Raw genomic sequence first — 144,179 nt, 5'->3', positions numbered from 1 at the left:
GGAAACATATGCCCAAGTCCATTTTTGGGGAAAAAAAAAAAAGCAAAGTGACAGACTAAAAACTGTAGTGCATACCAAGTACTGAGCATTTGACCTATCAAAACAAGTCCAAATCCAAAAATATTTGAGATTTAGCTTGTGGACATAGAGTGCAACAAGCTTCCAAGAGATCAAGTCCATATGTGGTGGAACATGGATCATGATCATATCCCCCGACCTCACAATTTGTTGAAAATCGGTACACAGCCTGCAAATGACCTTGTCTACATACTATCAAAATTTCAAGTAAAAATTTGATAGGGGGTCATGGATCGCGATCCATGTACCTCTGCATAGAGAGGGTATCTAAGTTGATGAGCTTGTAGACATACTTGAGTACATCTCAAATCTCAAGTTGGGCTAAAAATACATTCTAGGGACCAAGATACAAGCCAAAGTTCCTGTGTTTAGGTCTTGATACTATTTTGAGTGTTGCCTCAAGTGGAGTTCACCCCAAGACTAGCTTCCAAAGACCAAAGGACCACAAGTTCCTGACTTTTGAGAGACCAGATCAAAGGCAAAAAGGGATAAGTTGCACTAAGACAAAGTGGGCTTGTAAGAGACTACCTTGAGAGTAGAGTAAGCCTTAACCATGACATATCATCCACCACCAGGTTTTTTACTCCACTCAGAGACATGAAAATGCAAGAAACATTGCAATGCTGACAACAATGGGATTGGGAGAATACCTAGAGGAGAGGTGTCCTTTGATCAAAACCAATGAATCCATGAGAGTGCTAATGGAGACACTCATTCATCCCTGCCTTGCCCCACCTTAATCGCTCGACCCCATACCACCAAGCTCGCCCTGCTTGACTATCATTACTGGTATGAGGCTTAATTCTGTAACACCATGAGTGTAAATCTTTCGGATCCATGATGTTAGAAGTAGGCCATTCGCAACAACAAAAAATGGCATCAAAGCGTGTTGGTGCATTGGAAATATGGTGATGGTTAGGCAACATTTGGGATCAAAATGGAAGTGCCTTTGATGGAAGCAGTGGGTAGCCACGTGTGATCGGTGCTTACGGTGGCATTTTGAAATGCAATGAGGCTGGATCTGGATCACCTATCACACCGTCTGAGTTCACCCTTAAGGAGATTACTTGCATCATGATTCTTGTGATGAGTGTTAATGGTGATCGTATATCCTAACAAGTAGCACTAGGACAAGAGATATAGTCTTGCTCAACATCAATGTTGCATGTCAAAACTGGCAATAACAGGACAGCTTGTCCTGCCCAACTCTTCCAACAAACAATGTCACACGAGAAGTGGCATGTAGTGTATGCGAAGGCATTTGTGATTCCAAAAGTATTGTTGTGAAGTTTTGCAGTATGTGATAACACAATCAAGGTTGGAGCTGAAGTTGTCATGCTTTCATTCAGACCAAGTCAAGCAAGCCATAGATACAAACGTTGGATTTGTAAACCACCCCAGTTGGTACAAACATGGGGACATGCAGCAAAAGTTAGTGAGCCTCAGCAACTACATGAGCACATGAAAGTAGTGGCCTTTGCTAGCCACATTCTACCCTGGCTCCTTTTGCTACTACCTCCTTTCTCTACTACCTCCACCCCATCTCCTTCCTTCACCTTGCCACCACTCATTGTCTATGTCGCCCTTCATCTCCTCCATTAGAAATCAACCAAGGCTTCATGCTAGTTATGTTCAATTGCCTACTCAACACTCTTCTATCATTTTCATTGATTTTAGCTCCCTTCTCTCTCTATGGTTGTTATTTCATTCTCTCCCTCTTTCTCTCTTTATGGTTGCACCCTTGGGGGCACTCTCTCTCTCTCTCTCTCTCTCTCTCTCTCTCTCTCTCTCTCTCTCTCTCTCTCTCTCTCTCTCTCTCTCTCTCTCTCTCTCTCTCTCTCTCTCTCTCTCTCTCTCTCTCTCCCCTTGGTGGAATCTCTCTCTCTCTCTCTCTCTCTCTCTCTCTCTCTCCTCTCTCTCTCTCTCTCCTCTCTCTCTCTCTCTCTCTCTCTCTCTCTCTCTCTCTCTCTCTCTCTCTCTCTCTCTCTCCCCTGTTGGTGGAATCTCTCTCACTCTCCACCTCCAAGCACCTCTCCCTCACAGTCTTCTGCTCACCCTAGCACCCATAGGGCCTCACCAACCTTTTCCAAGCCCATGGTACAATTGCTTCATTCCTAGTTTGTGGTAGTTTCCAATTTTCCCAGTCATCTTTGTTGAGGTTTTCTTTTCTTATGGTGCCACTCTACTTTGCAGCAATATTTTCAGTTATACTTTACAGCAGGTCTTAGCATGCCACCCCACTCAGTCGACCACTCATCAGGACGCTGAGTGGAATAGTGGTGGGCATTTGTAGCAAGGCATAGGGCTACATAGGGCTAAGCTTGCATGGTCACCTTGGTGGATGTGCTCCATAGGACACCATCTCTGAGTTGGACCATACTTGATATGGGCACCCTTGGACCACCCACCAATGTGGACGCATCGTCCGGGCTGGGTGGGCTCATGCCACCTTGGCCAGAGAGGTAGCCTTTACCATCCAGAGTGTGGTTTGTCTATGGACACCCCTTTCAGAGCATTCATGAGCTACCAAACAAAACTCCTTTAGTAGGCGAGGCGATAGGCTAGGTCTTCTAGTGCCCAGCCATGCGACTAGCGGTCCGACTCACTTTTGGCTTTACTAGGCCACCACTAGAAGATATTTGCAGTTGCCTTGGCTAGATATTTTTAGTAGGAGTAGATATGTAGTGGCCATGCAATGGCCTTGGATCATGGATATATATAGGATCAATCTTGAGAGTCTAACTAGAGCTTTGTGATTCTTTCCATAGTCTTGCCATAGCCTTACCATTGTGTGTGTCACAATCTACAGCACTCACTTTGCACTCTTAGCACTAGCCTTAGAGAAATTCACCTTGGTTGTCTGTAGTTGGGCATGTGAGCCTTGTAGTCCTGTTATCTAGTTACATTGTGGTTTTTAGTTGTGTCTTGTACCTTTGCACCTACAGTGCACTCTCCATTTGCACCGTAGCCTCTACATCCCATTGTACCTTGTTGTGTAGTCGTGGACTGGGCAAAGTTGGCCGCAACTAGGCTAGTCTTGTATGGTCGTTTGTTATGTACAAGGTGTTTCCTTCAAGAGCTTGTGACTGTCTACTATACTATTTCAGTTCTTGTTTAGTTCTATTTTCATGTTTTTGAATTGTCTATAGATTTTGAGCTAGCTTGTGAGTCCGCCTGCATATTGCATCCAGAATACCCCACCACTAGAGAGAAATGTGCACCATTTACATCTACACCCAACAACACATTTTTTAGCCCAATTTTAGAGTGTGCATGTAAATCCCGTAGACAAATCTGTATGGTCTACAAAACTCCAGTATGCATCATGCTAGTGCTAGTCAATGTACAACTGACAATCCCTGCTGCAAATGCTCCCATTACAATTGCTAGGTCGAGCCTCAACACTAGTAGGTCATACATGAGATAACTAAACGCTAATGAAATCTACACAAACCTGGTTGTCCTAGCCTCCCCTATGCTATCCACATGTAATGCATCATCAGGACTACTCATCACGTATGGATGTGTCAACGTCGACACTGGGATGGCTACGTCCCTCTCACCCATAGTTGGAACCATGCATCTTGGCATCAACTCATCAACCTCTAGCATGATCATATCAAAGGACTCCATGTATATCATCTCTGCATGTGTCTCTAGGAGAAAACTCACTCTACCTCTACTTGCACAAACTCTGACAACACCTATTGTGTCTCACTAGAGCACTGCCACTCTACCTCTGTCTCTACAAAACTAATGCCACGTCATGCACAGTTAATGCTCTATCTTGTGAGCATGGTGGAGCTCACTTGCGAAGGAGACATATCTTATACCTGAGAAATCCCAATCCTTGAGGGAGTACTTTTCAACAAACAAGAAATTGAGGGAGCATAAGCAATGAAAAAGATTAGATCAAGATCTCAATAGTTACTCTATAGAGTATAGTGTAGCAAAGTAACCATGTTGCATCTCAACTAGTCTCAAACAAGAGAGCCATACTCTTCCTTTAATGTGTTCACACACACTAAAATACTCTCAAACAAAAGAGCCATACTCTTCCTTTAATGTGTTCACACACACATAGATACACAATCATATCCTTGCTTCTGAACCATCTTGTTGAGCATGTTCCAAAACTCTATTTGTGCAAACTTATTCTCCATGGTAAATTCACATGTTGCAATTGTCATAAGTTCAGGCACAAATAGATCAAAAGATGATAATTCAAATGCCACATGTCCATCATAATGCATAGGTAGCTCTTGAACTTGAATGATATCCTTTGCTTGCTTGAGTGCCATGTGTAGGCTGCTTTGTGAATGCATTGCATGTAGTATACCAGCTACTATGGAGGGACCATCGGACTATTACTAGTGTGTCATGTTGTATCACGAAAGAGATAGAAAGTGCATAGATTCTATCATCAAACATAAGAACAATCTTGTGGCCACATTGTTGTCCATAAATGGTTATGTGTCTAGCCATGGTTGACTGCAGGATGAGGAATTTCAAACTCCAAGCAAACCTTTCTGAGCAATCATAAAAAAGAGAAAAACCCCACAAGATACATAGATTAAATCATAATAGAAACATTTAGCATCAAATTACATATTACAATCTATCTATCATTGTCTATAAACGTTTAGAGCATTCCTTATGGAGACTTTAGTCATCCACCCTTATGTTGACTCCTTGATTTTCCAAGGTTATGCTCCCTCCTCTGAATCACAGATTGTGATCATCAATATTAAATCCATGGTAGATGCTTGGATAAGTAAAAGTGTGTGTGTGTTTGTGTGTGTGTGTGTGTGTGAGCGCGTGCGTGTAATGTTGTGGAGGGGGCAAGAGGGTTTCTCAATACATAATATTGTGTGTGTGTGTGTGTGTGTGTGTGTGTGTGTGTGTGTGTGTGTGTGTGTGTGTGTGTGTGTATGTGTGTGTGTGTGTGATGTTGTGGAGGGGGGAGGAGGGTTTCTCAATACATAATATTATGGCAAGTGCTTCTAGGGAAGTTATAGAAGAATTAGATTTGGTAGATTGTATTGATAGATTAGAGACAATATGAACAATATGTATTTGCAATCTTTGGTGCTAGATTGTACCTTATTGAAATTGAAGATAATTTTTATTGGGTGAGTGAATCCATTTTGTCTAGCTCGCAAAAAAGATCTTTCAGCGTATAATCATGACACTTGAGAAACAAAGAGGAAAAGGAAAATATCCTTCACATCACATACTTGAAAAGAATAGTTTTCATAAACTACGGAATCTTTTAGGGTTTTCATGGTGAGTTGCAAAAGAGGAGGCCCCAATCACGAGGACTTTGTGGCCAAGGACGAGAGAGGTGATGAAGATCATAAGGTATTGTTGACATGAACGATAATCACCACTTGCATGTAGCAGCTTGGCAATCACCTCTTATGCAATGCCTTCGCAATCACCTCGGCCCCATCTTTCGACGAGAACAAAGATAAAGAGTTTGTGTGTGTGTGTGTGTGTGTGTGTGTGTGTGTGTGTGTGTGTGTGTGTGTGTGAGAGAGAGAGAGAGAGAGAGAGAGAGAGGTGTGTGTGTGTGTGTGTGTGAGAGAGAGAGAGAGAGAGAGGTTCGTCTTCCACAGTTACGGTATCACAACCGAGGAATATTTTCTCAAAAACAGCCTTTCTGGTCGAGCATCAAAAATGACTTTGATGCGCCGATGCCCTTGTTCAGTAATCCCTACCTCCACCTTCTTCTAGAGTTCCACAAAAGTGTGCCTGACTCTGCCACTGGGCAGCGAGATCTACATGGAAGGGGTGTGCATGCTTTCAACCAATCTAGCCAATTACACTCTCTCTCTCTCTCTCTCTCTCTCTCTCTCTCTCTCTCTCTCTCTCTCTCTCAGACTCAGACCGCCTCTATAAGTCAATCAAAGTGCTCAAAAAAAACCTAGGTTTACTATAACCTCACCTACAATTTTGAGATTTACCTCTAAATTTTATAGTTGGTGACAAAATATCCAAAATTTGGAAAAAAATAGTGTAAATTGGTATAAAAACCTTCAAATTTAGTCAGTTTACCTCTATTGTTTCTAACATGTAGGTTTGACAAGTTTTTGGAAAAAAGTTTTTTTCGAGCACTGGGACTCCCTCACTCTCAGCTACGGCCGAGTTTAGTGAATTTTCAGTGTTGTGTCTCTTGTTCACTCGCAGGGATTTTCTCTGTCACGCACTCTCAGAGTCTCAGAAGCAAGTCGAACTCTTTCTCTCTCTCTCTCTCTCTCTCTCTCTCTCTCTCTCTCTCTCTCTCTCTCTCTCTCTCTCTCTCGGAAAAAACTTTAGAAAGACATTTTCAAAACATCAGATACAAGCCCATCCAAAAGACTCAAAAGTCCCTCAACATCCATCTTATTGATGGCTTTAACGACAGTGGCAATGCTCGTAGCATTTATCTTCTAGGAGTTCCATGATAGACGTCAAAATTCTTGAGTCTTCTTCCTCTCCTGGATTATGCACTAAATAGACACCTCTTCACTTCCTAATAGTAGGAACATTGGTACCCTGACTCTGGTTCTACATATCCTCCTTGCATCTAAACCTTTGTGGTGGCTCCCGAACTCTTCTTGTTGTGAGGGATCTCACACGGACAACGTAAAAGTGAATGGCACATGAAACGCAATACTGCATTTTGGCGTAAATCTTGGGAAGTGCGTACCTATCATAAACGCAAGCATCCTACACATCTCGCACTGGAGCTTGTTCAACAATGTTCCTTACAAGAAACCGCTTGAAAGCGTTGTCCTTGGGCACACATCGCCCACAATTGGAGCACCTGATGGGGTTGGTGTTGCATCTTCCGTGCTTGTTATGTCCACCATTGTGGCGCTTGACCATCAGCTCTGGTTAACTTCTGGGTGCTTGCCCTCATGGCAAGAAGGTCCCCGCCACCTTAGAAAGCCCTCGAAGCACGCCTTGGCCAACGTGACTTTTTCAGGCCCACGAGTCTGCTCCCCCTTTTCCCCTGGGTCCCCCCCCCCCCCCCCCCCCCCCCCCCCCTCCGGTGCAGCTTGAGAAGAGATAGAGAGGTGCACCCTGTGGGTTGGAGACAGCGTGGGCGAGTAACTGACGTGATCTGTTTGAATTTCCCTCCCCCTTCCCCTTTTTGAGTGTAGCACAGAGGGAGTCACAAAATCCCTTTTACTTATTTGAGACCAGGTAGGCTAGGAGGGAGAAAAGGAAGCAAACGGGGGGGGGGGGGTGCACATGTGTGCATGTGTGCGAGAGAGAGAGAGAGAGAGAGAGAGAGAGAGAGAGAGAGAGAGAGAGAGAGAGAGAGAGAGAGAGAGAGAGAGAGAGAGAGAGAGATTTTATTATCGTCCTTGGAGGTCAAATATGACCTATGGGACCAAAGTTACATGTGATGTAGTATGTGTATGGCTAATGAGTGACTCTCGATGCTCCAAAATTGTGGTGATGAGAGTCGCAATGGAGAGCCCACAATTTGGTTGGGAGAGGCAAGAGTGTAGGTCTAAGTTATGGCTGAAAATGTGAGAGAAGCAAGTTCGGATGTGACCAAAAGCTGAGCACTCTAGTAGTGTGCGGTACTCAGACTCTCGAACTTGTAGTGAGCATAATGTGCACAGTCGATTTGACTCTTCTCCATTGCCCCAATGCCCTATCTCTCATCGAAGAAAATGGGAGCTAAGCCGAATGGTTGCGATAGTACGTATCGCCAACAATGGGATAGGCTCAAGCATGTAACTGTGAGTACGGTTTCCTCTTTCAGCGAAGAACGTGGTTTTGTAGTTGGGGGCAGTATGGGTGGTGTAATGTATGAAGCGTGACCCACCGGATTTCTCCCAAGCCGTAATACATTGGTGTTGTAGAAAAGCTTCATTCACTTGGGAGTCAATTGAAGCATCATGTACCAAGTGTAATGCATCCCATCTCCCAAACCACTTCTTTATATCTTGCATCCACCTCGTGCTCAAGATCTTGCTTTTATGTGTCTTTTGAACTTTTTTTCTTGCTTCCCATGCAATTGTAGGAAGTCGATGTGAGGGGTTTTGACGCATCTTTATCATGTACTCCACTACCCTTTCCATGCCCATAACCTCAATTGGAAGACATCCCAACTCAAGAAGTAGGAGCATATATGGTGTTTGTGTCTTCACTTGGAGAAAGTTTGTGGGAAAATTCTTTTGGACATTCTCAAACTCTTTCCAAGTAGACTTTGAGATGCTCCCGCCCCACACTTCAACTCCATAAAGAAGAATCGGTGTCACCAATGCATCAAAAAGATACTTCTTGAGAACCCAACACTTGACTTTTCTTGCATTACACATGTTCTCAAATGCATAGTATGCTCTATTTCCCGCTTCCAAACGACGCATAGCACATTCATGCCACTTGTGATTGGAGGGAACCTCAAGGCCAAGGTACGTAAAGCTCTCAACAACTCCAAGTGTATCATTGTTGTACACAATGCATGGCTTCTCCTTATGGTTGGTTTTCACAAGCATAACCTTTGTCTTGGATTTGTTCGCAATCAGCCCACTATGCAAACAAAAGTTCTCAACGACAACCATAAGCTTTTGTGCATCTTCTAAAGTGTGTGCTAGAAGCACTACATCATCCACATTCAACAAAAGCATGATTACTGCATTGCAAATAGTGACCTCTTTAATGCCTTCTTCTTGCATAAAGTCAAGTACCATTTGCTCAAATTGATCGATGCATAGACCAAAGAGAGATGTTGACACTGGATATCCTTGTTTAACTCCAATACTGCTTACAAAAATTTCTGAAATTTCTCTTCCCATGCGCAATTGACAAATCACCTTCTCATAGATTCGAGAAACCGCAAGCATAAACTCACTTGGCACTTGGAGTTCTTCCATCCTTCTCCAACAAATTGTTACGTGGAATCATATCAAAGGCTTTCTTAAAGTCCACAAAACAACAATACAATCGCTTGCCTTTCAACCGACTTTCCTCCCTGAGAATACGAAGAGTGACAAGATGATCAATGGTGCTATGGCATCGACAAAAACCCGCTTGTCCCTTTGCATGCTTGTCATTATCTTCAGCCCAATCACTCAATTTCATCTCCATTATGCACCCTAACAACTTTCCCATAAGAGACCCAATCATTATAGTTCGGTAGTTGTTTACATTCTTTACATCCCCTCCTTTATGCAAAGGCTTAACCCAATTAGTACTCCAATCATAAGGCATACCATGTTGAAGTGCAAGGTTGAACATACCACACATCCACTTATGGTAAAATCTCCAACCCATTTGATCATCTCCAGCTTGATACCTTTAAAATCTCCCACTTTGCAAGTGGCCAACTTTTCAAGCCCACCACAAACATCCTCAATAGTAAAAAAAGAGGGCATGCATGGGAGTGAAAATGAAATTTTTTAAGCATTTGCTTGCTCATGTAATTGCCTACGATGTGTGTACATATCCACAAGACTCAAGTTACCAAAATTCTCAACCCGCTTGTCCCTCAAGTTTCTCCAAAATCTTCCACATGTATGTGCCTTTTCTTGGAATTGAAAAAGTTGTCACTTTACTTCCCATCTTCTTCTCTTCTTTTAAATCAATGCCTTGTATGTATGGAAATGACTTTGATAGATTTCTTTGTCCATAGTTGCATCAAGCTTTATCAAGGACTTTCGAGCATCTTGACATTCTTTATCAAACCACCTTTTGCGTGATCTATCTTTGTTGATACCATGGAGATGCTTTATAGCAAAGCATTCTTTGGCACAAGAACAAATAACTTTCTTGAAAGCTTCCTATTTAGTTTCCAATGGTGCATCATATTGAAGCTTCTTCATCCGTAAATTTTGCTCAACCATTTCAATGTACATCGGTGCCCGTTTGAAATCCATACATAGTGATAATTTCTCTTTCCTTTGGCTGAGATTATTATGCTTAGTTCCTTCTCCACATTAAAGGTCAATACATAAGGTGCGATGGTCGGATTTCGGGGTCCATTGGCCAAACATAAAACTCTTTATGCGATACATGATGGCTTCGAAGAGTAGCATATAGTCAATCACACTATCCCCATTATGTCTCCTACATGTAAATCCATTGGTTCCACTCCACAAAGATATACCATTGGCAATGAGCATACACGTGCTATTACACATGTGTAAAAGTAGCCTTCCATAGTGATCCGGCTCTTTCTCATCCATTGAAGTACGATCATACAAGTGAACTTCCTCCAACTCCCTTGAAATGTATGGCATATCAAATTGTTGAGTATTATGTTGCAATGTTTTTGTGTGAGCATTCATATCCCCAAATACAATAACTCACCTTCACCTTTGAAATAAGCAATTTCCTCTTCTAAATCTGGCTGATCTCTATCCATGCAAGCATAAAAGGGGAGAATCATGATGAGGAATGTAGCAACCGGCTACAAAAATGGGTGCTCTTTTTGGTGTCATAATGTTTAGCCATGCATAACGTTTGTACTTGTCATCTTTCACAATTGATACAAAATCTTCCAATCCTTTATTAACCATACATGCTACCCCTCCTTGTCCTCTTCGTTGCTTAAGATTCTTTGACCACATCAATGAATGTACCTCGTAATTCTCCAAGCCGTTAATCCTTTGTGTATCATGCTCCCAAGTTTCAACAAGAAGTACAACATCGGCTTTGCTTGTTAGTTCATCAATGCCAACCCCCGCATTCCATGGGTATCCATTACAACTCCAAAAGCATATTTTCAATTGTAACTCGATCTCATAGGTCACGCATCCGTATTTGCTCAAGGGACTTGCCTCCTCCTTGGGCACATTTTCTTCATGAGAGATCTCCTTGTTTTTCTTATTCTTTTTCTCATATGCCTTGCGACGCATATTTTGTTGCTTAATAGTACGATATTCATATACAAAACATTTTGTATCCCTCAAATAGATCCAACTATTATCAAGGATAATCTTTCGCTTGGTCTCATCCGGCATGGTGCATACAATTGGCCGTTCTCCCGAGCGAGGAACTCCTTGCTTCCCCACTCTATGTGCTCCATAGACCATAACTCTGGACATCTCTCTCTCTCTCTCTCTCTCTCTCTAAAAACTCAACTCTCTCAAAGGACGTACGCCCTTTGAGAGAGTTGAGTTTTTAGAGAGAGAGAGAGAGAGAGAGAGAGAGAGAATCTCTCAGCACACGCGGGGCAAGTGGGCAGCCATGAGCAGCCATGGCAAAGAATCATCCTGATTTGATAATGTGTCGCAAGCAGTTGGACATCGCTATGGGGCGACTCTGCGAGAAGTGGGATGGCAAGTGCGTGATTTGCGATTTGTATATGCGCTTCTATACTTTGGTTTCAGTGTGCAATGAGTGAAATGATGGCTCCTTTCAAGAGCGTTGCGTCATCTGCGAAGGTGCCAGCATTTCTGATGATTACTACGACAAAGAGTGCACCCAGCAGGAGAAGGATAGAGATGGTTGCCCCAAAATTGTGAACCTTGGTAGTGCCAAAACGATTAGTTCTATGAACGTAGGAAGTATGGTTTCAAAAAAGATAGGTCAGCGCAACCTTTTGCTTTGTCATGCCTTATGAGGTTGGGGGGTGCTGCATACATACAGTTGAGATGTGTCATGCTTATTGTGGGCTATGATAGCATGTTCTTGCAGATGTAAGAGTGTAAATAATGACACTTTTTAATTGTGAGGTTTGCACCCATTCAAATAGACATATTGTATTGATGTTCAATTATCTCCAATTATCGTTGGATGCTGCATAGTTATTTCAGAAAAGGTTTTTCTTTAGAGAGAGAGAGAGAGAGAGAGAGAGAGAGAGAGAGAGTGTTAGGGCAACATAGGGTTGCGAGAGTAGAAGTAGAAGCAGCAGAAAGAAATTAGGAGAGGAAACCAGTGGAGATGCCATCCAAATTGGATCCCTCGCAGAGATAGTGGAATGGACGACAATGACCTTGGCCTGACGATTCTGGACAGTGAGCTTGACGATCACGTGCAGGCCCTTCCGGTCCTTGGCGATGTCCTCTCCTACCTTCTTGGGAAACAGACCCCGTGGCACGATCTTGGGTGCCATTGAAGAGGCAGCTCCAACTTCCGCTTCTGTTAAACGAACAAAAACCACCTCCTCATATTCTTGATGCCTTTTCTTTATCAACACTGCATCTTCATCGTGGGCGCAAAACATGCATCACTTAGCTTCATGTCTACGTCAATTGGAGTTTACGGGTGGCTCCCTCAATCATGACGCTGAACTAGAGCAGGACTAGAAGTAGGGGAGCAATTAGCACCACTACCCTTGTGATCAAAGCCCTCAAGGAGCCCGAGTGTGATAGGAAGAAGATGAATGTTTTGTTGCAGCTGCTGCTCCTTGTGGGACTAAAATAGTAGCTAAACGTGCTATAATCCTTGCTCAAGAACGAGTACTGCTATGGTGGGCGCGTGTGCTCTAGTGTGAACATAGCCTCTAAAGACAACTGGAGCTGCTCATTATTACTGCTAAGGGCCTTTTTAATCCACTCTAAGTTTTGTACAACAATTATCTCCCTTCCTAATCTCGAAGAGGGAGAGCTCTAACAGTTAGATTCCTGCCCATTTAATGCATAATCGATACCACAACCTTTCTCTCAATGATGTGATCAAGATTGCTCATGTGATGCGTCCCCGTTCAATGGCAAAGGAGCTTTCTAGCACAGTAAAGGAAATTCTCGGTACTGCATTTCTGTGGGTTCAGCTGTGGATGGAAAGGATCCCAAGGATTTGCAAACACAGGTGACAATGGGGATGTTGAGATTCCAGAGAATTAGCTTAATTAATCTTAGGTAGGTGCCTCTCTAGAATGCAGCGATGCTAAAGTAAGTTTTACTTTGTGGTACTGCTACTGGGTTTTCTTTAAAATCATTTCTGGACAAATGTCAGCTTGTTATACTTCTAATGAGTGTATGCTCAACGTGTCACACACACACACACACACACACACACACACACACACAAAGAGAGAGAGAGAGAGAGAGAGAGAGAGAGCACCAGTTCACGTGCTTCAGACAATGTTCGGGAAAAATCAATTTCACAAACATCCATAGAGGAAATTTCTCAAAATAGCGGCATTTTTTACAATTAAACTCTATTTTCTTGAATTTTCAAACCGGATTCTATCCTTCTTTTCCTCCCTCAAATTGGTTGTTTTCAGTTTTCAATCGGCTCTTAGCACTATATTTTAGCGGACATGAAATCTAAAAGTTAAAATAGACGCGAAGTTTTTTAGAGAGTTGTGTGTGTGTGTGTGTGTGTGTGTGTGTGTGTGTGTGTGTGTGTGTGTGTGTGTGTGTGTGAGAGAGAGAGAGAGAGAGAGAGAGAGAAGATCCTACAAGGTAGTTTGGTTGTGCTCACACGTTGGGCTTGGTTTTCATGAGGACTAAAATTTAAGTGGGAGAATGCGCAAGTGAAGTGAAAAAACATACTTGACCTAGCAATGGTGACATGTATAAGGATGACTAGATTGATCTATATTTAAGTTTCCAAAAAAAGATAATTTTGCTACCAACAGTGACATGTATAAGGACGACTAGATTTGTATAAGCATGATTAAGGAGCAATGGTGCTGACATTTATTGTTCGGGTTTAGAGAAAGCTCGCTCTCTCTCTCTCTCTCTCTCTCTCTCTCTCTCTCTCTCTCTCTCTCTCTCTCTCTCTCTCTCTCTCTCTCTCTCTGATATCTCTTTTTAGAAAAGAATTATATATATACGTGAGAAACTCACTTGGTAACTTTGCTCGTTTTGAGCATGCTTGGATAAGTTCGATGTTTTGTAGAACTCCTTATATCTCACTCAAAGGCAGGGCTAGAGGAGAGTCAAGGCCACTCTCTCTTGCTCTCATGCTGTCAAAGAAGAGAAAAGTGCTCAATACCAACTTTAGCTACATGACAAAAGTACGCTAACCGAATAGCCACCAAATCGGTCGGGGCCAATGCCGAGCCGCCAATGCAAAGACGATAACAAATTTTTCAAGATCTGAGTCGATGTCGATCCGTAGAACAGCGTCAAAAATCGAGAAGAAACCCATCGGATAGAAACCACTCACCGAAGACGGATCCGATCTGAGAGTCGATTTGCTCTCTCTCTCTCTCTCTCTCTCTCTCTCTCTCTCTCTCTCTCTCTCTCTCTCTCTCTGTACATTGAGGTCGAAAAACAATCCAATGTCGGGTTGATGCTAGGTGACTCGGGCTTACTCATCAAAAAACTCACACATGACGCCTGTGTGTGTATGCGTGTGAGCGTCGAGTGGCATTATTTCAAGCAAAGTCTCCCTTTTTCACTACTTTTGTTTGTTAATTCAGAAGATAATCAACCTTGAAATGGAAAAACAATCCTTAATTTACGAATGTAGAAGCTCCAAGCCAAGTGTCAATTGCATGATGAAGCAAGCTACATTGATTTTGCCCCTTAGATAATTTTTGGCACAATAGTATTCTTGATTGTATACGTTTTTATGACAGACATATCAACAACTCTTCCGGATACAATTTTGAATGTCTTGATGTTTATTACAACTTTTCTAATTTTTTGCAATAGAGTTTTTGACTTGTGATTTGAGTTTGTGGGATTCAAAATATTATGTTCATATTTTAGAGATTTTTGTTTAACCACGTCATTCTACGCCTTGACCCTAACATTTGTGAGAGGTTAGGTTCCTATGCTGAGGGTTTACATGGAGCAACAACAATTTGAATCGATGAATGACAAATAGGAAATTCTAGATCCAAGTTGATGCACTTAAAGAGTAGGTTTGGGCTCTAGAAGGAGAGGTGACGCGGCTCAACATCCACCTAAATCGATTGAATGCATTGATGACAAAGATGGCTCGAGCTTCTGATGTGCACTTCATATAGACGCGCTCAATCTTGGCTACTAGAAATAACTGAACTCCTGGTTTTGTGTGCTCATTTGATTGAATGTCGTGATGTACTAAAGCATAACTTTCTTTGAACCACGTTGATAGGGTAGATTAATGAACATGTTGTTTTGTTTGGTTCTATAGTTGTGTTGCTTCATGTGTTTGGCATGAAGCCATGTACTTAAATTAAGTTTTGAGACGTTGGCTGAAATTATATTTGTGTCAAAACAATATGGAGTAATACATTTGTGCCTTGGAAACATAAAAAGTAACACGTTAAGAAAGAGGCTTCAATTACTACAGCTATTGTTAGCTATGTGAGCTTCAAGGTGAAAATAAAATACATGAAAGCTGGATAGATTCCAAAATATTTTTCCGCTATCAAAACTTCATTGTGAAAGTTATTTAAGTTAAAAGGTAAAAATTGTCTTACTCCTTTAGATTTGAAGGACTTTTTGCTATCCCAAGTAATTGGGTAGTAGCAATTTTTAGACCCCATTATGAGTTTGTAATGACCATTGTAAACAACTTTAGACAAGGATCATGCACATTAAACCACTTGAACTCGGTATTTTAGTGCATTGATGCATATGCATACCCCTAAAAGTGTGTCCTCTTGGCAAAAATCAAACTTTCTCCTATGGATCTCGTTGTTTTGGAAATTAATGACCAATCAGCCCCTATTATGATGTGTGTCCATCAGATGTGTATAATGTAGAACTTATGGAAGGTTCAAACAAGAAAATAGGGTTTGTGGGGTTTTATTTGCAAAAAGGGTGATCAATGTATGATAGATATAGAGAATTTGAGTATTATTATAGTTATTATGTGCTATCAACTATAACTCCACACCAAAGCATCCTTTATATGACAATGGTATGCCACTAATTGTTTACTTTGTTTCCGATGGATTTTCAGATTTTGTATGGAGACATGAACAATGCCAATCAGGAATAAAAAATTTTGGTGTTTGAAGGTTCATTGATATTGCACTTGGGATTATTTGTTTTCAAAAAAGGCATGAAAATCTCAAATCTAAGTGTTTTCTTGCATATCTGTGGAATTTCTACTTTCATAAATTATAGATGTTTAACATGTTTTTCATCTCATTCTGGTTTGCTACATATTTAAGAGTTTTAGTGGTATTAATAGTGCACGCTTTTGGTTTGCACCAACACATGGGTCACATACTATAGTTGTTATGTTGATTCAATTCTCTACGCATTTTCATTGTCTATGTTGGTATGTTGGTATTTCTTGGATGGGGTGGAATGTTCTATTTATAGGTGCTTTGTCTTAGGAGACATTGGACATTGTCTACGTTTACTTGGACGCTTCTTCATCCACCACATCACATCTATGGTAATTAGATCTAATTATATCCTTTGTGAAATTTTCAACTTGATGTTTGAACTAACAAATTTCTCATGTAGATCCACCTAGTTAGAGAGGCCCACTCAGTGTGTAGGATGTAGTACACATTATTGAAAGCTTTGACGTTGTTAGGTAAGGAATATCAATGAAGCACGCAATTGGACTTATTGTTCTTAACCAATTGGCTTGAAGGAATCACTATTCTTGTGATAACATTTTTGGAAGTGTATGAGATTTTTGGCGGACCCCAAGGTTACTGTCATATCCATGTGCCGTTGAACCGTAATGCAGGTTTATCTCACATATGGATTTGTGAGCTTGGCGATCGCTTGCCTACCAATGCAATATACTCTTATAGGGATAGACATGAGAATTGGAGGATTGTATTGTATACCTTGCATGAGAGACAACGTCATTTTGGTAGGAGTGTTCGTTGCATGGGCCCATGGATTTTGCAGGTACCAAATACAACATCTCACAGAATGTCTTTTTGAAGTCACAAGTTTTTTGCTAGTTAAGATTTAGTGGCTTTCAAAAAAATATTTGTTTAAGAGACCAATAGCAAGTTATGCTTAAAGAGACTACTTATAGTAATGGGAGTGGATTGTTGTTTTTCTTTTAATCTCCCTCTCCTTGTCTCTCTCTCTTGCCATAAAATTAGCAGCCATGTTCTTCTACTCCTCTCTCTCTCTCTCTCTCTCTCTCTCTCTCTCTCTCTCTCTCATGTAATCTTTTTAGTTCATGATTCAATTTTCTATGCATTTTCTATTGTGATCCAAATTTGATGTGCTTTAGAGCGGATGTAAAACCTTATTGCAGATAATGAAGCATTTAAGATATAGTTATCACTACCTTGAATTGAATGCATAACAAATACTTGCACATGTTGTCACCTTAAATAGGAGGGGAAGAGGTACCCAAAATTGAACCATACCCCTTGGCCGGGTCACATACTAGTAATAATTGAAAGCGTGCGTACACTTCTTTTTTATCATGAAAAATTGAGTCTACTTCAGTCTTTCTGATGGATGGGTGACTTGCCTCATTACAAAGGTTGCAATCCAACCCTTGTGGAACTAGTATAAGGTTGCGATGTCGATGTTTCAAAGGAAGTAGGATGCATTGGGCCCTTTCTACATAGCATATTCAAGATAATGTTTGATTTAATATATGTTCTGTTATTCTTATAATCATCATTAATGTGTTCAGATGATTTTGGGTGACAATGTAGTACTATGATTGTGATCGTCTGTTGTCACCACTTTTGTCTATTTGGTGTCTACTTGGCATTTTGTGTTTCTCTTGAATGGTAAAGTTAGCAAGACTTACATTTTCAAGTATTATTGGCATGTTAAAATATTTCCTAGAGCAAAAAGGAGAAGAAAAACATCTTCGACACACCCCTATTGTCTAGATCATATATATGCTTTTTCTAGTTCTAGTAAGATAGCCATGAGTCCGAGCTCTTTATTGGATACACAACAAAAGTGTTCGTCTACGTATATGTTTGCCTAGGTATATGTTGTCTTAGCATAAGATTTTGTTGTAAATCCATGCATCGATGGACACACACAATGCTGCAATGTGACAATCAGAGAGGTAGTTTTCTATAGATTGCAATAATGAGTAGATCTCCAAGAAATGTTATAGTAGATAACTACATCCCGAGTTTAGTTTCACATGGCATGCATCTTTCTTTGTATAGGGTTGCACTTCAATTTCCACGATCTTTTGACCCTCGCAACTTCTCCCAAAGTTTTCTATGGCTTCCCCATATGTTTAGAAGTAGCTTAGGTATCTATGTGAATGTAAGAATTGGGAGGATAGTGAAAGTGAGAATTGTTTTAGATAAGCAACACAAGGATTATTTAGGAAGTAAAGTTAATTCTAGTGCAAGAGAATCGGAAATATAATTGCAACTATTCCCTTGCTATGTGGCTCAAGATAAAGGTTTTACATACCTCTTGTAATGGCAGCTCCTTTGGAGATTAGCTTGTACCATCCTTACCCCACTTTTTTTTTGTTATAGTTGCACAACCATAACAATAGCTTGCTCAATTCCAATAGCCACCTAGGCAAGGAGTAACACTAACACTACGGCTATTGGCTCACTTTCAAGCAATCAAGACCTAGAATTCTTCACATTGGTGCTTGTAGTTGGGTTGCCAAGGCATACGATTTAACGTCATTTTATTGGTATAGCGCTCTTTAAACAAACCTTAAAATCTACTCAATTTTTTTTGGAGGTGAATAGACTATGTTTAAAGGTGCTCAACACTAAATCTTAATGTTTCACATTTTCAATTTATAATTTTAAGGTAAATGTCAAAGTTCATGAATGAGAATTTTAGAGTTGAATGGACAATGAATTTTCAATGATTATGTATATAAGATCAATTTTAATTTTAAAGCTTATAAATTTTCCATCTAGAGCTTGTTCTAAAGCATTCTTAGGTGCAGCTTGCTCATTGGAAGACGACGTGATTTTATCACTTGTTTTTTTATCTCAAGATTAAACATTAAAAAGTAGTCAACAATTTGAAGGTATCCACTTACAACCATGTTTGCCTTCTCACTAGAGCTTCAAAAAACCAACCAAATACCAACACCTTTTCCACTAGCTGGTAAAAAAGATTTACTAAACAATGCGGAGAGAGGGAGAGAGGGAGAGAGAGCCTATGGTAGGGAGAAGTCAAGAGAAACGATTAGACAAAAACAAGATGGTTGCTAATTGTGAAACAGAAAGAAAAGGAAGGGAGCAAGCATCTATAAGAGCAAGGAGAGCAAACCACGCCCGAGAGAGAGAGAGAGAGAGAGAGAGAGAGAGAGAGAGAGGGTAAGATTCCCTCACACTCACTTGTTACTAACCCTACCTCTAATTTTGTACATGACCTAACCACCCGTCCCCTCTCTTTTAACGAAAGTAAATGCTTAGACTTAGGGCTCAAATACATCCCCCCACCCTCCAACCCCCCACCGAAGCTCATCCTCCAAGCCCACGTAGCCTTGGCTAGGATCCTTCAACTCAAAGTGTTCTTTTATAATTCACCTTCCAACCTACCTTCCCACTTCAAATCCCCTAACCCCTCTTGGATGCCCCCCTCCCTGAACCCCCAGTTAGAAAACATCACACTTCAAAACCACCTAAATCTAATTTGTACACTCTCAGGCTATAATGCTTCACGCTCTAAATTTTCAAATTTTGTCAAACAAGCACTTAGAACTCTTTCTAAGGACTCCTCCATAATCATTAAACCGGCCGATAAAAACCTAGGCCTCACCATCCTCTCTAGAGAGTGGTATGACCAAGAGGCCCTCAGGCAACTCAATGACCAATCCACTTATCAGCCCGTCACCATACCACCACACAACTACATCACCTCCTTACTCTACTCCATCACCATCAAATACACTCTCCTTACTCTAGAAGAATCAACCTTTATTCTTGCACCAATTTCCAAACCCTTCAAACCTTGCCCTATCCAGTTCCTTCCTAAGATTCATAAACCTTCTCTTGTAGCCCGCCCTATTTGCTCCTATCAAGGATACATTTTAGAAAATGCCTCCAAATGGCTACACTACCATCTTTACCCTATCCTCCTTACACAAAAACAACACCTCAAAGACTCACTGTCCCTCATCATAGATCTCCAAGAAAAACCCTTCCCTCCACACAGTCTCCTTTTCACCTTTGACGTGACCTCTCTCTACCCTAGCATCCCCATATCCCAAGGTCTTATAGCCCTTAGGAGTTCTATCGCAAACCATTTTGATAATCCAAAAACAGAGTTCATCATCTCACTTGCCACCCTAATCCTCTCACATCATTATCTTTGTTTCAAGGATAAAGTGTGGAAACAAATAAAAGGCACGGCTATGGGGTCAAACTTTGCAGTGGTTTATGCTTGCCTATTTCTCTGTCACTTAGAAAAACACTCCCCCCTTATCCACAACCCCAACCTGGCTTATTATAAAAGATTCATAGATGACACATTTGGAATCTGGACAGGCACGCTTAACACACTATCCAAAACACTAGACTCCTATGCCGCCCCTCTACAAAGGCATATAGTGATCACCCATGTCATCTCCACCTTCGAGGCCACTATCCTAGATGTCCATTTTCATAAAGGACATCGATTCAGCCAATGTGGCATTCTAGATTCTAACTGCCACCAAAAGCCATTAAACTCTTACCAATACATACTTTGGATCTCTTGGCATCCTCTCCACCAGAAGTTGGCTTTTGTTAAAGCAGAACTCAGACGTTATATCATTAGGGAGAGCACCTCAAAGGGCTTCTCAAGCCTAAGAAACCTCTTCTTCCAAAGGCTCCTTTGCAGGGGTTATCCTAGAAAATTTGTAATAAAAGTCTTTTGCTCAATCTCTTACCAGGAGAGACCTTCTCTTTTAAGCAAAACTCTAAAAACCAAAAAAGTTCCCCCCATTATCTTTAAACTTCCTTTTTCACCAGAAACTCGGAAACTAAATCCTTCCCTAACCATTGGAAAACCTCTCCAGCTAGCATGCAGCCTTTCCCCCACCCTTGCACATCTCGACAAACCCACCTTGTGTTGGACTAATGGTCCTAATTTAAGCTCTATCCTAACTAAAGCCTTAGAACCGCATTGAAGGACATCTCTTTCCCTTTATATTCTATCCTACCCTAACACCCATTTTTGTCTTTTGCAGGAATACGCTCAAAACTTCACATACTTGAGCCACCCCTACTTGGCCATCTCCTTTTTTCCTTAAGATTTTGAGTCTCCCTCGACAAGGTACCTCGGCATACCTCGGTTCATTATACTCCCTTCTTTGCATTGATCTCACGATGAAAAGAAAACCCCCATACCTCAGTTCATTGTACTCCCTTCTTTGCATTGATCTCACGATGTAAAGAGAACCCCCATACCACCAACTACACTTTACCCTTTACCAGTAATAGTTTTTTGCTTTAACTTGTTGATGTAAGAAAACCCCTAACCCTCTCTTGATGTTGAAATCTATACCACCTAATTGCATTCCACTTTGAGTTTCTTCTGCCCAAACTTTTGTTATGGTAATATTGTCCCACCTCTCTCCCTCTCTCTCTCTCTCTCTCTCTCTCTCTCAAACCCCCATCCATCCCCACCCTTGCAGTTTCCCACTCTCTCTCCTTCGCTCTAGTTGCAATACACTTGAACCCTTTAAAAAACCTCGCTGCCGTTAACTAAGCAGTCTCCCCCTATCTCACTTGCTTTAGTTTCAATACATTCTCTCACTAGCTCTAGTTGCATTACACTCAAACCAAGCTGCCTTTAAGAATAACGGTAATTTTTTTCCCCAAAAGTTGTTACTCTTGAAGTTTTTTACCCTCGAACCGTTTAAAACCGGGCTACCTTTTACTAACCTCCCCTTCCCCTCTTTACCCCTTGATAAACCTTCCTAGAACACCACCCCCCTGGGGTTTTTCTCCCCCCTTTTTTTGACGGGAGACCTCTCCCTTAATACTAGCCTCTATCCTCACCCCCTTCCCTTGAACCTCTCTACAAATATTCTAAATTACAAACCCCTTTAGACAAAATTTCCCAAACAAACTCTCCTCCCCCCCCCCCCTTATTGTCATTCCCCAACCCACCTCCTATATAAACTCCCCCTCCCTCTTTTGAACTCCTTTTAAAACCTACTACCACCTCCTACCACTGATGAGCTCCTCACGGAGCGAAACGCGTTTGGTTCCCCTCTCAACCTTTAACATAGCCCCATCCTTAACCTCTTTACCTCGTACTAAAATTCAAGTGCTACCCACGCTTGCCATATTTTTATAATTTGATGTGCTTTAGAGCGGATGTAAAACCTTATTGCAGATAATGAAGCATTTAAGATATAGCTATCACTACCTTGAATTGAATGCATAACAAATACTTGCACATGTTGTCGCCTTAAATAGGAGGGGGAGGGGTACCCAAAATTGAACCATACCACTTGGCCGGGTCACATACTAGTAATAATTGAAAGCGTGCGTACACTTCTTTTTTATCATGACAAATTCAGTCTACTTCAGTCTTTCTGATGGATGGGTGACTTGCCTCATTACAAAGGTTGCAATCCAACCCTTGTGGAACTAGTATAAGGTTGCAATGTCAATGTTTCAAAGGAAGTAGGATGCATTGGGCCCTTTCTACATAGCATATTCAAGATAATGTTTGATTTAATATATGTTCTGTTATTTTTATAATCATCATTAATGTGTTCAAATGATTTTGGGTGACAATGTAGTACTATGATTGTGATCATCTGTTGTCACCACTTTTGTCTAGTTGGTGTCTACTTGACATTTTGTGTTTCTCTTGAATGGTAAAGTTAGCAAGACTTACATTTTCAAGTATTATTGGCATGTTAAAATATTTCCTAGAGCAAAAAGGAGAAGAAAAACATCTTCGACACACCCCTATTGTCTCAATCATATATATGCTTTTTCTAGTTCTAGTAAGATAGCCATGAGTCCGAGCTCTTTATTGGATACACAACAAAAGTGTTCCTCTAAGTATATGTTTGCCTAGGTATATGTTGTCTTAGCATAAGATTTTGTTGTAAATCCATGCATCGATGGACACACAATGCTGCAATGTGACAATCAGAGAGGTAGTTTTCTATAGATTGCAATAATGAGTAGATCTCCAAGAAATGCTATAGTAGATAACTACATCCCGAGTTTAGTTTCACATGGCATGCATCTTTCTTTGTATAGGGTTGCACTTCAATTTCCACGATCTTTTGACCCTCGCAACTTCTCCCAAAGTTTTCTATGGCTTCCCCATATGTTTAGAAGTAGCTTAGGTAGCTATGTGAATGTAAGAATTGGGAGGATAGTGAAAGTGAGAATTGTTTTAGATAAGCAACACAAGGATTATTTAGGAAGTAAAGTTAATTCTAGTGCAAGAGAATCGGAAATATAATTGCAACTATTCCCTTGCTATGTGGCTCAAGATAAAGGTTTTACATACCTCTTGTAATGGCAGCTCCTTTGGAGATTAGCTTGTACCATCCTTACCCCACTTTTTTTTTTGTTATAGTTGCACAACCATAACAATAGCTTGCTCAATTCCAATAGCCACCTAGGCAAGGAGTAACACTAACACTACGGCTATTGGCTCACTTTCAAGCAATCAAGACCTAGAATTCTTCACATTGGTGCTTGTAGTTGGGTTGCCAAGGCATACGATTTAACGTCATTTTATTGGTATAGCGCTCTTTAAACAAACCTTAAAATCTACTCAATTTTTTTTGGAGGTGAATAGACTATGTTTAAAGGTGCTCAACACTAAATCTTAATGTTTCACATTTTCAATTTATAATTTTAAGGTAAATGTCAAAGTTCATGAATGAGAATTTTAGAGTTGAATGGACAATGAATTTTCAATGATTATGTATATAAGATCAATTTTAATTTTAAAGCTTATAAAATTTCCATCTAGAGCTTGTTCTAAAGCATTCTTAAGTGCAGCTTGCTCATTGGAAGACGACGTGATTTTATCACTTGTTTTTTATCGCAAGATTAAACATTAAAAAGTAGTCAACAATTTGAAGGTATCCACTTACAACCATGTTTGCCTTCTCACTAGAGCTTCAAAAAACCAACCAAATACCAACACCTTTTCCACTAGCTGGTAAAAAAGATTTACTAAACAATGCGGAGACGGAGAGAGAGAGAGAGCCTATGGTAGGGAGAAGTCAAGAGAAACGATTAGACAAAAACAAGATGGTTGCTAATTGTGAACCAGAAAGAAAAGGAAGGGAGCAAGCATCTATAAGAGCAAGGAGAGCAAACCACGCGAGAGAGAGAGAGAGAGAGAGAGAGAGAGAGAGAGAGAGAGAGAGAGCATATCCTACCATGCTAGTTCTTAAGATCGACAAACCACGATTCTGAGCAATGCCAACAAAGTGACTCGTTCCATATAAATATTTTGCTAAAGCATTAGGTACAAAGATATGGGCAATGGTCAATGGAAACAAGCTAAAGAACATTCCTTAATATATGCTAGTGCAACATATACATGGGAAACTTTAAAAAATGTTGTATCTTATTAGACTTTTCATTTGTCTATTCAAAAATTTCATTGACAAGAGGGTTTGGGGGGACGCAACAACAACCCCAACGAAATAAGAGAAAACAAAAGTAACAAATGCAAGAGACTTTATAGATGTAGAGATCTGAATAAGGCACGATATGTACACATGGCGGCCTCAACGGCACCAGTCACTTGTCCTTGGCAGCCACGGCAGATCCTGGACATAGCGAGCAGTGGCGCCAGCCTTCTCTTGCACGGCGGAGCCTGCCCCAGCAGCTTTGCCCTTGGCCTGCTCCCAAGTCCCCCTGTCCGGCCTCACCAGTCTCCGACACCTTTACCTTGGCGGTTTCGCCAGCCCCCTGTGCCAGAGTCAGGAATCACGTCACATGACACACTCATATTTTCCTTATATATTGATGGGTAAATGTACCTGGGCGGTCTCCTGAGCTGGCCGGCCATCTCCTGGCCGAATCCCTTGGCCTGCTCACCCTTCTTGGCTGCCGATTCCTTCATCTGCTGTGCGTGTAGGTCTGCCATCGCCAATAATCAGTAAGTGATCCAAAAAGTCCTGATGTAATAAACTAATATCATAGGAGGCATTTAACAGTCAGTCAGTAAACAGGATGAGTGATCCAAAAAGTCCTGATGTAACAAACTTCTATCATATGAGGCATTTAACAGTCAGTCAGTAAACAGGATGAGTGATCCAAAAAGTCCTGATGTAACAAATTTCTATCATAGGAGGCATTTAACAGTCAGTCCATAAACAAGATGAGTGATCCAAAAAGTCCTGACGTAACAAACTTTTATCATAGGAGACATTTGTTAAATGTGAAGGCATTGCCTTTGCTTTCATTTGGACTATTGTGAATTTCTGCAAAGAATCCAATAGTAGATTATTAATGTTACATATACAACAACAAAAAATTTCTCATGCAAAGTACTCTACACAATGAACTTATTATAACCTACCAGCCTATCGCAAGTCCTCCATTCGAAAGACGCTTGGAGTGACCGCGTCAACCGGGATATATGCATAAAAAATTATGTACTTATCCTTATCTGATTTCTTTTGAGTATACTTAACCAGGTCTGGGCTAGGTAAAGCAGTCACTTAATCCAGCTCCAGGTGCATTGTGATTGCGTATGGACAAAGCCAATAAATAGTTAATGAAAAGTAAATTCGCATTTACACTAAAAGTTTATTAGATAAACACAAGCATTTCATCATCTGTACTTCAACAACCTTCACAATATTCTTCTCATTGTGACAAGTCAATTGAAATAGCAATGGCTCTAATTCTGAAGCTCCTGCTAATGTCCAAGAGAATTGCTCATCCTAGAAAATTAATGTGCATAAAAGCATTCCAATATGCAACAACACCTATAGAGCAAAACCTCCTTCCAAGTTTCATCTACTTCCCAGTGGAATTGCCTAGGCAATCCCTCCTAATATGACATTCGTAGCACACCATATGCCTTAAATTGACCATCTATTTATGTTGCTTGCGTCCCACGTCTTCTAGATGCACTGACTTTATATTCGCACCAGCTCCTTCCAACGGGAGTCACTATTGAATAAAAAGGTAAGTGGAATAAGCATGGTTGACACACCCTCAACTCCATCTCTTTTGTTTGAAGACCCTTACAACATCACTTGGAGTTGCTCATTGTAATGCTTCATCTACGTTAGATTGTTTGGATAAGAGTCTCCGTATAAGCGTGCTACCAACTATAAATTGCTTCTACGCCAGTGACCACACTTGTGACATGGGTGAATCTATTTGCATTTTGGCACGGACTACTTTTTCCGGCCATGCGCCAGTGATTCTCACTTCGAGAGACAGACAAAGAAGGGGGAATATGGTGCTGCGCGTCCCTGAGGGAATCTTGCTGGATCTAGAGCTTACAGAGCTGGTGGTGGCACTTTGGACAGAGAGTTTGGACACGCAGGACACCCCTGCTGGTAGAGTGGCCTCTGGACTCGCTAAGCTTAGTCGCTTCTTCCTCGAGGAGTCTACATCTCGCTTGGATGCAGCTAGGAAGGAAGAGAAGCGTCTTTGACAGGGCATTGTTTCCTTGCGGACGATGCAGGAGCACCACCTAGACAGTCCTTGGTTCGAGGAGGAGATGCAGCTGGCTCGACAAGAGTTGACTAGCATTGAGGAGTGACATCATGAGTTTGCCTTCCGCAAGCATCTCAATGGACCCAGGTGGATGACAAAGTTATTTGGGAGTTCTTTTAGACGGTCATGCGAACACGAGTGTCAGCCAGTTGAGGAGGCCCGACGTGATTTTTTGTCAATTGAGCCTAAGTCAGTGTCAGGATGCATGCAAAGAGCAAGTTTGGGCCCGGATACCTAGCCTTGTTATTGAGGAGATGCATCAGAAACTAGAGCTTCCTCTCCAGCGAGAGGAGCTCCATGAGGCCCTCAGAGCACTTTCTCGAGGTAGCTGTCGAAGGGAGGATGGGTTAACTCTCAGCTTCTTTTTAGAGTACTGGGACTTGCTTGGTTCGGATTTGTGCAACACCTATCAATACATTTCGTGAGTGCTTGATCTACCTTTTTCCCATTGAGGAGGTTCCTTGGATGAGATTCGGCAATGGCGACCCATCATCATTCTCAACTCAGCCTACAAAATTCTAGCAAAGGCTCTGAGTTTGAGGATCCAACTACTTCTTGACAGCATAATACATGGACCCAAATAGGTTTTGTCAAGGAGCGTAGTATCCTCGAGATCATTTTCACCTTTTGGAACGCGTCTGCACTTGCGCGTCTCCGAGGAGAGGATCTTGTGATACTCCTCGATTTTGAGAAGGCTTACGACAGAGTTGACTGGGACTTTTTGGAGGGCACTTTACGCAAGATGGGATTCTCAAATGCTTGGGTCGGAGATGTGTCAGCTCCCTATAGGTGTGCGCACAGTCAGGTGCTCTTGGCAAGGAGCAGAGGGGAACGCTTTATGCTCACGCATTCGGTCAGACAGGGTTGCCCTCTAGCCCCCTTCCTCTTTCTTTTCTATGTTGAGGCGATGAGCAGATTTTTGACTTCACAACGGGTTGGCTTGCGTGGTTTAGAGCTCCCTATTAGGGGAGACGACCTACTTGACGTTGAGTTTGCTGACGACTCAACCATGTAGTTGGAGGGGCAGGAGGCCAATCAGCATAGATGTGAACAGGCTCTTGACCTGTTTTGTTCTGCATCAAGAGCACTGCTCAACCGGAGGAAGGCAAAGGCTTTCTAGGTTGATTGTGCTCCTATGCTTGATTGGTCACCATGTGAGGGTTTAAAGTGGATTCCCCTAGGGACTATAGTACGTTATCTAGGTTGTCAAGTTGGCTTGGACTTGTCCACTGAGCAACAGACTGCTCCCCTCCTCCTATCCATTAGAAGTAAACTGCTTTACTGGAGTTCAACAGGATTTCTTTGGCACGCAGTGTTGTAGTGGCCAACCAGGTGCTGTTGGTGTCACAAACTGCTGACGTGTCAAAGCCTAAAGAATGGGGCCAACTTACATATGCCGACCGAGGGGCCTAAACCCTAAGAAGAACAAGTAGCAGAAGAAGAAGTCCTACCAACTTATGGGAACCCCGTCCGATAAGCCCCAGTCACAAAGAGATTAAAATAAAGCAGGACCTGCACACACACATACAAACTAATAACGTGACAGATTTTCGAAAATTGCGCTCAGATGCTGACGTGGCAGGTTGTGCGCATTTCTGCGTTTTGCGATGGCTGATGACGTGGCAGGCTGTACGGATTTCCGTGATTTACGCTGATAGCTTTTTGGCTTTGCTTTTGGACCAGATGCTTTTAAGTTTGAAGGCTTTTTACTATAAACTGCTCTTGGGACCTAGGGCCTTTAAATATGAGGTTAGGGCTCATTCTCTAGCATGCTTCCTGGAGAAGGTGCAGAGTCTAGAGTACCGGCTTGTACTAAGTTGATGCAATATAAAGAAATACCGAAAGGGACGCCAAGGTTTGGGGCCAATACTCTCTGGGGTGGAATTCCGCCACTCCGTGTCGCGTGTCGTCTCTCTCTCTCTCTCTCTCTCTCTCTCTCTCTCTCTCTCAATTGTTATTCAAGTGCTAAAAGTATGTTCAGTCTGTTCTTTTCTATTGGCACATGGTGCCCGTCTTGTGACACTTGTATCAGAGCATCAGACGTGTGCTTTTCTGAAAGCACACCGGTCCTACAAAAGAGCAGACAGAGCTATTTGCCACTCCCACCCTTACTTCATCGCGCATCGGACACACTCCCGTCTTCATCGCTGTATCTTACAGGGCATAAGCCATAAAGAACCCAAGACTTGGAATTCATGGATTCAGAAGAATATTTGCAGTTTCTGCTTAACGAGCTTCACAACATTCTTTCGCGGCATCCGCAGTAGAATCCTCCGATGCTGTAAAGTTTTCAACAATTTTTGAGTTACATGTTACCCCCTCTGATGCCCTAGGTGGTACCTCCTCCTCCGGCACCAAAAAGCACGAGAGCTTCCAACCGGCGACCTTCTCAGCCGTCTGTTCCAATCGGGGGAGTCTTCAAGAATATGGTGCAGCCATCTAACCCTGATCCAGTGCAACCGCCTTTGCCCCACCTCCACCACCACCGCCACCGGGCTACAATGGTTGGAGCCCATATGGATACCCTTATTATCCTTACCAAGGATATGCGCTTAACCAACCCAAAGATTTGGTGGGATGACAGTCAAATTTTTCACTTTTTTCGGGATGAAAGATTGCAAGAAAGCATTGCAGTTCCTACAGCAATTTCGACAACATCTATGCTCTGGGAACTATACAGAAGAATCCAAGATTTCCCGAGCAACAGGATTTCTTATAGATAATGCTATGCAATGGTGGAGTTCAATCGCGACACAACCGCATGCTCCAAAGACCTGGCAAGCTTTCAAGACAATTTTTGCACGTACTTACATGACTTCGATGTTTGAAGTCCGGATTAGCAGAGTGGGGCAACTTGAAAATGCCACCGAAACCATGGACGACTATAACCAAAGGTTTCTCGACGTGTACCTTCCGGTGTCCTTTAAGTTCATTCCCTTGGAGGACCAGTGCGAGCGCTACACCATTGGATTACCATCACCATTGCAAGAATATTATCTCTGCAAGCAAGTCTCTACCATGTAGGAGCTTATGGACCATGCCAAGGTTGGCTACAAGCTCATGAAAGGAAAGTTTGAGTTTACCACGGAAGAACCTCCGGCCACGAACCAGAACTCCCGGCAACAACAAACAAAATGTCAGGAATCCTGTGAAAACCAACCTCAACGACCTCGTCTGACACGACGTCAACGAGACGCCTTGTTACAAGAAGGCCGATGCTTCGAATGTTTCCAAACAGGGCATACATTCAATACATTTCCTGAGCGAGCCTCGACGTCCTCAGTGCAACCTTCTGCTCCCACGACAGACAGATCCCCGGTGCCACCTGCCAAGAAGGCTAGACCTGCTATTGGACTAGTACCCGATATTTATGGTATACACCTCGAGAAATAAATTATGAAGAGCTTATGGAAAAGTCAACAACTTGAAAGCCCTTATTTTCTTTGACCTCGGAGTTATGGAGAACTTCATCCATCCAGAATCCTTGAAGCAGATGCACTTTGATTATAATGCAGAGGGTGGAGAAATTGAAGCTGAGCTAGCCACGGGGGAAACTCAGAAAGTCGTACCGCTCATTGGTGCACTTCCACGAACTATACAAGATTATCATGGAAAAGCCGATTTCCACATTATGAAGTTGGTCAATTGCGACGTTTTCTTGGGCATGCCCTGGCACGACAAGAATGATGCAACTCTCCAAGTCCAGAACGGAACCATCACCGTGATACAAAAGGGCAAGCCCATTGTCCTTAAACTTCGGTTGTCCAAACAAAATCCTAAATGCCCTCTCTAGTTGTTTTCTAGTTAGATACCTTTGAACATTGTTTGAGAACGTATTGTCTGAAATTTGTTTGAAATGAATGCTATCTGTTTTAAACCTGTCTTGGTGCCGATTTGAATTGTTTGACTCTGGTGTTAATACGGGTTTCAATAATTGGTGATTTTACTCTCGGGTGGAGAAGTGAGAAATGTTGTTTTGGTATTGTTTGAACCTCAGAACGACGCAGGTCGATGCCATGTGAGCCCTCCGTTGTATGCTTGAAAACCTCCGAACGACGCAGGCCCATGCCTGGGGAGCGTTTGGTTGTATGCTTGAACCTCCAAGTGACGCAGACTGCAGTCTAGGGAGCGTTGGTTGTACAATCCTCTGAGCTCATGGCCCGGATCTTTTTAGGTTATTTGCGGGGGGAGTGACGAGATAGTCGTTGAGTAACTTCATACCGCAGACCGTTTGTCTCACGGGAGTGCTCAGCGGCGTTGTTTGTTGTGTCTTGTAACATGCATATGTAAGCATTTGTGTTGCATTGTGATGTGCCAACTACTGAATATTCCTAATTGGATAAGATTGCCTGGGTATGTAATTTTTGTGCAGCAAGACACTCGTGGAAGATCAGTATGGTTTGGGTGTGATGGCTAACTTTACTATGCCAGAATATCAAGAGTTTCGATCTGGACGAAATTAGAAGCTAACTCCTTGATCAAAACAGCCGAAAGGAGAAGCCAACCCCTTGATCAAAAGAGCAGAAAGGAGAAGCTAGCTCCTTGATCAAAACAGCAGAAAGGAGAAGCTAACTCCTTGATCAAAATAGTCGAAAGGAGAAGATAACTCCTTGATCAAGCCGCAAAAAGGAGAAGCTAACTCCTTTATCAAAACAACCGAAAGAAGAAGCTAACTCCTTGATCAAAAGAGCAGAAAGGAGAAGCTAACTCCTTGATCAAAACAGCCGAAAGGAGAAGCTAACTCCTTAATAAAAAGAGCAAACTGATTGTCCCTCGGAATGTCTCTGGGAAATTTTTGATCTAACTTGAGTTGTTTTGCAGATATGCTGTAATCGCGAACGATTACTCTCTTTCAAGAAGGGGAGATGTCACAAACTGTTGACGTGTCAAAGCCTAAAGAATGGGCCAACTTACATATGCCGGCCGAGGGGCCTAAACCCTAAGAAGAACAAGTAGCAGAAGAAGAAGTCCTACCAACTTATGGGGACCCCGTCCATTGGGACCCCAGGGACATAAAGGGATTAAAATAAAGCAAGACCTGCACACACACACACAAACTGATGATGTGGCAGATTTTCAAAAATTGCACTAACAAGATGACGTGGCAAGCTGTACGGATTTCCGCGTTTTGCGTTGGTTGATGATGTGGAAGACTGTACGGATTTTCGTGATTTACGCTGGCAGCTTAGGGCCTTTAAATATAAGGTTAGGGCTCATTCTTTGGCATGCTTCCTGGAGAAGGTGTAGAGTCTGGAGTACCGGCTTGTACTAAGTTGATGCAATATAAAGAAATACCGAAAGGGACGCCAAGTTTTGGGGCCAATACTGAATTCCGCCACTCCGTGTCGCGTGTCGCGTGTCGTCTCTCTCTCTCTCTCTCTCTCTCTCTCTCTCTCTCTCTCTCTCTCTCTCTCTCTCACACACACACACACACACACACACACACACAATTGTTATTGAAGTGCTAAAAGTCTGTTCAGTCTGTTCTTTTCTATTGTCACGTGGTGCCCGTCTTGTGACAGTTGGCTACTATGTGGTACATCACGTCTTGCTGGATCTTCTCGAGCTCCAAGCTAGCGAGGCCTATCAGGAACTTTCTATGGTCAAGGCATAGCACCCAGTCAGCCCGGGCCAGAGTGGCCTTGCAAGTCATCACCTTACCTTGTTCTCAAGGGGTTGGGGATCATTGACCCGGCACAGTAGAGCACAGCCGTCCTTGGGAGGTTTATGGTTAGAGCCCTACAAGGAGTTGTTGCTTCACCAGCTTCGAGCTCGAGTCTCCCATGTGGTGGCCCTTGGAGCCCTTCCATCAGGTGGACTTTTACAGAGATGCAAGAAGTTGGTCTGAGCAAGAGGTTGGAGGATCGGTTTGCTGCGAGCCTGCTTAGGTCTTGGGAGTAGTTGCGGAGTGGCGTGGAGTAGCATCAGCCCACTTGCACGGAGGAACGCTTGAGGCAGTCCCTTGTTTGAAACCCCACGGTTAGCACTCAGAGAGGCGACCTGGTTGGTAGTAGGTCTCATGTTTCTTGAGGTCCCATGGCCGAGGGTCCAACCCGCACTTGCACAGAGGAACGCTTGAGGCAGCCCCTTGTTTGAAACCCCACGGTTAGCACTCAGAGAGGCCACCTGGTTGGTAGTAGCTCTCATGTTTCTTGAGGTCCCATGGCCGAGGGTCCAACCCGCACTCTCGGCAACTAACTTCAATTTTTAGGATTGTCCGAGGAGGTTCAGAGCATCCAGCTACGAGACATGAGGGGGGGTAGAGCATGTGTCAAGATATTACAGAGGCTTTACCCACTGAGTGACTCACCGCTTTAGAGGCAGCAGCTCCCATATGGATGGGGGCCTTCACGTGATTGAAGGTCCTCATTGCAGTTTGAGCTTGCTCAGAGTCCGTACCCCACATGTTCTTTGAGGTTCAGGGAAAGGGTCGCCTTCAGAGATTCTCAGTAGAGGCTTCTCAGGTTGTAGAGTGTTGCTTTCAGAGGATACGAGTTGTGGGCATTTGTGGGAGGACCTTTGTAATGGATCCTAACCCAGCAGATCTTGAGACGGGCCACTGGCGGCTTTGGGCTTGGGAGGGCTGCCCTCTAGCACAAGTACAATGGGACCCTGGAAAGTGGTTCACGAGGGATACCTTATATTCAGCCGATCACCTTGTGAATCCCTTTTTCCAATACACAGTTCAACTGGGGCGTCACATATTGACAACACGGAGGGACTCGTCCTGTTGCAGCAATTCATTGGCACGACAAGGGTCTCAAGCTGAGTTATTGACAGGTTTTTGCGAGTGTTTGTGGGACTATAGGCAGCTGAGGAGAGTTACTCTGTTTCAGTGCCTAGTTGCACATAGAGCTACAGCACTTGAGAGCTGGCTAGTACACAGTGGCTTCTCGACAGCCTCTGCAGTTTGTGCCCATCGTTTGGAGAGTCACCATCACTTTCTGTGGGACTGCCCCATGGCACAACACGTCCGATTGCGGGTCCTTCGGCTGATACCAGCTCTTTCCACAGATCGACACTACACTTGAGGTGTTGCGGCCTGGTCCACTCTCACGAGCCCTGCTACTCATTTTATGTTGGCTTCCAAGTTCCACCAGCAAGACGATAGTGATCCAAGGGGGTCGACCCACACTCCAGCTTGCCCACCACCCAGGAGTAGTGGAGTGAGAGGGAGGTGTGTTAGGAGCTCTTCTGTGGCTTGACACTCTAGTTCATTTTCCGGGCCCACTGCTTCTATATCTTTGAGGCTCGCTCTGTCCCACCGGCAGAGAATGTTCGTGACTTTTGGCTGGAGCTGATATACACACTCAGGGGTCAGTTCGAGAGACTTCAGGGCAGCTCCGACCGCATACAGGAGCGCAGAGAGGCTTTTCTTCACCATGGTCCAAAGTGTGCCTAGATGGCACTCCGGACCACCAATGTGGCTTTTTCCCAAAGTAACAGGGAACGGGGCTTTCCCATTCCTGGAACGCGTTCCCAAGCCCAATGCCTCCTCAAAACAGAAACAGGAACGGAAAGCGGAAATCCGTACCGCCAAAGTTTGAAAATATGGTTTTTTGGGACATGTCTTTTGACTTTTGGGGGGGTGTTATTTCCATCCTCTCCTATACAAAGAAGGGCTTTAAACCCTCTCTCTCAAGCTCTCTACCTCACACCCTCCCTCTCCCTTGGGCCTCAAGGCTTCAAGCCTTAATTGAACTTCAAGCCGCAAGGCTCAAGCTCCATCCCTCCCTCAATGAGTGTTAAGCTCCATCTCGCATGTGTAAACTTAAGCATCATTGAAAAGCATATCTAAATAAAATTCTACTCAGACTAATGGGTGTGTGTGGCTCTCTACTAACATATAGGTTGAATCTAACTTAATTTAAGCATATTGTAGGTTTACCGTTCTGGCCCCCATTCCCGTTCCGCCACCCCGAGCGCCCCCGGTTCCGGAAACGTCCCGACGCCCCCGTTCCCGTTCCGTGTAACTTTGCTTTTTCCTCCTCCATTTTGTTTATTCACTAGGAGAATTTCTTCATTCTTTTGATCTAGCCCTCACTAGTAGAGGTGGTTTGTGGCTTATGCCAGTTTTATCAACTAATAGAAGGACCTTTTTCTCGGGGAAAAAAAACATTCTACCAACTGGCCATTCAACCATAAAATCCAATCATAAACCTAGATGAATCCAGGATTAGTCAAGCTTCACCTTTAAAGGAAAGTACAAGGTATAGACCCATGGTAGTCACCCACAAGACAATATAACCATCAACTCCATCATGCATAGTATTGACTAAATACCACGACATCCCCACTAATGTCGTCAGTGCCTAATAGTGGGTGTAGAACTAGGTACTAACATATGCTCCCAGACACAACACACACCACCACACTAATGTCGTTACTGCCTAATAGTGGGTGTAGAACTAGGTACTAGCATATGCTCCCAGACACAACACACACCACACGCAACACACACGAGGATACATCAACACAAAGTTCAACGTATTGAGTTTCTATCAATATTCTGGAGATCAAGGGCAGACCCACCATACTGAAGCCTAGCAAAAAAAGAAGCATTAAATCGGAAGAATTAGCACAGAAATGAGGTAGTTGATAAGGCATACGCACCACAAAATATAGAAAGAATAAGCACAAAATCAATTGGTTGTAACTCGGACGAAAACTTCACAATGTGAAGTCTGCAGGTCCGCTATACGACTAAAAAATATACCTAGATGAATCCAGGATTAGCCCAGATTAACCTTCAAAAGAAAGTGCAAGGTATAGATCCATGGTAGTCACCTACAAGACAATATAACCATCAGCTCCATCATGCATAGTATTGACTAAGTACCAAGACATCCCCACTTGCGTCGTCAGTGCCCAATAGTGGGCGTAGAACTAGGTACTATAGTACATATGCTCCCAAACACAACACACAACACACACCACACCCACAAACACTTGAGCATACATCAACACAAAGTTTAGCGTATAGAATTTCTATCAAGACTCGGGAGATCAAGGGCAGACTCAGCTATAATGAAGCCTAGCACTAAAAGAAGCATTAAATCGAAAGAATTAGCACAAAAATGAGATAGTTGATTGGGCATACGCACCACAAAACATAGAAAGAATTAGCACAATATTAATTCGTCGTAACTCGGACGAAAACTTCACAATGTGAAGTCCGCATGTTCGCTATACAACTAAAAAAATACCTAGATGAATCCAAGATTAGGCCAGATTCACCTTTAAAGGAAAGTGCAAGGTATAGACCCATGGTAGTGACCCACAAGACAATATAGCCAATCGCTCCATCATGCATACTATTCACTAAATACCATGACATCCCCACTAACGTCGTCACTGCCCAATAGTGGGTGTAGAACTAGGTACTAACATATGCTCTCAAACACAATACACACCATACACCACACGCACATGCACATGAGCATACATCAAGTTCAGCTTACTGAGTTTTTATCAAGACTTTGGAGATCAATTGGAACAAAATTTGCTAAGCTCAAATGTAACAGACTTGGACACTCCAAGTCAAGAATCAATCAGGACAGCACCAAATAACCACTTCAAAGCAATTCACAGTTCAGATTTGCACTGGCCCGGTGAAGTTCCGTGCCTAGAGATATTGGCCCCAAAGACTGGCGCCCCTTTCGGTATTTCTTTATGTATTAATCAGTTCAAAATACAAGAGTGGTTCGGGTCTCACTCTTAGACCCTGCGTCCAAATGCTTTGCAGAGTGGGAGCCCGAGTCACATATTTACTTTACAAGGGATTGCAAAAGCAGAGCCCCGAAAAGCTTCAAATCAAAAGCCTAAATAAAAGCAAAGGCTCTTTCCTCTCTCAAGCTCTCTTGAGTTGAAAAATAAAGCAAAAGTATCCTCTTTCTCTCTCTCTTCCTCATACTTGCATAGAGAAAAGCAACTGCCAAAAATCCCTCTCAATTTGCGGTTGCTAGGAGTAGAAAGCATCTCCGCAATTTTCGAGATTTTGCCACGTCGGCATGCTTGCGCATTTTCGGGATTCAACCTTGCTGCCTTTTAGGGTTAGGGTTAGGGTTTGCACGTTTCAGGGTTAGGGTTTTCAGTAGCAGTCAGGGTTAGGGTTTCCCACATGCTCTCAGACAGACACGTCACCACTTTGTGATATATTCCCCTCTTGAAAGAATTGTAATCGCCCTCGGTTACGCCTGCAAAACAGACAGAGGCCATAAACAGTCTTAGCAGACACTGACTGTTAGTACCTACGTACAAAGAACACACATCTAGAACATGTACAAATCGACAGTCACATCACACGACCACACATGACATTCAACATTCATTCGGATCTTAGACCATGATTTATCAACAATGTAGCTAGCAATCGCATCTAGATCCAATCAGGACCTCATCGATGTCCGATTGACTAACCCTATTGCAACCATGTCTATTCGCGATCAATCAGACCAAAATGCTGTAGTCATTTCGTCTATCAGTTCTTGCACTTAAAAGAAGTCAAGAACAAATCAATATCATAATAAGGAATTCCATTTCATAAAGTCGTATAGCACAATACTGTTAGCTTTCAGTATCCCTGAAGCTCAAAGAGACATCAGTGACTCTAATATCCAAATCAAGGCATCTGTTGACAAAGGAGCGGAGTGACTCCCCTCTTGTGCATCCCACTGCACCAGATCTCCGGCCAGGCTGAATTCTGGGTTCCATTTGAAGTAGACTATGCTAAACCAAAAGCCTCGAGGTAAAGTTTCACAATCTGAGGAGTATCTGCTAGGTCCTCCTCCTCCATCCACTTCGCATCCAATGCGGGATAGTTCTTGAACTTAACCAAGAACCGCCTTCGGACTTTACCTTTATTCTTCGTATCCCTATGTGCCAAAATCTGTTCAGGATCAAGGATCTCCTCGTTTTCTTCCACTTCGGGTTGCTCATCAGGTTCCCCATCATCAGGCACATCACCTTTAAAAGGTTTCAAGAGACTCACATGAAATGCATTGTGAATCCTCCAAGTATCAGGCAGTTTCAGTCGGAAGGAGACATCATTTATCTTTTCAGTGATCTAGAAAGGTCCGTAGTATTGCATACTAAGCTTTGGAAAAAGCCTCTCCTTTCCCTTTTTCTTTCATAGGCGTGCCTTCTCAAAACGTAAGAGCACCCAATCATCCTCCTTCAATTTCAAGTCGCGACGATGGCGATCAACTGCCTTTTTCTGGCTTTCTTGAGATTTCTACAAAGTCTCGCGAACCTTGGCAAAAGCCATATCTAAGTCTTGCGTATATTCATTCGCTTCAAAAATCTTATCTTTCGTGCTTAGGAATGGTGGAACCTTCGTAGCACCTTCAACAATCTCAAATAGCGCCTTCCCACTTGAAGAGTGTATCATGTTAATGTAGGCAAATTCCACTCCCATTGAGTCTTTTAATCCGAGATATAAGACTTCAATAAATCTAAAACAACCGAATTGGCAATCTCAGATTGCCCGTCAGTCTGCGGGTGGAATGATGACGAGAACTGCAACCGCGTGCCAATGTTCTCCCAAATTGCCTTCCAAAATAAACTCGTAAATCTGGGGTCCCTGTCGGAGAAAATCGTCTCAGGCATGCCATGTGATCTGAAAATCTGGGCCACAAACAGTCTCGCTAAGTGATCCGGCTTGACTGTTTCACTGGAATAAAATGAGTCTGTTTGCTAAATCTGTCAATAAGAGTCCAGATACCATCGTGACCACTCTGTGTTCTCGGGAGATCAAAAATGAAATCCATTGCAATACTTTCCCAGGGGCGGGTGGGTATGGGTAAAGGCTGTAACAATCCCTGTGCGTTATGCCTGTCAAACTTGACCTTCTGACATAGTAAGCAACTGCGCTTCCACATCCTTTTTGAGTCTCGGACAAAAGAAGTATCTCTCTACACCTTTCATGGTGGTAGCAATGCCGCGGTGACCCATGAAAGGTGAACAGTGGCATTCAGTCATAACCTTTTCCCTCAACGGCTGTATAACGCACAACATGTTTTTCTCATTAAGTAGCCATCCCGAATGGAGTATCCCGCTACTGTCTCCCCATTCCGTATCCGTGTGAAAACGTCTGCAAAATCTGTATCTGTGGCATACTGGTCGACCGTATCCTCGAAGCTCCTATGATGTATAGTGGAAATAGCCAGAACCAACGGCTTCCGAGACAAAGCATCTGCCACCACATTCTTCTATCCCTGAACATGGACAATCTGGAAGTGAAACTGTAACAAGATGTTCGCCCACCGCATCTGCTTTTCCGATAGCTGCTTTTGTGACAAGAAGTAGCGCAAGCTTTGATAGTCTGTAAAGACAGTAAAATCCGCTCCAAGTAGGTAATGCCGCCATTGAGTAAGAGCATTGGATAACCGCCAAAAGCTCTTTTTCATAAATCTGTGCTGTCATCTTCGGCCTTGAGAACAATCAACTCTCGTAAGCTATGACATGGCCTTCTTGCATTAAGACCGCACCTAGACTACGACCACAAGCATCACAATATACTTCAAATGACTTCTGCAAGTCGGGCAAAGTCAAAACTGGTCCCGTAGTAAATTTCTCTTTCAATGTTTGAAAGGAAGTCACCTCTGTGGATCCCCACGAGAAAGAGACTCCTTTCTGTGTCAAGATATGCAAAGGGGAATCAACCTCTGCAAACTTTCGAATGAACCGCCTGTAGTACGAACACACTCCCAAGATGCTCCTAACTTCATGGACATTCTTCAAATCAGGCCAATCACCGGATCCATTTGCACTCCTGTTGCTGAGACAATGTGTCCCAAAAAGTGTATCTCTGGTAGGAAAATTTCACTTTTCTTTGCATTAATCACTCAGTTGTGGGTCTCGTAATGCCTGAAAGACCTGAAGTAGCTGATCTCTGTGTTCTGTCTCATTCTTCAAAAAAACAATGATATCGTCAAAGAAAGTGCCAACAAATAGCTTGTACTCTCGAAAAATCATGTCCATCATCCGGTTAAATGTCGCAGTAGCATTGGTTAAGCCAAAAGGCATCACCAAAAACTCAAATAACCCAAAAGTCGATTGGCCGGTTCGGTGGTCTGCTTTCAAGTATTAGATCAATGGTATGATCTTCAGGACAAGCAGATGGTAACTCGCCTGGTAGGCCCTCTGAGAAGCAATCGACGTGAGAGTGGAGAAAATCTTGGCGTTCTTTATCAAGTTTTGACATATTTGTCCCATCCTTATCGCTCAATTCTTTCATAAAGGTCGAGTAAACAAACAGACTGGATTTCATTAATTTAGAAATGGCCGAAGCCGATACAATAGAAGCAGACTCGCCCTTCAGTTTAATATCAAGTACAATGGTTCTGCCCTTCTCTGTAGTCAATGTCGCTTTCCTCGCCCGATAATCGACCATGGCGTTGTTCTTGTGGTCCCAGGGAATCCCTAAGAGAAAAAGTCCTCATGCCCGAAATACCCCTGACAATACAACCGAAGTTTGCCAATGACAGGTGTAATGGGTACGTCCCTGCCGGGTACCGCTAGAACAGCCTCCGCAAGTGGTCCCATTCGATTGGGAGTGATCTCGAGCAGCGCCGCCAATTCCGGTGAAATGAAGTTGGCCTTGGCTCTTCCATCAAAGAAAATCAGGGCCTCTTGGTCTTTCACTTTGCCCCAAGCTCGGCAAAGTTCTGTACTCTGGTCCATGGTGTTGGGATCGGTACACACACAATCTTGAACCAGTCATGTTTTCATCTTGCCTTTTCTTCCACATTCCTCGGCTGCTCTCGAACTCTTAGGCCTATCGTCGTCCTTGTCATTCTGTTCTTTCTATGCCTTTTTAGGGAACTTCGCGGAGATATGTTCATGTTCCCCGCATCCAAAACACTTCCCCTCCCTGATAAAGCGAGCTCTCTCCTAAGGAGTAAGCTTGAGTCGTGCATCCTTCTTTTCTAGGTTGCTCTTTCTCTTTCTACTTTCATTCACTAAAGTCTGTTCCGCTCGTTGTGTCATGACCTCATTGGTGGGGTAGGTCAGACGGCTAGAGTGAATGGCAAAACCCCGCTTCGCATGACTCATCAACTCCTAAATAGAAGCTGACTTCTGTTCCAAGCAGTGACTCGGATCTCTGTAGGTAGACCCAAGGTAAACTGCTCAATGTGTTCTATGAACGAGATCTTCTTGAATGAAGAGGCGGGTAGAAAAGAGCTCCAGAATCTCTCCCAATAAGCATCCTCTGTGTCTCTCTTGGTCATCGAAGATGGTTTCAAGCAGCTCGTATAATGAGTTCATACTCTTGCGTCAACCAAGAAGAAAAAAAAATCTTCTTAAATTTCAGCCATTTAACTGGCACAGTCCTGTTTAAGAGAAGCGTGGTGTTAGGTGCAGCGGAATGAATGTTGTATTTTCTCAAGATTAGTGATCTTTATTGCTCAAGGTTCCTTTTAGTTCTTAGGGAAAGAGAGAGCTTTCCGTCTTATGGAGTGAGTGGTGATCACGAACAAAGTGAGTGGATCTTGTGCGTGCAAGTGAATGAGACTAAGAGAAGGAGAGAGAAGAGATACGACACCCGAGAGGTTGTAAAACCCTCCTCCAAAGGCCCCACTCTCGTCGGCGAGAGTGGTCTATTCTTTGATTGCACAAAGGTGTACAATGCGTATGCAATGGACTATGCAACTTGGTCTATGCCGACGACGACGACGACGATGACGATGATGACTTGGGCTGAAATCTGAGATCTTCTAGATGCTGAATTTCTTTGACTGTTTCAAGGCTGAAAATGGACTGTTTTGGCTGCGTTTTGATGGCTGAAAATGGGGGAGCATCTGCAACCAACTTGGGGGGGTTCTGCTATGGTGTCATAGGCTGGAATCTCTGTGTATATGCTGTTGACAAAGGCTGAAAACAAAAACGCTGTCATGCTGCAAAAACGCTAGCAAATCTGCTGAGGTTTTGCTGTCCTTCCCTAGCGTTAGTGACTGCTGATGAAAACGCTGAATAGGCTGAGGTTCTGCTGGTTGGGAAACGCTGCAGATTTGGTGCTATGTGCCTAGAATTTACTAATGCTAGGCTGTCCTCTTTCTTGCCAAAAACGCTGGTGCTGTAGAGGCACAAAAACGCTAAGGCTGAGGTGGTTTGGTCGTGGGAAAACACCGAGGATGGGGCTGATCGGCAAGGGGATTATCGCTAGAAGAGGGAAGCTTCAAGGCGATGGTTCTGCCGGGAATCCCCGCGAAGGAGGTCCAAAAACGCTGGGGGGTTCTGGGGGGGTACTGCTGAGAAGTTGCCTGTTGAGCGGGAAGCTCCTGCTGCCTCTTCTGCCATTTAGTGTGAACTTTGGTTTGCTTATATATTAACTTAGCAAAATTGCCCTACCTACTTCTGTAGAAAAGTCACTTAAAAATAATAAGTGAAAATCCCAATAAATAGGAAAATAGGCTAAATGCACTGGAAAATTCTCCTAACTGATGCTAATGGATTCTGATGGGAATTCCGATGATCATGTTGTGTGCAACGGGAGGATATGCATCTATGCTAAGTGACTAGGCATGCACGGTCTACGAATAGACTCACAAAAGTGCCAGATCACTACTAATCTAACTTGATCGGACTGACTAAACCCTGCTGTGGTGTAGCTTGTCCACGGACACATAGGGTTGGGATATGTCACGTGACACGTGGACAACCAAGTTCGAGCATTCCCCGTAAAATAAGAGGCAACTCTCCGAATCTTAGAGAGCTCTGAGTAGCGTCCTCCCGTGAAAGCGATGTCAAACTGCTGTATAAAAGACAAAGCCTTCGGAGCATCTTTGTATCCTAAAAAAGTGTCAAACTTGGTCGACTGCCCACCTTCCTTAAACTCTCGGACTTTCTTGCTTTTATCTTCCAGAAAGTCATACTGGTTGGCTTTATAAAAATTCTTCTTGTTCGCATAAAATTTTCCGTCATCAGAGTCTGAATTGTCTGTAACTAAGTCAGACTTTGTAAATAATTAATTTATTTACGAGAAAAGAATTATCTAATTAGTTGTGTGCACATCAGAATAGATTTAGCAGTTCTAGGGTCTCAGGTGCGCCCAAGTTTGGGCCAGTGCATCTCAGGGAGACCCTAGCAGAAAATACCCTGAAGCCCTAGCGATTGGGAAATCAGGTCTTCAAGGAAGGGGTAGATAGTAGCCTCAGATTTCAGGCTCAGAAAATTACGCGCGCTAGTGCAAGCACAGGAATGAGATGGGGTCCTTAGAATAATAACCCTAAGGCCTGATTATTTTACGGCCTTAGGATAAGTTAGTTAAAGTATTCTTAAATGATTTGCGCTGGACCAAATGACCGGACAAGTGCGAACAGGTAATGCCAGAGCAGTGTCGGTACGGCATTGCACTAGGAAGCAGCTAACAACTTAATTGGTTGCATCTATGTGTGCAGTTGTGCACTTAATTGCACATTTCATTAACTAGCATAGGATTTTTAAAGTCAAAAGTTGAATGGTTTTTAAATTTTAAAGTAAGTGTGCCACTTGGCACACTTTCCCATGCAATCTCTCTCTCTCTCTCTCTCTCTCTCTCTCTCTCTCTCTCTCTCTCTCTCTCTCTCTCTCTTCATGCTAGCGCCCCCTCTTCTGGGAGGCTATAAGAGAGCAGCCCCTCCCTCTCTTGCCAGGTTGGCAGTGCACTACCCCCCCTAAGTTGAACGTCCTCTACGCAGTGAAGCTCTCCATTGAAGCTTGAGAGCAGCACCTTGTGGTGTATGTGGAGCCTCTGTGCACCCATCGCCTAGAACAAGGCCTCTCATGGTCATAGGCAGCTGTGGGAGAAGTTTCATCGCGTAAAGTAGTACAAAACTCTTTTTCTCTCTCTACTAGCTGCTGCAAATTCTCTGTTTTCAGCCCCTAATCACCTGTATTAGGGTGAATTTCAGCAAAGCTTTAGTAGGAAACTATTCCTCTCTACCTACTATACACACACACAAAGTTTGGAGCATTTCCGTCGCGAAAAGGACCTCCGTTTCGGCATTGGAACGCGCTCAGGTAACAATTTCTGGTTATGTGCAGAAAATTACAGCAAGCGTGTGTGCGTGCGTTTTGCATGTTTCCTTCGTGGGTTGATTGCAGGAATGATTATGTCCGAAGAGACATAGTTAGCGGAAGATAGACTCTCGTTTTTGAGAGCTTCCAATGAGTTTTGTGGAAGATCGACTCTCATCTACGAGAGTTTCCCAAAATCTCACAGAAGAGGAAAGATCCTCTTAGTAGTCAGAAGAGCACTTCTTCTACTCTCTCAGTCAGAAGAAGAAGAAGAACAAGAAAGAATAGAGGACGGGCTTTCGCCCCGTTCCTGTGCTTGTAAAGAATTCTCCCTTAGTAATAAAGATATTCTCTTTATGGGGGGGGGACCAGCCCATCTTCTGGTCCCCAATTATGTGTCAAGATTTCTCTCTTTCTCTCCAAAGTCTCTTGAGTATATAATTTGCATTTAACAGTCAGTTTTCGCTTCCGTATTTTTGTGACACTATCTGTAGACGAGTCCCCTGTAGAACTGTTACTCACTCGGCGAGATTTAGACTTCTTCGCCTTTTTCTTGCCCTTTCCGAAGAGTTGTTTCTTGCTTCGCTTTTTGCCTTTCTGTCTTCTTCGCTCGAATCTGAAGAGCTAGAAGAACTGTCAGAAGAAGAAGAAGAAGAAGAAGAACTGGTCACTCCTTCAAATCGAACACGCTTCTTCTGTTTCTTTGCCTTATCAAATGTCGACTGACGACCCAAATAACCCGGGAAGTCAGTGCCTTTCTTTTGCTTTTTGTCGTGCTTTTTAGCTTTGTTGTGCGCATCAAAAAGCTGAGAAATCCATGCATCAACCACCTCTTCTAATTCCTTCTCTGAATATTGCTTGTGAGCAGAAGGTTTCTTGAGAGCGGGTTTCGGGGGTGGTGGTGTGGTTTTCTACCACTGCTCGTGCACTTCCTGAAAAGAAGTCTCGCTCATATATTTTGCCAATTTTGGGTCCTTCGCAAAACTGAGCATTATCTTTGTTGCATCGCCGATCAATTGACGATGCTTCATCTCTCGTAGCTCCGCCTGAGTAGGCTGAGGCGGGCCATACTCTCTGCCGATATCTTTGTTGTGATCCTTGCCCGCATCTCCGGATGCAGAGGGGGTCGACTGATCCTTGCGTGAAGCCATAGGTGCCGCGGAAAAAATATTGGGATCAGATTTCCTGTAGAAGAGAAATCGGTCGTGCTCTGATACCACTATAACAGACTTGGACACTCCAAGTCAAGAATCAATCACGACAGCACCAAATAACCAATTCAAAACAATTCACAGTTCACAATAGATTTACACTGGCCCGGCGGAGTTCCATGCCTAGAGATATTGGCCCCAAAGACTGGTGCCTCTTCGGTATTTCCTTATGTATTAATCAGTTCAAAATTCAAGAGTGGTTCGGGTCTCACTCTCAGACTCTGCGTCCAAATGCTCTGCAGACTGTGAGCCTGACTCACATATTTAATTTACAAGGGATGCCAAAAGCAGAGCCCCGAAAAGCTTCAAATCAAAAGCTCGAATAAAAGCAAAGGCTCATTCCTCTCTCAAGCTCTCTTGAGTTGTAAAATAAAGCAAAAATATTCTCTTTCTCTCTCTCTTTCTCATACTTACATAGAGAAAAGCAACTCCCAAAAATCCCTCTCAAATTGCGTCGCTAGGAGCAGAAAGCAGCTCCGCAATTTTCGGGATTTTGCCACGTTAGCATGCTTGCGCATTTCCGGGATTGAGCCTTGCTGCCTTTTAGGGTTAGGGTTTGCAGGTTTTAGGGTTAGGGTTTCCAAAATTAGGGTTTTCAGTAGCAGTCAAGGTTAGGGTTTCCCACATGCTCTCGGGCAGACACGTCACCACTTTGTGACATCAAATCATCCACATCCCAAGCTAAGCGTAGTCCAAGGCAATGAATTAAGTAAATCCAAGATTTTCAAGCTTGCTTCATCCCCCTACCCCAAAAGCACATGTCCATAATGCGCCTATGTAGGTGCATCTCTTTCTATATGTGTGGGCGCACGCAACAAGCACGGTGTGTATCCGTTCATAGTACTCCAATCTGATGTCACCTGCCATATCCGCTCCGGAACATAGGGATATTGGACCTCGATATGCTTGGTCCTTGCATGGAACACAGGATTCTTGGGGATGGCTATGCAGCTTTGATTGTCGCAAGAAACAAGTGTCGCAACAGTCTGTGGGTACTCTAACTCTCCGAGAAGTCTCTGTAACCATATGCCTTCACATGTAGCACAGCAAGCCGCAAAGTATTCAGCCTTTGTAGATGATAGCGCAACGATAGGTTGCTGCTTATTGCTCCATGAAATCAGTCCTAAGCCAAGTCTGAAAACTACGATGGAAGATGCCGAAATCAGCTTTGCCGGAAACATATTGCATCGTGCGAAGAGCACATTTCCAGTGTCGCTCTCGAGGCTTGGTGGAAAAGGAACTCAGTGTGGAAATTGCGTAGCAGATACCTGGGCATGAATAGGTGAGCCACACTAAAGATCCCACAATATTGTTGCACAACATCTAGTCAACTCGTGGTGAAGGATCATGCAAAGAAATATTCTCCCCAGGCTCTAGTGAAGTGCCGCACTGTCCCATTCTGTGTCTATCCAAAATGTCCTTGGCATACTTCCGCTGAGAGTAGATGTTGCGTTGCAGGGTCTGAGACATCTCAAGAAAGAAATGCAACAACCAAAGGACCGTCATCTCAAACGTCTTCTCCAAAGACTGCAAGAACCTGTGAAGATAAGATCGTCGACATATACGATGAGAATGACAACCAAGCTCCCCTAGGACGCAACGTAGTAGTTGGCATCCCCATGAGTACGCTTCAGCTTGAGATGTATGAAGAATTCATCAATCCTCTGTACCAAGCCTATGAAACCTGCTTCAAGCCGTAGAGCGCCTTGTATACCCGACAAACCCAGTCCTCGTAGCCGGCTTTCTTAAAGCCCGACATAAACTTCTTGTGTGAGAGTGCCCTTGAGGAATGCACTCTTTACATCCATCTGAAAGATAGGCCAGCTGACGTGATCTGCTAATGAGATCAACATACATATGGTGGTCATCCGAGCGGTCAGAGCAAAAGACTCGTCAAAGTCTACGCCATGGCATTGTGCATAGCCCTTAGCCACAAGTCTGGCCTTGTGCTTCTCTATAAAAAACATTGGATTTGAACTTGGTCTTGAAGATCCATCAAGTCCCAATGATCTTTCGCTTCTTAGGCCGAGAAACAAGCTTCCAAGTGCCATTTTGCTCAATTCCGTCGAGCTCCGCGAGCATTGGACGCTTCCAACAGTTGAACTCAAGGGCCTCGGTAGCTGAAGAGGGCACAGGTGGTGTAGAACTGATCCGCACCATGAGAGCGAAGTCAACAAAATCGTTGCCCTCAAAAACGTGCCTCCATTCACGGAGGTGTGCTGAGCGGGGAGGTTGCCCAGACTCCAGTGACAGTGGTAACTTTGTAAGTCCTGAAGGAGATATCGTAGAGTAGAGTTAACCAAATAATAATCACTCCCAACGGGGTGCCGCTCCTGTAGTGCCCTTGAGAGGATCCTTGACATCATCTGTTGACGCAAAAGAGTCACCATCGGAACCAGCATGATCCAAGGTAGGTCCTGCCAGCTGTCGAAGAGGTCTAGGTGGAGGATTGACTGGTGCAGGAAGGGAGAGAGGAATAGCAGGCTCCGATGTAGAAGGCCCCTCTAAAGACCCAATAAAGCGCTCATCAAAGATAACATCACGACTCACCATGGTGGCCTTGGTAACCAGAACATGAAGGCGAAATACATTGGACTACTGGATAAGCCGACAAGATCATCTTCTTCGACTTAGGATCCAAATTCATTCGCTTCTCCTTTGGCACATGCACTAGAGGCGAACACCTGAACACGGGGAGGTGTGCCATAGAGGGCTTGCACCCATGGTAAGCCTGAAAGGGAGTCATAGAGGGAAATATAGCTAAGTGTATCGAGCACGAGCATGTACAAAGCTCCGTTGAAGGAAGGAGTGACTTGAGGGCCACAATTATCTGTGTGAACAAGTGCAAGTGGCTTTGTAGCTCAGGTTTTGCCCACGATACTCCTTGTCTAACTGACAAGTGTTGCAAACACTCGAAAAAGAGCGAAGGTTGAGAAGCCCCCCAACTAGAGACTCCCTGGATGTCTGCTGCATGTAGGAATAGCATGCCACACAGAAGAGGCTACTGCACCATATAGTTGTGAGCTTGAAGAGGACGCCATTTCACTCACCAGTCGCAAGCACTGTGCTAGTCGCAGAGTCAGAGATAGTAACCTTACCTCCTTCAAAGAGTGCATGTGCCCCCTCAGAATCAAGTGACGCCACTGATCGGACCCAAAGTACTATAATGGGGATCGGTCGAAGAACGAAAGATGGGTATTTGGCACGTACGTGAGACCGGAACCGTATGTTAATCACCAAGTGTGATGAACTGATTCTGTTAATCCATGAGAAAGTTGGTCAATCTCTCATAGGAGTCATATGGGCGGTAGCACCACTGTCCACAATCCACACTCCTCATTGAGAGGAAGTAATTGCCGCACCGGTAGGTGCGACAAGTGAGATCCCCTCTATAATCTTGGCAGTCGTCACCGCCGTGGAAGCTATGTTCTCCTTAGCTTTCTCAACCTCGTCCCTTTTCTTCTTTTGACACTCTCTCTGCTTGTGCCCTTTTTTCTTGGGATAATGGCACTCAGTGTCTTTGTTTTTCTTCTTCTTCTTGTCTACTGAAGAGGATTCGCCCGGATCAAAAGTCTGGGCCTTCTTTCCTTGTCATGTGCCTTGCCGTTAGCGACCAATGCGCCATCCGTGTCTACAGCTCCCTCTTCTCGAAACAAGAAATAGCTCTCAATCTGCATGAGCTCGAAAAGAACCTCTTCCCAGGTAGGGGGTTGGGCGTGGCGAGAGCGAATGAGACCTTGGTAATAAGAGTCAAAACGTGGAGGGAGTTTGAAGAGCAACTGCTTGGCCATGCGTCATGTGGTCACGTCACCTCCAAAGGCAACAAGGTCGTCTCAGATCTCCCCCATCTTGCGACTTAACTTCACCAAGGAGTTGAATTGGCTGTACTGCAGAAGGTAAAGCTCCGCTCTAGCCGAAGAGTCCTCACAACAGATTCTTCCTCAAGTAAGTCCGTAATGTGCTGCCCTAAGCGATGAGAATACTCCTCCACTCGTACGTTCTATAGAACCGTGTCTAAAAGGTTCAGAAGAAGAAATGTGTACACTCGCTATCATATTGACCCAAGCATCAACATCAGCTTGTATAACAGACCTCGGACTTAAAGGCCTTGGTAGGATCCCTAGGCCAGTCCCATAGTCCATTATAGGCAATGAGTGTTTTGATCTTCATCTTCTATACACTGTAGTTGGAGTTGTCGAGTTTGACTATCTCTAAGAAGACCGCAAATCCATAAGCCACTTGACCGTCCATGTCTTTGTGTTACTCCTTGCGGAAGTGTATGCCACATAATATCTTGTAGATCAAGTCGATGTGAGAGTACCATCAATCCAAAGTTGCAGTAGTCCAAGATAACTGCCAAAACGACCACCGGGTCGTGTCCTGACAAGCAAAAGATAATTCTACCACACTAGGAACAAAAGTCCAGCCTGCAATCCACCCAAGAAACAACTGCCGAGACAGGGCAGTTCTCGCACATCGAGCGGAAAGTCTCGTTCCGTTCAGTCTGTCCCGTACCGTTCCGTACGACTAATATGTTCTGTTCGGCAGTTTTTTGCCAACTGTTTCTAGCCGTTGGCCCTTTTGATTGTTGAACACATCGTTTAGGTAATTTTGACGCCCGAATTTAGGCATTTTTGTCCTCATTGTATTTCATTGTTAGGGCTCCTTGAGCTTTGGATGCTCCCCCATGTGACATTGGATGCTACTTCTCTCAAGCTCTCCCTCTCTCATCCATGCTCTCCCTCTCTCATGCTCTAGCCTCTTCCTATTTAAGCAATGCCTCTCCATGTTGTTCTCCAACACTTACAAGCTCTATATTCAAGATTCTCTACTTATCATTTTGATTTATGTAATGCTCATTCTCTCGACTCTTTACATTGTAGTATTGTACTTTGTACAAATGTCAAGTTTCTTTAAGAGTAAAGTTTAAACCCAAGAGCCTAGGCTTTAGGCTTAAAAATTATTTGTTTTTTTATTTTGAACGTACATGACATCGTCGTACATCTCAATTTTTTTTAGTTCGCTTAGTACCGCACATCTTCGAACGTGTACAAAATGTACAAGACCGTACAAGACCACCTCGTGCCGAGGTGCTGAAATCGCTGCTGTAGCACTAAAATCAGCGTGCTCTTGCGCCATCGATCAGTACAGGAGTGTTGCAGAAGTTGGTTTTGAGGATCCCTTGTGTATCTCAACCGTCTAGTGGCTGAAAAAAGAGAAAAAACAGCAAGCAACTAATGTCGAAAACAGTGTCGCGATAGAACAATGTATACCGGTGGTAGGCCACGAGGGGTCTAGGAGGTAATGGATGGGGGCACCAGGAAAGACAAGACCTGTGTTCCTTACCTCTAAATCTGGCAAAACTCAGCCCAAACCTGAAAACTCAGCAAGAGTCTGGTTAATGCCCTGACGGAAAAATTAGGCAATGAGGAGGGTAGGGGATGGAGAGGGATTGCTGAAAAACGCAGCCAATGAGCCTTTGCACTGCTAAAAACGCAAGCACCTGTGAACTCTAAGCAAAGAGGAAAAAAAGTTATTATATACCTAGATGAATCCAGGATAAGCCCAGATTCACCCTTGAAGGACAGTGCAAGGTATAGACCCATGGTAGTCACCCACAAGACAATATAACCATCAGCTCCATCATGCATAGTATTGACTAAATACCACGACATCCCAACTAACGTCGTCAGTGCCCAATAGTGGATGTAGAACTAGGTACTAACATATGCTCCCCAACACAACACACACCACACGCACGCACACGTGAGCATACATCAACACAAAGTTCAGCGTACTGAGTTTCTGTCATGACTCCGGAGATCAAGGGCAGACTCAGCGATAATGAAGCCTAGCACCTAGAGAAGCATTAAATCGAAAAAATTAGCACAAAAATGAGGTAGTTGATAGGGCATACGCACCACAAAAGATAGAAAGAATTAGCACAATATCAACTGGTCGTAACTCGGACGAAAACTTCACAATGTGAAGTCTGCATGTCCGCTATACGACTAAAAAATATACCTAGATGAATCCAGGATAAGCCCAGATTCACCCTAGAAGGACAGTGCAAGGTAGTTATTTCCTATAAACGCTAGAAGGCCAGAAAAACGCTAGAGTTGACTGCCCAAAAAATGCTGAAGGGGCTGAAAACGCTGGTGTGGATGCAGTTCTTTATGAGGAAATGCTGCAAGAGGACCTCCGTTAGCCTTGGGATGCTCAATTGCTAACGTTTAGATGCTCCCCTGCTTTTGGTGATGAAACTATGTGAGTGGCGATGGGGGGAGAGAGAGAGAAAGAGACAGCCAATACTAGAGACGGTGGCTGGCCACACTATACAGTATGTATACAAACTCTACAATATACAATAGGGTGCCCCATGGAACCCTAAATATAGGTGCACAAGGGGTGGGTCAAGCTAACAACCCAAGACCCCCTCATAAAATCCCACGACCTCAATATCGGGATAGATGACATAATTGGGGCGCCCAAATAAGATCTGGGCCACCGAACAAAAACAGAACCAGTGATAAATACAATCAGATGGGTGGCCAACCAAGGGACAACTAGCTGTACAATAGAAGTGAGAGCAGCCAGGATGTAACTCTAACAAGTGGAACATAGACTTAGTCCTAGAGGACCTACGAATGCAAGACGAGGAGTTCTCTTATCAAGAGGGTGACAGATGTGATCACACACCCCTGTAGATATTCTGATGCTTTAAGATCCTGAAAAGAAATACTAGCAAAACTGATTGAAAAGGCAAATGTGCTCACCTCATTTAGGGTCTTGCCCGCCCTAGATAATACCTCCTCGAGGTGCTCCACATTGAGCACCACAGTCAATATCTACAAAACCAATCACATTCCCAAAAATATTAGATTATATGAAGAGGAGGTACATAACCATTTAATTTTTAAAGAATGTGTCCCTGATTTTTTTTTACATTTACTTGACCCATCACAAATGTCGTCCACCCGTCCAAGCGAGAGACGTAGAATCTACCATGGTATTTATGACCATGGTACAAGTCTCTAAGCAGGCGTTTCACATGAAACCGACATCCTTGCGAAAGAGAATACATTTATCAATAAAGGGACCAAAAGAAAAATCCAATAAAAAAAAGACAATATCAAAAACTTACCTGAAACAGGCAGAAACTCCCGTCTACAGTTCCTATGGAAAGACTGTAGGACTCTCTGGTAAGAACACTTGTTCTTTTCTTCTTCCATTATAGACCACTCATAAAATCTCCTTGCGTCACCTCGTGTGTAAGGCTTTCTCTATTCAATGATACAATTAGTTTTGAAGTGTCAAAGAGTGCAACAGAAAGGAAATAAACTGATACAAACACACACAAGCACAAAAGAAAACACAACCACAAGAGCACGATCTCAAACCGACGCAGATATTAAACTCCCAACATGCAAAGCACATCTTTAGGGGGTGCATTGGTAGGCAAACATGGAGGGTAAAACGATAGTACACAAGGGGAGGGGGGGGGGGGGGAAAGGAGGGGGGTTGGAGAGAGAGAGAGAGAGAGAGTGTCACAAACTACTGACGTGGCAACCTGCAGGACCCCAAAAATTCGCCGACAGGATGACGTGACAGTCTCCGAAAAATGCGCCGCCATTTGCACTGATCAGCTGACATGTGGCAGCTGTATGGACGTCGCAAATCACATGCTGATATTGCAAAATTACATGGATTTTCGTAAACTGCACTGGCTACTTTTTTGCTGTTTTTGGAGAAACCCTAATTCTGCTGAAACCCTAACCCTAAAATCAAAAACCCTAATTCTGTCTCAAAACCTAACCCTAAAATTAGAAACCCTAATTCTGCCCGAAAACCTAACCCTAAAATGAAAAAACCTAACCCTAACCCTAGCCCTGATTTGCTGACGTGGTGGGCTAACACGTGGCGGGCTGTACGGACACCAACACGATTTACGAAAAGCTGGAAGCTTTTGGCATTGCTTTTTGGACCAGGAGCTTTTGAGTTTTGAAGGCTTTTCACTGTAATTGCTTTTTAGGCCAAGGGCTTTTAAATATGAGGTTAGGGCTCATTCTTTGGCATGCTTCCTGGAGAAGGTGCAGAGTCTGGAGTACCGGCTTGTACTGTGTTGATGCAATATAAAGAAATACTAAAAGGGGCGCAAAGGTTTGGGGCCAATACTCTCTAGGGTAAAATTCTGCCACTCCATGTCGCGTGTCATCTCTCTCTATTTCAGTTCAGTTGTTATTTGAACTGCTTAAAGTTGTTCAATCTATTCTTTTCTATTGGCACGTGGTGCCCGCCTTGTGAAAGTGGTATCAGAGCATCAGGCGTGTGCTTTTCTGAAAGCATACCGGTCCCACAAAAGAGCAGAGAGAGCAAACCAGAGACTTCTGGAATATATTCTAGGTATCTTCGCCCTCTTCGCCCTCCATATATTCGAGCCCTCCAACGGACTTATTAGCCACTCCCACCCTTACTTCATCGCACATCGGGCGCGCTCCCGTCTTCACCGCTCATGTCTTATAGGGCATAAGCCAATTAAGATCACTTGCAAGAGAAGGATCCAAATTTGTTTCTAGTCACTGTTTTTCTCAGAAGTAGTGCCATGCAGATGTTATGTCTACAGCTACGAAGCAACATACTCCCAAGTACTTGGCAAGCTTTTGCCCGAAGTTATATGGTTTCTGACATCTTCCTTCGGAGTGCAACTTCTGGCAGAGTGGGGTATCGTGAAATGCTTGCCATGAAAACCCTAGCAGATTATATCTTGAAATTTCTCGACATCTCTCAGTACACGTCTCTTCACGAGCAGATGACCTTGGAGGTTTAGTGCGATTGCTATCTTGGGACTACCATCCCCGCCAAAGCAACACTGTTTGTCCAAGAGCTGACGGACCATGCTGTGCAGGTTTCAAGATAGAAAGTCAGTTGACTTTTCGAGCTCGACTTATGGCGAGATTGCTTTTTAACTTTGAGTTCTGTTTGATCTTGTTTGGTGATCCTGTTTGGAATTTGTTTGAAATGGATGGTATCTGTTTTGAACCTGTTTGGGTGCTAATTTGAATTGTTTGACTCTGGTTTGATATTGGTTTCAATGATTGGTGATTTTATTCCCAGGTGGAGACGTGAGAAATACTGCTTTGGTATTGTTTAAACCTCGGAACGACGCAGGCAGATGCCCGGAGAGCGTTTCGTTGTATGTTTGAAAACCTCCGAACAATGCAAGCCGATGCCTGGGGAGCGTTTGGTTGTATGCTTGTAAAATAATTGTTGTTGTGACTCTCGGCCCAGACCTGGATGGTTATGCGGGAGGAGTATTAAGAAGTCTGAGCAGTGGTTACTCTCAGTACCTCCAAACGATGCAGGCTGCGGTCTAGGGGGCGTTTGGTTGTAAAAGACCTCTATATATCCCGGCCCGGACCTTTTTAGGTTATGCGAGATGAGTGATGAGGGAGTCGTTGAATATCTCCCAGCACGGACCTTGTTAGGTTATACGGGAGGAGTGTTCATCGACGGCTTTATGTTTCTATAGTCTTGTAACATGCATATGTAAGCATTTGTGTTGCATTGTGATGTGCCAACCACTGAATATTCCTAATTGGATGAGATTGCCTGGGTATGTAATTTTAGTGCATCGACACCTGTGGAAGATGAGTACGGTCTGGGTATGATGGCTAATTTTACTACGCCGGAATATCAATAGTTCCGATCTGGACGAAAGGAAAAGCTAACTCCTCGATCAAATTAGCCGAAAGGAGAAGCTAACTCCTTGATCAAAAGAGCAGAAAGGAGAAGCTAACTCCTTAATAAAAAGAGCAAACTGATTGTCCCTCGGAATGACCCTCGAAAATTTTTGAGCTAACTAGAGTTGTTTCGCAAGTATGCTCCAATCGAGGACGATTACTCTCTTTCAAGGGGAGATGTAACAAACTGCTGACGTGTCGACCTACTGTAGAACGGAGCTACCGGACGAGGGGCCTAAACCCTAAGAAGAAAGAAGAAGTGTCACATAGTGATAACGTGGTTGCCCAAGAGCAGAAACCCTAACTGTTGAAACCCTAATTTTGAAAACCCTAACCCTAAAACTTGCAAACCCTGAGCATGCGAAAACCCTGAGTGCTACTGAACACCCAGATTTTGGTAACCCTAACCCTAAAACCTGCAAACCCTAAAAATTGCCAAAAACCCTAAAAACAGCCCTAACCCTAACCCTAAAACGGCAACGGAGCTGTTTTTCCGTGATGATAACGTGGCAGAATTTCTGTAAAGTGCGGCGGTTTTTCAGCTTTTGGCGTCAGCTTTTTCTTACGCAATTGGAGAAGAGAGAGAGAGAGAGAGAGAGAGAGAGAGAGAGAGAGAGAGAGAGAGAGAGAATATTGTTGCTCTACGCAATTGCCAGGGGGGAGAGAGAGAGAGAGAGAGAGAGAGAGAGAGAGAGAGAGAGAATTGGATTGCTTTATTTTTACAACTCAAGAGAGCTTGCGAGAGAAGAGCTTTTGCTTTTATTTTAGGCTTTTGATTTTGAAGCTTTTGGGGCTCTGCTTAAATATGTGGTTTGGGCACACACTCTACAGAGCATCTGGACGCAGAGTCTAAGAGTGAAACCCTAACCACTCTCTTGTACTTTGAACCGATTAATACATAAAGAAATACCGAAAGGGACGCCAATCTTTGGGGCCAATATCTTTAGTCACGGAACTCTGTCGCGCCAGTGCAAATCTATTGTGAATTGTGAACTGTTTTGAAGTGGTTATTTGGTGCTATCATGATTGATTCTTGACTTGGAGTGTCCAAATCGGTTACAGTGGTATAAGAGCACGGCCGATTTCTCTTCTACGTGAAATCCGATCCCAAATTTTTTTCCGCGGCACCTATGGCTTCAGGCAAAGATCAGTCGACTCCCTCTGCATCCCGAGATGCGGGAGGGGATCACAACGAAGATTCACACGAAGAGTATGGCCCGCCTCGGCCTACTCTGACAGAGCGTTAAGAGATGGAGCATCAACGATTGATCTGCGATGAAACAAAGACGATGCTCACTTTGCTATATGAGCGAGACCTCTTCTGATGAAGTGCATACGTAGTGGCAAAAGACCACAAAACCACCCCCCAAATTTGCTCTCAAGAAACCTCCTACCCCAGTAAGTATACAGAGAAAGAATTAGAAGAGGTGGTTGATGCAAGAATTGCTCAGCTTTTTGACGCGCAAAAGAAAGCCGAAAAGCATGGCAAAAAGCAGAAGAAAGGCACTGACTTCCCCGGTTATTTGGGTCGTCAGTCGACATTTGATAAATCAAAGAAACAGAAGAAGCGTGTTCGATTTTAAGAAATACCCAGTTCTTCTTCTTCTTCTTCTTACAGTTCTTCTAGCTCTTCAGATTCAAGCGAAGAAGACAGAAAAGGCAAAAAGCGAAGCAAGAAACAATGCTTCGGAAAGGGCAAGAAAAAGGCAAAGAAGTCTAAATCTCGCCCAGTGAGTGACAGTTCATTTACAGATAATTCAGACTCTGATGATGGCAGCTTTTATGCGAACAAGAAGAATTTTTATAGTATGACTTTCTGGAAGATAAAAACAAGAAAGTCTGAGAGTTTAAGGAAGGTGGACAGTTGATCAAATTTGACACTTTTTCAGGATACAAAGATGCTTCGAAGGCTTTGTCTTTTATACAGCAGTTTGACATCGCTTTCGCGCGAGGACGCTACTCAGAGCACTCCAAGATTCGGAGAGCTGCCTCTTATTTTACGGGGAATGCTCGAACTTGGTGGTCCACGCTTGTTTTAAACAGGACTGTGCCAATTAAATGGCTGAAGTTTAAGAAGCTTTTTATTTCTTCTTGGTTGACGCAAGAGTATAAACGCGATATACGAGCTGCTTGAAACTATCTTCGGATGACCAAGAGAGATATAGTGGATGCTTACTGTGAGAGATTCTGGAGCTCTTTTCTACCCGCCTCTTCATTCAAGAAGATCTTGTTCAGAGAATAGATTGAGCGGTTTACCTTGGGTCTACGTACAGAGATCCGAGATCACTGCTTGGAACAGACGTCAGCTTCTGTTCAGGAGTTGATGAGTCATGTGAAGCAGGGCTTCCCCATTCACTCTGGCAGTCTGACCTACCCCACAGATGAGATCATGACACAACGAGCCAAACAGACTTCAGCAAATGAAAGTAGAAAGAGAAAGAGCAACCCAAAAAAGAAGGATGGACGACCCAAGCTTACTCCTGAGGAGAGAGCTCGCTTCATCAGGGAGGGGAAGTGCTTTGGATGCGGGGAACATGGACATACCTCCGTGAAGTGCCCTAACAAGCCACCGAATGAACAAGATGAAGAAAGGCCAAAAACTTCTAAAGCAGCTGAGAGACGTTGCAGAAAAGGCAGATAAAAAGCACAACTGGTACCACATGGCGTGGGACCTGAACCGAATCAAACGAATGAAAGTACAAACTTTGTCACTTTTAGGGCAAAGTGAAGGATCATGAAGCTCTTTCGAAGGAGCCAAGGCCAACTTCTTTCCACTTGGAATTGGCGGCTCGATTTGGAACTACGCTCGACAAGCTGAGAACACAAGCGGAGGTAGTTCGAGTGGCACCCGGACAGGATGTTGCCATTACAACGAGCATTGGCAAACTTCATTTGCAATGACAGGGGTGTTCAGGGCACGCGAGTGACGTTCTACTCGAAATCCGACTACTGAGCTGAGAAAGCGACTTTGACTAATGAAGGGCTAAGAGATTGTACTTGATGAACTTTACTCATTCTTTTGGGAGAGAACTGAACGATGGATAAAGGTCGAATACGTTTTGACCTGAACAAAAGAAATACCGAAAGGGGCGCCAGTATTTGGGGCCAATACCTCTAGGCATGGAACTCCGCAAAGCCAGTGCAAATCTATTGTGAACTGTGGACTGTTTTGAAGTGGTTATTTGGTGCTATTGTGATTGATTCTTGACTAGGAGTGTCCAAGTCTGTTACAGACATTCAATTTGCTCTTTTTGGTAAGGAGTTAGCTTCTCCTTTCTGCTCTTTTGATCAAGGAGTTAGCTTCTCCTTTCGGTTGTTTTGATCAAGGAGTCAACTTCTCCTTTCTACTCTTTTGATCAAGGAGTTAGCTTCTCCTTTCGTCCAGATCGAAACTCTTCATATTCCGGCATAGTAAAATTAGCCATCACACCCATACCGTACTGATCTTCCACGAGTGTCTTGCTGCACAAAAATTACATACCCAGGCAATCTCATCCAATTAGGAATATTCAGTAATTGGCACATCACAATGCAACACAAATGCTTACATATGCATGTTACAAGACACAACAAACAGCGCCGCTGAGCACACCCCCGAGACAAACGGTCTGCCGTATGAAGCTATTCAATGACTACCTCGTCACTCCCCCCACAAATAACCTAAAAAGGTCCGGGCCATGAGCTCAAAGGACTGTACAACCAAACCATCCCCAGACCACAGTCTGCGTGACTCGAAGGTTTGAGCATACAACCAAACGCTTCCCAGGCATCGGCCTGTGTCGTTCGGAGGTTTTCAAACACACAACGAAAAGCTCCCCAACCATCGGCCTGCATCGTTCCGAGGTTCAAACAATACAAAAATAGTATTTCTCACTTCTCCACCCGGAAGGAAAATGACCAATCAATGAAACCGGTATTAAAACCAGAGTCAAACATTTCAAATCAGCACCCAGACAGGTTCAAAATAGTAACCATCCATTTCAAATAAATTCCAACAGGATCAGCAAACAAGATCAAACAGAACTCAAACTTAAAAAAAAGCAATCTCGACAACAGTCAAGCTCGAAAAGTCGACTGACTTCCATCCTAGAACCTGCACCAAAAATTAGGGTTAGGTTCATTCTGTAACGTCGTAGCCGAGCACAGCATGGTCCATCAGCTCTAGGACAGACAGTGTTTCTTTGGCGGAGATGGTAGTCCCAAGATAGCAATCGCACTGGACCTCCAAGGTCATCTGCTCGTGAAGAGACATCTATTGAGAGATGTTGAAAAATTTCAAGTTATAATTTGCTAGGGTTTCCATGCAAGCATTTTAGGATACCCCACTCTGCCAAAAGTTGCACTCCAAAGGAAGACGTCAAACCATATAACTTAGGGCAATTTTTTTTTTTCTTGAAAGCTTGCCAAGTACTTGGAGTATGTTGCTCGCTAGCTATAGACATCAACATCTGCATCGCACTGCTTTTGAGAAAAACAGTGACTTGAAACAAATCTGGACCCTTCTCTTGCAAGTGATCTTAATTGGCTTATGCCCTTTAAGACATGAGCGGTGAAGACGGGAGCGCGCCCGATACGCAATGAAGTAAGGGTGGGAGTCGCTAATAGAAAAGAGCAGACTGAACAGACTTTTAACACTTCATTAACAATTGGATTGAGAGAGAGAGAGAGAGAGAGAGAGAGAGAGAGAGAGAGAGAGAGACGACACGCGACACGGAGTGGCGGAATTCCACCCCAGAGAGTATTGGCCCCAAACCTTGGCGCCCCTTTCGGTATTTCTTTATATTACATCAACCCAGTACAAGCCGGTACTCCAGACTCTGCACCTTCTCCAGGAAGCATACCAGAGAATGAGCCATAACCTCATATTTAAAGGCCCTTGGCCTAAAAAGCAATTACAGCGAAAAGCCTTCAAACTCAAAAAGCATCTAGTCCAAAAGCAAAGCCAAAAAGCTACCATCGTAATTTATGAAAATCCGTACAGCCTGCCACGTCATCAGCCAGCGCAAAACACGGAATTCCGTACAGCTTACAATTTTTGGAAATATGCCACGTCATCAGTTTTTGTGTGTGTGCGGGTCCTGCTTTATTTTAATCCTTTATGTCACTTGCGGCCCCATCGAACGGGGTCCCCATAAATTGGTAGGACTTCTTCTGTTACTTGCTCTTCTTAGGGTTTAGGCCCCTCGGCCGGCATCTGTAAGTTGGCTCCATTCTCCAAGGCTATGAACGTCAGCAGTTGTTACATGGAGCGTTGATTCTCTTGGCCGTGACTCAAGAAGGACGTGACGATTTTGTATGCAATTGCTTAGTATGCGAGAAGGTCAAGTTTGACAGGCATAATGCACAGGGATTGTTACAGCCTTTACCAATTCCCACCACCCCTAGGAAAGTACTGTTGTCACAAGACGAGTACCACATGCGAATAGAAAAGAACAGACTGAACAGACTTTTAGCACTTCAATAACAATTGAACTGAAAGAGAGAGACGACAAGCGACACGGAGTGGCGGAATTCCACCCCAGAGAGTAGTTCCTGAATCTATAGGGCTACTTGCCCTTTGAATCGGACAAGATTTCTCACGTAAAACCTCTCCGAATTTACGTGTACCTGCGGGAGATTAGCCACTAGCTAATCCAGTACCTGTGCAAGAGGCTCTTGCCTCGGCAATCCCGCATGAACCCACACAACTGTACATCAGTCAAATGAAAATCCCTCTTGTGGGGCATCCTATAACTGCACGTAAGGGAGAGAGAGAGCAGTGTGTAGCGTGCAAGGCATCACTCCTAGCACCACACTGTACATGAGAGGAAAAGAAACCACTCCATAGCTCTTAACCTATCACCAAAAACCAAAATGAGGCCTCTCCCGGTATAAAATTCAGCGCCCATTTTTCTGAATGGGGCAAGTGTATGAAAATCTGCCACTTGGCGCAATTACAAGCTTTTGCCCGTTTCGGGGTTGCCGCCTAAAAATCTCCCGACTGGTTGCCTAGTTGACTTCGCGGCAGAGTTGTAAAACGTTCGCCTAGTCGTGCCGGAGGTAATAACACGAACACATTTCACGGCCCAAAATAGCAATTCCCTAAATTTTAGGAGATGCTTCCGTTGGGCTCCCACTGGTCATCTGACCATCTATCCTCATTGGGACCGCATCCAAAAGTGCAATGTGGCCCAACTGTCGGATACTTTCTGTTGGTGATCCCACCTTGACTTTATGCCTTTATTGAGTTCATTTCCTAGTATCCATCAACTTGCTAAGTGCGACAAGGGTACCTACATGATCTTGCTATGAGCCTAGATATCCACTCACTATATGAATTCCAGTTACGATCACTTCCTGTCTGCAGGTGAAACTACCGTTCACATTGGCCATACAATGTCCGACCGTTTGCTATTTCAAAAAGAGGGTCTCAAAAAAAAAACAAAAATCATCTGCAGCACGCTGAATTCTCTGTTTTCTGCTCCGAAAAGGCGCCAGATAACCTCTACAGCGGTCCCCTCGCATCCCCGAACCTCCTGTGAGTATTAGGGACCGTTTAGGGCCGAAACCCTAGACCTGCAGAAATACACAACAGGCTGTAATTCCCTGTTTTGGGCTCCGTTTTGCGTGCCGGTCGCATCTGTAGCAAGTCCTCAAGCTCCCGCACCTGTAGGGCTACTTGCCCTTTGAATCGGACGAGATTTCTCACGTGAACCTCTCCAAATTCACCTGTACCTGCGGGGGATTAGCCACTAGCTAATCAAGTACCTGTGCAAGAGGCTCTTGCCTCAGGAATCGCGCATGAACCCACACAACTGTACATTAGCCAAATGATAAGCCCTCTTGTGGGGCAATGGGCATCACATAACTGCACGTAAGGAAGAGAGAGAGAGCAATGTGTAGCGTGCAGGGCATCACTCCTAGCACCACATTGTGCATGAGAGGGAAAGAAAGCACTCCATAGCTCTTAATCTGTGACCAAAAACCAAAATGAGGCCTCTCCTAGCAGAAAATTCAGCGCCCATTTTTCTGAATGGGGCAACTGCATGAAAATCTGCCACTTGGAACAATTACAAGTTTTTGCCTGTTTCGAGGTTGCCGCCTAAAAATCTCCCGATTGGTTGCCTAGTTGACTTCGCGGCAGAGTTGTAAAATGTTCCCCTAGTCATACCAGAGGTAATGACGCGAACACATTTCACGGCCCAAAATAACAGTTTCCTAAATTTTAGGAGATGCTTCCGTTGGGCTCCCACTGGTCATCTGACCATCTATCCTCATTGGGACCGCATCCAAAAGTGCAATGTGGCTCAACTGTCGGATACTTTCTGTTGGTGATCCCACCTTGACTTTATGCCTTTATTGAGTTCACTTCCTAGTATCCATCAACTTGCTACGTGCGACGGGGGTACCTACATGATCTTGCTTTGAGCCTAGACATCCTCTCACTATACGAATTCAAGTGCCGACCACTTCCCGTCTGTGGATGAAACTACCGTTCACATTGGCCATACAATGTCCGACCGTTTGCTATTTCAAAAAGAGGGTCTCAAAAATAAACACAAATCATTGGCAAGAAAACAAGAACTACGGTTAGCAGTTGCCACGTCCTCGTGACATAGTTAAGAGCTTCCACGTCCCTGTGACATACCCCCATTGCCGGGATTGGAACCCGGGTCGCCTAGGTGAAAGCCAGGTATCCTAATCGGACTAGACGACAATGGCACCTTGAAACCGGCCTGTGGGGCTACCTGCGACGGGAACTAATACTTAAGCACACACGGCTCGGAATCTAGAATGCTCCGAGCATACGCCGACAACCTGTAGGCCCCAAAATTGGCGCCCCTTTCGGTATTTCTTTATTCCTTGACAGAGGAAATAAAACCTGTGATTTCCTACGAGCTGTCCCGCAAATTCCGGGCTGAAATCCACCTGTTCTGGCCCGATTTCGGCAACATAACTGTACTAGGACACTTCATAGTCAGTATCCCCACGCAATCAATGACTTTCCTGATGCATACGAACACTTTGTAACACCTGGCGAGAATCTGCAGCACGCTGAACTCCCTGTTTTCTGCCCCCAAAATGCGCCAAATCACCTCTACAGTGGTCCCCTCGCGTCTCTGAGCCTCCTGGGGGTATTAGGGACTGTTTAGGGCCGAAACCCCAAACTTGCAAAAATACACAGCAAGTCTATTATTCCCTGTTCAAGGCTGTAATTCCCTGGTTTGGGCTCCGTTTCGCGTGCCGGTCCCATCTGGAGCAAGTCCTGGAGCTCCCGCACCTATAGGGCTACTCGCCCTTTGAATCGGACGAGATTTCTCACGTGAAACCTCTCCGAATTCACCTATACCTGCGGGGGATTAGCCACTAGCTGATCCCGTACCTGTGCAAGAGTCTCTTGCCTCGGCAATCACGCATGAACCCACACAACTGTACACCAGTCAAATGAAGTGGGGCATCACATAACTACACGTAAGGGAGAGAGAGAGAGCAGTGTGTAGCATGCAGGGCATCACTCCTAGCACCACACTGTACATGAGAGGGAAAGAAAGCACTCAATAGCTCTTAACCTGTCACCAAAAACCAAAATGAGGACTCTCCCGACATAAAATTCAGCGCCCATTTTTCTGAATGGGGCAAGTGCATGAAAATCTGCCACTTGGCGCAATTACAAGCTTTTGCCCGTTTCGGGGTTGCCGCCTAAAAATCTCCCGACTGGTTGCCTAGTTGACTTCGCGGCAGAGTTGTAAAATGTTCACCTAGTCGTACCGGACGTAATAACACGAACACATTTCACGGCCCAAAATAGCAATTCCCTAAATTTTAGGAGATGCTTCCGTTGGGCTCCCACTGGTCATCTGACCATCTATCTCATTGGGACCGCATCCAAAAGTGCAATGTGGCCCAATTGTCGGATACTTTCTGTTGGTGATCTCACCTTGACTTTATGCCTTTATTGAGTTCACTTCCTAGTATCCATCCACTTGCTACGTGCGACGGAGGTACCTACTCTGAGCCTAAACATCCTCTCACTATACGAATTCCTGTGCCGACCACTTCACATCTGTGGGTGAAACTACCGTTCACATTGGCCATACAATGTCCGACCGTTTGCTATTTCAAAAAGAGGGTCTCAAAAATAAAACACAAATCATTGGAAAGAAAACAACAACTAAGGTTAGCAGTTGCCACGTCCTCGTGACATACCCCCATTGCTGGGATTGGAACCGGGGTCACCTGGGTGAAAGCTAGGTATCCTAACCGGACTAGACGACAATAGAACCTTGAAACCGGTGCGTGGGGCAGTAGGCTTTGGCTTTCACCCGAAATTCTTTACTTTAGACACACACACAAAAGACGTGCAAAGGAAACTTGCGACGGGAACTAACACTTTCGCACACATGGCTCGAAAGCTAGAATGCTCCGAGCAGACGCCCACAACCTGTAGGCCCCAAAATTGGCGCCCCTTAATTCTTTAACAGAGAGAATAAAACCTGTGATTTCCTACGAGCTGATCCCCACGCAATCGATGACTTTCCCGACGCATACAGACACTTTGTAAAACCTCGCCAGAATCTGTTTTCTGCCCCGAAAATGCGCCAGATCACCTCTACAGCGGTCTCCTCGCGTCCCCGAACCTCCTGGGGGTATTAGGGGCCTTTTAGGACCGAAACCCTAAACCTGCAAAAAAACACAGCAGGCTGTAATTTCCCTGTTTTGGGCTCCGTTTCGCATGCCGGTCGCATCTGTAGCAAGTCCTCCAGCTCCCGCACCTGTAGGGCTACTTGCCCTTTGAATCGGACGAGATTTCTCACGTGCTAATCCAGTACCTATAACAAATTGCTGACGTAACAAAGCCTAAAGAATAGAGCCCACTTACAGAACAACAAGTAACAGAATAAGTCCACCCAACTTATGGGGACCCCGTTCGATGGGGCCCCAAGTGACATAAAGGATTAAAAAAACGCAGGACCCACACACACGCAAACAAAAAAAAAAAAAAAACTGATGACATGGCAGATTTTCCGAAAATTGCACTGGCATGATGATGTGGTAGGCTGTGCGGATTCCCGCGTTTTGCGCTGGCAGATGACGTGGCAGGCTGTACGGATTATCGTGATTTACACTAGCAGCTTTTTGGCTTTGCTTTTGGACCAGATCCTTTTGAGTTTGAAGGCTTTTCATTGTAATTGCTTTCTAGGCCAAGGGCCTTTAAATATGAGGTTAGGGCTCATTCTCTGGCATGCTTCCTCGAGAAGGTACAGAATCTGGAGTACCGGCTTGTACTGTGTTGCTGCAATATAAAGAAATACCGAAAGGGGCGCCAAGGTTTGGGGCCAATACTCTCTAGGGTGGAATTCCGCCACTCCGTGTCACGTGTCCTCTCTCTCTCTCTCTCTCTCTCTCTCTCTCTCTCTCTCTCTCTCTCTCTCTCTCTCTCTCTCTCTCTCTCTCTCTCTCTCTCTCTCTCTCTCTCTCTCTCTCTCTCTCTCAGTTCAGTTGTTAATGAAGTGCTAAAACTTTGTTCAGTCTGTTCTTTTCTATTGGCACGTGGTTCGCGCCTTGTGACAGTGGTATCAGAGCATCAGGCGTGTGCTAAGTGCTTCTCTTGCAAAGTGCTTCTCTCTTGAAGTATTGAATCTGAGTGACAATGGGCTAACAGGATACTTTCCTGAAGCTATTATAAGCTAATTGCTTTCCCAGCTAAGCCCTATTGTAGCCGCAGGCTGGCCATTGGGATCATCTTGTTTTTTTTTGTTGCCATGAATTATACAAGCTGCCATTTTCCATGTACTCATAGGTCGTCCCATGAAGCTACTTATACAAGCTGCCATTTCCCATGTACTCATAGATGAGCAACCTTTCATTGTCTGTCTGAGAATAACCCCACAAAGAGACGAGGTTAGGGTGCTTGATTTTCCCTATTGTTTTTATCTTTGCCTGGAAATCTCTTGGCTCACCCTTCTCATCAATCTTATGGATGAGCTTCTTAACCGCTACCACAGTTTGATCGTCTAAGGTGGCCTTGTAGACTATGCTAAAGCCTTCACTGCCTATCCTGGCCTCTTCAAAGAAGCCCTTGGTGGCCTCCTTGAAGGTGGTTATGGTCTAGGTGGTTTTTGGAGCATTGGACCAGGTTGCCTAGGCTGAAAGGGATGGTGCCAGTGAGGTTGTTATGTAATAATGAAAGCACCTAGGTGTAGATTAGGCTACCATAGTCCTCTGGAATAGTGCCTGTAAGCTTGTTTTGGCTAACATCAAAGAATGTTAGGCTGCCTTCACTGGATCCTGGAGGGTTAGGGATGTAGTATGGTGCAATGTCTGCATAGAAACGCTAAGGTTGCCTCTGCTCTGGAAGTTTAGAATTTTTCTTAGCCTTAAAAGGTGAACTCTTCTCATGGTAAGCATTGAACCCAAGCCATACTCTGTGCATAGATCTCCGTACAGATACTTAAAATACCCGAATCGCAAACCAATGTTGAGCGTTCCTTTTATCACCTTCCCTGCTTGCTCGGTCAGTTCGCAGGGGATGATGCCCTCTAGCTCATTGCTGCTAAGATCCAACCACACCAGATACCTGCAGTTTCCAAGTGTGGGTGGAATTTTGCCTGACAACGAATTGTTGCCAAGGTGCAAAAAATTGATTCTTGGCATAAGCCCCAGCTCTGGCGGAATGTAACTTGTGAGACGGTTGTTTGAAATAGTTAGCCACTCTAGGCTGGTGCAGTTTGAGAGGGTGGGCGGGATGGTGCCGGACAAGGGCCCATATGCAAGTAATTGATTCGCCAGCATGAGACCACTAAAGGAATGCTGCGTGTGATGTAAAGAGGTTGCTTGTGAGGAGAGAGAGCTACTCTAAGCTGCAGTTTGCCTAGGTGGGTAGAATTGTGCCGTGCCGTTGAAAAGGTGAGAACCAGCAACCACAGTTGGCTTGTCGCTGAGCAGATGTCAGGTCTTCTCTCACAATGAAATGAGATTGGCCCACTCCTTCCTACAGGTAAGGCAAGACGGGCAGTGGCTTTGCCGTTCACAAAATTATGATATCTAATGTGACAAGGTTAAACCATCCAAGGGCACTGCCCCAGACAATTCATTATCTGCAAGCAGCAACTTCTTGAGAGAAGGACCACAAAAGAAGGGCAGGATGCTTTCTGTGGTATGGGATAAAAAGTAAGTTTATTTTAGTCTAACAAGAGAGAAGAGAGCAGCTCCCTTCAGTCCAAATTAACATGATAAGATATCAATGAAAGAGCTCCCTTCAGTCCAAATTAACATGATAAGACGACATCAATGAAAGAGCTCCCTTCAGTCCAAATTAACATAATAAGACATCAATGAAAGAGCTCCCTTCAGTCCGAAGTAACATGATAAGACATCAGGAGCTTCCTTCAGTCCAAAGAAAAGTAGCTCCCAAACCAAAGGAAAGCTTTCTTGCCAGCTTCCTTCAGTCCAAAGGATACTAAATAGCTTAGCTCCCTTCAGTCCAAAGTAACATGATAAGACATCAGGAGCTTCCTTCAGTCCAAAGAAAAGTAGCTCCCAAACCAAAGGAAAGCTTTCTTGCCAGCTTCCTTCAGTCCAAAGGATACTAAATAGCTTAGCTCCCTTCAATTTAAGGTGAGGTGGCTTCCTAGCCTAGGGTAGTTCTCTCCCTTCCAAGGAGAAAGAGTTCCCTTCAGTCCAAAGTTTATTTTAGTTCAAAGCTCCCTTCAATCCAAAGAAAGTATAATGAAATGTTTTCCTTACCACAAAAAGATTTCGGTGTCGCATAACCACCTCACCGGCACCATCTAGCTCGTTGCTGCTAAGATCAACCCACGATAGATACCTGGAGTTCCCAAGTGTAGGCAGTATTGTGCCCGACAATGAATTGTTGTTGAGATGCAGAAAATTGATTCTTGGCATAAGCCATTAAGATCACTTCCAAAAGAAGGATCCAGATTTGTTTCGAGTCACTGTTTTTCTCAGAGGCAGTGCCATGCAGATGTTGATGTCTACAGCTACCAAGCAACACACTTCCAAGGACTTGGCAAGCTTTCAAGAAAAATTTTGCCAGAAGTTATATGGCTTCTGACATCCTCCTTCGAAGTGCAACTTCTGGCAGAGTGGGGTATTCTGAAATGCTTGCCATGGAAACCCTAGCAGATTATAACTTGAAATTCCTCGACATCTTTCAGTAGATGTCTCTTAACAATCAAATGACCTTGGAGGTTCGATGCGATTGCTATCTTGGGACTACCACCGCCGCCAAAGAAACACTTTCTGTTCAAGAGCTGATGGACCATGCTGTGCTCAGTACGAGCTTACAGATTGAACCTAACCCTAATTTTTGCAGGTTCCAGGATGGAAAGTCAATCGACTTTTCGAGCTCGACTGATGTCGAGATTGCTTTTTAAGTTTGAAATCTGTTTGAGAACTTGTTTGGTGATCCTGTTTGGAATTTGTTTGAAATGGATGGTATCTGTTTTGAACCTATCTTGGTGCCGATTTGAATTGTTTGACTCTGGTTTCAATGATTGGTGATTTTACTCCCGGGTGGAGAAGTGAGAAATACTGTTTTGGAATTGTTCGAACCTTGGAACGACGCAAGCCGCTGCCTGGGGAGCATTCCCTTGTATGCTAGAAAACCTCCGAACGACACAGGCCGATACCTGGGGAGAGTTTGGTTGTATGCTTTAACCTCCAAGCGACGCAGACTACGGTCTGGGGAGCGTTTGGTTGTACACACCTCTGAGCTCATGGCCCGGACCTTTTTAGGTTATGCGAGAGGAGTGATGAGGGAGTCGTTGAATATCTCCCAGCCCGGACCTTATTAGGTTATGCGGAAGGAGTATTTATCAGCAACTTTATGTTTCTATGTCTAGTAACATGCATATGTGAGCATTTGTGTTGCATTGTGATGTGCCAAATACTGAATATTTCTGATTGGATGAGATTGCCTGGGTATGTGATTTTAGTGCATCAAGACACCCGTGGAAGATCAGTACGGTGTGGGTGTTATGGCTAAGTTTACTATGCCGGAATATCAAGAGTTCCGATTTGCAAGAAAGGAGAAGCTAACTCCTTGATCAAACGAGCCAAAAGGAGAAGCTAACTCCTTGATCAAAAGAGCAGAAAGGAGAAGCTAACTCCTTAATAAGAAGAGCAAACTGATCGTCCCTCGGAAATTTTTGAGCTAACTTGAGTTGTTTTGCAGATATGCTGTAATCGCGGACGACTCTCTTTCAAGAAGGGGAGATGTAACAAATTGTTGACGTGTCAAAGCCTAAAGAATGGAGCCAACTTACAGATGCCGGTCAAGAGGCCTAAACCCTAAGAAGAACAAGTAACAGAAGAAGTCCACCCAACTTATGGGGACCCCGTTCGATGGGGCCCCAAGTGACATAAAGGATTAAAATAAATCAGGACCCGCACACGCGCAAAAAAATTGATGTGGCAGATTTTTTGAAAAATTGCGTTGGCATGATGACGTGGCAGGCTGTACGGATTTCCGTGTTTTGCGTTGGTTGATGACGTGGCACGCTGTACGGATTTCCGTGATTTACGCTGGCAGCTTTTTTGCTTTGCTTTTGGACCAAATGCTTTTGAGTTTGAAGGCTTTTCACTGTAATTGCTACGCCAAGGGCCTTTAAATATGAGGTTAGGACTCATTCTCTAGCATGCTTCCTGGAGAAGGTACAGAGTCTAGAGTACCGGCTTCTTTTGTGTTGATGCAATATAAAGAAAGACCGAAAGGGGCGCCAAGTTTTGGGGCCAATACTCTCTGGGGTAGAATTCCGTCACTTCGTGTCGTGTGTCATCTCTCTCTCTCTCTCTCTCTCTCTCTCTCTCTCTCTCTCTCTCTCTCTCTCTCTCTCTCTCTCTCTCTCAGTTCAGTTGTTATGAAGTACTAAAAGTTGTTCAGTATGTTCTTTTCTATTGGCACGTGGTGCTCGTCTTGTGACAATACCTGTGCAAGAGGCTCTTGCCTCGGCAATCGCACATGAACCCACACAAATGTACATCAGTCAAACGAAAAGCCCTCTTGTGAGGCATCAAATAATTGCACGTAGGGGAGAGAGAGAGCAGTGTGTAGCGTGCAGGGCATCACTCCTAGCACCACACGTACATGAGATGGAAAGAAAGAACTCCATAGCTCTTCACATGTGACCAAAAACCAAAACAAGACCTCTCCCATCATAAAATTCAGCATCCATTTTCCTGAATGGGGCAAGTGCATGAAAATCTGCCGCTTGGCGCAATCATAGTTTTTTTCTCACGTGCATGGTTGGCCAACCATGCTTCAAGACTCGTACGAGCCCGATTGGAGCATGATTGGGGTTTTTATACGTTGGGCAGCGATTTTAAAAACTGGCCGGTTTCTGGGCGTTTTTGAACCGGATGGGCATTTTGCCCATGTGCGAACCCTTTGCCCTATAGTGCTAATACAATATACCAGGGAGCGCACATTTTTGGGGATTCAGCATGCGTACGATTTTTAGAGCCCGCTGCCCAACTTAAAAGACCAAAGACCAGTCACCTGGGAGAAACCAGAGACCAGAGAACACAGAGCAAAGAAGTAACAGGTCCATACACTGCTTTGTGACTCGCACTCAAAGCTCAAAGCTCTCACGTGCTAAACAACTGTGACCATTTGAATTCAGCAGAGAATCGAGATGGGCCGAGCCAAGCGTCCCGAGTGTCAATATGTGCAAAAGGTAAAGCCTCAGGCAAAAGGACAATGGACTTGCAAATGTATCTATTGTGGGCATGCTTGGGACGGGGGTCCTTATCGTATTCGGGCACATTTGTTGGCCATCACGGGTTGTGGTGTCGGCCCATGCGATTAAGTTCCTAAGGCAGTTAAAGTGGTTGTCAAAAGGTTGCATGCAGATGTATTGGGTGATGGACAGGACCCAAATGCATTTGTGGATACTTTGGTGGATGATTTGGGGGGTGATGCCTCTCAATCTCATGCAAGTGGATCGCATGCATCTGCAACTGGCACTTCAAAACCCACTGTGGGATCCTCAAGCAAGAAGAGGAAGGTTGCACAAGTAGATTTGGCAAGTGCATTTGGCGTGCAGGCACGCAAGAAAGCAGATCAAGCCTTGCGCAGGTTTTTTTTTGTAGAGGATATTTATGAATGGAAAGTGAGGAGTCCTTTCTTCTTGGATATGGGGAAAGCTATTGGGCAAGTGGGTCCGTCTTATGTGCCAACCTCCTATAATGCTTTGCGCACCACAGAGCTTAATGATGAGGTCAAATGCATTGGTCATGAGATCATGGGTGTGCGCGAGAAGTGGAAGAAGCATGGATGCACAATTGTATGTGATGGATGGTCTAACACTAGACGCAGGCCTATCATCAATTTTCTTGCATGCTCTATACATGGCTCTGTCTTCTAAATCAGTGGATACTTTTGCGGAGACAAAGACGTCAGAGTTCATTTTCAAGCAGCTTAAGGAGGTGATTCTTGGGATTGGACCCTCTAATGTTGTGCAAGTATGCATGGATAATGCAACTAATTGTGTTGGGGCTGGGAAAATGGTTGAAGCGGAGTGGAAACATATTTCTTTCACCAGATGTGCATGCCATTGCTTGGACTTGTTGTTTGAGGACATTGGGAAGCTCCCTTGGATTGCAAAGATCCTTGAGGATGGCACAAAGGTGGTTACACTTGTCATGAGGAAGTCCACTGTCTTGGCATTGTTTCGGACACTTAGCAAGAAAGATTTGGTGAAGCCCGCTGCCACTTGTTTTGCCTACTACTACATCATGCTTGCCAGTCTCGTGGATGACAGATGTATGCAAGGTGTGCGCAGGCTTATGATTGATCCAAAATTTGTGAGGATGAAGACCTCCAAAACTGTAAAGGCCACAGTGGTCTCTGACATCCTTTTGGCAAGAGGCCAAGTTGATTTTGAAGGTTTGTGCCTCCATCTTAAAGATCCTTCGTTTGGCTGATAGGGAAGGAGCCACCATGGGGCTTGTGTATGAGCTTACAAATCGCATGGTTGAGCAAGTTCAAAACATGCAAGGTGTTGATGCGGCAAGGATGCAAGAGATCAAGGACTTGTGTGTTGACAGATGGAATATGATACACACACTGCTGCATGTTGTAGGATACTTGTTACACCCTGTTTCGTAGGGAAGAGGACAGTACAGAGATAGTGAGGTTCATGATGGGTGAACCTCGACATTCTTGAACAAGTACACCAGGGGAGATTTAACCATGCAAGGTACCCTCATTGATGAGTTGGACACTTTTATCAATGAAGGAAAGACATTTGCTCATCCTATTGCGAAGGATCCAAAGAGAATGCAAGAGGGTGTGAAATGGTGGGAGACTTTTGGGGCTTGCACACCCACATTGCAGACTCTTGCACTTAGGGTGCTTTCTCAAGGGACATGTGCCTCTCCTTCTGAAAGAAATTAGAGCACCTTCTCTCTCATTCACACTAAGAGAAGAAATCAGCTACTCCCTGCTCATACCGAGAAGCTTGTCTACATACACACCAACTTGAGGCTCTTGTGCAAGATCAAAGAGCGCGGCTATGAGAGGATTGAGGTCACTTTGGAGATGCTTAACAAGGAGAAGGATGAGGAGCGTTTGCTTCAATTGCAGGAGATTCAGGAGGCTATTGCACAGAGTACAGAGGATGTTGTGGAGTCTCCTCTTCCGATTGCCATGCCTAACGATATTGGGACATCATGCTCCATCGAGGAGGTCCACGAGGATGAGGATGAGGATGACGATGGTGATGAGGATGTGGCCTACGATGAGTGTTAGAGCTCATCATGTTTTGCTCTAGCCTCGGTTCTCTACTTATGTTTTGGTTTCGGTATCTAGTAGACGCTCCCCACTTATGTTTTGGTTTTGGTATCTAGTAGCTTGACGACTCTACAATCTAGACTCTAGTAGTCTATTGCCCAGTGTCTACTTATGTTTTGTCATTCGGAGTCTACACTCTGTGACTCTTGTAGGTTTTGGTCCTTGGAGGCTCCATATTTTGTCATCTCCACACTCCTGCTTTTCTCTAGTATGATTCTAAATTCTAATTTCTACTGATCTTATCGTCCGAAGTTCGAACGGCGAACTCTATGATGTTTAAACTTTAAAGTTTTAATGTATTCTGTGGTTTTGTGTTGCTCCAATGCTCTCTCAGTCTCTAGTGTTTTAAACTTGCATCTATGGTTTTTGTGCTACTCTCTAGTGTTTTCTAGGGTGTCGTATGGAATCTTCAGGGGGTCTAAACCGGGCTTGTGGCGGGCTTCCATACCCGTCCGCGTATGCTGCATGGTTGATGTTAGATAAAACTATGCCGCTGATATGATGATGTGGCAGGTTGTACGGATTTCCACGTTTTGCGCTGACTGATGACGTGGCAGGACTGTACGGATATCCGTAAACTACGCTAGCAGCTTTCTGGCTTTGCTTTTGGACCAGATGCTTTTGAGTTTGAAGGCTTTTCACTGTAATTGCTTTTTAGGCCAAGGGCCTTTAAATATGAGGCTCGGGCTCATTTTCTGCCATGCTTCCCGGAGAAGCTCAGAGTTTAGTATACCGGCTTGTACTGTGTTGATGCAATATAAAGAAATACCGAAAGGGGCGCCAAGGTTTGGGGCCAATACTCTCTGGGGTGGAATTCCGCCACTCCGTGTCGCGTGTCCTCTCTCTCTCTCTCTCTCTCTCTCTCTCTCTCTCTCTCTCTCTCTCTCTCTGCTAAAAGTCTGTTCAGTCTGTTCTTCTCTATTGGCATGTGGTGCTTGTCTTGTGACAGTCGATTTATTAGATCGTCCATACGCGAGAGCGGATACTTGTTCTTGACAGTGAGATTATTCCGCACCTTGTAATCCACACAGAAGCACATAGTGTTATCCTTCTTTCGAGAAAGTAACACTGGCGCTCCCCACGGGGATTTGCTTGGCCGAACAAAACCTCTGTCGAGATAATCTTTCAGCTGCCGCTAAATCTTGTCCTCCTCGGTTTTACTAAACTGATAGGGTTGCTTGGAGAAGGACTGACTACCAACCACCAACTGAATGCCATGATCTATTCCTCTCAAAGGCGGCAAGCCAGGAGGTAGATCATACGGAAAGACATCCTTGAATGATTTCTCGGATAAGGTTCGATTCGTCGGAATCCCCAAGTTCAACAGAAGAACGTGAAATTTTTTTACGAAATTCAGTGACAGTAGTACCAAGCACTAATGAATCGAACCAAATAGATGGTACACATTGATAAAAGTCAACATCAGAAGACTTTGTATCTTTATAGATTTCCAAAGCAATAACAACTGGTATTGCAAAACCATTATTTACAGAATTCTAATTACAAACCGACACAGGTACATGAGGCATGTCCTGCTTAAGAAAAACAAGAGAGTGATGTACATAGTCTATATACAATGAGTCTTGTTTATCATAAAACCATGGAATTCTTAAAATAACATTTGCTCTGTCCAAGCGAATGATGTAGAAATCCAAGTTTGCTTTGTAATCGGCTAGCTCGAGCGACAAAATCCCGATGCCATACATCCGTATCCTCGCCACGAGCCATCTTTACGCGATACTAATGGTCAATGTCCCGCGTCCATAGGCTCAGTTTCTACACCAATTTTGGATCCACAAAATTGTGTGAGCTTTTATTATCAAAAAGTACGGTCACGTCGTGACTATTGATCTTCTCTAGGAAACGGAGAAGATCGTACTTAATAAACACTTTGGTGCTAAAAGTACAATTATTGCAAGAACTGTGTCACAAGACGGGCCACCAGGTGCCAATAGAAAAGAAAAGACTAAACAACTTTGAGCACTTCAAATAACAACTGAACTGTGAGAGAGAGAGAGAGAGAGAGAGAGAGAGACAACACGCGACACGGAGTGGCAGAATTCCACCCCAGAGAGTATTGGTCCCGAGACTTGGCGCCCCTTTTGGTATTTATTTATATTACATCAACACAGTACAAGCCGGTACTCTATACTCTGCACCTTCTCCAAGAAGCATGCCAGACAATAAGCCCTAGCCTCATATTTAAAGGCCCTTGGCCTAAAAAGCAATTACAATGAAAAGCCTTCAAACTCAAAAGCATCTGGTCCAAAAGCAAAGCCAAAAAAGCTGCTAGTGTAAATCACGATAATCCGTACAGCATGCTACGTCATCAGCCAACGCAAAACGCGGAAATCCGCACAGCCTGCCACGTCATCATGCTAGTGCAATTTTCGAAAATCTGCCACGTCATCAGTTTTGGCATGTGTCCGGATCCTGCACCATCGGACGGGGTCCCCATAAGTTGGGAAGACTTCTTCTGTTACTTGTTCTTCTTAGGGTTCAGGCCCCTCGGCCGACATCTGCAAGTTCGCTCCATTCTTTAGGGTTTTGACACGTCAGCAGTTTGTTACATCTCCGCTTCTTGAAAGAGAGTAATCGTCCGCGATTACAGCATATCTACAAAACAACTCAAGTTAGCTCAAAAATTTCCGAGGGTCATTCTGAGGGACAATCAATTTGCTCTTTTTATTAAGGAGTTAGCTTCTCCTTTCTGCTCGTTTGATCAAGGAGTTAGCTTCTCCTTTTGGCTGTTTTGATCAAGGAGTTAGCTTCTCCTTTTTGCTCTTTTGATCAAGGAGTTAGCTTCTTCTCTCGTCCAGATCGGAACTCTTGATATTCCGGCAAAGTAAAATTAGCCATCACACCCAGACCGTACTAATCTTCCACGGGTGTCTTGATGCACTAGAAAATTACATACCCAGGCAATCTCATCCAATTAGGAATATTCAATAATTGGCACATCACAATGCAACACAAATGCTCACATATGCATGTTACAAGACATAGAAACATAAAGTCGCCGATGAACACTCCTCCCGCATAACCTAACAAGGTCCGGGCCTGGAGATATTCAACAACTCCCTCATCACTCCTCCCGCATAACCTAAAAAGGTCCAGGCCGGGAGATATAGAGGCCTTTTACAACAAAACGCCCCCCAGACCGCAACATGCGTCGTTTGGAGGTGTTGAAAGTAACCACTACTCAGACTTCTTAACACTCCTCCCGCATAACCATCCAGGCCCGAGCCGGGAGTCACAACAACAATATTCTCCCCGTAAATAATTACAATGGTACGGGCCATGAGTAAAAAAAAGAAAAAACAACACTTTTCAATCATTCAATACTCTCCCCACAAATAACCACAAGGGTCCGGGCCATGAGTATGAACAAGCATTCTCAAACATAATTTCTCACTGCTCCACCCGGGAGTAAAATCACCAATAATTGAAATCAGTATTAAAACAAGAGTCAAATAATTCAAATCGACACGAAAACAAGTTCAAAATAGAAACCATCCATTTCAAACAAATTTCAAACAAGATCACCAAACAAGTTCTCAAACAAATTTCAAACTTAAAAAGCAATCTCGACATCAACCGAGCTCGAAAAGTCGACCGACTTTCCATCCTGAAACTTGCACCAAAAATTAGGGTTAGTCCCCCCCCCCCCATTAAGGTCAGAGCCGAGCACAGCATGGTCCAACTCTTGGACAAACAATGTTCTTTGGCGGCGATGGTAGTCCCAAGATAGCAATCGCACCGGACCTCCAAGGTCATCTGCTCGTGAAGAGACATCTACTAAGAGATGTCGAGAAATTTCAAGTTATAATCTACTAGGGTTTCCATGCCAAGCCTTTCAAGATACCCCACTCTGCCAGAAGCTACACTCCAAAGGAAGATATCAGAAACCATATAACTTCGGGTAAAATTTTTCTTGAAATCTTACCAAGTACTTGGAGTATGCTGCTTGGTAGCTGTAGACATCAACATCTGCATAGCACTGCTTCTAAGAAAAAACAGTGACTTGAAACAAATCTGGATCCTTCTTTTGCAAGTGATCTTAATTGTCTTATGCCCTGTAAGACATGCGTGGTGAAGACAGGAGCGCGCCCGATGCGCGATGAAGTAAGGGTGGGAGTGGCTGATAAGTCCGGGTTGGAGGGCGAAGATACCTCCAATAAAATTCCATTTTCTCTGTCTGTTGTTTTGTAGGACCGGTATGCTTTCAAAAAAGCATATTTGAAAGCATACGAATGATGCTTTGATACCACTGTCACAAGACGGGCCACCACGTACCAATAAAAAAGAACAGACTAAACAACTTTAAGCACTTCAAATAACAATTGAACTGAGAGAGAGAGAGAGAGAGAGAGAGACAACATGCGACACGGAGTGACGGAATTCCACCCCAAAGAGTATTGGCCCCAAACCTTGGCGCCCCTTTCAGTATTTCTTTATATTACATCAACATAGGACAAGCCGGTACTCCAGACTCTGCACCTTCTCCAGGAAGCATGCCAGAGAATGAGCCCTAGCCTCATATTTGAAGGCCCTTGGTCTGAAAAGCAGTTACAGTAAAAATCCTTTAAAACTCAAAAGCTTCTGGTCCAAAAAGCAATACCAAAAGCTGTCAACGTAATTTACGGAAACCCGTACAGCCTGCCACGTCATCATGCCAGCGCAATTTTCGAAAATCTACCACCTCATCAGTTTTGGCATGTGTCCCAACCCTGCTTTATTTTAATCCTTTAGGTCACTTGGGGCCCCATCAAACGGGGTCCCCATAAGTTGGGAGAACTTCTTCTGTTACTTGTTCTTCTTAGGGTTTAGGCCCTCGGCCGACATCTGCAAGTTGGCTCCATTCTTTAGGGTTTTGACACGTCAGTAGTTTGTTACAAATTGTGCGCTAAATAATGGATTTCAACTTGAATAACATCAGAGTTACCTGAGATCTCGTAAATTTGAACCGAAGGACGAGCTTGCAGTTTCTTTGTCTTCTTCTTGGGGCAATCCTTCATTTGGTGACCTGTCTGGCCACATCCGAAGCAAGCCCCCCTTCTTCACTGCATCAACAACTGAAGCATTTTTCGCTTTCTTCTTCTCTTGAGAAGATCTCCGCAGTAATTTGGAATTTTGCTAGAATCATGGTCGCTTTCTCAAAGCGGCCTCACCAGATTGATGGTCTCAACTTCTTTTCATCGCATAATTCACTCCATTGATCAAATGGAACATCCTGGCATTTGCCACTGCATCGTCGACATCAGTCGGGGATTTGTCCTTGATTAAGGCCCAACAATAATCTTCATGTAATCCCAGCAGGTACATTGGACATCGTGCGTGGAATCCACCTTGCAGAAGGTGAGTGCCTCTTGGAAAGCTGTCACATACTTATCAAAAGAAAAAGTTTTCATCTAAAGACTTTGCAGTTTGGCGTAAGCTTTCAAAGGATCCATTTTGGCAAAAACTCTCTCGAATTTCACACAGAAGTCAGCCCATGTCATAGACTTCTTTGTCATGTCGCACCACCAGCTAAGCGCCTTACTGCGCAGATAGAGAGGAATTGTCTGAATCCTCCGTTCATTATGCTTCCCATGGAGGTCGAAATACGTGGTCTACTCGTGCAGCCAGTTATTTACCGCCAGTTCCGTACATTCCTTCTCCTTCCCTAAAAAACTTGTAGTTTTGTACGGAATCGTGGCAGTTGGATCACCCTGTGAACGCCCAAAAACAGCAATCTGCCTCCGCAGTTGTTGGAGATGGGTTTCACCCTCGAAAATACGAGAAGTCGTCGCCTGAGCTGTATTTTCCACAGCAATAAGCCGGGAACAAAGCCCTTGCACAGCCCCTTTGATCGAAGCTCTAGAAAGTACTTGTAATCCATGTATATAGAGCATGAATGTTACCTGGCACGTCGTCACGCTGCGTATCCGGGCTAAAGGAATCCATGACGAAGTCCGCAAAAAACTGAATTTCACGCAAAACTGGGCCTTTTCAGCACTTTTCATTCGCAAGAAGTTGAACTCCGAAGTGCACTACGCGTTAGCGTAAGCGTCCGGAGGCAAGCAGGTGATGGCATGAGCATGAGAGCACGATTAGATGGGAGAGAGGAGCATAGGGAGAGGAGCAGAGGGCTTGGAAATGAGTTCTCTGTATGTTTTTGCAGTCTCTGTAAGTGAGGTTTAATAACTGCAGGTTTCATACTCATTAAAAAAACCTTAAGTGTCCTGGCCACTTTAAAATAAAAGTGCATCATGATGTTGCCCATCAATACCATGATGTAGAGCACGAGCAGTGCAACCACATTTTCTCAATGAATTAAGGACAAACTTAAAATTTCTCGGTCAAAATTTGAAACTTTTGCGGGTAATTCCACTAATACTTGAGTAAATTTCCCAAGTTTCTTAAGAGCACGCTCAAAATCTAACCGGGGTTCTACAATTTCATCGAGTCAAAGACATTCAATTTGGACCCTTGTTTTTTTTCAACAGTAATCCACAGCAAGCACAATTGTATAAGGGTATTGTTGAGTGGGTAGGGGTGGCGCGATTATAAGCGGGCATCACTGTTCCGAAAAAATCATTTTTCTAAACATACAAAATTTATTTTCTTGAATTTACTAAGAGGAAATTTTAGAAAATTAAGTTTACTTTTCAGGTTTTTACACTATTTCTCTTTATTTTGAGGTGGAATTTCTCCTTTTTCCCTTGCCCTCAACCGGCATTTTTGGAATTAAAAACAGCACAACATTAAGCTGAGACACATTTTTCCCTAACACTGAAAGGGCATTGATGGTTTGATGAGCTCCATCAAAAGTGGACGTCCAAGAAGACATCGAAATATTCACTTTAAGGAGATTTTCTCGCTTTAAAATCACATATCACATATGAGACTAAATTCAGACCTATATTCAAGCTTTCCACATGGCAAAAGAAGACCCACCGCAAAGGACTTGGCCGGTAAATGAGGAAGCGAATGCTCTCTACGTGGCAAACGAAGACCCACTCCAAAGGACTTAGCCGGTAAATGAGCGAGAACAAGCGTCACGGACATGGTGACTACTGAGCACACCTAGCAGAGGAACGAAAATGAGTTGTATAGAGTAGTTGTGTCGTGCGGGGACTGGGGGATGGAGAGATATGAGAAGCCAGCTACCTCCACAAGATAGCAGAGTCAATCCCAAGCGGGCGAGCTCAAACACGCAGGATCCAAGTGCTAACTTCTAGCAAGTATTGAAGGAATGTTGAAACAATAGAGAGAGAGAGAGAGAGAGAGAGAGAGAGAGAGAGAGAGTCCTTCATTGGAAAATGAGGGTTGAAAATGAAATTTGTGGTTGCACCACTGTCCAGCTTAGAGTCGGAAGTACAATAGATAGCAGTTGGCAGAAGCAATACAACAAGCAGTCGTGCACTACATCGAAGTTCTGCAACTGCTCCATTATGCAGCCTATTAATGGCCACATCTTCACCCCCCTATGCCCCCACCTACTAGCATCCACATCCACGCGGAGCCAGCCAATCCATGACCGCCACATTTTCCCCAGCTCCTCCTTGAACTCCTTCCATTGTAGAGATCACTCTCTCTATCACGAGGACGTGGCAATTGCTAACTTGAGTTGTTAGTTTCTTTCCGATGATTTTTGTTTAATTTTTGGGACCCTCTTTTTGAAGTTGCAAATGCCCGGACATTGTATGGCCAGTGTGACACAGCCGACGGCGGAGAGTTTCACCCGCATTCGGGAAGGGCAGGTTACCACGAGTTGGTCGGGCCAATTGGCATTGGAATCCAAGCTGTAAAAGGATGTCTAGGCTCAGTTCAAAGTCATTTAGGCCCCTCGCAACACTTATAAGTTGGTGGGTACTAGGAAATTAACTCAAAAGAGGCATAAGGGACACATAGCGGCTCCAGATCACTCTGCCTGATCTACATGTAGAGGGGGCGCCCATTTTGAGAGAGGAGGCTGATTTTTGCCCATTAGTGTGCTACAGTGTGTGTGAGTAGTGGGTGCGGGTGCTCACAGCTTTAATGAAACGCTTGCCTTCTCCCTTGCTCTACGTAGCGCAACGATTTGCTCTCGTGCATCTCTCCCCCTCTTTGCACATATAATAATGCCCCTGTAGTTGGGCTCCTCAGATGACCATGTACAGTTCTGGGGTTTTTATGCGCGTTTGCTAAGGCATGAGCCTTCTGTACACAAACCGGATTAGCTAATTGCTAATCCCCTTCAGGTACGCACAGTTCCATCACAAAGGAATGCAAAAACGGAGAGTTTTCTCGCGTGAAAACTCGTCCCATTTAAAGGAGAATTGTCCCATTGCATAAGCACCTGAGACACGCGTAGGGGTGCTCGCTCCGCTCGAAACGGTCCAAAACAGAGAATTACAGACTGTTGTGTTTTTCTGCAAGTTTAGCGTTTCGCACCTAAACTGCAGGGAATTGCCAGGGGAGCCTTGGAAAGGCCTTGGGATGCGTGTATAGGGTAGTAGGCACCTAGCAGTGGCAAAACAAAAAATTACAACATGCTGAAATTGACTTGCAGCTCATTGAGAAGCTTCCATACCGCAAGGGAAAGCGTCCTTGACGTGTACTATTGACCTACAACGATATTTGCATCGTTATGCTAGCGAAATTGGATCGAAAACCTGCAATTACAGCCATCGACAAGTTTGGACATCTTGGTGAGGGTTAGGTGCAAGCGTTCGAATCGTTATTTGCCAGAGAGCCTCGGGAAAGCATTGGGTGCTTGTACTACAAGCCGGTTACACTCTTTCTCTCTCTAACACTGCAACGAGATTTAGCCTGCACTGTACACACACGGGCTTGCTCTTTGACTCTTCCCTACTATCATAGTCAGTGGCAGGAGCACAATATACCTTCGATCAAAACTGTGCAGAAGTGACAGAGTGGGTTGTAGTATAAAGAGATTAGTATAGTTCAAACAATTGCCCAGCTGTAGCTAGCCTAACTGCCTCTACACGTCTGTGCAGAAAGCTTAAATGTGCACGAAAGCAAGCAATAGGGAAAAGACAGCTAGAGACGAGATATGTGTGTGTGTGTGTGCGTGCGTGCGTGCGTGCATGTGTGTGTGTGTGTGTGTGTGTGTGTGTGTGTGTGTGTGTGTGTGTGTGTGTGTGTGTGTGTGTGTGTGTGTGTGTGTGTGTGTGAGAGAGAGAGAGAGAGAGAGAGAGAGAGAAGGATAGAGAAATAGAAAAGAGAAATAGAGAGAGAGAGAGAGAGAGAGAGAGAGAGAGCCAGACAGAGAGATGAAATGAAATGATATGATATCAAAACGTCTAGAGGGTACGAGCGAGGTGTGTAAGGGTAAGAGGGGCCATGCCGCTGCCGAAGGCAGCGCCGTTGTGTGGATGACGGGCCTCTAATGATGGCAATTTGGCCTCATGCCTTTCTTATCTGCACCTCGCCTTGAAACCCTTGCACCCCAGGCACTGAACTTCTCTCTCTCTCTCTCTCTCTCTCTCTCTCTCTCTCTCTCTCTCTCTCTCTCTCTCTCTCTCTTCCCTTGGTTCTCATGGCAAGGATGAATTTATTCCCTCGGTATGGATGGAGAGAGAGAGAGAGAGAGAGAGAGAGAGAGAGAGAGAGAGAGAGAGAGAGAGGCGGCCCTGCTGCATGGATGATGCACAGTGCGGAACTCGACGAGGCTAAGGTTCTCACCACCATGGCTGAGAAAGAGCTGTAGGTGCTCCTGGTAGCACACATTAAAGGCGGGTCTTTGCAGATGTTCTCTATGTCACGCTGCTGTGGTGCTACTTATGCATGTGTGTGTGTTCTCTAAGCGTACACTGCGCCCGCAAGGGTTGGCATGGTAGACGTCGTGCAATGGTACAGGCTGTTTTGCACAAGGCTTGAGGGTAAGAGGGGCCATACCGCTGTTGAAGGTGGCGCCGTTTTACTAGTCAAACTAATGGATAAAAGTAAAAGCTAAATCTAGCATACCACAAATTACAATGAAGAAGATAACACGGAATGGGGAAAATGAGCAGGGAGCTTGAAGAGAGCACCCCCCTCCTATCACGTGTAAGAACTCTTATCTATCTCTAGCTCTAAATCACATAGCTCTGAATCGCTCCTCCCGGATTGTCAAAGTGTATCTCCTTGTCTCTATCTGGAGCTGATGAGAGGAGGTGCGAAGCTGGTGTATTGCACATTGAAGCCCATGCGAGAGTTGTGAGTCCATGTATCTTGGTTGTGAAACAAGTCCACCTTTGAGAAAATGCTCTTTGTACAAAGCCATATGCGAGAGGTGTGACTCCATGTATCTCGGTCGTAAAATGAGTCCTCCTTCGGTAGTGTTAAGAAAATGCTCTTTGTACAAAGCCATATGCGAGAGGTGTGACTCCATGTATCTCGGTCGTAAAATGAGTCCTCCTTCGGTAGTGTTAAGAAAATGCTCTTTGTAGAAAGCCATTTTCTACTCAGCCATACCCTCTCTATAAATCTGTGTAAGATCTTATCTGACTACCCTGTTGATCTTGGAGTGAGTCAATGCGAGCGGATGGTGTGTGCAAGGAGTATTGAAAGGGTGGCAATCCTTTTATTGTGAAGCCGTGTAGCTGAAACCCGGCTGACATCTATGCATACCAACATGTAGAGTTTGCCTTCCATAGCTAGCCGGTGAGATGGCTCGAGGGCCAATTTAGCACACCAATGGCGTGGGAGATCCCACAAGCCATGTATGTAAGTTACTAATCCAGTAATCATCTCAATCACAATCGGAGTTACTGCAGCCTTGCATTGGATCAACTTGGAGATCAAAGTGACCAGTTTCTCCATTGCTCTCTACCTATGAGACGTCCTACCAGACTACATGCGATGATCAAGACGAGGTCTCCAAATCTGTACCCCATACAATAATGTGGATATCACCAAGGTATCAAACAGCCATAACTTAGTGCGGAGCGTGTGAAATGTTTCCATTGAGCACACTGCTCCAATCGTGCAAGGGCTGCATATCTTCATGTAAGTCTAGAGGCTATTGCCTCTTTCATAGAGAAAGAGGGTCCTCCAAACACGACCCCAAGGTATGTGTAGTTCTTTGTAAAATCTACTAGCTCTTCACCATAAAGAAAAACTGATACTGATGCCCTCCATTATGATGTGGTTTTAAAAATCATCACTTTAGTCTTGCTGAGGTTCACATGACACAGACAAATTTCTGCTCATGTGCATAACTCTGCAGTGTATCCAACTGGCTGTGCAGCCCCCTTAGTGATTCAGAAATGAAAACAAGATCCGCATATACTAGCAAGGGTATGCAAGTGCCTTATAGATGTGCACCTCTATCTCCATCTCTATCAAACTAGTCTAAAACCTCATCCATATACATACCGAAGTCCGAAGAGAGTAAGTGGATATTTTTGTTTCACTCCAACAGTAGAATCAACCATTTTTGAATGGCCTTCTGATATACGCATTGTAGCTTTGACTGATTCATAACATGCAAGAAAATCCCATGTAATCTCACCTAGAACACCGAGATCATACAATCTGCGGATCAATCTTGCTCTAGGCACTGTATCAAATGCTTTGCCGCCCAAGTGCTCTCGACCCTCCTCAATGATAGCTCAAAGAGTAAATACGTGATTAAGAGTAGAAAATCCTCTTTTGAATCCTTCCTGCCAACGTGCTCATACACACACTCTCTCTCTCTCTCTCTGTCCAACGACTAAGCTTGTGCTCGCGGGTTGTCTACTTTCTTTCGCTTCCGGGTTATGCTGGAGTACGTGTGGGTACATCGGCTGTGCTTCTTCGGCATGACTCTACTTGGTCTCCAAGGTCTGCCTCCTATGGTTGACTTGCCTGCTCATTATCTGGACTTTGTGGATCAGTACGACTTCTCACAGCGTTTGGATTTCTATGGCTTTGCTACTCACCAGAGTTGGTTTGCATTTTGGGTTCATGAGTTGGGGATCGGTCATGTGGTTGATGTCGGATTTGGGTCCCCACATGTTATTTGAGGGGCATGACTTGGACCCGATTTTCCTGCTTACCTAATACTGCCACATGTTATCCTCAACGCCTTCTTTGCATGCTTCAAGTGATTGCAAGACAAGGGGATCCACAACATAGAGATGAGGTGTTTTATGTGGTGATTAGTATCACACTATGAAACCTCTAGAAGGCTCTTTGTCTTCATGTTCTTAATGCGGCTCTGGTCACTCCTCGGGAGCTATCGTCATTGATTTGGTTCGATCTGACACACTCTTTGCTCTCCGGGGGACGACTCCAATGCAGATTCCGGCTGTGTTGAGGACCGACAGTAGGCCTCTATCAGGCGTTGGACGAGATCGTAGCTTTTCTTTTGATTTATTGAGGCGAACTTTAGATGGGAGTAATCTCCACCACACTGGTTTATTCTTCATAGCTCACACTTCCCCCTTGAGCTTACCTCTAAGACGGGCGTAGTCCCATTCCGTTTCCCTACAACTTGTATGTTCAAGGAGTAGGCAAAAACTGGCATCAATGGGTGTTTTATATCAGTATACAGCTTGTGTTTTTTTTTTTTTTTGTGTGTGTGTGTGTGTGTGTGTGTGTGTGTGTGTGTGTGTGAGAGAGAGAGAGAGAGAGAGAGAGAGAGGCCAACTGGGTAGTCAACAAGCAACCTGCTTGACAGCTTGAACCTCCTGAACACACACATGCCAACCCTTGCCCACATACATGCGAGCCCTTAAGGGCCCTCAGTCTACACATACGAGGTTCTCAATCCTGGTTGAGATTCATGAGCAGTCCCCATCATAGTAGCCCGCAACCGTATTCTTCTGCATGTGCATGGTTGTGCATGGGTCTGTGTGTGCTCTCTCTCATTGCATCCCCTTGGTTCCATCTCTCTCTCTCTCTCTCTCTCTCTCTCTCTCTCTCTCTCTCTCTCTCTCTCTCTGTCAGACTACTGACCATGGAGGAGATTGATGAGATCCGCCAGCGACCGATGTTGGATCTCTTGTGATCTAGCTATCCCAGCTAGCTGCTTAGTTCACACCTAGTAGTTTAGGATTCCATAGTATTTTATTGTGACATTTGTCATTTCATTTCATTTTTGTCATCTTGTTACTCTGACTTTGTATCAGATCCACCACATTGTAACTTTCTGGTCTCATAGGTCACTTTGGCCTTTTGAAGACGTTAATATAACATTTCATTTCATTCTCTAGAATTGACATCGGCCATGCCAAGTACTATCAATTTGAAAACATGTGCAGACAAAGGGGCATATAAAGATGGGAGATAAAAGCGACCATTTTTGAGACATGCGTAGTGCAAGCCATCCTCTACGGAGTGGAAATATGGGGAGCAAGCATTTCAGCCCACACATGGAATGAAATTGAAAAAATTCAGAAAAAATTTCTATGTCGACACATGGGGGTCAAAAAGAGGACACCATACTCCGTGCTACTCTTGGAGACAGGCAAGAGACCACTAGAAATGAAAGCATTGCAAAAAATGTACACGTATATCATGAAGGTCAAATCGATGCCTACTACTCGAATCCCCCGCATTGCATGGGAAACGGGATGTGCGCCGCAAAAGACAAAAAAAAACAAATTTCTGTCATCGAGCCTCATACAGGACATTAAGAAATGGTTCGCTAAATGGAATGTAGAGGCATATGTGGACATGCTTATTGAGGAGGGCAAGGAGGGAGAACACATGCTGAATTTTGAAATTGCATTACTAAATAGCCTCCACACCAAGTGGAAGACAACGCAACACCGCTCGAAATTTGAATACTATTGCAAGCATGTCAACACAAAGTATTGGGAAGGCTATAGCACAAACCCAATGGAAGCTCAGGCCCACATACGAACACCCATGCCCCACATGGCACGAAGAGCCATCTCTTTGATGCGCACAAGGTCACATATGCTCAAAATAGAAACAGAGGGCTGGCTGAAAGTTGATGCTTCTAAACGGATATGCACATCATGTACAATGCAAGCTCCCGAAGATGAGGCACATGTGACATTGGAATGCCCAGAATACGCTCACATCCGGGCTAACTTTCAACCACTTCTAAGCGGTTTCTCTACCTTTGCGGACCTATTATCCAAGACAGACCCCTCCCCTACAGCTCTCAGCACATACCTCACCCGCATACTTGAGCATAAAAAGACACTCATAGGAACACAAAAAGAGAATAACACACACACACACACACCACACCATACACCCCCGTGAGGGGAGACTATGTATCACTTTGAGGTCCCATGGGTCATTTCTGGCCCCCCGCGGACGTTAATACCAAATCAAATCAAATCAAATCTCTCTCTCTCTCTCTCTCTCTCTCTCTCTCTCTCTCTCTCTCTCTCTCTCTCTCTCTCTCAAAAACAGGTCTTGAGTTCAACTCCTCGTCGGCTAGATCTTTAAGGTCTCTTGGGATAGTTTCCTACGACATTAAAACTCTCTTCTTCTCGGGTGTGTGTGTGGGTGTGGGTGTGGGTGTGGGTGTGGGTGTGTGCTAATAAAAAGAGGAAAACCTTTCTATCACCCAAGTGTGGTAGATTGGTTATGCAATTTCCCTCTTGAATAACAGGTCTTGAATTCAACTCCTCGTGTCACAAAGTGATGACTGCCAGAAACCCTAAAATTCCTACAAACCCTAATTTCTGCCAAAAACCCTAATTTTGCAAAAACCCTAATTTCTGGAAACCCTAATCCTACCTGCTGGCTGAAACCCTAAAAGCAGGCGGCCATGCCACGCGTCTGCAGTGTATGGATATTTCCGTAAATCACGGAGGTGAAAAAAAAAACTGTTTTTTTTAGTTACGCAAATCCCAGCTTTTGGGCTACGCTTTGCTTTATTTTGCTTTCATTGAGAGAGAGAGAGAGAGAGAGAGAGAGAGAGAGAGAGAGAGAGAGAGAGACTGCTTTTGAATGAAAGCTTTTGGGGCTCTGCTTTTGGGCATCCCTTGTAATCTTTATATACACAGTTTAGGGCTCACTCTGCAGAGCATCTGGACGCAGAGTCTGAGAGTGAAACCCTAACCCCTCTTTGTACTTTGACATTGATTTAAGACATAAAGAAATACCGAAAGGGGCACCAGTCTTTGGGGCCAATATCTCTAGGCACGGAACTCCGCCGGGCCAATGCAAATCTATTGTGATCTGTGAATTGTTTTGAAGTGGTTATTTGGTGCTGTCGCGATTGATTCTCGACTTGGAGTGTCCAAGTCTGTTACACCTCGTGGGCTAGATCTTTAAGGTCTCTTGGGATAGTTTCCTACTACGTTAAAACTCTCTTTTTCTTCTTCTTCTTCTTCTTCTTCTGCTTCTCTCTCTCTCTCTCTCTCTCTCTCTCTCTCTCTCTCTCTCTCTCTCTCTCTCTCTCTCTCTCTCTCTCTCTCTCTCTCTCTCTCTCTCTCTCTCTCTACGTCCGTAACAAACTTGGACAACCCAAGTCAAGATTGTACAGTGACACAACAGAGATTCACTTCAAAACAGTACACAAAGATATACGGCCCGGCGTAGTTCCGTGCCAAGAGATATTGGCCCCAAAGACTAGCGCCCTTTTCGGTAGTTCTTTTTTTTTTCCGAGAAAAAGGTCCTATTAGTTACTGAAACTGCCCATGGGGCTACAACCACCTTTGCTAGAGAGAGCTACAACAATCACGAGGAGACTCTCCCAATGAGAAACAACATATGTACAATGAGGCTAAATCAAGAGATGAGAGGAGGGAAAAGCCACACAGGTGGACGGTACTGCCATCTCATCACACCTTGGACCATGGTGAAGAAAGGCCCAGGGCGCCAGAGTCAAAGGAAAGCCTCTCTACGCTCCCGCATGCGGTCAGAGCTGGCATGGAGTCTCTCGAACTGTCCTCTGAGAGTATGGATCAACTCTAGCCAAAGATCTCGAACAGTCTCTGCTCGTGGTACAAGGCGAGCCTCAAAGATGCGGAAGCAGCGGGCCCGCCCGATGAACCAAAGTGCCAGGCTGCAAATGAGCTCCCAACACTCCTCTCTCTCACTACACCACTCCTGTGGAGCTGGCGTGTAGGTGGACCCCCCTGCATCATTATCATCCTGCTGGTGCAGGATAGCTCAAACGGAAGTGCCGGCCCATGAGAGTGGACCAAGCAACTACCCCCCAAGTGTACTGCAGTGCCGTGGAAAGAGTTGGCATCAACCGAAGGACATGAAGCGAAACCTGCTGTGCCAAAGAACAATCCCAAAGACAATGGCACTGACTCCCCACAGGATGGTCACAAGCTGCGCATGCTGCCGAGAGACCACTATGTACAAGCTAGCTTCCAACTGTTGTAGCTCGATGTACAACCAGCCACTGGAACAAAGTGACTCGTCGCGGCTGTCTAGAGTCCCACAACCTCTCCCAAAAAGCTGACAAGAACTCAGCTGTGAGACCCTCCTCCTACCAATGAGGTGTTGCAGCAGAACGAGCCTCTCTCAGTGCTGCCAATATGTGGTACAAGGGACTGGCATAAAGCAACTGGCTCCATAAACTGCCATAATGCAGCCAACGCGCTTTACGGAAATCCGTACAATTATGCCACGTCAGCAACATGATTTGTAGCGTCCCTACAGCTGCCACGTGTCAGCATGTCAGCGCAAATTGCGGCACATTTTTCGGGGCCTGTCACGTCAACCTGTCGGCGCATTTCTAGGGTCCTACAGGCTGCCACGTCATAGTTTGTGACATACCCCCCTCTTGAAAGAATTGTAATCGCCCTCGATTACACCTGCAAAACTGACCAAGGCCATAAATTCATAGTTACATGGGACGGCGGGTCGGGGTCGAGAACGGGAACGGGACGGCAAAAGTCAGGAAACGGGGACGGCGGTTGGAACGGCAAAAAAAAAAGAGAGTTTTTTTGGCATTTTTTGACCTACACACATGCCACACACATAGAGCATCAGTTTGACCACAAATTTACACTAAATAGACAAAAGAACACGAGTCATATAGGCAGAAATGTGCTAATAAAACATCGATGATCGATGGATACAAAATGAGAAGTGCATGCCACAAGGGCTCAAGAGTCAAAAAGCCTAAAGGACTTGGGACAAGCCTGAGGCCTCAAGGATAACAAAAAGTACAAAGGGCTATGTAGTAGGTAGAGTCGTAGACTCAAGAGTTTAGACTCGAGAGTCGAGTGATCAATGATCATCAAACTCAAGAAGTGCTCGCCTGTTGAATCTCCATATCGTCGTCGTAGTCGAGGTCATCAACGACGTATGAGGGCTCGGGAGGCTCGCATTGAGGCTCGAAGTCCTCCTCTAGCTCCTCCAAAAAGTGTATCGGCCATAGATGGATTCTCTTGTGCCATCTCCCACTCAGTGAAGGGATCTGCCTTGTGTGTGACGCTCTTGGCAAGCATGCGCAAGTTAGCGCTCACAAACACCAAATCATTGGCCCTCTCGACCCCAAGGCGATTCCTCTTCTTAGAGGCAATGTGGTTGTACACACTCCATAGTTGCTCCAAGCAACTAGTGGTACATGCTTGGCTAAGGACACGAACAGCCAAGCGCTGCAAATATGGGCCATCAACTCCATAGTCCTCCCACCACAAAACCGAGCCAATCTTGTTGCAATTAAGCTGTGCATCTACACATCCATAGGAAGCCTTCTTTTGCCTGTAGTTAAGTAGCTCGTCTCTAATCTTGCGCCTAATGTCACTGCTAGGCTCAAGGCGCTCCAATGCAAGCCGCCATCCTTTGCTCACCTCCTTGTCGGTCTCTTGACGCCTTCCCTGAAACTCAGGGTCAAGCACATAAGATGCCGCATGAAGTGGAGAGTAGTATCCATTCCAGCTCGACTCACACAAGCCAGGAATCTCCGTATACTGAACAGGGTCAGGCACAAGCTTCTCAAGTGCCTCTATCATCTGATCCATGGCTTTGTAGACTTTGCCAATGCATGGCTGCAAGCCATCCACCACTCGAAGCAGGTGTAGAATAGGCTTGACCATGGCGTCAAGAGTCTTCACCTCCTCCCACCACGCGGCATCGTCGGTCCATTCTCGGCATTTCAATCCTGTTGCTAATGTGGACTCCAGCATGACCTGGAACTCATCACTGAGAAAGAGGCCCCTTAAGGCTCCACCACATGTAGACAAGCGACCTAGCCTAAGCCAATTGAATGCAAATCTTTTCTCTGAATATTTGAGCAAGGACAAGTGGCTCCTCTTTGAGAATTCATGGCGCACTTTTTGATGGTTGAGCACAAAGGAGACAATTCGAGAGGCATCACCAATGGTGGGTGAAATCCATGACAAGTTCCCTATGTCCTTGAGGAGGTTATTGAGGCAATGCGCCATGCAAAATGTGACATGGATGCTGGGATACATGCCCTCAATGATAGCCCCGGCTGCCCTATTTGACGTTTCTCCATCTGCAACCATACAGAGGACATTCTCCGGGCCAGTGATCTCTATGGTGCTTGTCCACTCCGTAGCAAGCATCTCCGCAGCCTTGCCACTATCGGATGCATCATGTGACTCCACAAAGTACATCTCCCCCCGAGAGTAGGCCACCACCCCGTGGATGGACCGCTTGCGGGTGTCGCTCCATCCATCTCCAAGGAGAGAGACGCCATTGGTCTCCCACAAAACCTTTGTTGCTTGGGCCGCTTACTCCACGGCAAGCTTCTCTTTGTCAAGGAGGGTGGTGCGAAGCCTCTCCGATGAAGGTGGCACATAAGAGGAACCATATTCCCCTATTTTCGTAACCATGGTTCGAAAGTATGGAGACCTATCCACACAAAATAGAGCATGTTGTGTTAGTATGGAGAGTCGAGAGTCGAGAAGTTAGAACCCATTATGAATACAAAATGGAAGATTGCAATGTGCATATGCCAAGGGAAACTCACCGCGAAGCATGGAAGGCAATGTGGTCGTGGAAGAAGAATCAGGCAACCGACCTATCCACCTCATCCTTCAATTTAGGATTCCAATTTTCGTTGAGAGTGCTTTGGCGATGCGGAACGGAAGAGGACGGTGTAGATGCATGGCTCTTGAAGCCTCGAGAGATGTCGTCAAGGTTGGCTTCCTTTTGCTCTCGCGGTGTCGCCGTGGCGGAGGGATCAATGGCAACAAAACGGGCCCTCTTGGCCGCTTCCGCGACCTCATACACCGTGAGCTTCTCAAGAAGATCCAACCTCTTCTCGGGAGTTACTCGAGGGCAAAACTTCACCTCGTGACCGGGTTCATGAAGAATATGGGCTCGCACTTGTTTGAACCATAGTTACCTGGAACGGGAAATCGGAACGGGGAACGGGGAACGGCAACATGCATGAAATACCATTCCCTGTTTTGGATACTCACGTTTGAAACACGGAACGGGGATTCGGAACGGGAAATTGGGATGGGAACGTGGAACGGGGACCTGAAAATGGCCATTCCTTGTTACTATGGTTTGAACCACCCGTTCTCTCGTATAGACATAGCTTGCATGTCCATAGTCTTGCACCACCACCTTTGCCACGCGTGCTAAAGTCGACTTCATCCCACCACGACCACGTTTGCACGGCGGGCCTCCTTCGAGAAGAACCGGCTTGAAAAGTGGAGTTGGCTTGAGATGACATGATGGTGGAGAGACTCGAGAGAGTAGAGCTTAGAAGTTAGAGGAGTTAGAGGAGAGCTTGTGTGGAGAGAGAGTAGAGGAGAGCTTCAAAGTGGGTAGAAGAGGGAGAGAGTGGAGACTCAAGGGTAGAGTGTAGAGCGTACGGGCCACGGCGCGTAGTCATGCTTGAGCCTTGAGCAATGAGTAGAGAGGAGAGCTTGAGGGAATAAGAGGCCCAAGGGGGATTTTATAGCCTCCTAAGGGCCCCCCCCCCCCCCCCCCCCCCCCCCCCAAATCTAAACGTTGGCTGCAACTGGCCGTTTAAAACGGTTAGTTTATTCAAAAACTGAAAATTTTAACCCGCCTGAAACTAGCCGTTCCCGGCCGTCCCCGATCCGTCGGTCCGTCCCCAGTCCGACAGTCTGCGACCCACCCGTCCGGCCAATTTTCCGACCGTCCCATGGCGTCCCCGTCCAGCCCGGTTATTTACGGGAGTCCCGCGGCCCTAGGCCTGTCCCCCCCGTCCCCTGTAACTATGCATAAATTGTCTTAGTAGACATTGACTGTTAGTACCGACGCACTAGACCACATCTAGCACATGTACCAATCAACAGTCACAGTACCGGACATCAGAGGACATCACTTGACATCACAAGACAAATGACATAGAAATTTATTCCAAATCTCAGACCATGATTAATTGGCAACGTATTTAGTAATCGCATCTAGATCCAGTAGGGACCTCACAGATGCCCCATTAACTAATCCTTATTGTAATCATATCTATAGAGATTTTTGAGAAATGCTGCAATCATTTCGTATTTCAGTTCCTACACTCGAACAAGTAAAGTACAAATCAATTAGTATCATTTTGGGAATTCCACTTCATAAAGTCATAAAGCAGAATTTGTGTCAGCCCAGTAGTATCCCTGAAACCCAAAGGGACATCAATGACTCTATATCAAAATCGGGGTAATCCATTGACAAAGGAGCAGCGTGACTCCCCTATTGTGCAAGCCCGTTGCACTAGATTCACCCATGCTGACATCGGGGCTCTATCGGAGTAGACTATGCTAAACCGAATGCTTTAAGGTAAAGTTCCAAAATCTGAGGAGTATTTGCTAGGTCCTCCTTCTCCATCCACTTCGCATCCAATGCAGGATAGTTCTTGAATTTAACTAAGAACCACCTAATCACTTTACCTTTAATCTTTCTATCTTTATGTGCCAATATCTGTTCTATAACGAGTATCTCATCGCTTTCTTCCACTTTGGGTTGCTCATCTGCCTCCCCATCATCGGGCACATCGCCTTTAAAAGGCTTTAATACTCACATGAAATGCATTGTGAATCTTCCAAGTATCGAGCAGCTTCTATCTAAAGGAGACATAATTAATCTTTTCTTTTATCTGGAAAGGGCCATAATACCTCATGCCAAGCTTTGGAAAAAGCGGCTCCTTTCCTTTTCGTTTTCTTAGGCGTGCCTTCTCAAAACGTAAGAGCACCCAATCGTCCTCCTTCAATTTCAAATCGCGACGATGTCGATCTGCTGCTTTCTTATGTTTTCTTGAGATTTCTCAAAAGCCTTCCGGACCTTGGCAAAAGCATTGTCCAAGTCCCTCATGTACTGGTCGGCTTCAAAGATCTTATCCTGGGTTTGGGGAATGTTCTGATCTACCAGCTGCTTCCCTTTTTCCTTTCTTTCCTTGTGACTTGGGACCTGTGGGTAGCGTCTTTCACTTCCATGTCAATTGGCACGTCAAAGTCAATCATCGAAGCCCTAAGACGCACTATCATCTAATTCCTCTTTCTTTGGAATTCTTTGATGAACTTGCATCTGGTTTCCTTAGTTCGTCGGAACCCTATGTTCTGCCAAAATCCTGCGATGAGCTATCATTTGGTTCCCTTGATTTATTCTCTTCACTGGAAGACTCTTGCCTTCTTGCTTTTTTTTATTCCAATACATAGTCATACAGCAGAATGTTGTCAACCCAGCAGTATCCCTGAAACCCAAAGGGATATCAGTGAGACTATAAAAAAATCGAGGTAATCCTGTCACAAACTGCTGACGTGTCAAAGCCCTGAAAAATAGAGCCAACTTACAGATGCTGGCCGAGGGGCCTAAACCCTAAGAAGAACAAGTAACAGCAGAAGTCCTACCAACTTATGGGGACCTCGTTAGATGGGGCCCCAAGTGGCATAAAGGATTAAAATAAAGCAAGACCCACAAAGAAAGACTTGCACCAAAAACTGATGACGTGGCAGATGTACGACCAGTTTTTGGATTTTGCATTGACAGTGCTGACATGGCAGATTTCTGCAAAACGCACTGACAGTGATGATTTTGTTTTCGCAAAACGCGTACACACTGCTGACATGGCAGTTGTACGGAATACTATGATTTACGCTGGCAGCTTTTTGGCATTGCTTTTGGACCAGAAGCTTTTGAGTTTTGAAGGCTTTTCATGTAAACTACTTTTCATAGGCCAAGGGCCTTTAAATATGTGCTAAGGGCTCATTCTCTAATATGCTTCCTGGAGAAGGTGCAGAGCGTGGAGTTTCGGCTTGTACTCTGTTGATGCAATATAAAGAAATACCGAAAGGGGCACCAAGGTTTGGGGCCACTACTCTCTGGGGTGGAATTCCGCCACTCTATGTCACGTGTCATCTCTCTCTTTCAGTTCAGTTGATATTGAAGTGCTAAAAGTCTGTTCAGTCTGTTCTTTTCTATTGGCACGTGCTGCCCGTCTTGTGACACTGGTATCAGAGCATCAGGCGTGTGCTTTTTTGAAAGCATACCGGTCCTACCAAAGAGGAGACAGAGCAAGATCGCATTTCCAAAGTTCATTGGAAATTTTAGCTTCGCCTACCAAAGAGCAGACAGAGCGATCGCACTTCCAAAGCTCACTGGAAATTTTAGCTTCGTACTCCGACCTCGGGCTTATTAGCCACTCCCACCCTTACTTCATCGCACGCGCGCGCGCGCGAGAGAGAGAGAGAGAGAGAGAGAGAGAGAGAGAGAGAGAGAGAGAGAGAGAGAGAGAGAGAGAATTGGAGGTGGTTAAGTAGGGGCGATCAGCCACCCATTGTTGTCATAGACCCAGACCACCAGTACAAAGTACAATGTGTGTGTGTGAGATGTGCCATAGACCCTCATATAAATAGGGTCCTGGCCTAATCTCGAGACGAGTGGAAAATAGGGCCCCCCTAGTGGAGGCGCAGTAATGCGGGCGCTAGACTAAAAAGCGGGTGGCTATCCCAGAATGCCAGACATACAATGATGCAGTCTAAATGAGATTCCATGGTGGCCAGCAGCCCAGAGACATACCAGCCATACATATATGCCCTAGACCTATGTGACGCAGCAGAGTGGTGTATGCACTCTCAGCTCTTAACAAATGGATAGTTGTACAAGGCAGCTAGGGAGTCTCTTGTGGTTTAATTGCCCAGTAAAACTCTCCCACGGGCTTTTGGAACGCTTTTCAAGAGCGCAAGAGAGACACATAGACCTTTATGAAGCAGGCCAAAAATCGAGCTATGAAGCTACTTGCACTTATCCATGCAAAGTTATATGGACCTATTTCCAATCCATACTTCCATGGTTTATTCTACAAGCTAGTGCTTGTGGCTAAGATGTTAGAAGATACACGGGTTCAATTCTTGAATCTCAAGTCGGAGTGCTTTGCTTAGTCGATCGTAAAGGATCGATGTAACAGGACAAGCCATTAAAAGGAGAAAAGACCCTAATACAAGCTCCACGCACACTGACACAAGAGTCAAAATCACAAGCCCCCCCAACATCCCAGCTTGCGGCGTGTTACTCTCGTCTCAAATGCAAGTCGTTGGCACACACACCCTGGGCTTTGCACAAAGCCAAACACGTATGGCCTTATATGTTACACTACCACAAAAAGCTCCTGAGTGACAAGGATTGTCGAGCGAATGGAATGCATCAAGGGGATATCAGTGCTGGGCTTGGATTCTTTCTACATATTCACGCCAACCATCAAGAGCAACAATTAATTGGTGGCAAGCTCCCGTGAAACCAACTCCATGCCCTCTTATTGCCTTGTCCCAAGAAAAGAAAATACATCTCTACCTCCAGTTTGCTCAAACAATTTCGCTTCTTCCAGACAGGCCTGCGAGAAAGGGCACTTTCATGACAATGTGTACATGTACCAAGTGCCACCTTACATGTAGACCGGGCATTTAAATTCAATTTCAAAATTTGCATGTTGGAAATGGAGATTAATGCCCCATTGTGAGGAGCAAATGGCCCCCTAAGAGCCAGCTCAAAGATCCTCCCAACAGTCGAGCAAAAACTGTCACCTAACTTTGCAATGTCAATCAAAAGCCCTTCAATTTGGCCGGACCACACAACCAGATTATATCGCACTAATTGCACAAGAGTGCATGGATCAGACTAACTGTACTGGATAAGCTAAGGATCCTATGTCAATTAGACCCCGATCAAACAAAGACAGTCATGTGTGTGTGTGTGTGTGTGTGTGTGCGCGCGCATCCATGCGTGCGCGCAATGGGCGTACACATAGGATCACAAATGTAAACGGAACAAAGAAACAGTTTAAGATATATTACAAGGTAAACCTCCTGGTTACAAAACGTACAACATTACGAAGTAAGAACTTAAAGGTCCAGCTCCTTATAAGGCAATACCATTTTACCACACGGACAAATGCAATCGCATCTTTCTTTGAGAGTGTACCGCCTTGCCCAACAGAGACAGGAGCTGCAGCACCTTCGATCTTTGGAGCACGTGCTACCACCACCTCTGATGCCCTGGCATGTCTCTTTGCTGGACGTTCCTTCACATCTCCTGAAGGCCGTCTTCTTTTCATTGGCTTTTCAGCATGATAATCCTCTGCATAACTTTTTGCGTTCCTTGTTGCGCGAGGAGCAAGAGCCTCCCGATTGCAATATGAGGACACCATGAACATGATTGGTACAAACTAATCTGGCATAGCTTATAATTTAAAGACTCTCAATTCAAAATAGATTTACATCTGCCTGAATACCGTATTTGCCTCTGGATGAATTAAACGGCTCCAAAATGTTGTGTCATCCTCTGTGCTGCTAAAATTAGCGACCTAAAAGGAGAAAAAAAAAAGCATGGATTACCTTAACACTTATGAAACGTAAAAAGAAGATTAGGTAAGGGGCAAGTGCACAAGAAAATGAAACTACTACTGCTGCGGTCAGAGAGAGAGAGAGAGAGAGAGAGAGAGAGAGAGAGAAAGAGAGAGAGAGAGAGATTTTATTTACGTCTTGCAAAAGACTGAACTCAGCCTATGAGAAATCAGTGTACATGTGTGGGACATCCTCTCAGACAAATCAGTGTTTGTGTGGGATATCCTCTGCAATCCCAGAAAAATGAAAAAGAACTGGACTCAAAAGCTATAACTAAGTACTCGGCTGATACTAGAGCTGAATCTGGGTATACAATGATTGGGCTAGGGGCTCAAAATGCAAAGCTATATGCAGCCACTCTGTTTAGTCCCTTGCCGGATCCATCCTGCACACATGACATGACACAAGCCAAACTCACACCTAGACACACGTGGTGAGCGGACATAAGGCTCACCTCCCAGCCATAGAGCCAATACAGGCTCACCCCGGGCCTGGGAGCCTGCAGCCAAGCGGGCTAGCCTCTACCCGGAAGTTCCAGTTAGTGGCGAGAGGTTCTTTTATCGTAAACTCCAACGTTCCCTTCATGAGCTCGTAGCCGACCGTGGCATGGTCCATAAGCTCTTGCATGGTAGAGACTTGCTTGGAGAAACAATATTCTTGCAATAAGGATGGTAGTCCAACGGTGTAGCGCTTGCATTGGTCCTCCAAGGAAATGAAGTTAAAGAAGGACACCCGAAGGTACACGTCGAGAAACCTTTGGTTATAGTCGTCCATGGTTTCGGTGGCAAGCATTTTCAAATTGCCCCACTCTGCCAAAATCCGGACTTCAAACATCGAAGTCATGTAACTACATGCAAAAACTGTCTTGAAAGCTTGCCAGGTCCTTGGAGCATGCAGTTGTGTCGCGATTGAACTCAACCATTGCATAGCATTATCTTTAAGAAATCCCGCTGCTAGAGAAATCTTGGATTCTTTTTTATGGTTCCCCAAAGCATAGATGCTGTCAAATTGCTGTAAACACAACAAAACTTTCTTGTGATCTTTTATCCTCGAAAAAGTGAAAAATTTGGTTGTCATGCCGCCATCTTTGAAATCTTTGGGTTGCTTAGGCGCATATCCCGGGTATGGATAATAAGGATATCCATATGGGCTCCAACCATTGTAGCCTGGTGACGGTGGTGGTGGTGGAGGTGGAGGTGGGGGCAATGGCGCTGGCAAAGCCAGTTGCATTGGATCAGGGTCAGATGGTTGCACCATATTCCTAAAGAGTCCCCTGATCGAAACAGGCAGCTGGAAAGGTTGTCAGGGTCACAAACTGCTGACGTGTCAAAGCCTTGAAGAATGGAGCCAACTTGCAGATGTCGGCCGAGGGGCCTAACCCTAAGAAGAACAAGTAGCAATAGAACAAGTCAGCACTGTCAGCACATTTTGCGGAAATTTGCCATGTCACCATTGTTAGAGCATTGTGCGGAAATTCGTACAGTTCTGCCACGTCAGCAGTCAGTGGAAAATCCGGGTTGTGTGTGCGTGGGTCCTTCTTTATTTATATACCTTTATGTCACTTGGGCCCCATCGGACGGGGTCCCATAAGTTGGTAGGACTTCTTCTTCTATTGCTTCTTCTTCCTAGGGTTTAGGCCCCTCGGCCGTGATCTGAAGGTTGGCTCTACTCTAACTTGACAAGTCAGCAGTTTGTGACATCCGTATCTGATGGTACCCGGAACATAGATCGATCTGGGTGAAATAGGCTTGAAGCTTCCTAGCTACTCATCTTCCTCTTTCGGGCTGAACCTATAAGGTTACCGAGAGACGCGATGGCTACCAGGTAGAAGCTCTATCTTATGATTGAGATCACGCCCACGAGACGGTGCAAGCCCATCTGGTGAATCCGGTGGAAAGACTTCCGCAAGATCAGTCAAAACTGAATCCAAATAACGCTTAGCAGCTACATCATGATAAATCACGAAATTCCATACAACTGCCACGTCAGCACTGTCAGCGTGTTTTGCAGCAATCTGCCACGTCAGCAATGTCAACGAAAAATTCGATAAACTGCCACGTCATTAGTTGCTACGCAAATCCTTCTTTGTGTGTGTGGGTCCTGCTTTATTTTAATCCTTATGTCACTTGGGCCCCATCGGACGGGGTCCCATAAGCTGGTAGGACTTCTTCTTTTGTTGTTGCTTGTTCTTGTTAGGCCCTTCCCCCATGGTCTGCAAGTTGGCTCCATTCTTCAGGGCTTGACACGTCGACAATTTGTGACGTCCCTCCTCCTTGATAGAAAGTAATCATCTGGGATTACAGCATATCTGCAAAACAACTCAAGTTAGCTGAAAATTTTCCAAGGGACATTCGGAGGGACATTTCGAGGGACAATCAGTTTGCTATTTTTTTCTTAAGGAGTTACCTTCTCCTTTCTGCTCTTTTGAACAAGGAGTTGGCTTGTGCTTTGAGTAAAAACAACACTTTTCAATCTTTCAATACTCCCTCCGCAAATAGGCCATGAGTATGAATGAGCAAGCATTCTCAAACATCATTTGTCACTACTCCACCTAGGAGTAAAATCACCAATCAATGAAACCAGTATTAAAAACAGAGTCAAACATTTCAAATTGGCACCAAAATAGGCTCAAAACAAATACCATCCATTTCAAACAAATTCCAAATAGGATCACCAAACAAGTTCTCAAACAGATTTCAAGCTTAAAAAGCAATCTCGACATTAGTCGAGCTTGAAAAGTAGACTAACTTTCCATCCAGAATCCTGGACCAAAAAATAGGGTTAGGTTCATTCCATATGGTCGTAGCCGAGCACACCATGGTCCATCAGCTCTTGGACAGACTGTGTTTCTTTGGCGGTGATGGTAGTCCCACAATAGCAATCGCACTCGACCTCCAAGGTCATCTGCTCAAGAAGAGACATCTACTAAGAGATGTTGAGAAATTTCTAGTTATAATCTGCTAGGGTTTTCATGGCAAGCATTTCAGGATACCTCACTCTATGTGTGTGTTGCACTGCGATGGAAGATGTCAGAAACCATCTAACTTCAGGAAAAAAAATTCTTGAAAGCTTACCAAGACCTTTGAGTGTGCGGCTTGGTAACTATAGACATCAACATTTGCATGACACTGCCTCTGAGAAAAAACAGTAGCTCGAAACAAATCTTAGATCCTTCTCTTGCAAGTGATCTTTATGGCTTATGCCCTGTAAGACATGAGCGGTGAAGATCGGAGCGCGCCCAATGTGCGATGAAGTAAGGGTGGAAGTCGCTAGTAAGTCCAGAGTCGGAGCACGACGCTAAAAGTTCCAATGAACTTTGAAAGTGCGATCTTGCTCTGTCTGCTCATTGGTAGCACCGGTATGCTTTCAAAAAAGCACATGCCTGATACTCCGATACCATTGTCACAAGACGGGCACCACATGCCAATTGAAAAGAACACATTGAAGAGACTTTTAGCACTTCAATAACAACTGAACTGAGAGAGAGAGAGAGAGAGAGACGACACGCGGCATGGAGCGGCGGAATTCCACCCCAGAGAGTATTGGCCCCAAACCTTCGTGCCCCTTTCAGTATTTCTTTATATGGCATCAACACGGTACAAGACGGTACTCCAGACTTTGCACCTTCTCCAAGAAGCATGCCAAAGAATGAGCCCATGGCCTCATATTTAAAGGCGCTAGGCCCCAAAAGCAGTTTACATGAAAATCCTTCAAACTCAAAAGCTTCTGGTCCAAAAGCAATGCCAAAAAGCTGCCATCGTAAATCACGAAGTTCTATACAACTGCCACGTCAACACTGTCAATGCGTTTTGCGGATATCTGCCACGTCTGCAATGTCAGAGGAAAATCCGGAAAACTGCCACGTCATCTGTAACAAACTGCTGACGTGTCAAAGCCCTGAAGAAGGGAGCCAACTTGAAGATGCTGGCCGAGGGGCCTAAACCCTAAGAAGAACAATAAACAGAAGAAGAAGTCCTTTCCACTTATGGGACCGCGTCAGATGGGGCCCTAGTGACATAAAGGAAATAAAAAGAAATCAGGACCCACGCAAAAGCTGCTGACGTGGCAGCTGTACGGCGATTTCCAAAAATTGCGTTGACATGATGACATGGCAGGCTGTACGGATTTCCGCGTTTTGTAATGGCTGATGACGTGGCAGGCTGTACGGATTTCCGTGATTTACGCTGGCAGCTTTTTGGCTTTGCTTTTGGACCAGATGCTTTTGAGTTTGAAGGCTTTTCACTATAACTGCTTTTCACTATAACTGCTTTTCAAGCCAAGGGCCTTTAAATATGAGGTTAGGGCTCATTCTCTGGCATGCTTCCTAGAGAAGGTGCAGAGTTTGGAGTACCATCTTGTACTGTGTTGATGCAATATAAAGAAATACCGAAAGGGGCGCCAAGGTTTGGGGCCAATACTCTCTGGGGTGGAATTCCGCCACTCCATGTCGCGTGTCTTCTCTCTCTTTCAGTTCAGTTGTTATTGAAGTGCTAAAAGTCTGTTCAGTCTGTTCTTTTCTATTGGCACGTGGTACCCATCTTGTGACATTAGCAACTGGTACGCAAATCCTTCTGTGTGTATGTGTGGGGGGGGGGGGGGGGGGGGGGTCCTGCTTTATTTTAATCCTTTATGTCACTTGGGCCCCATCATACGGGGTCCCATAAGTTCGTAGGACTTCTTCTTCTGTTGTTGCTTGTTCTTCTAGGGCCCTTCCGTTGTGGTCTGCAAGTTGGATCCATTCGTCAGGGCTTGACATGTCAGCAATTTGTGATAGAGAGAGAGAGAGAGAGATTTGGGCACGAGTGAGAGCTCACCGTGACATTCCCGTCACGCTCCTGCCGTCGGCACACTTAAATAGGAGACCGGGGAAGGTTAGCCGCCCTAGAGGACTAACCACCTCAAGTGGGGAAGCTTGGTAGGAGGTTTCCCCTTGATTTTATTCAATAAAGGAGTAAATTGCAAGTTTCACACCATTTTTCAATGAAGGGCTTCCTTTCAATGAGTTGGGCAGCCACTCGTAGAGGGTTGGGCGATTAATTAAGCTTGGAGTTAAATGAAAAAAAAGAAACTAACGAACAGTGTGCAAAAAAGGAAATGTCTCCTATCACAAGTTGATGACGTGGTAGTGCCCAGATACACAGACACACACTGCTTACGTGGCATCAGGTCCCCGATTATGCATCGACAAGCTGATAAGTGGCAGATTGTACGGACCACCGGATTTTACGGGGCAAATTATGTTGATGACATGGCAGCTCATACGCTGTATGGAATTCCAGAAATTACGCTAGCTGAAAAGCTTTTGAGTTTAGAGATTTTGGGGCTCTCCTTTTGGGCATCCCTTATACCAATAAATAAGTGGGCTAGGCCTCACTTCTCAAAGAATCTGGACGCAGAGTCTGAGAGTGAGCGCCTCCCTACTCTCTTGTACTTTGAACACATAATAATATAAAAATAAATACCGAAAGGGGCATCAGTCTTTGGGGCCAATTCCTTTGGGCACGGAACTACGCTGAGAGTGAGCGCCTCCCTACTCTCTTGTACTTTGAACACATAATAATATAAAAATAAATACCGAAAGGGGTGTCAGTCTTTGGGGCCAATTCCTCTGGGCACGGAACTACGCTAGGCCGTGTCAACTTTGTGAACTGTTTTGAAGTGAATCTTTGTTGTGTCGCTGTAGAATCTTGACTTGGTGTAACAAACTGCTGACTTGTCAAAGCTCTAAAGATTGGAGTAACTGGCAGATGCCGGCCGAGGGGCCTAAACCCTAAGAAGAACAAGTAGGAAAAGAAGAAGTCATACCAACTTATGGGGACCCCGTATGATGGGGCCCCAGTGACATAACAAACACACTCACGCAAAACTAATGACGTGGCAGCAGTACGGACGCTTCCCGTTTTGTGTTGACTGCTGACATGGCAGTTGTACGGAATTCCACAAAATGCGCTGGCAGCTTTTTGGTATTGCTTTTGGACCAAAAGCTTTTGAGTTTTGAAGGCTTTTCACTGTAACTGCTTTTCAAGCCAAGGGCCTTTAAATATGAATATGAGGCTAGGGCTCATTATCTGGCATGCTTCCTAGAGAAGGTGCAGAGTCTGGAGTACCGGCTTGTACTGTGTGGATGCAATATAAAGAAATACCGAAAGGGGCACCAAGGTTTGGGGCCAATACTCTCTAAGGTGGAATTCCGCCACTCCGTGTCGTGTGTCGTCTCTCTCTCTTTCAGTTCAGTTGTTATTGTAGTGCTAAAAGTTTGTTCACACTGTTCTTTTCTATTGGCACGTAGTGCCCGTCTTGTGACAGTGGTATCAAAACATTAGGCGTGTGCTTTTCTGAAAGCGTACCGGTCCTACAAAAGAGTAGACATAGCAATTGGAATTTTACTTAAAGTATCCTCAATTTTACTTAAAGTATCCTTGGGTATCGACCCCGAACTTATTAGCCACTCCCACCCTTACTCTTCATTGCTCATCGAGCGCGCTCCCAGCCATAAAGAACCCAAGACTTGGAATTCATGGATTCGCCAGAATATTTGCAGTTTTTGCTCAATGAGCTTCACGATATTCTTTTGCGGTATCCTCAGCACAATTCCGATGCTGCAAAGTTTTCAACAATTTTTGAACTATATGTTGCCCCCTCTGGTGCCCCCGGTGGTACCTCCTCCTCTAGCATCAAAAAGCACGAGAGCTTCCAACCGGCAACCTTCTCAGCCGTCTGTTCTGATCAGGGGAGTCTTCAGGAATATGGTGCAGCCATCTGACCCTGATCCAGTGTAACCACCTTCACCACCGCCATTGCCCCCACCTCTACCACCACCACCGCCACAAGGCTACAATGGCTGGAGCCCATATGGATACCGATAATATCCATACGTGAGATATGCGCCTAACCACCCAAAGATTTCGAAGATGGCGGCACGACAATCAATTTTTTCACTTTTTTCGGGGTGAAAGATAGCAAGAAAGCATTGCAGTTCCTACAGCAATTCAACAACATCTATACAGAAGAATCCAAGATTTGTCGAGCGGCGGGATTTCTTAAAGATAATGCTATGCAATGGTGGAGTTCAATCACGACAGAACTGCATGCTCCAAGGACCTGGCAAGCTTTCAAGATAGTTTTTGCACGTAGTTACATGGCCTTTAAGTTTGAAGTCTGGATTTTGGCAGATTGGGGCAACTTGAAAATGCTTGCCACCAAAACCATGGACCAATATAACCAAAGGTTTCTTACTCTTCTCGCACTCCGTACTCCTCATGTGTGTGCACTCTTTTGCATTTGCAACGTGCAAGATTCATTATGCCGCGTAAAGCCAACCCCAACTGGTCGCTCCACACCAATATGTTGAGCATCATCACGACCACTTCTCAGCAAGGTTCCGGCACACGCTTATGGCAATGCAAGTATTGTGGGGACCAGTACACCAACACTATTACGCGAGTCAAAAAGCACTTGACGGGCATCGGGTGCACTGATCAGATTGGTGCATGTGAGAAAATACCACCACCTTTGAGGGAGCAGCTTATTCAAGAGTATTTTCCTGTTGGTGCTCCTGGTTTGAGAGGTGCTCCCAGCACACAGGATGCTTTACATGATGCTTTTGTTGGAGAGCTGGAGTCTTTAGGTGCGGAGACAGAGGTTGGAGGAGGTTCGGCCTCCATGCAACCCCCTACTTCCACGAAGAGAGTATGTGTTGGCGATGAAGATGAGGATTCCTTTCCACGTGAAAAAGGTACATCTGAAACACCAACGCAGACCACTTTGCCTAGTCGCATCTCTTCTCAGGCTTGGGTGAAAGAGAGTCAGAGGGTGGTAGAGATGGAGATATGTCGCACTCAATAAGAGTGCGACATATCTTTCAATGTTTTGCGCACAGATCAATGGAAAAGAATGGTAAAAGCCATTGCAGAGGTGGGGCCTACTTTATTGAGTGCGACATATCTTTCAATGTTTTGCGCACAGATCAGTGGAACAGAATGGTAAAAGCCATTGCACAGGTGGGGCCTACTGAGACATGGACAGGTCTTATTACACCAAGATGCGCACCACTATGTTAGATGAACAGAAGGCCTTAATTGACAAGGCCCTTACACCTGTGAAAGCTAGATGGAAGGAGTTTGGATGCACCATTATCTCAGATGGTTGGGCATACGTACGCAGACGACACATAATCAATATCCTTGTGTCTTTTGCTTTGGGCACCTATTTCTTGCGTGCTGTGGATGCAGGAAAAGTAGGGGAAAAGATCACGGCTGGGTTTATTTTTGGTCACATCAAAACAGCCATAGAGGAGGTTGGCAAGGAGAATGTTGTGCAGGTGGTGACAGATAATGCAGCTAATTGCAAGGCAATGGGATTTATGGTGGAGCAACAGTTTCTTGGCATAGTGTGGACTCCATGTGTTGCACATTGTTTGGATTTTCTCATGGAGGATATTGGCAAACTTTCATGGGTGCAACCCATAGTTGCAGATGTAGTCAAGGTCACCACATTCTTTCGTAAGAAACATCAGGCTCTTGCTATCTTCCGCAGCCATAGCACTTTGGATATGGTTCGACCTTCAAAAAATAGGTTTGCCTACATTACTTGGTTTTACAGAGGCTCTACAAACTTAGAGATCCACTACTCCAGACAGTGGTGGATCCAAAATGGCGAGGCATGTCAAGATCGCAGGATGAATCTACAAAATACTTGCAGAGGCGGATCCTTGATGAGAGCTTTTGGCAGGAAGTGCACGCTCTTTTAGTGGCACTCAAGGCAGCCTACGTCCTCCTTCCATTGACGGATATGCAGGGATTGACCTTGGGACTAGTCTATCATCTGTTTATGCAAATGAAAGACCACGTTTCCAAGTGTGATCTGTTGACTATTGATCGGTAAGGGTTCCTCATGTTCTAATGGTTGTCTTTTAATCATCAAGTCTAAGTTCTAACTTGTATTGACAAGTTGTTTTGATATTTCAGCCAATCAGATTTATTGGGATGTGTTGAGAGCCGCTGGACTTTCATGAGCTGTCCCATACATGCGATGGCTACCATGCTTCATCCTCTCTACAGGTCGCCAGAGCTATTGAGTGATACCTTGCTCAACACAAAACAATCAGAGTATGTTGGGCTCATGTTTCCAGAGGATGATCAGCTTGGGACAGACAAGGAATTCACCAACTACATGAATGGCATTGGCGCTTCTTTCACGAGAGCAGTTTCTTTGAGGAAGGAAGCCACAAAGTATCCTTTGACGTGGTGGCACTCGTATGGGAGAGTTGGTCTTCCCAACCTCTCACGCATTGCTCTTCGTATCCTTTCTCAGGTTAGGAAACTGCCATCCATGATTCCATTGTATATACCATTTTAAACTTTTAACTTCATCTTTATATTACTTGACACTTGTCACTCTAGTGCTGATGATTGCGCTCTTGCTTGAGCATTGAGCAGGATTGCTCGGCTGGAGCATGTGAGCGCAATTGAGTGCTTACTCTCTCATACACACGAAGATTCGAAATCGCCTTAGCACTTCTCAGTTGGAGAAGTTGGTGTATTGCAGAGCCAACATGAGGCTCGTGCGGAGTTACCATTCTTTGGGGCAACCCAAACAGGTAATTATCTTGATGTTCGCCACTGTAAACTCAACCTGCAAGCATATGCCATAAATAAGTCATTTTAACTTTATTTTACTCTTCAACAGGTTGATGCGATAGAGCTGAAAATGGTAGATGATCCTAGACCAGAGGAGGTGGACCGACAGATTAGAGACAAGCAGGAGCAGATTCTCAGAGAGCTGCATAGAGAGCTTGAGAGCGTGGATCGTCGTGTGACTAGATCACGTGCACGAGCTCTTAGCCTTCCTCTACGCACGGGGGTAGGAGATCCAGACACTGTGAGACGAGAGAGTATTCGCAGGGGGAGAAGCTTCCTATTCGCTCCATTCGCAGGCGAGCGAATGAAGCTGTCTGGCTCATCCATGCAGAGATTGTTGATATGCCTGAGGAGGCTTGTGGTGCAGAGGTGCTTGTACCAGAGTTGACATATGCTGAGCCTGACCTTGAGTTTGATGAGGAGGGCAATGTCCTTGATGATGGGGGCTTGCTCTCTACCGACGATTCATCTTCCACATCTGACACAGACTTTTGAGCCTGCACGTCTTAGTGCACACTGGTGACTGCATGCTTTGGAGGACAGGCTGCAACAGACTTTTATTATTATTATGGCACTGTAGTATTTCACAGTACTTTGTTTTGGATCTTGATTCGGTTTGTATGGTATATGCCGACTTCTTACTGATGCCATGGACATGATGTTTGTAGTTGTTATTTGGTTTTATGATTTATGGTCATTGGTTTTCTCATTGAGTATTGAGTCTTGAGTCATTAAGTTTTATGATCAATATGTTCATTTTAAGCATTGCATTGTTAATGAGGCTGAATTTTGAAAGGTCTGTGAACTTAAATTTAGTGTAATTATCTTTTTTTACAAATGGTACATACTTATCACGTACCTAAAGGTTGGTTCAGTACGGAAGTACGTTCCGTACGTACCTAAACCGTATCGTACACTACGTACCTTTCCACCTTGGTGTCGCGTGTCTCTCTCTATTTCAATTTAGTTGCTATTGAAGTGCTAAAAGTCTCTTCAGCCTGTTCTTTTCTATTGGCACGTGGTGCCCGTCTTGTGACAGTGGTATCAAAGCATCAGGCATGTGCTTTTCTGAAAGCATACCGGTCTTACAAAAGAGAAGACATAGCTATTGGAATTTTATTCGAGGTATCTTCGCCCTCCAACTAGCCACTCTGTTATGTCCCGCTCACAGGAGAGGGGATCTAGCCCAGATGCCGTTGGGATGAGCATCCAGTGTCCGGGCGGACGTAGTGTGAACACGGCCAATGTGGCCGGCCATTATTATAAAAGGGAGTCCAAGGCCTCATTTACAGTTATCGACCCCCACTGACAAAGTGCCAGTGGTTAGCCCGCGAGGCTAGGAGTGCACGAGGCCACCTCGAGGAGGTGAGACCGGGTGGTATGGGACGCTCAGTCTTACAGGTGCATGCCTACGTCCTCGAATGCTGGCCCCAGCACGGGGGAGCTGTCGGATGGTGGCTATGGTCGGGTGGTTTGTCCGACACGTATCTGTAGGCGGTCTATGTAGTCGGGAGATCCCTCTCTCTTTGTTCGTTCATGGTATCAGAGCCGGCTTAGCTACACGAAGGACTATGTGCACACCTTCAGGTTGGTCAGAGTCGGATAATTACCATTTCATGCAATTTTTGATGAATTAACTGTTTACTCGATTGTGTTCTTCTCTTGAGCATTTGCAAAGTTTAACAGACTGCTCGCTGATTTTTGATAAAATTCAGCGATTTAAAAGGGGGAAGTGCTGAAAATCAGAAGATTTTTTATTGAATTTATTGGTTTTCGATGAAAATCAATGTATTTATCCTTAATTTGTTGGTTTTATACTAAAATTCAGCATATTGTAACTCTTTCAATCTCTCTGTAACCTCATTCTCTATGTGAAGCGTAGAGAGTGTGTGTGTGTGTGTGTGTGTGTGTGTGTGAGAGAGAGAGAGAGAGAGAGTTCCTCTCTCTTGCAAGCAAGGGGTTCCTCGTTCTTTTGTTGTGAAGGGGAGAGACAGAGAAGCCAGTGTCTTGGTTGCAGCGCTACAGGAGAGAGCCAACGTTTTCCAACGTGGACAAGGGTAGCATGATTGGCACAAGCCTGCGCACGCTTTCAACTGGGGGCAAATTTGCCACGTGCCATGCTTCTCTCTCTATGCGCGTCCTCTCGGATATTTCTTTTGCGCTGCCTCTTTCTGACGATTGGGGTTTTTTTTTAACGCTACAAGGTGACTTCTCTTCTAGTTTATTAAAAGGCCAGGACACTTTAATTTTTTAAAGTTAAGTGTGAAACCTGCACACTATTAAAAAAAAAAACTCACTTATAGAGTTGCAGAGTTTACAGAGCCTCACTTTTTGAGCTCCCTGCTCCTCTCCTGCCACTCCTCTCTCCCATGTGCTCGCGCTCTCGCGCTCCCGCCATCACCTGCTCGCCTTCGGACGCTCACGCCGACGCATGGAGCTCCTCGAACTTCACTTTTTCGCGACCTAAAAGTGCAAAAAAGGCCCGGTTTCGCGTGAAAATTACAGTTTTTCACGCATTTCGCCATGGATTCCTCCTGCTCAGATGTGCAGTGTGATGACGCACCAGGTACTATCCAAATTCCATTCACGCATGCTCTCTACAAATGGATTACAAGTACTTTCCAGAGTTTCGACCAGCATGTTACCGCTCTGGAAAACGCAAATGTTCATACGAACCTTTGCTTGGCCTCTCTCGAAGAGGTCATGCAGGGGCTCAGTTCCCGACTCTCTACACTCGAAAATATGGCTCAGTCGACGACTGCGCGCATTTCCGAGGGTGAAACCCATCTTCAGCAATTGTGGACGCAGATTGCTGCTTTTGGGCGTTCACAGGGTGGTCCGACTGCCACGATTCCGTACAAAACTACAAATTTCTCAGGTGAAGAGGAGGAGTGTATGGAACTGGCCATAAATAATTGGTTGCACTAGTGGACCACATACTTTGATCTCCATGGGGAGCATGATGAATGGAGGATTCAGACGATTCCTCATTCCTCTCTATCTGCGCAGTAAGGCGCTTACCTGGTGGCATGACATGACAGAGAAGCCTACAACGTGGGTTGATTTTTGTGTGAAATTCAAGAGGGATTTCGCTAAAATGGACCCTTTGAAAGCTTATGCCAAACTGCAGAGTCTTTCGATGAAAACTCTGTCTTTTGATAAATATACGACAGCTTTCAAAGAGGCACTCACCTTCTGCAAGGTGGATTCTACACACGCTGTGCACATGTATCTGTTGGGATTGCATGAGGACTACCGTTGGGCCTTAATTAAAGACGAAGCCCCGACTGATGTCGAGGATGCAGTGGCAAAGGCCAGGACGTTTTATTTGATAAATGGAGCGAATTACGAGAAAAAAAGAACTGCAGACCATCAATCCGGTGAGGGTGCTTAGAGGAAGCGACCTCGATTCCAGCATAAGTCCAAATCACCGTCGGTATCTTCTCAAGAGAAGAAGAAAGCCAGAAATGCTTCAGTTGGTGATGGAGTGAAGAAGGGGGCTTGCTTCGGGTGCGGCCAGACGGGTCACCAAGTCAAGGATTGCCCCAAGAAGAAGAAGACACAGAAACCACAAGGTCGTCCTTTGGTTCAGATTCACGAGATCTCAGGTAACTCTGATGTCATTCAAGTTGAAATCCATCATTTAGCGCACAGTTCATACACTAATTGTACTTTTAGCACCAGAGTGTTTGGTAAGCACGATCTTCTCTATTTTCCCGGGAAGATCAATGGTCACCACGTGACCGTACTCCTTGATAATGGAAGCTCACACAATTTTGTGGATGTAAAATCGGTGCAGAAACTGAGCTTGCGGACGCGGGACAGTGACCATGAGTATCGCGTGAAGATGGCTCGTGGCGTGGATACGGATGTATGGAATCAGATGGTTCCAGACTTGTCGCTCGAGCTGGATGATTACAAAGAGAACCTGGATTTCCACATCCTGCGCCTGGACAGAGCGGATGTTATTATAGGAATTCCATGGTTTTATGATAAACAAGACTCATTATATATAGACTATGTACATCACTCTCTTGTTTTTGTTAAGCAGACATGCCTCATGTATCTGTGTCGCTTTGTAATCAGAAGTCTGTAAATAATGGTTTTGCAATACTAGTCGTTACTGCTTTGGAAATGTATAAAGAAATAAAGTCTTCTGATGTTGACTTCTATCAATGTGTACCATCTGCTTGGTTTAATTCATTAGTGCTTGGTACTTATGTCACTGAATTTCGTAAAAATGTTTCATGTTCTTCTGTTGAACTTGGGGATTCCGACAAATTCAACCTTATCCGAGAAATCATGACTGATTTCGAGGATGTTTTTCCTGATGATCTACCTCCTAGCTTGCCGCCTTCGAGAGGAGTAGATCATGGCAATGAGTTGGTGGCTGGTAGCCAGCCCTTCTCAAAGCAACCCTATCGGTTTAGTAAAACCGAGGAGGACAAGATTCAGCGACAACTGAAAGATTATCTAGACAAGGGTTTTGTTCGACTAAGTAAGTCCTCGTGGGGAGCGCCAGTGTTACTTTCTCGAAAAAAGGATAACACAATGCGCTTCTGCGTGGATTACAAGGGGTTGAATAAGCTCACTGCCAAGAACAATTATCCGCTCTCGCGCATGGACGATCTGATAGATCGGATCCATGGAGCGTTGTATCTTACGAAGATAGACCTGCGATCAGGCTATCATCAGATACGGATCAAACTGGAAGATTTTCCTAAGACAGGCTTTCATACGCGTTATGGTCACTACGAGTTTTTGGTCTTGCCTTTTACTTTGACCAATGCTCCGGCCACGTTCCAGTAGATGATGAATGATCTGCTGAGACCATTTTTAGGCAACTTCGTTGTTGTATTTCTCGATGATATCTTGATCTACAGCCGAAGTTTGCGTGAGCACCTAGCGCATCTACGCACTGTTCTCGAAGTACTGAGAACTAAGAAGCTTTACGCTAAGGCTTCTAAGTGTGAATTCTTTAAGAAAGAACTTTTGTACTTGGGTCACATCATTACTCGCGATGGAATTCGCCTCGACCCTAAAAGTTGCATAAAGTGCAAAATTGGCCCATTCTGAAGAATGTACGCCAAGTAAAGTCCTTTTTAGGCTTTACTGGATTCTTTCGCAAGTTTATCAAGGATTACTCTAAACTTGCTGCTCCGCTTACGCAAATTTCAAAAGGCGGGGTGAAAGGGCCGAAGACTTCGGGTCCTCATCGTAAAGGTAATCCCCCTGTTGTCTGGAATGAGCGTCTCGACGAGAGCTTTCGAACACTAAAGTACTTGGTGACTACTGTGCCAATATTACACATTGTGGATCCTAGCAAACCGTTTGTGGTTGAAACGGATGCTAGTGATTATGCTATTGGTGCGGCATTATACCAGGATGGACGTCCTGTTGCGTTTGAAAGTAAGAAACTTTATGACGCTCAGATGCGTTATCTACCGTATGAGAAGGAGCTTTACGCCGTAGTCCACGCTCTGAGGAAATGGCGGCACTACTTGTATGGCTCTACGTTTGTTGCATGGACAGATCATCATTCCTTGCGCTATATCTGTGATCAGGGTGATCTCAAAGGCCGGAAGGCTAGATGGGCTGAGCTTATGCAAGAGTTTGACTTTGAGATCCGTTACTTGTTCTTCTTAGGGTTTCTAGAATTAGGCTTATGCAAGAGTTTGACTTTGAGACCCTAACCCTAATTTTTGCCAGAAACCCTAACTGCTAAAACCCTAATTTTGGAAACCCTAACCCTAAAACCTGCAAACCCTAATTCTAGAAACCCTAACCCTAAAACCTACAAACCCTAATTCTAGAAACCCTAAGGAAAACAAGTAACAGAAGAAGAAGTCCTACCAACTTATGGGGACCCCGTCCGATGGGGCCCCAAGTGACATAAAGGCATTAAAAATAAAGCAGAACACGCTCAAAAGACTTTGCACATCAAAATATGATGATGTGGCACCTGTACGGACGTTCCAGAATTCGCGGCGGATTTTTAGGAAAATCCCGAAAATTTAGGAAAGTGATTTTTTGGGGTAAGCTTTTCATATTTGATGCTTTTCGGCTTTGGGCCTTTAAATATGAGCCTTGGGGGCCCTCTCGGACACTCTTCAGCGCGTACATTGCAGAGGAGGTGCTCCCCGGCTGTTGTACTTTGCGAATCAACAGTAATATAAAGAAATACCAAAAGGGGCGCCAAGGTTTGGGGCCAATACACTCTCGGGTGGAATTCCGCCACTCCGTGTGACGTGTCGTTTCTCTCTCTCAGTTCAGTTGTTATTGAAGTGCTAAAAGTTTGTTCAGTCTGTTCTTTTCTATTGGCACGTGGTGCCCGTCTTGTGACGGCAGGTCCAGCAAGCAGGCCCATTTTATCCCTGTCAAGAAGAAGATAAAATCTGATTAGATGGCACGCTTGTTTATGTACAATGTGTTTAAGTACCATGGTATGCCACAATCGATTGTCAGTGATCGTGATCCTGGCATGACCAGTTTGTTCTGGAAGAGATTGTTTGAGAATATGGGCACTACGCTCAAGTTCTCGTCTTCGTTTCCTCCACAAACCGATGGACAGTCAGAAGAGGCTAATTCTATTGTCTTAGATCTGCTGAAATGCTATGTGTCAGATAATAAGGGCAAGTGGGAACAAGACTATTCTTGAGTATGCGTCCACAGGCAAGGCACCTTTTGAGATTGTTGAAGGCGGCAAAAAAGTTCCTTCCATTTTGCATAAAAAGGACAAGATCTTTGAGGCAGATCGATATGTTGAGAACATGGATGAAATGTATAAGAAAGTTAAAGTTGCCTTGTAGAAGACTCGGGCAAAGCAGAAAAAGGCTGCTGATCGTCACCGTCGTGAATTGTTGTTATCACCTGGTAATTGGGTTTTGTTAAGGTTCAAAAAGGCAAGGTTAAAGAAGATGAAGGGCAAGGAACGGCTGTTTCCTAAGCTTAGTATGCGTTACTATGGGCCTTTTCAAGTGCTTGACAAGATCAGCGATGTGGCTTACAAGCTAAAATTGCCTGATACGTGGAAGATTCATAATGCGTTTCACGTGAGTCTTCTAAGACCCTTCGTGGGTGATGTGCCAGAAGATATGCCAGATGAGGATCAGCCAGAAGTTGAGGAACTTGATGAGATCCTAGTACCTGCGCAAGTTTTGGCACATAAGGACAGGAAAGTTAAAGGACAAGTTGCAAAATTCTACTTGGTGAAGTTCAAGAACTATCCGCCTATGGATGCAAAGTGGATGGAAGAGCACGAACTGTCAGAGTCACCAAATGTATTGCAGCTTTACCTTGAAGCCTTTGGGTTACAACCTACTTATGCCCCAACCCAACGTGTGCAAAGGAGGGGTAATGATAGAGCTAGCACATCAAATGTACATATGAATTCAGTGTATTAGATGGAAATGACAAAAGTATGAAGGTCTCATTAAGTCATTAGTATCTATGTGTTACGACCTTCTTGCAGATACATGCGATGATAAAAGAGTGCTAACAACACAAGATCATCAGTGGCGTGTATTTATGGTATGCAATCGAGGACGTTTGCGATTTCAAGAGGGGGGTATTTCACAAGGACGTGGCAATTGTTAACTATGTCACGAGGACATGGCAACTGCTAACTTTAGTTGTTGATTTCTATCAAACGATTTTTCTTTATTTTTGAGACCCTCTTTTTAAAGTTCAAATGGTCGGACATTGTATGACCAATGTGAATGGTAGTTTCAACCACAGACAGGAAGTGGGTCGCACTGGAATTCGTATAGTAAGAGGATGTCTAAGCTCAGTTCAAGATCATGTAGGTCCCCCCCATCGCACTTAGCAAGTTGGTGGATACTAGGAAGTGAACTCAATTGTTGGGTTAAAGGCTTAAATAACCCCTTTTTGTACATTTTTATACTTTGTCCAGGTTCAATACACATTTTTTAAAGGTCACTTATAATAAAAGTGGGAAAACCCAAAACTCACTTATTCCCTGCAAGATAGCGTGCCCTCTCTCTTCTGCTTGCGCTTCCTCTCTTGCTTGCCTTCGCCTCCCCTCTCTGCACAAACACTACAGTTCCTCGCGTGCTCTTTCACTTGCACACACCGCAGCGCGCTCATCAACTGGTATCAGAGCTCGATTAGGGTTTGCCCCCAAACCTGCAAACGCTGAATTTCAGCCAAGAAGATCAACTTTCATGCGAGATTTTGCAATTTCGTCGCCAAAGGACTCGTCCCCGGATACTAGAGAGCTACAGGCAACCAAAATTGACCTAAAACAGGCTGAAATTAGGTCAAAAACAAGAAATTACAGGTTATGACAACAAAATACAGGTTTTGCAAATGATGTATTAAGGTGTGGGAATACTTTAGCTAAGACCCCGCTACCCGAAAACCCTAAAATTGCCGAAAACAAGCCCTAAAACAGGTGTTTTAAGCAAATTTCAGATTTATGCAGGTTTTCGCAAGTGTTTTTATGGTGCGATTACATTGGGGAAAGTGAAAATTGATGCAATCTACGCACATTTGACAAATTTTGTCGATGTATGACCATTTGTGGCTCAATTTCATGCAATTTTGATGCTACAAATTGGGGCTTTTGTGCTTACATGCTTCTAAAGGCTGTGTACTAGCCTTATGTATGTCTTCTGAGGCTAAAAACAACTAAATTTGTTGTTTTCGAGCAAAAATTTGTTCGCTGGGATTTCTTGCGCATAAATTTTAGAAATTGAATTTTGTGCCCAAATCGTCCTATTTTGCCCCAAATTGCTCCTGTCACCATTTGGAGTTGTAGTGCACATCTCTGTGAGGCTATACTCCGATTTTTGCGCATTTTGCCCAAAAATTTAGCGTGTTATCCCTCTTATTTCGTGCAACTATGACCTCATCTTCTTCGGATGTGAAGAACCTCTTCGAGATTAGGAGGTTCGATGGAACAGGTTTTGATCTTTGGAAAGACAGGATTCAAGGAATCCTATTTCTTAAAGATTGCGAAGGGGCACTTGAACAGGTGAAGCCACAGAATATGACAGATGAAGGATGGGTTAGCATGAACAAGAAAGCTGTTACATACATTAAAATGGCCATGACCGATGAGACCGTCATTGATGTGAAAGGTCTCACGACTACTTTTGATGTGTGGGAGAAGTTGAAGGGAATGTATGAAAATATGCCTGTCAACCAGGTGCACTTGATGCGAAAACTTGTTGGCATGTAACTAGATGAGTCCAAGAGCGCGGCAAAGCACTTGTCATTGTTCGGAGGTACTTTGTCGCAGTTACAGGATTCTGGCTTGCCCCCTTTTAATGTTAAGCTGAAAGCTATCTTCTTGCTTATGACCTTACCTGAGTCATGGGAAACTTTGGTGGTTTCGTTGTCCAATAACCCCAATTTGACCTTTGATGGTGTTAGGGGTTCTATCTTGAATGAAGAAATCAGGAGGAAAGCAAGTGGAGAGGGAGGCAGCTCTGCCAACATGTTTAGAGGCAGGACAGAAAAGAAGAATGCTTATGCACAAAGGAGTAAGAGTAAGAGTAAAGAAAGGGGAAATGCAAGCAAAGGCGAGGGTGATGTGACTTGCTATCAATGTGGCAGGAAAGGTCACAAGAAACCCGATTGCAGGTACTATAAAGCTGAGTTAGAAAGGAAAAGGAATGGCGGAGACAAAAAGAAAGAGAAGAAGGAAGTCAAGGCAGATGCACAGGATAGCTCAAAGGACAAAGAGAAGGCCAATGTGGCTTCTAGTGTCGTGATTGAGGAGCTGTCAGATGTAGAGGACATCTTGTGTGCCACTTTGTCAGATGATGATGCTTATGACTTTGATGCCTCTCTAAATGTTCATTCACAAGACATGCAGATCACCAAGAGTGATCTTATTGATGCTTTGTTGACTGTCAATGATGCATTGTCCCAAACTTGGATTGTTGATTCCGGTGCTTCATTTCATGTGACTCCTATCAAGGAGTGTTTCTCTACTTTTGCTGCGGGCAAGCGTGGCCATGTATACCTTGGAAACAATCATGCATGTTCCATTGAGGGTATTGGCACTGTGCATCTCTCCATAGATGGAACAAATGATCTTGTCTTGCATGATGTTCGATATGTGCCGGGAATCAAGAAGAGTCCGCTTTCTGTTGGTCATATGGATATGCATGGTTACAACATCTTGTTTGAGAGAGGATCATGGAAAATGACCAAAGGCTCAAGGCTGATTGTAAAGGGCACAAAGAAAGGGACACTTTACTACATGCATGGAAAGGCCGTGTTGGGCAAGTTTATTGCATTGGCTGAAATTAACTCTCACATGGAGTTGTGGCATAAGAGACTTGGCCATATGTGCCAAAAGGGCCTTTCTAAGCTTTGTACTTTGAACAAGCTTGATGCTAAAGACACAAAGATTGACTTTTGTAATGAATGTCAATATGGCAAGCAAGTAAAGCGTTCTTATTACTCTGGTGTCTCTCGTAAATCTTGTGTGCTTGATCTTGTAGATTCTGATGTATGTAGCATGCCTACTAAGTCTATGGGTGGTGCATGTTATTTTGTCTCCTTTGTTGATGATCATTCTAGGAAAATTTGGGTTTATTTGCTTAAGTCTAAGGATGAAGCCTTTGCTGCGTTTAAGAGATTTCATGCATTTGTGACCACCCAAACAGGTAGAAAGCTAAAATGCTTACGTACAGACAATGGAGAGGAGTACACAAGTGCTGAATCTAACAAGTTTTGTGAAAATTTGGGCATTAAGAGGGAGCTTACTGTGCCATACAACCCCTCTTCTAATGGTGTGGCTGAAAGATTCAATAGGACACTTTGTGAGAGGGTGAGATGCATGTTGTCCACAGCTAATCTCTCTCATGGATTTTGGGGAGAAGCTTTGAAAACTGCAGTGCATATATGCAATCGATCCCCTCACATGTCTTTGAAAGGTGACATCCCTGAAGAGGTTTGGTCTAGCAAGCCTGCTTCATATGATCACTTACGCATTTTTGGTTGCGAAGCTTTTGTGCTTGTTAGACCTGAGTTGAGGAGTAAACTAGATGCGAAGTCCATTAAAGGCCTCTTTATGGGATATGGTGAAGAAGGCGAAATGGGTTACAGGATTTGGTTGCCTCGGCTCAAAAGGGTTGTACGCAGCCGAGATGTTGTTTTTAATGAGGCAAGGCTACTTCAAAACAATTGTGCCTCAAAGCATGACCATAAAAGGGTGAAATTTCAGCATGACCAGCCACATGTTAGGCCTATTTTTGACCCTCAGGATGCACCACAAATGGCTGAAAATGTAGATGATCCAGTGGTGTTTGAGCTAGATGATGTTGGACGGCAAATTGAGGCTCCTGAAGGGCATTTGCAGCCAAGAAACAATGCTGAAAATGATGTACAGCAGCCCATTGTTGATGATTTTGTAGTGCCACCTGATGTAAACCCATTGCCGGATAATGTGGATGATTGGGTTGTTAAAGAATATGATGTTAAAGAATATGTCCATTGTGCTATGGGCGGCTGGACACTGACTGTACTATGTTGTAAATATACTTTGGATAATAGTTCAAAGAGATGAAGAAGAGAAGAGCAGCTCGTTGAATGGCTGCTGCAGGGTAACGATTGTGTGTGTGTGTGTCTCGATGTGTGTTGGTGTGTGTGTGTAGTTTTATTTCCTACCTTCTCCATCACCTGCGCACTCTACAAAGTGGTATCAGAGCTGAGTTTGAGGAGCTACAGTCAATACACAGGTTTCCGCAGCTCTGGAAAACAGCAAAAAAAGAGAGGTTTTTTGGTCATAACTCCCTCACCCGAACTCGGAATACCATGATCCAGGAGTCTATCTTTATGTTTTTGGGCGTTCCGGACGCATTGGAATACTTAGATTTGCCAAAATCTACAATTTTCTACAGCAAACAGTCAGTTCACACAAGCATAGGAGATGTCCAGTTTTGCACTCGGCAGTAGATTTACAGGTTACAGGTGAAGAATTCAGCATTTACACAGGTTTTGGAGAGCGACATAGAGCTTTTGCATCATGATATTGTGTTATCGAAGATTATGTTTGGTTGTTGTGGGTCTGTTATGGACAGCTGCCTATGTAAGAAAGGTTGTGGGAAGAAGTTGAGGCGGTTATATTGTCAGATTGAGTACTTTGTGGTTATGTATGGATATGCGGTCAATGTATTTTGGAAAACTGCAGCCTTTGTGAGGGTCGAGTGAGGTTTTTTGAAGCCTTGCCTTGGGAGCTTTGGTACCTTGGCAAGGTGGATTAGGTACTGGAGCGAACCCCGACTAGCCCCGCGAAAGACCTCATATGTCGTTTATGACTATGGGAAGAAGGTGGATGTATGGATATGTGGTACAGGACAGCGTATGGATTGCATTTGCATACAGGTCCATGTGGACATTGTTTTAGATTATTTATGCATAGTACTGAGTCAGTCTATGGCAAAGTGAGTCAGTGGATTTTCCCTTGGCAGTGAGAGATTTTCTGTCAGTGTTTATGAGCACTTTGGTTGAGATTGTCACTTGAGATATTGTCCAACTACAAACGAAACTCTGCCGAAATTTTGTCAAAATCCTTTGGAAGAAATTGAGAGAGTGAAGATGGCAGAAAGTTCAACTCAAGTCACACAGATTGTTGGAGAGAAGCTGACCAGAGAGAACTACAGCATATGGTCTTACAGGATGGAGAACTTTATCATGGGCAAAGGTTTATGGGATTATATTACAGGTGAACAAGAGTGTCCCGAGGTTGGTTTGGAACCAAATAGAGAGAATGTTGAAGCACATAAAACATGGCAAGCAGGAGTAGAAGCTTACAAGAAGTGGATCGAGAATTCAAGGAAAGTGATGCATTGGATTTCACTATGCATTAGTGACTTCTTTATGCCACATATGAAGAAGGCTCAATCTCCAAAGGAAGCATGGGGGATACTAGCAAGAATGAACAGCTCCAATACGGAACCACAAAAAGTTCACTTGAAGCAAAGGTTACATTGTGTATGGCGAGGAAATAGATCCATATCAGATTATGTGACAGAGATAAAGCAAATACAGGAAGATCTTGCGAGCATTAATTTTGAAGTTCCAGATGATGACTTAGTTTCAGTGACATTGAATGGTTTGGGACCGGAATACAAGTCATTGGATACATCTATATCTGTTCGAGGACACATGACTGATTTTGAAGAGTTTGTAAACCTTTGTTTGCAAGAAGAGGTGAAGTTAGGCAAGTCAGGTCCTTCTACATCAAATAACAATTCCAGAGATCAGGTTTTTTACTCTAGAGGTCGTGGAAACAATAGAGGTGGAAGAGGAAACTATGGTCGTGGAAACAATGTTGGAAGAGGTCAATGGCAAAACCAACAAAGTCAAAGTTACAACGATTATAGCCAAAGAGGCAGGGGGAGAGCCCGAACTCGTGGACGTGGAGGTGGACGATTTATACATCCTCAAAGAGATGGATATTGTAATAGATGTGGCATTTATGGTCACTTTGAAAGAGAATGTTACACAAGGCTAAATCAAAATCGTGGTCGTGGTGGAAGAGGCCGAGGTTATGGCAGACATGGAGGAAACTTTGTTGGATACAATACTCATGATCAAAATATATATGACAATAGGTCGAGTGGACATTTATTTCCTATGGAGCATGTTGTTGGAAGCATGGTGGAGCCACATCATACAGATGATTGGTATTTAGATAGTGGTGCCACAAATCATATGACACATCATGGTGAATGGTTTGACAGAAAAGAGAAATTAGAAGAGGACGAGTTTGTCGCTACAGGTGATGATATTATGCATCGGATTACACATGTTGGTTCAGTTCCATTGCTAGAAAAAGACGGGACATACAACACATTGGGAGATGTTGTATATGTGCCTTCAATCACAAAGAATTTAGCATCAGTTGGACAAATGACAGATCAAGGGTTGCAAGTCCGTTTTAATCGTTATGGCTGCTTCATAGAGGAGTTTCACAACGGCAGACCAGGCAAGACATTGGCACGTGGAAGAAAGAAAGGTCGCTTGTTCTCATTGGAAGCTGGAGATCCATGTTTACACAGTGGTATGTATGCAAACAAATCAGCCACTCAAGATGATTGGGCAGAGTTATGGCATAAGAGGATTGGTCATGTCAATTTTAGAAGATTAAAGCATATGCAATCAAATCAAATTGTACGTGGATTAGCAAAGTTTGGCAGATTGAATTTTGATCATGTTTGTGAAGCTTGTCAATTTGGAAAGCAATCTCGTTTACCATTTCCAAAGAGGGGTAGAATTAGCCAAAGTCCTTTGGAAATTGTTCATTCAGATATTTAGGGACCTTGTGATCATGCTACACCAAATGGTTGTCGATATTTTATCACATTTACGGATGATTACAGCAGAATGACATGGGTTTACTTTCTAAAGGCAAAGTCAGAGGCATTTGAGGTATTTTTGGAGTTCAAAGTTATGGTTGAGAAAGAGAATGGTTGTCAAATTAAATGCCTACGTACAGATGGAGGGGGAGAGTACATGTCACACAGTTTTGATGATTACTTACGTGAACAAGGCATAAGAAGACAGATTACTTGCAGATACACACCACAACAAAATGGAGTTGCTGAGAGAAAGAATAGAGTCATAGCAGAGATTGCAAGAGCCATGATGAATGAGATGAATATGCCATTAACATACTGGGCTGAAGCAGTTCATACAGCTGTACACATTATGAATCGAACACAAACAGCTGCCATTCATGAAATTTCACCTTATGAGAGACTTTATGGGATCAAGCCAACAGTTTCCTATATGAAAGTTTTTGGATGTGTTTGCTATGTTCATGTGCCAAATGAAGCAAGAAAGAATATGGAGCTAAAGGCAGTGAAGTGTATATTCTTGGGCTACCCAGTTGAAAACATAGGTTACAAGTGCTATGATCCTACGACAAGAAAAGTTTATGTCAGTAGAGATGTCAGATTTTGTGAGCATGAACCATGGTATAAACCAAAGCCAGTGATGATAGAAGATGAGTATGAAGAGCAAGAGAATGTGCGTCATGTTGTTGATAAGCCAGGACCATCAACAAGAACTATTTCAGGACCACATATGGCAGAGGAGAGTACAGGAAGTGTCAACCCATGGAGCGGTCGTTTGCGAGATAAGAAGCAAGACGAGAAAGGCAAGAAGAAAGTGGTTGAAGAGAGTTCTGGAGATGAAAGCCTCAATGAAGATCATGATTTACCACATTTGAGGACACCTGGCAGTAATCATATTGAGAAATATGTACCCCCATATGCAAGAGTTGAAGAGAAGAGTGCACCACAATTGAGAAGATCAGAGAGGGTGCGTTATCCAGTTGATAGATTGACATACAATGGTTACATGCGTACACATTATGCATACATGGTTTCACGTGTGCAACATAAAGAGCCTACATTTTTTCAAGAGGCAATTGGAAAATCAGAATGGGAGTCAGCTATGGATGATGAGATGGATGCTCTTGTGAAGAATGACACTTGGGATTTGGTTCGCTTGCCAAGTGGAAAGAAAGCAATTGGTTCAAAATGGGTATACAAAGTCAAGTGCAAGTCAGATGGTAGTGTGGAAAGATACAAAGCGAGGCTTGTTGCTAAAGGTTATGCACAAACAAAAGGTCTTGATTATGATGAGACATTTAGTCCAGTTGCAAAGATGACAACAGTCACATTGGTGATAGCAATGGCAAGTATGTTCGGTTGGAAGTTACGGCAAATGGATGTGGATAATGCATTCTTGAATGGTGACTTGGAAGAAGAAGTTTATATGATACAGCCAGAGGGTTATCAACATCTAGAGTTTCCATATTATGTGTGTAAGTTGAAGAAAGCATTGTATGGTTTGAAGCAAGCATCTAGAGCTTGGTGTGAAAAGATAACCAGATTCTTGAAGAAGATTGGATTTAAACAATCTACTGCTGATCACTCATTATTTTTTAAGCATGTTGATGGAGAGATCGTCGTTATTGTTATCTATGTTGATGACTTGATTCTCACTGGAAGTTGTTAGGAAATAAGACGTAGCTAAATAGATAATTGAGTAGATTACTTAATGGAGAGAGACAGATTTATATACACGAGATTATAGAGTAGAGAGAGAGAGAGAGAGAGAGAGAGAGAGAGAGAGAGAGAGAGAGAGAGAGAGAGAGTACACACGATATACGTGGTTCACCCAATGTGGGCTACGTCCACGGGAAAGTAGCCACTCAATGGCTTTAGTACTTCAAAACAAGAAGTAGTTTACAAAGGGATTATACCCTTAATGGAGCTCCCGCCTTGCTTCACTCTCACCACATCATACTCACCTTGTTGCATCAACTTCACACTATGAAATGTGTGTAGAAATGGCCTCCTTTTATAGGCCAAAAGGGCTGCCCTCTCTTATGAGAGACAGCCATGTGTAGCCGCCCTTGTGCGAATAAGTCCAAATCGGACCCTCCAATCCGCCCATGTGTGGCCGCCCTTGAGAAGACAAGTCCGCTTTTGAATTCGGCCACCGGCCACTGGCCATTGACTGCGGACCACCGGCCATCGGCCATTGACTACCGGCCACCGGCCAACCGACCGGTTGTTTTCCGACCACTTTTCGGCCGCCGTCCGGCCATAATATTCCTGCGAAAAAAAAAGTCTCGGGGGCCTCCGCCCTCGAGGCCTTTAATGTTGCCCCTGATTCTTGTCCGTGAAAATTTTGGTTTCCGGTGAGTGATTTTCCTTCATGCACGATGGCTTCTCCTCATAATGGGGGCCTTATAAATGTGCGCTTTTACCACAGAAAATTACAAGGTAAATCAGGCTCCATACTTAACAATCTCCCACTTGGAGACTGATCTCCAAACCAAACCTGTGACTGCTTTCCATTCTGGCTTCTTATCCTTGAATGCTGATTGAAGATGAGCAAAAGCTCAACTTCTCCTTGTTGACCACCTTTGTAAACATGTCTGCAGGATTTTCACTTGTATGCACCTTTCCTAGCTTTAGTTGTCCCTCTTCCAAAAGAGTGCGTATGAAGTGATATCTCACCTCAATGTGCTTCGTCCTTGAATGAAAGGCTGAGTTCTCAACAAGATGGATAGCGCTTTGTCTATCACTGTACAAGACACAATTGTCTTGTTTGAATCCAAGCTCTTCTAAGAATCTGTGAAGCCACAGAATTTCTTTGCTTGCCTCTGTCATTGCTACATACTCTGCTTCCGTGGTAGAAAGTGAAACCACTTTCTGCAGCTTTCAAGCCCAGCTTACTGCTGTGCCTCCAACCGTGAACACATAGCCAGTAGTGCTCCTTCGAGTATCTTTGTCACCTGCCATATCTGCATCAGCATACCCTTCTAGAAAAATATCAGTTCCTCCAAAATACAAAGCATTTGTTGTTGTCCCTTTTAGATACCTAAGTATCCACTTCACAGCTTGCCAATGCTCTTTACCTGGGTTGTCCATGAACCTACTCACAACTCCCACTGCATGTGCAATGTCTGGCCTTGTCCAGACCATAGCATACATTAGAGAACCTACCGCTGCAGCATATGGAACTTTAGACATATAGGCTATCTCCTCTTGTGTCTTTGGACACATATCCTTCGTTAGTTTAAAATGACCAGCCAAAGGTGTAGAAACTGGTTTTGCATTTTGCATTGCAAACCTTTCTAGTACCTTCTTGATGTAATCTTCTTGAGATAGCTTTATTGTCTTCTTCGTCATGTCCCTTGATATTTTCATACCAAGTATCCTCTTTGCAGCACCTAAATCTTTCATTGAAAAAGATTTGGACAGCTCCTCTTTTAGGTCTTTGATGTCCTGCATGTTAGCACTTGCAATCAACATGTCATCAACATACAACATTAGGATGATGAATTTCCCATCTCCCAAATTCTCCGTGTAGACGCAGTGATCCGAGTTGCATCTTGTGAATCCATGATCCAACATCCATCGATCAAACTTCAAGTACCATTGTCTTGATGCTTGCTTTAAACCATACAAGCTCTTCTTTAATCTGCAAACCATTTTCTCCTTACCTTTTACTTCATACCCCTTTGGTTGAAGCATGTAGATTTCCTCCTCTAAGTCACCGTGAGGGAATGCCGTATTTACATCCATTTGCTCGAGATTTAGATCATGAGCAGCCACAAGGCTTAAGACAAGCCTAATTGAGTTCATTTTTACAACAGGAGAAAATATTTCATTGAAGTCAATACCTTTCTTTTGAGAAAAACCTTTTACCACAAGCCTAAACTTGTACCTTTTCTTCCCACCTTCTTCTTCCTTTAGCTTGTACACCCATTTGTTTTGAAGTGCCCGCTTACCTTTAGGCAACTCAACCAACTCCCATGTTTGGTTGCGACGTAGTGAGTCCATCTCCACTTGCATGCTCTTCGTCCATTCTTCTTTGGATTCATGTTGCATAGCTTCTTCATATGATTCCGGCTCTCCAGAATCTGAGATCAAGAGATGGTTGAAGGAAGGAACAAACCTTTCTGGAGGTCTACTTGCTCTTGTAGATCTTCGGGGAATAGGTTGAGGCTCCTCATTTGGTTGACGTTGTTGCACATTGTCACCGTTTGCAGTCCTTGAGTCTTCACCGTCCTCAAGCTCCATGTACTCATCACCTGTTTCTTTTTTTTGTTTTCTTTCCAAGTAATCTTTGTACATATTTTGTTCGTTAAAAATTACATCCCTACTCCTTAAGATTTTACCATCTTCAGGATTCCATAGGCGATACCCAAAGTCTCCTTCTCCATAGCCAATGAAGAATTTTGCATCTAACTTTGATCTTAGGCTTCTATCTATGTGCATGAAAGCCTCACACCCAAACACTTTGAGAAATGCATAATTCACCGGTTTACCTGTCCATGCCTCTTCTGGAACTCCCCCATCCAATGCCGTTGAGGGTGACCGATTGATTAAGTACACAGACGTACTTACAGCTTCCGCCCAAAGCTCAAGCGGTAGGCCTGCATGTAGCCGCATCCTTCGTGCTCGTTCCATGATTGTCCTATTCATCCTTTCCAAAATCCCATTTTGTTGAGGTGTCCTTGGGGTTGTCCTTTGCCTCCGAATGCCATTGCTAGCACAAAAGCTTTCAAAAGCTTGGCTGCAATATTCGCCTCCATTGTCGGATCTGAGGCATTTAACCTTGGTACCTGTTTCATTCTCCACAAAGACTTTCCACCTTTGAAATATGAAAAATACATCGGATTTATTCTTCATGACATAAACCCATGTTTTTCTAGTCTCATCGTCTATGAATGTTACATAGTACAATGAGCCACCAAGTGATGGTGTACTTGCAGGACCCCAAACATCAGAATGAACCAACTCAAGTTTTTTATTTTTTCTTTCATTTCCTGATTTTTGAAATTTTACCCTCTTTTGTTTACCATAAACACAATCTTCACAAAACTCTAAGTCCACTTCTTTCAAACCTGGTAGAAGCTTCTTTGTTTGAAGGATTTGCATTCCTTTGGCACTCATATGCCCAAGTCGGTAGTGCCACACCGCACTGTCAACTTCTGTAGTTGCTGCACAAGCTGAAGGTTGCGTGCTAACAGTACACAAGTAAAGTGTACCGACTTTTTTACCCTTGGCAACCACCAAAGATCCCTTTGAGATCTTCCACCGTTTGTTTTCGAATGCAATGTTGTGACCTTCATTGTCCAATTGTCCTGTAGAGATCAAATTTTTGCGAAGAGAAGGAACATGCCTAACATCTTTAAGCTTCCATTCATTTCCGTTAGCAGTTTTGACAGAAACTGTACCTTTGTCGACAATCTCACAAGCTTCATCATCTCCCAAGTATACATACCCAAAATTACCTTTGGTGTAGTCTTGGAAATGTTGCTTGTGTGGTGTCGCATGGAATGAAGCCCCAGAATCTACTATCCAGGAATTAGACACATTGTCTAATGAGAGAATTAGAGCATCTTGCTCTACTTTACCTACCACATTGGCCTCCGATGTTGGCTTGTTGTCTTGAGACTCTGTCTCCTTCTTCTTCTTGGACCAGCAATCCTTCTTGACGTGGCCCTTCTTGCCGCAGTTCCAACATTCAAGAACTGACTTTGTGCGTGACTTGCTCTGCCTTGAGCGATCACGACCCTTTTGGTTTTTGAACCTCTCCTTAAGCCTTCCTCTTGTTTCCACTGATAGTGCAGCACTTGATGATTCTCCTGTGCTTCTCCTTCGCATTTCCTCGCTTAGGAGAACACCCACAACATCATCAAACGTAAGAGTATTTGTGCCAGAGATAGAATTACTTACAGCCATCACAAGGCTGTCCCAACTATCCTGTAGAGATGATAGTATAAGGAGAGCTCGCACTTCGTCATCGAAATTGATTTTCACTGATCGAAGTTGACTTATGTTTGTGTTAAAGTCATTTAGGTGTTCTGCAACTGAACCATTCTCTGCCATCTTTAGATTGAACAAGCGCTTCATAAGAAATACCTTATTGGATGCCGATGGTTTCTCGTAGAAGTCGTCAAGTGACTTCATCAAGTCCTCCGTGGTCTTCATCTCCAAAACATTGAAGGCCACCGTTGACGCCAAGCTTAACCGGATTGTTCCCAATGCCTTTCGATCAAGGACAATCCATGCTTCATCTGCCATTGTTGCGGGCTTCTTCGCAAGACCGCCTAGTGGCAAATAGAGGTCCTTCAGGTAGAGATAGTCTTCAATCTCCATCTTCCAATGTTGGTAGTTTTTGCCGTTGAACTTCTCAATCTTGAGCTTCCCTTCCTCCGCCATAACTACCACTCAATTCAAGGAATCCTTTCCTTGAGATAATTTAGCTACGAGCAAACCTTGCTCTGATACCAGTTGTTAGGAAATAAGACGTAGCTAAATAGATAATTGAGTAGATTACTTAATGGAGAGAGACAAATTTATATACACGAGATTATAGAGTAGAGAGAGAGAGAGAGTACACACGATATACGTGGTTCACCCAATGTGGGCTACGTCCATGGGAAAGCAGCCACTCAATGGCTTTAGTACTTCAAAACAAGAAGTAGTTTACAAAGGGATTATACCCTTAATGGAGCTCCCGCCTTGCTTCACTCTCACCACATCACACTCACCTTGTTGCATCAACTTCACACTATGAAATGTGTGCAGAAATGGCCTCCTTTTATAGGCCAAAAGGGCTGCCCTCTCTTATGAGAGACAGCCATGTGTAGCCGCCCTTGTGCGAATAAGTCCAAATCGGACCCTCCAATCCGCCCATGTGTGGCCGCCCTTGAGAAGACAAGTCCGTTTTTGAATTCGGCCACCGTCCACCGGCCATTGACTTCCGACCACCGGCCATTGACTACCGGCCACCGGCCAACCGACCGGTTGTTTTCCGACCACTTTCCGGCCGCCGTCCGGCCATAATATTCCGGCGAAAAAAAAAGTCTCGGGGGCCTCCGCCCCGAGGCCTTTAAAGTTGCCCCTGATTCTTGTACGTGAAAATTTTGGTTTCCGGTGAGTGATTTTCCTTCACACACGATGGCTTCTCCTCATAATGGGGGCCTTACAAATGTGCGCTTTTACCACAGAAAATTACAAGGGTAAATCAGGCTCCATACTTAACAGAAGTCATGCTGAGCAAATTTTGCATGTCAAGAAGAGTTTGTTGAGAGAATTCAACATGAAGGACCTTGGTGAGTTGAGATATTTCTTGGGAATTGAAATTGTCAATACTTTATCAGGAATTTGGATGATACAAAGACAATATGTGTTGGATATGCTTGAGAAGTATGGAATGACAGCGTGCAAACCGATTGATACACCTCTTGATCAAAATGTGAAGTTGTTTGATGATGGACATTACATTGAGGATGTCACTATGTATCGCAAGATGGTTGGAAGCCTTATTTACTTGACAATAACAAGGCCAGATTTGAGTTATGCAGTGGGTGTTGTGAGTCAATTCATGCAAAATCCATGTAAAAGTCATCTTGATGCGGTGAGACGGATTATGAGATATGTGAAAGCCACTGTCAGTTATGGAATGTTTTATGAAAAGAATGGGAAGCTTTGTCTTTATGGTTACACAGATGCAGATTGGGCAGGAGATTTTATGGATAGAAGATCTACAAGTGGTTATGCATTTTCCATTGGCAATGGTATGATAAGTTGGAGTAGCAAGAAGCAATCAACTGTAGCATTATCAAGTACAAAAGCTGAATATCGTGGAGCAGCTTTGGCAGCATGTGAAGAGTCATGGTTGAGAGTGCTTATGGTAGAATTTGGTTTTGACTATCTTGACAGTGTCATTATATATTGTGACAATATTAGCACCATCATGTTGGCAAAGAATCCAGTCTACCATGCTCGCACTAAACACATTGAGGTACATTATCACTTCATTAGAGAAAAAGTTTTGGCAAATGAGATTGATTTGGTGTATGTGAAGACAAATGATCAAGTTGCGGATATATTCACAAAAGATCTTGGAAAGGAGAAGTTTTTCTACCTTCGTGAAGCATTGGGAATCCATCATATGCAAGCTCACTTTGAGCTTGAGGGGGAGTGTTAAAGAATATGATGTTAAAGAATATGTCCATTGTGCTATGGGCGGTTGGACACTGACTATACTATGTTGTAAATATACTTTGGATAATAGTTCAAAGAGATGAAGAAGAGAAGAGCAGCTCGTTGAATGGCTGCTGCAGGGTAATGATTGTGTGTGTGTGTCTCGATGTGTGTTGGTGTGTGTGTGTAGTCTTCTTTCCTACCTTCTCCATCACCTGCGCACTCTACATGGGTGAGGCGGTCTACTCGTCAAAGACGCCCTGTGAGTCGATATGACTCCTCTTTGCATTACATTATGTTGATAGATGAGGGAGAGCCTCTTACGTATAAAGAGGTAAAGACATATGAGCACAGCGACAAGTGGGAGCTTGCTATGCACGAAGAGATTAAAGCTTTGCATGCTAATCATACTTGGGATTTGGTTTGATTGCCCAAAGGAAGGAAGGCTATTCCTAACAAATGGGTGTATAAAATCAAGACTGTTGATGCAAAACCCAAGTATAAGGCAAGGCTTGTTGCAAAGGGATATGTTCAAACTAAGGGCATAGACTTTCAGGAAGTTTTCTCTCCTGTTGTGAAGATGACCACTTTGCGTGTATTGTTTGCCATTGTGGCTGCTCTTGATTTGGAAATGGACCAAATGGATGTACATACCGCTTTCTTGCATGGTGATGTGGAAGAAGAGCTTTACATGAAGCAACCCGAGGGTTTTGTTATCCCTCGCAAGGAACATTTGGTATGTATGCTCAATAGAAGCTTGTATGGGTTGAAACAATCATGTAGACAATGGTACAAGAAGTTTGATCGCTTCATGCTTAAACATGGTTACAAAAGAAGCCATGCAGACCATTGTTTGTATACCAAACGTGATGAGGATGGCAGCCCTATTATTCTTGTGCTCTATGTAGACGATATGTTGATAGCTGCAAAGAAAAGAAGCAATGTTGATGCTCTTAAAGGGCAGCTGAAATCTGCGTGTTCAATGAAAGACCTTGGGGCAGCTGAACATATACTTGGAGTGCGTGTTACACGGCAAAGAGACAAGTGCCTATTGTATTTGTCTCAAGAAAAGTACATTGAAAAGGTGATGGACAGATTTAACATGGCTGAAGCAAAGCCTCTTGGTGTGCCATTACAGCCATATGTTAAAATCTCCAAGGATGATTGTCCCAAGTCAAAGGAAGAAGCCAATGACATGCAAAGTGTGCCTTATGCTTTAGCTTGTGGTTCACTTATGTATGCTATGGTTGCTACTAGGCTTGACATAGCCCATGCAGTGGGAGTTGTGAGCCGGTTTATGGCTAATCCAGGCAGGTTGCATTGGGATACAGTGAAGTCCATTATGAGGTACTTGAAAGGGACTAAAAACAAATGCCTCTGCTATGGTAAAGGACCAATGGAGTTGAAGGGATTTTGTGACTCTGACATGGCTGGTGATGTGGGTAACGGAAATCCACAGTGGCTATGTATTTACTCTTGCGGGAGGTGTTTGTTTCATGGTGTTCTAGATTGCAAAAGATGTTGGCATTGTCTAATACAGAGGCTGAATATATTTCACCACTGAGGCTTCCAAAGAAGCTATTTGGTTAGCACGCTATGCAGTGAGTTTGGCTTGCCTGCCAAGGCACCTATGCTTGGTTGTGATAGCCAGAGTACTATATGTCTGGCAAAGAACGCCATGTTTCATGCACGCACAAAGCATATTGATGTGTGGTATCACTTCATACGAGAAGTGCTTGAGGATGGCCTTATTACATTGGTTAAGGTCCATACATCACAAAATCTAGCCGATGCTGTCACTAAGTGCTTACCCAAAACACAACATCATCTATGCATAGAGATGGTGGGAGTCACGTAGCTTAAAGGCGCCATTTATGCCTTTAAGTGGGAGGTTGTTGGGTTAAAGGCTTAAATAACCCCTTTTTGTACATTTTTATACTTTGTCCAGGTTCAATATGAATCTGGACACATTTTTTAAAGGTCACTTATAATAAAAGTGGGAAAACCCAAAACTCACTTATTCCCTGCAAGATAGCGTGCCCTCTCTCTTCTGCTTGCGCTTCCTCTCTTGCTAGCCTTCGCCTCCCTTCTCTGCACACACACTGCACTTCCTCGCGTGCTCTTTCACTTGCACACACCGCCGCGCCTAATCATCAATAAAGGCATAAAGTCAAGGTGGGATCCAGGTTGTTTCCGTACGTACATCCGGATGCATTCAGTATCGTACAGTACTTTCGTACGGAATCCGTATGTACGATATCATTCCGTACGTACAGGGAATTAAAAAAAAAAAATTTGCCGGTCGGTTCCTTATCCGCCTAGTCGGACTGTTTGGGCGAGGCTTTTTATAAGCCAACCTATGCTATACCTCTTATTACCATAACAGAGTAGCAGAAAACAGTATGTAGAGTCTGCAAAGAGACCAAGGAAGGGTGGAACGCCACCGATAAGGTCCTTCCCTCCCTCCCTCCCTTTGTGTTTGGAGTCTACAAGCCTTAAGGAGGTACTCTAGAGTCCCGACCTCGCGAAAGATTGTAAATTTTGTATTCAACTTTGAAGTGTGCGTTAATTGTGTTGCAGAGTTATCATGCCTCGTCGACCTAATCCTCTTTGGGCCAAGCACACCAATGTCCTGAGAGTTGTCAACACAGGAGGCCAAGCAGGTTCAGGGACTCGCACTTGGGTGTGCAAGTACTGCGGAGAGCAGATGACCAGTACAATTACCCTGGTATTAGCACCACTGGACATTGTGGGGGTTGCGAGGCTATCTCGCAAGCATTGAGGGATGCCTTGATTTTGGAGCATTTTCCTCCAGGATCTACTGCATCGTCACAGTCAAGGGGAGCACGTGCAGCAGCAGAGGATGCCTTGCAGGATGCATTACTTGGAGATATTGGTGGATCTGCGTCTGTAGCACCATCATTTGCAGGCACTAGTAGAAAGAGAGCTCGTGTTTCACAGGCTGAGGATGAGGGTGCTAGTGCTTCAGCAACAAGTGCAGGTGGGGTTGAGGGTGTACGTGGCCCAAGGCAAACCACATTGCCATCACGTGTACATAGTGATTCATGGGTAAAAGAGCGACAGAAAGTTGCAGAGATGGAGATTGCGCAGACTCTCAAAGAGTGCAACATTGCATTCAATGTGTTGAAGACTGATCAATGAAAGAGGATAGTGAGAGCTATTTCACAGGTTGGTGCTACAGATTCCTGGAATGGTCTTGACTACCAAAAGATGCGCACTACCATGCTTGACGACCAAAAAGAGATCATAGACCGAGCACTGACTCCAGTGAAGGTTGGGTGGCAACAATTTGGATACACTATTCTTTCTGATGGGTGGAGTGACACGCGGAGGCGCCACATTATCAATATCCTTGTTTCCTCCTACTTGGGCACATACTTCTTACGAGCCGTGGATGCAAGGAAAGCTGGAGAACGCATTTCTGCGGCGTTCATCTTTAAACATATTTGTCAGGCCATCAAGGAGGTTGGGGAGAAGACCGTCGTGCACGTAGATACTGATTCCTGACCATGTGGCATGCACATTTGAATTTTGCATACATTGTCCAACGTAATAATGTCCACACTTCATTTAATATCTTGTCATGACTCATTGTAGGTGGTCACTGATAATCCCTCCAATTGCAAGGCCATGGGGGATATGGTGGAGGCTGAGTTCAAGCACATTGTGTGGACACCATGCACTGCACATTGCCTAGACCTTCTCATGGAGGACATAGGCAAACTTCCCTGGGTGCAGCCTACAGTGTCTGATGCGTCCAAGCTTACGACTTTTTTCCGCAAAAAACACCAGGCCTTGGCAATCTTCAGAAGCCACAACACAGTAGACATGGTGCGTCCCTCGAAGACCAAATTTGCATACATGTATCTGGTGCTTCAGAGGCTGTTCAGATTGAGAGATCCACTGTTGCAGACAGTTGTGGATCCAAAGTGGAGATTGATGCACCACGCCCAGTCAGAGGCGACCAAGTACATTCAAAGAAAGGTTCTTGATGAGACCTTCTGGACACAGGTGCAGTCCTTGGCAGCGGCTCTATAGCCATTGTATGTACTACTACGGGTCACAGACATTGAGGGCTCTACACTTGGGTTGGTGTATCATCTGTTTATGCAGATGAAGACACACATTTCTGGATGTACCTCATTGACACAGGATCGGTAAGTACAAACTACAAAGTGCTCTAATCTCCTCATGTGACATGTCTATTTATAATTTTTCAAAACACATACTTACTGTGACTATTTTGTTTGCAGTCGTGATGATATTTTGGCTATTGTAGAGACTCGATGGCAGTTCATGCATCGTCCCATCCATGGGATGGCTGCAGTTCTCCATCCTCTCTACAAGAGCCAAGAATTGTTTGAGGAGGCTTCATTGCTTACACTACGCTCTGAATATCTGAACATTATATATGATGAGGATGAGCAATTGATTCTGGATTCAGAGATGAGTAGCTACATGAACAGTTTAGGACCCACCGTTGTGCGGTCCGTAACATTGAGAAAGGAAGCTACCAAGATTCCTTTAACACGGTAGCAGAACTATGGACGCTAGGGCCTTCCCAAGTTGTGCCACCTTGCATTGCGCATCCTTTCTCAGGTGAATACTGAAGTTTGAATTATAATTTATAATTATTGAATGATGAATCTATATTGTCACACGTGACACTTGTGACCCATGAGTGTTCGCTATTTGAATTGCTATAGGATTGCTCAGCTGGGGCATGCGAGCGCAACTGGAGTGCATACTCTCTTATTCACATGAAGATCCGCAATCGTCTTAGCACAAGCAGTTAGAGAGACTGGTTTATTGCCGTGCTAACATGCGGCTTGTGCGCAGCTTTCATGCCTTGGGGACACCCAAGCAGGTGAGATTTACATGCACATTTATGAAAACAAGTCAATGATCAAAAGACAGTGTTGAATCATGGACTCTGTTTTAACTTTTGTCTTGTCATTAGGGCTGCCCCCTGGGGGCGCCCTGTGCTCCCCAAATTCTGCACACAAATGCCACTGACTTTGCCCTTGATCCCACCTAGGCTGCATTGCTACTTCTTGTGCTTGCCAGGTTCTAGGGGAGGTGTGGCCATATGACGGCTTGACACCACTGGCATGTATTGCAGATTGATGTACTGTGATTGTGGGTCTGCTAGTTGTGAGTCACGCTAGCAGACAGACCGCCGCAGCGCTCATAGGACAGTGATTGGTCTATTGTAGGATGTATGCTAGTTCTGGGTAGTTTGCTGAGCCATCTGTGAGGGTCGTGTGTGAGGTTTTTTGAAGCCAAGCACTGGGGGCTGGGTTACCCAGTGAGGTGGATTAGGTTGCTAGAGTTCCCCTCTACACGCATCCTCTTCGGCGACTTTTATCCCATAGGATGTATGACTTTGTGTAGACACTGGATTGCATCTTATGCGTCAGGCCGTTGAGGCATTGTTCAGGGTTCAGTCTTGAGATAGATACAGGAGGTTCTGTGATCGCCCAGACAGGAGACAGTGCATGCTTACAGGATAGCATATTACAGAGATTTTCAGATTTGTCACTGGTCAGCTATTTATGATTGTTTTTGAGCTATCTTTTGGTTCTCAGAGCTCAGTTTACAAGGGAGGCTCTGTCAAAATTTTCAAAATACTGACAGTTCCTGAGGAGAGGTGTTCAGCTTGTTGTTTACAGCTTGTTTACTGTGAACAGAGGCCAGTTTACAGGGAAAACTCTGCCGGATTTTTCCCGGAAGTAAACAGTTTGGCAGATATGGCATCTTCTCAAAGTGAGACTCTTTACAACATAAAGAAGCTGGATGACACAAACTTTCCATTCTGGAAGAAGCAGATTTGGCAGGTTTTGGTGCAAAAAAAACAAGTGAAGCCACTGAAGCTCAAAGGGGAGAGACCAGAAGGTATGGCTGAAAATGAGTGGGAAGAGCTTGATGAGTTAGCTTGTTCCACAATCATGCTAACACTAGCAGAAAATGTTTACTTCAACGTAGCAGAAGAGACTACAACGTATGGCGTATGGCAAAAGCTATGTGGTATGTACGAGAAACAAAGTGCTGCTTCTCAGATTTACTGGCTCAAGAAATTGGTGGATTTGAAGATGAAGGAAGGTACAACCATGTCAAATCATCTCAATGAATTTCACACAATTTTCAGCCAGTTAACAGCACTGGAAATAGTCTTTCCAGATTCAGTGAAGGCTATGTTTCTCTTAATCACTTTGCCAGACAGTTGGGATACTTTTCGTACAACGTTAAGTAATTCTGTCGCGCCAGAAGGTCTTACAAGTGCCAATGTAGAAGGCAGCTTGCTCACAGAGGAAGTGAACAGGAAGAACATTGACAAAGGCAAAGGCAATAGTGCTTTGGTCGTTCGAGGGAGACAACTGTCTAAAGAGAAGAAGGGTAAGAAGACACAAAACCGAAGTAAGTCTCGTGACTCAAAGTCAAAGGATGACATAGAATGCTACCATTGTGGCAAGAAGGGTCACATGAAGAGAGACTGTACAAAGTGGAAACAAGAAAAAGGCAAAACAAAGAGTTCTGAGCAAGATGAAAAGAAGAGTTCAGTGAAGATTGAAGAGGTGAATGTCACAGGATCTGGTTCAGACAGTGATTCTGGTATAACAGTTGGTGACATCTTCCTCACAAGAAATCTTGATTCTGTTTCTTGACTGCAGAGGATGGACATGCTATGAGTGATTGGATTATCGACTCAGGGGCATCTTTACATGTTTCTCTGCACAATTAGTGGTTTACATCATATGTGACTACTAAAGATTATGTCAGACTTGGCAATGAGCAGTTTTGTGATATACTTGGAGTGGGAGATGTGCAGTTGAAGTTTCAGAATGGCTCTTCTTTATGGCTCAAGAATGTCAGACATGTTCCAACAATTCAAAAGAGCTTGATCAGTACAGGGAAGTTGGATGATGCGGGTTATGTGATAGTCTTTGGGAACAACACTTGGAAGATCTCCAAAGGTTTGATGATTGTAGCACATGGCAGCAAGTCAGGAACTCTGTACACTTTACATGTTTCAGAGGTTAAAAACCATGTAATTAATGTGATTGAGTAGCCAAGTGTGTCACTGTGGCATCGTAGGCTGGGACATATGTCAAAAAGAGGAATGGAAATACTTTCTCATTATGGTTATTTTCTTGGCTTTTCATTTCAAGATTTTGAGTTTTGTGAGCATTGTGTTTATGGTAAGCAAACACAGGAACCGCACAGATCAAAGAGGAATCGTAGGGACGAACGGTTAGCTCTTGTGCACAGTGAGCTATGCGGACCAATGCCTAGTTTGTCACTAGGGGGAGCAGCGTACTTTTGTACATTCATAGATGACTATTCTCGCAAAGTATGGGTTTACTTCTTGAAGCACAAGGATGAGGTACTCAAGGTCTTTAAGACATTCTTGCAGCTTGTGGAGAATCAGAGTGGTCAGAAGCTGAAGTGCTTGAGAACTGACAATGGTGGAGAGTACGTTTCCAAAGCTTTTCAAGACTTTTGTGAAGCAAAAGGGATTAAGCGGGAACTTACTGCACCATATAATCCTTCATAGAATGGGGTTGTAGAACGTATGAATAGGACCATACAAGAGAAGGTCAGAAGCATGTTGTCAAATGCTGAGTTGCCTGATGGATTTTGGGCGGAAGTAGTGGCTACAACAGTCCATTTGATCAACATGTCTCCTAGTAGGATTCTGGATAAGAGTGCAGTGGCCGAGATGCTATGGACAGGCAAGGCACCTTCGTATAAGCATCTCAGAGTCTTTGGTTGTGAAGCTTATAGCCATATTCCTAAGGAGTTCAGGAATAAGTTAGAACCAGAGCAAGAAGTGTATATTTCTTGGCTATGGAGAATCGGGCGAGATGGGTTACCGGCTTTGGGATCCCGAGTCCAAAAAACTTATTCGTAGCAATGATGTGCATTTCAATGAAGCCAAGTTTCACTCTAAGCCAGAGAAGATAGAGGAGATCAGAAGACTTGTCTTCAGGGAAGATGGACCTAGTGCTAGCACATCAAGACAGCATGGTCAGGCTCAGGAACATCCTATAGTGGCTAGAGAGGCAGAATCAGTTGTGGTGAGACGCTCTGAGAGTGTCTCCAAACCACCTAATCATTATGTGCCATCTCTAAATTATGTCATGCTCACAGATTGCGGAGAACCATATTGTTACAAGGAAGCATTACAAGTGGTTGACTCGAAGAAATGGCAGTTGGCCATGCAATCAGAGATGACAGCTCTGCATAAAAACCAGACATGGAAGCTAGTTAAATTACCACAGGGCAAAAAGGCTCTACCTTGTAAATGGGTTTACAGGTATAAGATCACCGCTCATGATAGTCAGCCAAAGTACAAAGCAAGGCTTGTTGCCAAGGGCTTTAAGCAAGAACAAGGCATTGACTTTGATGAAGTCTTCTCTCCATTGGTCAAAATGACTACATTGAGATGCTTTCTTGCATTGGTTGCTATATTGGATTTGGTGTTGCACCAAATGGATGTCAAGACAGTGTTCTTGCATGGTGATTTAGATGTGGAAATTTACATGCAACAGCCAGAAGGGTTTGTTGAGAAAGGCAAGGAAGATTTGGTATGCTAGTTGTTAAAGAGTCTTTATGGCTGGCTTAAAACAATCACCGAGGGCATGGTACCATAAGTTCCACTAGTTTATGCTTTCTCAAGGCTACAAACGTAGTGAGTTCGATCACTGTCTATATACAAAGAAGGCTAAGGATGGCAGTTGGCTGTACCTTATTCTATATGTGGATGACATGTTGATTGCTGGCAAACACTTGGAAGAAATTTCAGCTTTGAAGTCAAAGATGGCAAAATCGTTTGACATGAAAGACATGGGTGAGGCAAGTCATATACTTGGTATGCGCATTGAGAGAGACAGATCAAAGAAGTTGATTTGGTTATCTCAAACAGAGTATATTGACAAGGTTTTGCAACGTTTCAATATGGAGAAGGGAAAGGCATTGAGTGTTCCATTGCCACCATATGTGAAACTTAGCAAACAAGATTGTCCTATGTCTGAGGAAGAAAAGGCTGAAATGGATAAGATTCCATATGTGTCTGCAGTGGGTAGTTTGATGTATGCAATGATTGCTACACGTCCGGATATTGCATTTGCAGTGGGAGTGGTTAGCAGATATATGTCAAATCCCGGCAAGAAACATTGGGAGGCAGTGAAAGGTATCATGAGATACTTAAAACATACAAAGAGTATGCGCATATGCTATGATAGTCAGGATTTGAGTGTCAGAGGATACATTAACTCAGATTATGCAGGAGACTTGGATAAGAGGAGATCTACATCAGGCTATGTCTTTACATTGGCTGGAGGTGCCATATCATGGCGATCTCGATTATAAGATTGTGTTATGTAGTCTACTACAGAAGCTGAGTATGTTGCAGCAAATGAGGCATGCAAAGAAGCTATTTGGCTTGGTAGATTGGTAGCAGACTTGGGAATCAAAGTAGATATGCCAGAGTTATATTGTGATAGTCAAAGTGCTATACAATTGGCAAAGAATCCAGTATTCCATTCGAAGACTAAGCATATTGATGTGAAATATCACTTCATTAGGGAAGTACTTGAAGACAAGCAGATACAATTGCTAAAGATCCACACCAAGGACAATCCTGCTGATCTACTCACAAAAGGACTTCCAGGAGAGGGCTTTGTGCATTGTCGTGAGTTATTGGGCATTGGATAGATGGCAGCCATGTAAATCTTTGTACATTTATGTTCATAGATTTATAGTTACTTAAAGTGCCACATTGGACTTTAAGTGGGAGGTTGTTGGGATTAAAGCCCAAGTGACCTCTTATACGGATATGGCTGGCCGCCCGCCTAACTCACTTATCACTAACTCTTTGTATATACTCACTTATACTTTTGTGGATAATAAGATTTTGGGAGATAACCCTTCAAACAGAATTCTCTGCGTACTGTGTAAGCTCTCTGTGTATCTGTGTGTGTGTGTGTGTGTGTGTGTGTGTGTGTGTGTGTGTGTGTGAGTCGATCCACGCTCCGCTCCGCGACTTCAACTTTCCTTGTGTGTGCGAGTGTGTGTGTGTGCGTACACGTGTGTGTGTGTGTTCTCTCTCATCTCCCTACATCTAGGGCCCACCCAATGCAAGTGGGGGGTGCAACTTGGCCCACTTGGGGTCCTTGGTAACCTTAGTGTCAACATTAAATGGTCTAAAATACCTAGAGTTGGCATTAGTCTTTCCATTCATCCTAGACTCAATGGACTTCAACACTATCCTGTAAAGGATTGATGAAGCTTACTCTAAGGTCATTTCAAGCTTCATTGGGTTCACATTTCTCTTTGGTAGACTATCTCTCCTCTTGATCCCCTGCTGAAATAAGTCTAGTAGCACATATTAATATTCTGACTATTGCTACCTTTCTCTTCCAATTTTAAATGGCTAGTTTAATATGAGAAAATCATTTGGGAAAGATAGATATTAGATTGTGTGACATTACCTCACCCTTGAAATCATAGTTGTCCTCGACTATGAGGTAGGAAAGATAAAGCATAGTCATTAGTCCATGGTTTCCTGGTGGGTAGAGGATTCCTTTTAACCCAGCTACAAGCATGTCTACTCTGTAGTCCATATCAATACTCTGAAGTAGAATGACAAGTTCTACTTGGTGCTTGGGAGACGTAGTTGCCACAAACATGGGCACAAGCATGCACAATAAGAGAAGAGAGTCACATAAGACAATAACTTTGTACATTATATATATTTATATTACATGTGCTTACTCAAGTGAGTCATTGCTTAAGCTCAATTCCTTGCATCCATCTAGCATGTTCAAAAGGATAATTTTTTTATTTAATAAGATACCATTGAATAATCTTACCATCCGCAATACCTTGTCTTCATGTCGTAGAATAGACTCGGGTTGGAGTACCGCTTCTTAACCTTCAAAATCTGGAGAATCTTTAGTGAAAGCTTCTTGAGGTGGCTCTCCTTTGTAAGGCTTTAGTAAGCTCACATGGAAGGCGTTGTGTATGAGCTGACGGGAGCAAAGCGAACCCCGAACCCCGACGGCCTCTAAAACACCGGGGACCGAATGGCGTGCCTCGATCCCGTCATGGTAAAGCAAACAGGGGGGGCACCACCTAGCTTCAGCGGCTAGGACGCAAACAACACACCACCATAACAAAGTTTTCATCCAAGAGAGATGGATGCTTGGGAGTAATGATGAAGAGGAAAGGGAATGAGATCAAGTGAGAGAGAGAGAGAGAGAGAGAGAGAGAGAGAGAGAGAGAGAGTGAGGGAGGGGGTATAGCGGCTTAGTACTTAGTCACCACAAAAGGATGGAGAATCCGCACACCCTTCACACATACACAAGCTCACTCCAAACACAAAACTAGGTGGCGATTCCGCACACCTCACATGGGCAAAACATTGCAAGAAAACATACTCACAAAACCTCAAGCTTTATTTAGAGAATAAGGCGATGAAATGGGGAGCATAGGGTAGGGGAATGAGAAGGGAGAGAGTGGTAGAGCACATGGCGGATAGGTGGGAGTTGATGGCGAAGACTCGCACGAGGGTTATGGCCATCATTCTTCATTTAGTTTCCATTCATCTTCCATAGCCCAAGGGTGTAGAGGTCATGCTCAAGACAAGCATGGTGATTGCGGTGATGGTGATGGTGTGGGTGTGTGTGTGTGCACTAGGCACACACAGTGCATAGTGTACTCTTTGGTGATGGTGTGTGTCTTTAGTGTGATGGTGACCCCTCTTTATATAGGGGAGGAGGGGGGAGAAATTCTAGAATTTAGAAATGAAGAAATCATTATCTACATAGGCCATGTGACTGTGGACCCCACCTGTCTGGCTGTGTGTATATGTGCCAGAACAGCAGTCTCATGAGAGAGAGACTAAGAGAGAGATGGGTTGATGAAAAAAGTGAGAGGTGACATGGATAATAAAGTAATTACAAGAAGGGAGAGAGGGGAGTGTGTTCAGAGGTGAATCTGTGTGCAGATGTGTGTGAACACAAGAAAAATCAGGTAACCATCGGGTGGGGATGGGTCTGTGGGCACCTTTTTCAGTGAAACTGAGTGTGTGTGAGTGTGGGGGAGGTTATTTAGCTACAAGACAAGAAACATGGCGCCCTTTAGAGGGAGAGGGGGGTATTTGGGTCATGGGATATGATAGGAGAGAGAAAGAGGGGGTGGGGTATACTATTTTGGAAGATAGGGTAAGTTGCATGTGAGTTAAAGTGCATTATTGGTGAGTCATAATGCATTATTGGTGAGAGGTGGGGTAGCTTGAGGGGAGAGAGAAAGGAGAAAGGACAAGGGCAAGAGAGAGGGGGTTGACCTTTTGAGTGGAGGAGAGGAAAAGGGACACCCGGCGGGGCAACAATGAAGAAAAAGGAGGCAAGGTGGGGATGGGCTACTCCGCAGGCATGAGGTGGCCTATTTTACCTTTCTTATATATTTACATAATCGTACTTTATTTTTTTCTTACTTTTTCCAATGCCTTTTATCACTCCCTCCATAAGAGGGGGTTTTCATGGGGTGGGGACGAGAGAAGAGGGGTATGGGAGCTTGGCTTGTGAAAAGCCCCCATCATTAGCCCTCCCCTTTTGGCTAGAGGCATTCATGTCTCTAGCTCATCTGTTTGATCATTATCGTCGGAGGTGGCGGCTGATGGTGTGTCCTCATCTGGAATGTCAATTGGTGGAGCCTGGTCAAATCGAAGAAAATAAGGTTTAAGTCGCCCTGGTTTTATGAAGTTTTCCATCAGCCTCCATAAGCTGGTAGCTTCCATTGGCATACTTTTTCCTGACGATGAAAGGACCTTCCCATCGGAGTAGGAGTTTCTTATCCTTGCGCGTGTCAAAGCGATTGTCGTAGCGGAGCACCAACATTCCTTTCTTCAATTCTTTTTTCCGGAGATGCTCGTTAAAGCTAAGCTGTCTATGCTCTGCTTGTGCTGCATAATAATTTATTGCTTCTTCTCTGTCCAGCTGCAGTCTTTTCAAGTTGATGATGTGATCTCTCAAATGCATGTTGGGCTGTTGAAGCTGGCTTGCCATTACTCTGAGACTTTGTAGTTGCACTTCAATGGGCAAGATTGCTTCCTTACCAAATACTAGATGATACGGTGTGAATCCCAAGGATGTACGAAATGAAGTTCTGTAGGCCCATAAAGCTGGTAGTAGATACTTATCCCAGTCTCCGGGATGATTGTTTACCTGCTTGGTAATAATTTTAGAAACCATTCCATTTACCTTTTCAACTAGGCCATTACATTGAGGGTAATATGGTGAAGAGTGCCTCCTTGTAATGCCCAGTTTCTGCATTAATTCTCCTACCAAGTTTGCTCTGAAACCTGGCCCTCTATCAGAGATGATCTCTAAAGGTGTGCCAAACCTACAACATATGTGATCGTAGATAAATTTAGCTACCTCTACCGCTGTGATTCTAGTGGTGGCTGTAGCCTCTGCCCATCTAGTCATGTAGTCGACCCCCATGATAATGTAGAATTTTCCTGAGTTGGCCCTAGGTAATGGCCCAATGGCATCGATACCCCATTTTTCAAATGGGCCGTATGAGAGAATAGGTGTTTGTGGTTCAGGCATAAGTGACCTAGTGCCGGCCTTTTGACACAACTTACACGTTTTGCACCAATGGTGTACATCACGGTTGAGGCTAGGCCATATGAAGCCTGCCTGCAAGATTTTCCTACTTGTTATGTCTAGGGCAAAGTGACCACCACAAACCCCGTCGTGACAGCTAGCAATTACTCCCGTGATTTCCTTAGAGAGAGGGACCTTCCTGAGTATTTGGTCCTTACCCTTACAGTACAAACCGTCATTGATGAGTCGATACTTTGTGGCCTTCTGCGTCAGCCATTGCTTCTGTCCCTTTGTTAAATCTGATGGGCATTCCCCTGTTTCCAAAAAATGCATGATGTCAGGCAGGGCATCACTTCCTTGAAATAGAGGGAGCTTTAGTTTTATTGCTCCAACCACCACTTCCTGTAGTCTTTCACTTGCTAGGGCATCTGCTTCTTGGTTTTGAGCCCTTGGGATATGGTGTATTTGAACTTCTTCAAACTTACCCAACAAGGTTTTTACACCACTTAAGTGAGTCCTTAAACTAGGATTCTTGCATGTCCATGCTCCATTTACTTGCCTTACCAGAAGTAGAGCATCCCCAAATACATTAAGGCGTTGTACACCTTGTGAGACGCACCATTGTAGACCCTTGGTTAGTGCTGCATACTCAGCTGCATTGTTAGAATGTGAATCTAACAATTGGCCCAACGAAAATACCTTTGTCCCTTTGTCATCAAAGACCACTATGCCTGCAGCTGCTTCGTCGAACGCTCGCTTGTAGGCTCCATCAAAGTAGAGAGAGTATGCTCCTTCAACCATCGGTGGTACTGGAGGTAATCGGACTTCTCCTTCCTTAGATTGCTTCTCCTTCCTTTCAAAGACTTGGTAGGTCATGAGTCCCCCCAAACTTGCCCTTGTCGTGCTTTCTACCTGTACCGTGTAGTCAAACTCTTGCAGACGAACTAGCCATTTAGTAATTCTAGCAGACACATCCATGTGTTGTACAACATAGGGAAATATTTCATCCGTGGTTAGAATCACAAATTGCTTAGGCAGCAAATATGACCTAAACTTTGTAGTTGCAAATCTAAGAGCTAGGACTAAGTGTTCCACATGGGTGAAACCTTTCTCTCCTGCTGTCATCATTCGACTAGAGAAGTAGATTGGCCTCATGAAAGATGTCGTCGTATCCTTTTGGAGTAGCACAGCCCCCAATGAGTCATCGCCAACACTTGAGGTGACATAGAATTTTTCATCCCACTTAGGTGGTGAGATAGTTGGCAGAGTGGCTAAGACCTCCTTTACCTTGTTGTAGTGATGTTCGCTTTCCTCGTCCCAAGTGAAAGTTGATCTTTGAGTGAGTTGTTGTAGTGGTAGAACAAGTTGTGATAGTAGATGTATGAATCTACTTAAGTACCTCACCTTCTGTAGAAAAGAGACCAGTTGACGTGCGGTCGTTGGTGAAGGTAGGGCTATGAGTGCGGACACCTTACTTGGGTC

The 144,179-nt window shown here is 44.3% G+C and overlaps 4 protein-coding genes and 1 pseudogene across 8 annotated transcripts; 4 read left to right on the top strand and 1 right to left on the bottom strand.

Moving 5' to 3' along the window:
* Positions 1 to 24,241: 24,241 nt before the first annotated feature.
* LOC147445873 (uncharacterized) lies at positions 24,242 to 97,052 on the bottom strand. Of its 5 annotated transcripts, none has more exons than XR_015189810.1 (6): positions 96,461 to 97,052; positions 51,857 to 51,995; positions 51,665 to 51,777; positions 51,489 to 51,560; positions 24,808 to 24,907; positions 24,243 to 24,736 (listed from the first exon to the last, which is right to left on the bottom strand). XR_015189810.1 is itself a non-coding variant. In XM_086525229.1 (5 exons), the coding sequence occupies exons 1-5, from the start codon at positions 96,731 to 96,733 to the stop codon at positions 51,354 to 51,356; spliced, it is 657 nt and encodes a 218-aa protein (XP_086381355.1). In that variant the 5' UTR covers positions 96,734 to 97,052; the 3' UTR covers positions 51,339 to 51,353. The 5 variants fall into 5 exon arrangements, 1 of the variants encoding a protein (XP_086381355.1); XR_015189809.1 differs by having other exon boundaries at positions 24,244 to 24,736; positions 51,659 to 51,777; XM_086525229.1 differs by lacking the exons at positions 24,243 to 24,736; positions 24,808 to 24,907 and adding an exon at positions 51,339 to 51,440 and having other exon boundaries at positions 51,522 to 51,560; positions 51,659 to 51,777.
* A 7,888-nt stretch (positions 97,053 to 104,940) lies between these two features.
* LOC147445872 (uncharacterized) lies at positions 104,941 to 106,393 on the top strand. Its single transcript, XM_086524642.1, has 4 exons — positions 104,941 to 105,477; positions 105,525 to 105,802; positions 105,890 to 106,235; positions 106,361 to 106,393. Exons 1-4 carry the CDS (start codon positions 104,941 to 104,943, stop codon positions 106,391 to 106,393), a joined length of 1,194 nt encoding a protein of 397 aa, XP_086380768.1.
* An 83-nt stretch (positions 106,394 to 106,476) lies between these two features.
* Positions 106,477 to 107,056, top strand: LOC147445871 (uncharacterized; annotated as a pseudogene).
* Positions 107,057 to 131,650: 24,594 nt separating this feature from the next.
* Positions 131,651 to 133,122, top strand: LOC147445870 (uncharacterized). The gene is made up of 4 exons (XM_086524641.1): positions 131,651 to 131,777; positions 131,879 to 132,204; positions 132,253 to 132,549; positions 132,682 to 133,122. Exons 1-4 carry the CDS (start codon positions 131,651 to 131,653, stop codon positions 133,120 to 133,122), a joined length of 1,191 nt encoding a protein of 396 aa, XP_086380767.1.
* A 69-nt stretch (positions 133,123 to 133,191) lies between these two features.
* Positions 133,192 to 133,867, top strand: LOC147445869 (uncharacterized). The gene is made up of 4 exons (XM_086526116.1): positions 133,192 to 133,241; positions 133,338 to 133,387; positions 133,639 to 133,683; positions 133,791 to 133,867. The coding sequence occupies exons 1-4, from the start codon at positions 133,192 to 133,194 to the stop codon at positions 133,865 to 133,867; spliced, it is 222 nt and encodes a 73-aa protein (XP_086382242.1).
* Positions 133,868 to 144,179: the final 10,312 nt, after the last annotated feature.

This window comes from Adiantum capillus-veneris, chromosome 12 (genome assembly GCF_014529385.1).
Source record: "Adiantum capillus-veneris isolate H3 chromosome 12, ASM1452938v2, whole genome shotgun sequence".
Taxonomy (NCBI): domain Eukaryota; kingdom Viridiplantae; phylum Streptophyta; class Polypodiopsida; order Polypodiales; family Pteridaceae; genus Adiantum; species Adiantum capillus-veneris.
Note: the sequence above shows the minus strand (reverse complement) of the source record. Positions and strands in the feature narration are given on the sequence as shown.

Coding starts and splice junctions, on each gene's coding strand:
- LOC147445873 (XM_086525229.1), bottom strand. CDS start 96,733: ATGTTCATGGTGTCCTCATATTGCAATCGGGAGGCTCTTGCTCCTCGC. Junction 51,996..96,460: donor CGATTGCATTTGTCCGTGTG/GTAAAATGGTAT, acceptor ATCATTGAATAG/AGAAAGCCTTACACACGAGG. Junction 51,561..51,658: donor TTGTGATGGGTCAAGTAAAT/GTAAAAAAAAAT, acceptor TTGGTTTTGTAG/ATATTGACTGTGGTGCTCAA.
- LOC147445872 (XM_086524642.1), top strand. CDS start 104,941: ATGGACAGGTCTTATTACACCAAGATGCGCACCACTATGTTAGATGAA. Junction 105,803..105,889: donor GATCTGTTGACTATTGATCG/GTAAGGGTTCCT, acceptor TTGATATTTCAG/CCAATCAGATTTATTGGGAT. Junction 106,236..106,360: donor CTCTTCGTATCCTTTCTCAG/GTTAGGAAACTG, acceptor AGCATTGAGCAG/GATTGCTCGGCTGGAGCATG.
- LOC147445870 (XM_086524641.1), top strand. CDS start 131,651: ATGCCTCGTCGACCTAATCCTCTTTGGGCCAAGCACACCAATGTCCTG. Junction 131,778..131,878: donor CTGCGGAGAGCAGATGACCA/GTACAATTACCC, acceptor ATTTTCCTCCAG/GATCTACTGCATCGTCACAG. Junction 132,550..132,681: donor TTTGTCAGGCCATCAAGGAG/GTTGGGGAGAAG, acceptor GACTCATTGTAG/GTGGTCACTGATAATCCCTC.
- LOC147445869 (XM_086526116.1), top strand. CDS start 133,192: ATGCAGATGAAGACACACATTTCTGGATGTACCTCATTGACACAGGAT. Junction 133,242..133,337: donor ACCTCATTGACACAGGATCG/GTAAGTACAAAC, acceptor TTTTGTTTGCAG/TCGTGATGATATTTTGGCTA. Junction 133,388..133,638: donor TCGATGGCAGTTCATGCATC/GTCCCATCCATG, acceptor TATGGACGCTAG/GGCCTTCCCAAGTTGTGCCA.